This window comes from Onychomys torridus, chromosome 8 (genome assembly GCF_903995425.1).
Source record: "Onychomys torridus chromosome 8, mOncTor1.1, whole genome shotgun sequence".
NCBI classification, from domain to species: Eukaryota; Metazoa; Chordata; class Mammalia; order Rodentia; family Cricetidae; genus Onychomys; species Onychomys torridus.
In genome coordinates this window covers 30,514,031-30,658,209 of record NC_050450.1, presented here as the reverse complement: position 1 = coordinate 30,658,209, position 144,179 = coordinate 30,514,031, and the positions used below count along the sequence as shown (strand labels likewise).

General features: G+C 36.5%; 1 protein-coding gene across 2 annotated transcripts; it reads left to right on the top strand.

Moving 5' to 3' along the window:
- Window positions 1-69,843: 69,843 nt before the first annotated feature.
- Gabra1 (gamma-aminobutyric acid type A receptor subunit alpha1) lies at window positions 69,844-124,501 on the top strand. Of its 2 annotated transcripts, none has more exons than XM_036196877.1 (10): window positions 69,844-70,617; window positions 72,985-73,073; window positions 76,612-76,721; window positions 89,632-89,699; window positions 97,690-97,910; window positions 100,476-100,558; window positions 106,451-106,594; window positions 114,911-115,063; window positions 119,553-119,755; window positions 121,649-124,501. In XM_036196877.1, exons 2-10 carry the CDS (start codon window positions 73,000-73,002, stop codon window positions 121,958-121,960), a joined length of 1,368 nt encoding a protein of 455 aa, XP_036052770.1. In that variant the 5' UTR covers window positions 69,844-70,617; window positions 72,985-72,999; the 3' UTR covers window positions 121,961-124,501. The 2 variants fall into 2 exon arrangements, with proteins under 2 accessions (XP_036052770.1, XP_036052771.1); XM_036196878.1 differs by having other exon boundaries at window positions 70,235-70,746.
- Window positions 124,502-144,179: the final 19,678 nt, after the last annotated feature.

The following is a 144,179-nucleotide window of genomic DNA, read 5'->3' as shown; positions in this document are numbered from 1 at the left end:
TTCTTTGCCAGCCCCCCAAAGCTCACATATTAGTACATTTGAATATACTTATCAAATTTACCATTGGAATCAAATCAAATCAAAAAATTAAAAATATTTTGAGATTAAAGAATACATTAAATACATTTTATTATCATACTAAATTATTTGTGTATATGTGTCAATAAGTATATAACTGGGTTTTTTATAGTAACTACACAGTTTGTCTAGCCTGCTACTTAAAGTGACAGTTATTTACTAAAAATATGTATTTGTATGTAGATATGGATTAATAGATAATAGAATATATGTAATACCTAATATATATATATAATATCTGGGAGTGAACAAATGGTATGTACCTATGATCCCAGCACTCAGGAGACTAAGGCAGGAGAATTGTGCTCATAGAGTAGAGTCAGTCTGAGCTATATATACAGTGAGACACTTTTTCAAATAATGATAATAAGTGAAGAAGAAGAATAACAAGAAGTGATATTAATATGTACTTAATGGATTTATTTAAATATATTCTCTATCTTTATTTAATTATATTATATGAAAACATTATTTTTCATAGATGTTACTATTATTTGCATACTCAGTGAAGTAGACTGTTGACACTTTAAGATTTTAGAAATGTATTAGACTTACTATACTTATCAGTGTGTCCCTAACTACTCCAGCCTATTTATCAATTTGTTTGTTTGTTTGTTTTGTTTTTCAAGACAAGGTTTCTCTGTGTAACAGCATTAGCTGCTCTGGAACTTGCTTTGTAGACCAGACTGGCCTTGAACTCATAGAGCTCTGCCTGCCTCTGCCTGCTAGGTGCTGGGATTAAAGGCATTCATCACCACTATCTGGCTTGTTTTGTTTTTTTTTTTATCAACTCTTTTAATGTTCCCTATTCATCTCAAAACACAGACAGTGACTGCATAAATGACCATGAGACAGTATTAAGTAAGTCTAAAGAGATATATTATTTGGCACACCATCTATTGGACAGGAAACAGTCACATTCTACTCCTTACTATAGAAAGAAGAAAAAAATATTTTGGTGAATGCATAACAGTGCCTATCTGAGTCATATTCATTAAAATAACACTTTATTCCTCATTAAAACCAAAGGCCTATCACTATTATGAAACTCAGAAGAAGCAGATTTTTGTTTTTGAGCTTGGGGTATCTAGTAGAGCTTTAAGTTTTTTTTCCTCCAATATCAAATTTATAGACTGTTCTTTAAATCACAACATTAGGGACAGATATAGTTAAAATACTGATTAACATACAAATGTATCTGTGCTGTAATTATTCTGCTTATGTTACTTTCTAATAATATGAGTGTTCAATGATATTTAATGTTGTGGAATATTAGATGTGTTACATTTGTTTATGCTGTGGAACATTTGCTTAATGATACAAAGTTGTGTTGCATTGTTTTATGTTGCATTTGTTTACCTCTGTAGAGCTGTGTTACTTTGCCTGTCTAAAACACCTCCTGGTCTAATAAAGAGCTTAACGGGCAATAGCTAGGCAGGAGAGAAATAGGCAGGGCTGACAGAGAGACTAAATAGAAGAGAGGAGAGGGAGGGCAAAAAGGAGAAAAAAGGAGGAGAACATCAGGTTCCAGCCACCCAACCACATAGCAAGCCACAGAAGAAGAAGTAAAAAAAGGCATATAGAAAGGTAAAAGCCCTGAGACAAAAGATAGATGGGATAATTTAAGTTAAGTAAAGCTGGCTAGAAATAAGCCAAGCTAAGGCTGGACATTCATAAGAAAGAATAAGGCTTCATGTGATTTTATTTGGGAGCAGGGTGGCAGGCCCCACAAAAAGTAAGAAAAAAAAGCCCCACAACATTCAATATATATGAATGTATGTTAAATTAAAAAAATAATTGCAGTATTTTGATTTTCTTAACAATGATTTAAACTATTTTGTGGGACAATATATAATATTTTTAGAATATCATATACTGTAATTATTTAGAGTGACCCTTCAGCCCTTTAAATTAATTTATTCTATATGAAAGTCATTCAAGGAAATGTTTGTCTTCCCATGGTTACATTAAAAAGAAGGAATGCTGACATGATTGTCCTCCATTATATTTTTAAGTTTCAGAACACTTGAGGTGCTAGTACAAGCTGACTGAATTTGTAAATTCAAATTCAGCAACAATAAAAAAATACTCCAACTGAAGATAGGTCACTGGCCAGGTGTAGTCATGTGTACATTTTCAGCCCTGGGAAGCAGAGGGAGGTTGATCTCTGCAAGTTCAAGGCTAGCCTGGTCTACATAGAGAGTCCTATGACCAGCAGGCTACATAAAGAGACCCAGTCAAAGAATAAGAAAGTTTAAGGAGGAAGAGAAGGGAAAGGAGGAGGAGGTGAACTAAGAGGAGGAGGAGGAAAAAGAAGAAAGAAAGAAGAGAGAGAAGAAAATGGGTCAATGGCATGAATAAATAGTCTTCCAAGAAGAAATATGATAACTCACTGTGGAAATTCTCAAAGAAATAATAAAGGAGTTGTCATATGGATGAAGAGTTTAAAAGCATATTACAAAATTTTGTTATAAATTATCTCTATAATTATATCAAATATGTGTGCACTTTAACTGTGTACCTTTTTAAGTCAAAATTCATATGATGTAATTGGTAGCATTCCTACCCATGTTTGTTTTCACAGATCTTTCATGTATATTATTTCATGTGTTCATTGTAAGAAACCCAGTCATGTTATTTCACTGATTCTTTATGAGCAAAATCATATTGATGTGATGACAAACATATTTATTTATTAAATGTTATCATTGACCAATATATTGCTTTAGATTTTTATTTTCAACCTGACCATATTCCTTGATTTACTGTTTCATGTAGCAAACTGACTTCTATTCTTGCTGGAATTTCAAAGATGCATGAATCTATAAAAACTCAAAACAAAGTAAATAAGTAATTTTAAAACATTGAAATACTATATCTCAATCTCTACATTTAGTATTTATTAAAATAATAAATTTTATTTAATTCCAAAATAATGCCAATAAATATATAAAAATATCCAATACCTTTAGCTACTGGGGAAACGCAAATCAAATTAAAATATGATACTATTTCAGTCCATGTTAAATGGCTATAATTTTAAAAAAGAAAAAATACTGGTAAGATGAAGAGAAATTGGAATGTTTGAACACTGCTGTTAGCAAAGTCAATTAATACAGTCACTCCTGCAAAAACATTGAAATCAAGAATTGTGTATTTTCTTTTATGTATATATATACATACATGAGAGAAATATATATGTACATTGTATATATATATATATATATATATATATATATATATATATATATAATGGAAAATTTATTAGATTCACAGAAATAAGTATTTAAAAAGATTTATCTGTGGCCACATGCATTTCCATCAGTTGCTTCATATATACATATTAATTCTTAGAATTTTAAAAACAATTGAATTTTGCTTTACTTTTTACCAACAAGGTCAAAATCTAAACTTATTTTTGACATCATAATTCTATTAAAGTGTTAAAACTCATATAAAGACAACTATTTTCTAATATGAACAATAAAAATTATGTTTCCTAGTAAACCTACTGAAAATTTTCTACACAGATCTTCACTAGAACACAGATTTTTAATGTGTTTAGTTAGCATGTGTCTTAGACAATGTTCTATTGTTGTGAAGAGACACCATGACCAAGGCAACTCTTTTGAAGGAAAGCATTTAATTGGCATCCTGCTTACAGTTTCAGAGTTAGTTCATTGTCATCATGGTAGGAAGCATGATGGAAGGCAGGCAGGCAAGGTGCTGGAGAAAAAGCTGAAAACTAAATCCTCTTCTACAGAAGGCAGACAGAGAGAAAGAGAGGTACTGAGATTGTCATGTCCTTTGGAAAAGTCAAGGCCCATCCCGAGTAACACACTTCCTGCAACAAGGCCACACCTACTTAAACAAGGCCACACCTTCAAATGGTTCTTCCTAAGCAGTTCCACTCCCCTAGGGACTAAGCATCCAAATGTATGAGACTGGGAGCCTTTCTCATTCAAACCACCATAGCATGCATTACAATGGGTTTTGCTCAGTTAGTAGTGTACGCCTTTAATCCCAGCACTGGGGAGATGGGTGGGCAGATCTCTGTGCTCCAGGCCAGCCTGGCCTACATAGCAAGTTTCAGGCCAGCCAGAACTATACAGTGAAGGCTTGTCTTGGAAAGAAAAAGAAAGAAGAAAAATAATGGAACTCATTATGAAAATGTTGTACACATATATCATTATACTTTGTTTTTTGATGCTTCCGTTGTTTTTGTTTGTTTTTTTTTCTGGTCCCTTCAGCACATCTTTTAATTTTTACACACATAAAAAACAAACAAACAAACCAAACCAAAACCAAAAACACCTAGATTCTGAAAATGAGAGAAAATGAGAAAAAATGTTGTATTTGTCCTACTGAGCCTGGCTTAGTTTGCTTAAAATCATATTCTGTCATTTTTCTGCAAATAATTTCCTTCTTCTAAATGGCTGAATGAAATGTTCTTGTACTTGTATGCTACATTTTTCTTGTTTACTCATCTGCTGAGGCATATCTAGGCTGATTCTATATGTTGGCTATTACAAATAGTGCAGGAATATTCATGAGTGTGCAAACATGCCTGTTAAATAGGATTTTTTCTGGTTCTAACTTTCAAAGCAGGACTTTACACATGCTTAACAAGTCTTCTATTACTGAGCAACAATACTACCCTTAACACATATATAAGATTTTTTTAAATTCATGCTTAAACAGATTTGGTGGACATGTGTGACCTATTCTGTTTCATACGTTAGAAACCACAGAGGGTGTGAGAATATCAAAGACCTGAGAATTTGTCCTGTAAAGAAATGTGATTTATGTTAGATATTCTCAAATTTGTTTTGTACTTATTTGAAGTCACACTTTGGACTTTTCTGGGCAGTACTGGAAGACATAGCATTGCTTACATCCAGACATTTGAGACAGGCATAACACATTTTCTTCATTCCATGTTCCTTTCACACCTTAATCTTATACATAGCTTTGCAGACAAAGGCAAATAAATCTATGAATACATTATTGATAATTCTCATATTGCTTTCTTGACACTGATATATTTAAGAAAATACAATCTAGGAAAACTTTTGCAATTTTCCACTGTTCATGCTGCTTAACTTCCATCATAGTTAAATGGCTATTGTATGTCAATTAAATAATCAATCAGCACACATTTTCCTTGTTTATAACCCATTCTGTATGGATAGCTTGGGATTTATTTACCTTGAGGAATTTGCAATTTAACTGAGTCAACTAGGGCATGAATATATTGACAATTATATGACCATGTAATGTTGAATATACATTATCATAGATATCACAAGGCAGGCATGGTTGATTACTGAGGGGGTGGCATGATGTGAGTTCCCAAGCAGTGAGGTCATGTTGGGGTAGTTGCAACTTGAGGTAATGACAGGGATTCTGATAGTCATATGCTCTGAAGCATATATTATGGCTCAGTTTAGACATAATTCAAAAGAAAATGGCACAATTCTTTAAAGCAAGCTAGAGCACATTTGCAATTGTGTACTGAAACGACTTTGGCTGTTTTTATTATTATTAATAAAAGAAAAAGAATCACTACTTCACAAATGTAAAAAATACCTTAGGAAAAAATAGTAAATGGGATAAAACCTGGAACTAATATATGTATCTTCTTAAATGGACAACTCAAAGAGCAAGTTGAGCTTATTGTCCTTGTTCACATTAAAGGGAGAACACATGAAAGTATTTAGGGGGAGCTAGATGTCAGGGGAGGGAAAGGAAACACCCAGCATGGCAATTTTAAATTCTTGCTAAGAGGTTCTAAGTGTAATTAGACATTCAAGAGTCTTGTCGAAGAGAGATTTCTCTGATCCCATACATTATGAATTAATTTTGTTAGGAAAACTGCTCAGAGGGAGGTAAAGCCAGATAGAGTACAGGAATCACTATGCTGTTTATGGAGGGTGGAACTGACATGCACTTAGCATTCTGAACATGTAGGAACCAATCCTTGTCATACCTGGAAGAAGATTTGTACTTTGCATACATACAATTAGAGGCCGCAGAGATTTCTTTCCTGAATTTTAAAGCTCAGTGGAAACCTACATTGAATCAAGCATCTTCAAGTAACATAGTGGGAGCTGGGCAGAGAAAGCACCAAGTAAATCAAGTTCTTAGGATTCCTTATATTAGTCTAGAAATCCCACCTTTCAGAAATGCTGTGAAGCTCCAGAATGACACACATAAATGCATGTTTTATGTAAAATATGGGAAACGTGTGTGCGTAGTTCTTTTGTTGTTGTTGTTACACATGTAGGTTTGATGTGAAAAACATGCTATGTATTATCTGTGTAGAATTTAATATGAATTGTTAATTGTAAAACATAACTAAATTATTCTCCTTTGCTGAATCGAATCAAAAATCACAACACAATCCAACCAGGACTATATAATGGACCAGGGCTATATAATAGCAGCACTTGTACAGCAATGCAATAATTCCAAAAATGGTACAAATAATGTATTTCCCTTCCTTGGTCAGATTTTTCTGGATGACACCATTGCCAAGCACAGCTTGTGTTCATGTAGAAGACTTGCATTAAAGAACAGTTTGACATGGTCTGTTCTTGCTTCTTTTGACAAGGTTGATAAAATATGGTGTGAATTCCATTGGTGAAAAATATTTGTTGAACACACACTTTATGTTCTGCACTTAAAATGGCTCTGAGAATTATGATGGCATTGCTTCTGTGAAACTTAATTTAGTAGAAGAAAAGAACTCCTGAGACTACTTTCTTCTAAATCAAGGCATTTGAGTGTGATGTGTGTATAGAAAGAGAAGCAAAAGCTTATGTGACTACATAAGACAAGAGTTTCCTAAATGAATGCTGCCATCAGAAATTAGAATCAGAATCCAAATGCTCTTGTCTGTCAAACTAAATTTGGCTGGAGAGTGAATTTTTTCTAGATGTGTAAGTTATGCAGATTTATGCAAATACTTTACATCCTGACTCTTCACACCCCTTTCACATAATTTCTTTATTGGCTTCCATGCAGTTAAAATAATGTTTGTGCCACAAAAACTCATGGATGCGTGACCTGGGAAATGATGAGGAAGCTTAGAGTTAGTATGACATCTTTTGACCTGTATAAATCTCTTCCTAGTCGAAAAAGAAAACCAAAAGTGAATGAATTTATTGTAAAAGCAAATATTCTCTGATAAAAGCATTCTATTGTCATTTAAGTCAAGCTTGCCTTAAATAATTTTATTTAATTTGTGTCTATTTTATATTACTTATTAATTAAGTGGAAATTGAAAAATATATTTTTAAGTTCCACTTTATTCCTACAGAAAAAACAATACATAGGAAAACATGTGTCTGAGTCTCAGCTATGTTGAAAAAAATTGTACATTTGAAACCAACTGTCACACATAAAGCAGTAATTTGAAGAGTTTTAAATTACATCTAATTTAATATTTTAAACCATATACTTAGAGCAGTCTACTTTGCTTGCTTATTCTGCATTTGTTTGTGTTTCCATTCTTCAAAGCACATTTCTCTTTGTATTCCTTTCCTAAATTGCAGGCCACTTCTCATTATACTTCGCACTGTAAGGTTTACAGAAAATTAAAAGACGCCTACACAAGAGGAATATAAAGAGATGTAATTTGTGGGGTTATAAGTGGCATCTTTTTACTGTAATAAAACAAGCAAGGAATAAATAAAACTGCATTAAACTGAAGTCCATTAACATAATATAAAACAACTAATAAAAAAGACTCAAAGAATTTAATTGCCAATATTTGAACAGTGTCCTTTTGTGCAATGAGTATTTTGTTGAATGGGGAAACTTTGAATTGCTCTTCAGAGAGTGGAGGTTGACACTGTCTTTGCAGCTATGTAGAGGAGAACCAAGATTTCTACATATGGAACTGTGTTTCTCCTTTGCACTTATGTGACTTCAAGAGAAAGAGAAAGCTGGGAAGCATTGAAATAATGATCTATTTTGGAGTTCATATTTATATACTTGCATTTCACTTTCATTGTTTTGATCTCAAAGACTTAAGACCTAGGTTGAGGCAGGGCAATGGTAAGGTACACCTTTAATCCCAGCTCTGGGGAGACAGAGGCAGGTGGATCTCTGAGTTTGAAGTCAGCCTGGTCTACAGTGTGAGTTCCAGGACAGACAGCCAGGACTGTTACATAGAGAAACCCTGTCTTGAATATTAAAAACAAAAAAACAAAACAAACAAACAAACAAAAACCTAGGTTGAAGAGGATGAAGAAGAGGATAGAGGAGACAGAAGAAATATGGAAGGACAATGACAGCAAGAATAGAGAAACTGAATCCATTTAGGAGTTAAATGCCCTCTCCATCATGGACTTGTTTAGCTTCATCACTTTCCAGATACGTGAACATGTGTAACTGTATCCTTCACTTGGAGGATTTCAGAAACTCAGCCATAAAGTGTTCTATACATTGCAGCAAACTATCTTCTTTCTATTACAAGCAAAAAACAAAAAACAAAAAAACAAACAAACAAAAAAACCCTATACACTAAACACCAAATAAGCAACAAATACAAAGAAGCGGTCAAAACACTCAAGAATTAAATAGAAGCACAAAAATAGGACTAGCTGTTGATATAAGAACATTTGATACATTAATTTACTGGTTCTACACACACAGGGGAGACACTTAACATTTTTTGAAGATTTAAGTTTTAACCCTATACAAAACCGAATCTATCCCCTCACCCAAAATTTACCACAATTCAAGAATAGCTTTATAGTCAGAGATTCATATTTTTAAAAAATCACATGGTGTAACTAGTCAGTAGCAAATGCTGGGTATATGGTAGTAGGGTGGAAAACATGCAGTTTGAGACTACAGTAATCCCTTAGTCACTGTCATGTATAATATCCTCTGATGGGACTTAATAGTTTAATTCATAGTAGAGGGAGTCTCCAAAATTCTACTGCTACAACTACTCTGCTCACATTTTTGAGAGTTTCAGCTTAAAATATTTTATTGCATCTGGAACATTCTATAACTAGCTCAGAGTTCTCCATCAGTTGGGATAACAGGTAATGATCAATTGGACAGAAGGTACAAATGACTTGCTCTGTTCACTCTCCGTATAAATGCAGCTGACACTCCTTAGTGACAGAGTATAAATAGACCATGTTATATAAGGCACATTGAGGGTTTTTTTTTTAACCTTTCAAAAGAATTTACACTGTACACAGCATTATTATTTAAGAATTTCCTACACACAGAACACGGTGTTTAAAATCTACTCCATTGATACCCACAAAAACCAAGACAGCAAACAGAGGTTGAGAAACTATATTTTGAAGAGTTTTTGTATGTAGACATAAATTACACTCACAGATGCTGTATACAATGCAAGATGTGCAAGATGTTGCAAGATGTGCATCTGGTTAAATGAAATTTCAATTTATGAGAGCCTAGCACAAACTACTCCGCACTTATGGCAAGGCAACCATTTTTATTGACTTAGGAAAAGGACAGATTGCTGTTTGCCTTGACACAGGAAACACAACAGTACATACAGTACAATTTTTCATTCTCCTTCATACTTTGCAAGCTGTTATATGCTTTTAGTAGCATTCCTGATAAAAAGTATAAATCAGCTTAATTTTTATTTAGAACTTCTCATTCTCCTGAAGGTATGCTTTAGAAATTCATGATTTATAATAATGACATCCATAGGGCAGAGGGATACCATTTTTTTCCCCATTATTTGCTGCTCCCCAAAACAGTCCTTTATGTGTGTCAAAAAGGATTGGGAAGAACCAGAAGAGTCCATGCCAGTCAGTCACCATATTAATGGCAATTTTATGAATCTTAAAGGAGCAAACAGGACCTCTGTGCTTATCTTGCTACATCATTATCAACAGGGCACCATACCTGAGATTTGAAGTGAGATCCTGAGTCGCACCCTGTAGACAGGGGCCAGATATGGTGTGTGTTCTCTGTTGAAGTTATTTGAAATCTCATGAAATCATGTGAATCACTTCCCCTTGTCAGTAGTATCTTGCCATCACGCCTTTTTCCCATTACTGCTAACAACTTGTATGCATTATGTGAAGGCATCAGATGTGTTTAGAAATTACTTCTTCTGGTGTCATACTGCCTTTCTTTGGAGGGACATAGCTACACTGTAAATATAGGACCACTCTCAGATGGAGTAGCTATACTTCTCACTTCAAGCACATCTTAATAAAATTTGCAGATATCTGGGTATACATTAATTTCATGGTTTTTTTTTTTTTTCCAGAAAATAAAAGGAATAGCTCTCTAGAAAACACAAGGCCACAAAAGGGGGAGGATTGAAAATAAATAACATGGATGTTGAATGGAATCTTATTTCACAATAAAATCTAGGGCTGACTGGCCATGTAATTAGGTAACTAATTAGCAAAAATAATTAACATTGAAAGACTTTCTGTTCTTCTATGCATTGGAGAATTTAAATTTTTAGAAAAATTTCTCAGGTATAAAGTATTCTTGGGCAAAAAATGAAAAACAAATACAGTGCTATCCAACATTATCTTATCAATGTTTCTAATTTATTTTATTTAAAGGCAAAGCAATACACTGCTGTGGATATTGCTCTGTATAAATAAAATGCTGTTTTGCCAGTGGCCAGGCAGGAAGTATAGGCAGGACAAGAGAGAATTCTGGGAGGTAGAAGGCAGGGGAGGGGAGAAGCTGCCAGCTGCCGCCATGAGAAGCAACATGTAAAGACACTGGTAAGCCATAAGCCACATGGCAAAGTATAGATTAATAGAAATGGGTTAATTTAAGATAGAAGAAGTAGATAACAAGAAGCCTGCCACGGCCATACAGTTTGTAAACAATGTAAGTTTCTGTGTGTTTACTTGGTTGGGTCTGAGCATTTATGGGCCTGGTGGGTGAGAGAGATTTGTCCTGACTGTGGGCCAGGCAGGAAAAATCTAACTACAATACACACCCAATTTGGGTTTGTAAAAAAGAAAGCACATAGAAATAAATGTTAAGATCTCCCTTCTCCCCAAATCTCACTTTCTCTCTATTTCCATTCCTAACTGATAGACATTTTCTCAATTTTTTCAGTGAATTGATATGTCTATGTTCTATTGCCACACATCACAGGCTAATCTGGGATGTAAAAACAGACAGAGCTGGTTTGTGCACTAAGAAAATTTGTTGCCTTCACAATATATGTCGTCAAACAAATATTTCCTTCTTATTGCTTTTATCTAGAAGAATGTAACATCTTTCCTGCCAGCATACACAGATCCACTGTATTTTTGAATGTTGTCATAGATAATCATATGTATGAGCTACGTGTCTCATTGCTGTGACAGAAATATCTAGAAAAGATCAATGTAAGGAAGGACAGGTTCAGGTGGGTTGACAGTTTTAAGGTAAAGTCCAGAATGGTGTAAACAGCATAGTGGTAGGTGTGTGTAAGGAAGTTGTTCACATTTCATCCACAGTAAAGGAGATAGGGAGAGGTGGAGAGACAGAAAGACATTCTTTCCTTTCCAGTCTAACCTCTCTAGAAAGGCATTTACAGACACGTGGAGAATTGTGTCTCCCAAGTGATTCTAAATCAATTCAACTCCATTTCTCTAATTTAGAGGATGCTTGGGTTGGGGAATTTTAATATTCCCTATCACAATAGATTAAACAATAAAGAACCCTGCTATGTCAAGCCATCTATCTGTCTATCTACCTATCATCTATCTATCTATCTATCTATCTATCTATCTCTATATATGTATATATGTATATATTATTATATATAATATATTATATAAGGTGTAATATTATTATATGATATATATTATATATAGATTTATATATCAGCTAAAACATCTAGCTGTGTCTGTCCTCTTTGCTTTGCAAGCAGCATGCCAACAATCTTCATACAACACAGCTCTCTTGTCCTTGTGACAGCAAAATGGACATTTTCAACAGTGAAAAAAAAAAAAAAAAAACAGGGATAGCTCCTAGCTCCTTTTTCAAAAGGCAGGAGCAGGAGGATTCACAGACAGAGTGGCTTACCATAAATTAATTTAGGTCAAATATGGAATGGACTTTGAGACATTTAAAGAGTTTCTAGCTTTCCCAACTAACTAAAGGAGTGACATTTAATTTGGTCTTATGGACATCAGAGAATCTGACTTACTTCCCTCTACTAGACTGTAAATCCAGAAAGATTATGAGACAGGGAGAAAGGCCCTCATAAAGAATCCTGACCATTTGGTCAAACTCCTGCATGGTCCCATTAACACCACTTTATGAAACACAGGTCCTGAACTAAACAACTTTTTTTATAAATTTATCAGTCCAGATCAAGGAGTCCAGGAAGAAGAAATCAGACATCTTCTGTCCTGGAAGAAACAAACAAAACCAATTAGCTTTTGTCTTCCAGTGTTTCAACAACTTCAACATCCCTAGACATTGCTGATTAAACTTTCCCCACCAATATTGGAAACCTTTCAGATGTCAGTTCTCTCACAAACTTACTCTCCAGTCTGAGTGCTTGATCATTCAAATCTGTTTGAGACAGGATCCCTGTGTGAGAAACGCCCAACAGTGAGTGTCGATGATCATCTTACGAATTGTATTCTCAGACCAAAGCATAGTGCGTCTAGAAAAAGTATGAAGTGGTCATTGATTAACTTGAACAAATGAATAGCAAAATAACACATAATAACAATGAAGACTGCATGTGTCTTGTCTTATGACTGGTCGTATTATGATAGATACAATTGGATTTTGAGTTTTAAAATCCTTAGGTATATAATGAGGATCTCAATCTCACATAGGCAGTGAAATTATTAACAATAATTTGAAGTCAACAGAGAGGAAGAATCATTAAATCTCTAAATGACTTTGCAACTACATTCTACATATAAGAACGGAAATGTCTTATTTTACTAGAGCTATCTAGTTACAAGAAAAAGTGACACGCTTAAAGGATGCCAAATACGAGAAGCATGAGCTTTATTTGTATGAAATGCATATCTTATGACCACCTAGGCATGGAGGCCACCAGCAGAGGAGGAAAGGATAGAGGAATAAAATTGTTAGAAGCAGACCAGGCTCACACTTTGTGTGAGGAGTTGACAGCAGTTCAGCAGCCCAGGCTTGCTCCTTTTTGTAGGTCTCTGGTCCTTTGCAGTCTTAACACTTCATGGCCATAAATTATTTCTTCTCCTGGAGTTCCCTTGTTCCTCACATTAGCATAGCTTTTGTCATTTATTTCTATGCTAATTTACTAACTTCATTGATACTTTTTTTTTTTTTTTTTTTTTTTTTTAAGTAAAGTGAGCTATCTTGTTTACCATGCTCTTGGCCTTTATTTCCTGGTCAGGCAGGAAGTACTTAATTACCCTTTGTAGTCATCTACATGAAGGACAGCTTGTGGCACAGGGTCTTGTAGAAAGCTGGCTTCTTTACATGGACATAATCACATGTTTGTAAGAAATCCTGGGAAAGCAGGCAGGTCACAAATTGATTTAGTGTAAACAAAACATTTCCTTAGAATAACTCATTTAAAGTATAAGTTCCATATATGATTAAAGATAAGTCATGAATGTCTTTATTATTATATATAGTATGTTGTATTTTCTAAAACAACATATAATTTTAATCTTCATTTTCCTAAATGTAAATGTTAGAGATGTGAGCTCACACTCTGCTTCTTCTTGTAAGTCTCACAGTTCTGGTTGCTTACTTATAATTTTCTTCCCTAAAACATTAATTATTAAATGACTGGTTTTTGTTTTGTTTTATTTTGGTTTGGTTTGGTTTGGTTTGGTTTGTTTGTAAATGACTATATCATCTGTTTCAAGCCATCTTCCAACTCTTGGCCATCAGACTTATAGACATAATATCACTGTGATGAATCTAGATTTCTAGAAACAAAATGTCTTATTTGATATAATCCTTTAGTTAATAGATTGTTTTAAAGACAATGACTTATTACATAGTCCAAATTGGCTTGTAGCTTACTACATAGTCTGGGCTACTTTCCAACTCACAAACCCTCTTCATTGTCTCCATGGTGCTCGTATTACAGGTATGAACCACTTGAAATGAGTTTTAAAAGTCTGTGAACACGCATTGCCAAATTGTTTATGTAAAGATGTTTGGTTATTTTATTTTGCTCTTAGAATATATGGGAAACTGTCATTTCATGTTCAACAGTTATCCTGTGGTGAGGCTAAGATTTTTTTTCCTAGTAGACTGGATTTTAACCACACAGTAGTATTGCTAAATCGTAAAACAAGAGCTTGTTAGTATGTGGAATGTTGGGATATAATTTTTATTTTATAGATATGATCAAATTTGAAATAACATAAGCCAACTGCCTAATTGAGATATCTTAGAATTTTACTGTTATTGAATATCAGATTACTAAAGCTGAGTGTGGTGGTACACACCTTTAATCCCAGCACCAAGGAGGCAGAGGCAGATGGATATCTGTGAGTTTGAGGCCAACCTGGTCTACAGAGTGAATTCCAGGACAGCCAGGGCTACACAGAGAAACCCTGTCTTGAAACCTCTCCCCTGCGAAAAGAAAAATGAAAGAATATCAGAATAAGAAGTTCCATAAAAGTTCCTAGATTTTGGACTAATTGTTTATGGAGAATTTCCATATTTGAGTACAGATAAGTACAGCTATCACACATAGAAATAAAATGTTTCCATAAGCTCAAATTCCATAGTAGGAGACAGACATTTTGCAGAGCAGTAAATGATATAGAAGAAAACTGTAAGTTGGGTATAGTGGTTTGAATCAGAATGGCCTCCACTGGCTCAGATAGTTCAATGCTTAGTCCTCAGTTATTGGAACTATTTAGGGATGATTAGATGGTGTGGCCTTGTTGGAAGATTTATGTCACTTGAGGTGGGATTTGCGGTTTCAAAAGCCCATCCAGGCCCAATCTTTCTCTTTCTTTTTCTTTCTGCCTTATGGCTGTGGATTCGGATGAGCTCTCAACTCTCCAGTGACATGCCTGTCTGTTCCTGCCAGTATGATCATGGACCAACACCTAAAAACTGTAAGCAAGGCCCTATTTAAATGCCCTCTTTTATGAGTTGCCTTGGTTCTGGTGCCTCTTCAGAGTAATAGAACAGTAATTAAGACAGTGGTTGCCATGTTTAATATTGATTGTTAACTCAATAAGATTTATAAACATCATGGAAGTATATTTCTGGGTATGCCTGTTAAGTATTATTTAGATTAAGTTAATTAAAATATGGAGTTACACACTAAACTGGGTATGAATCCATGGGCTGGAGTCCCTGACTACATAAAAAGGAGAAAGCTAATGGAATTCCAGCATGCATTGCTCTCTGCTTCCTACCTCACTACCTAAGCGATGTGAGCCACTTCCTCTGGAGTTCCCACCACTGTAACTCCAGGCATGATGGACTATACCCTCCAAGAGCAAGCCAGAAGAAACCTTTCCTTAAACAGCTTCTATTGAGTATTTGATCTCAGCAATGAGAAAAGGTAGTACAGGCTGGTAAGCTTTCGATACCACAACTAGGAAGATAGATGATTTTTGTCCAGCCTGGGCTGCAATATATCAAAGAGAGAGAGAATTCAGCATTAAGCTCTGAGGTGAAGAAAACAAGGGAACTGTTAGGAGAGAGGCCTCCTAAACTGGGCATGGTGGTGCACTCTGGCAATCACAGTGATCTGGTGACTAAGGAAGAGCTATTGCTTTGATTTCAAGGACAGTGTGAGCTCCATAGAAGGAAAGAGGTAACTTTCCCAGGGTCTACAATCTGTTTAAGAATTAATACTGCAACTCTTATCACAAAGTTAACACAAACTTTCAGCTGTTCCCAGAAAAGAGAAAGAAAAGGGATTTGGCCAGTCTGTGAAGTGTTTTTGCTATCAAATAGCTTAGAATTGAAACTGAAAGCAAGGACAAGCCATTGAAGGCTGGAGAGAATTAGAAGTTGTTGATACTGTCTAGAGAAAGACATAGACATCCTGATAATGTTGAAGCCCTTTAAATGAGTTGAGAGAGTTGACAATATTCACAAACTAAAGTCAGTGATGTTTAGCTACCAATTAGATGTGAATGTTGGAGAGCAACAGAGAGCTGAGGTTTTGGTGGAAGGTTGCAAACCTGTGATGTAACACAGCCAGCTCAGGTCAATTTGAGCTTATTTTATTATAGGATTCAAATATACCCCTAATATGTATCTATATGAATAAATTTGGAACTTTGTAAATAGAATCAAGGATAAAATGGAGATTCTAGACTGGGGAGACAGCTAAGCAGTTAAGATTACTTCTTGCTCTTCCAGAGGATTTAGAGTTCAATTCTCAGCACCCACGTTGGGAGACTCACAACTGCCTGTAGCTCCAGCTCCAAGGGACCTGACACCTTCTTTCTGGCTTCTGTGAACACCACTGTGTACACACATACACACACACACACACACACACACACACACACACACACACACACACACAAATTAAAAATTAAAGTGGAGTCCCCAAATCACATAAATGGGTAATAAAGTGTATGTAAACATACCAAATGGGGTATAAAAGGTAAGAATAATATCTGATGAAAATGAGTGTCTAAGAACAAACACGCTTGAAGAACTGTCCAGAGGAAAGAAGCTGCTAAAAGACACCGTGAACCATCATTGCTCCCAAATAACTTTGCACTGAAATCAGGAGTCAGCATTTCGGAAGCTCAGATGGAGAGAAGTCAACTTTGCCTACTTCACAGATAGGCAGAAAAATGTCAGCTAAAACTGCCCAGGAGTTTCTGCAATAGGCATGTTTTGCCCTGTGTTGGTCACACTGGCTATGGAGAGAAATACATGAAACTGAAATAACCAATGAAATAATATCGGTAAATAGTGGGTTGCAGCAGACCAGATATGGACTGCTGGCTTGAGAAGTGATGGTGTTAAGTAGTTTGGGGGATTTTATACTGGAATAAAGTAGAGGGTTATAAGAATGTTCAGAAAATAGATCGAATGAAGAGACAGTGAAGGAACTACGTAACTAGTCATAAAATAGCCTGTAGACTTGTGGAAGACCATTGCTACAAACCAAAAAGTAAGTGAACGTTTTGAGAAAAAATGGTAATTACTTTTGTAAATTTTTCTTCCATTCATTGTGTGGATGTTGATGTTGTGACTTGTCTAGAATAAAAGGGAAAGTGGCATAATCATAGTCACCTGCATCAGCTTGTCTCCATAAGTACTGTGTTAAGACACACTGCACCCTGAGAATCTTTGCCTGTATGCTCAGTTCCTGGAACACTGAGTAGGTGAGCCTGGGGAGCACCAAACTAGGGATATTAGATCATGAAAACCTGTTTCTTGTTGACTACAATTTGTATATATTAGCAGAGAACAGGAACTGCCATTTCAAGGTCAATCCTTCAGAGTCTTATAGCAGAGCGTTGAGACTAGAGAAAAGATGATAATCACATGCTAAAGAATCCGGAGGTGAAAGAAGCATAGCAATATTTACATCCGTAATGACACTCCTATTCTTGTCTGCTTCTTGAATTATTTTCTGTAATATCAATCATTCATACCCATACCATCTTAACATGCCTGACACCATTAATAGTATTCAACCTACTAATCTTTCCCACCGTCTCTATTTATTTTCCCTACTTCCTTCAATGCTAGTGAACTTTTATCACATATTTTCCGTCCATTTTTACTTGAAGGGAAGTGATAGCCTCCTTTCTGATCCCTTTCTATTGGGTTAGCAGAAGAACAGCATGTGCTATATATCCAAATGACATCTGATTTCCCAATCCACACAGCTTTTATAAATAAGCATAAAGCCTTCTTAACCCATAGAAGTTACATTGTCTTCGTCTGTATTAATCCAACTTCCTGTCATGTTGAGATCCCTTTCCCTTCTCCACTCCGCTGGTCTCTTCTTCTATTCCTCTTACCAAAGACAGCCTCTGTGCCAGCAGTCATGCAGATGTTCTTCCCAAATTGTGTCCCTTCTTGTCATGCCTACTGTCTGCTGAATACACGAAGAATTCCTGTTTTCTTCATTCTGCACATTTATGACAGGCTTCATGACTTACGACAAGGATCAGATCGTTGTAAATTGTGTAGGGTGTTTCCTTTTGTGTATAATCTCCCCCAGTCCTTATAGCATGTGGGGCTCAGGAGGTAACTAATTGACGCATTGGCTTATTCCTAATTGTCCATGATCTTAGCATTTGAATGGAATAGCCATCTGATAGCGATTTATTAGAAAATAAACAAGAAATATGACGACACTTGAAGAGAAAGTAACAGCAACTTGTAATTGATACAAATTTATGTGATTTTACTTTAAATGAAAACCTTTGTGGTCATAGTGAAAAGAGAAATTCAATTCTTCCCTAAATCCCCACATCTAGTGATCAATATGGTAAGATATGGGTAAGTAAAACTTAATTAGCTGAATCCTAAGTTTCTAAAGTCATTGTTAATTAAAGAACAGCTTAAAGTTATTAGCAGCCATCTTTACTAACTGCAATACTATTTCCTGCTATACATACTTGCTCCATCAAGTTCGTTGTGAATTTTCCCAGGCGTTGGCCTTAACTTCATGGTGGCATGAGGCCACTCTACAGAAGGTCAGAGGTTCCTGCTTCCCATGGGTTGGATGGTCATGTTGGACAACGTCTGGTCACTTAACACAGAGTGGACTTGGAGTTTGGATCCTTTTGAGTTGTGGAAATTGTTATTCCACAGTTTGCTTTTCACAAAAGGTAACCTGAGACTTTCCTAGATATTTCACTAGTGAAGACAAAAACTGGTTATTTTCACTTTTTTTGGTTTCTGCTAATTGACCCAAAATAGCTGGCAGTTAATGACTATTGGAGAGCCAAATGGCTATAGGTAGCAGAAAGCAAGGCAAGAATAAATTGCATACTCTTTGAGGGATCACTCAGTTCTCCCCTGAATGTCCAATGCAGACCTGAGTTCACATTAGAATGTAATGATAGTTGCCATGACAACAGAATGGTGACCCTCATTTCTGCTGACAACATCTGAAGCACATGCTGCACCTTTTCCAAATTGAATATGCTCTTCGGCAGTAATTTTCTACATATTCCTATTGCAGATGGATACAACCCCCTGCTGAGTTCGAACCCTTGCTAAAAAGGCCAAAGAGTTCTTTGAAAAGACTTGCCCAGTCACCATTGGCTTTTCTTATTGCATCGGGGGGTGAGGGGGATAAAAGGTTCCTGTGACTGCAGAGAACATGAACCACTATAAATGATAAGGGTTAAGCAGCTCCCTGGGAGAGAAAGGGAGGAAGCTACTGCCTCTGCTCACAGTATTTGGGAGGATCTAATAGGTAACTCTATTACAGTAGCTAAGTGAGAAACACAGATCTATTTTCCTTTCTTAAGCAGTTAAGACAATTACTATTAAGAGAATGTGGGGGATGAGGAGCACTCTGAGGTGCTGGAGCTCACCTCAGTCATGTTTCTGTATAGCAGCCAAAATTTCCAAAGAATGATTATGTCACTGCTATGCTAAAGATAATGTAGTGACTCCCCACTGGCAAAAATGCCCAAATTCTTACAGGGCCCTCCAAGGCTTGTACAAGCTCACACCTGCTCACGTCTACAGCTTCATCTCAAAACATCTTTCTCTTCTGTTTTTAACTGATTTGTTCCACTTCTCCAAGAAATCTATGTTCATGTGCATGTAATCACGAAATGTTTACCTGATGTTGCTGTTACCTGAGAGGCTCTCTGGAGCACAATATTTTGACCAGCATCTCCTTCATGAGAATACTGAGCTAGAGCTGTATCAAGCTTCCTGTGACTGCTAGGTTAGGTTAGGGATCCCTTTCAGATTCTCCTTCTCAGTTATACTGTATTGTTTGTTCAAAATATAATCTGTCCTGTAAACTCATCCTGAAAGGACACTCCTTCATTGTTGCTGGCTCTGCAGCTAGGATCCCGCTGTCTCTGATTCCAGGGGCAGGAGGTGGGCAGACACAGAACCAACGACACAGGCTCTCAGAAATTGAAAGCAATCTCGTTGATTAAACAAAGGGCTGAGGTATTTATGTGTGTGTTTTTTTGGCGGGCTTTGCTTCCAGCCACCATGGTGTTTCTTGGTTTGGCTCTGGGTCTTTAGTTGGGCAATTGTTATCTTGGGGGTCCAGTTTCAGGCTCCTCTGGGTTAGGATACTACTGCGCATGTCAGAGCTCTTTGTATGCTTAAGGCATGGCCCAGTGCTTTCAGCCTTATCTGTCTTACTTCATGTCTAATCCATAAAAGAAGGAGGTTTTCTACCACTCTGGTACCTATTTTGGTCATAAACTTTGGATAGTACAATCAAGTGCTATGGAAAATGGTGGTGTCCCGTCCCATGGAGACTCCACAGGTGTTGGTCTAAATGTCATTCATTTCTACTAGTTTGGTTTGGTTGTCTCTGTAGGTTTCCTCATCATGATCTTGATGCCCCTTGCTCATAGACTCCTTCTTCTCTTTAGGCCCTCTATATAAGCAAGATAGTTGTGTAGCTTGATCTGCTCAAGGGACTCCCTGGCCGTGGGATCAGGATCCATCCCTGGTGCATGAGCAGCCTTTTTGGAGCCCCTACCTATGTTAGGACACCTTGCCCAGCCTTGATGCAGGGGGAGGTGCTTGGACCTGCCTCTGCTGAATGTACCAGGTTCTGCTGACTCCCCATGGGAGGCTATATCTTTTGGTAGGAGGGAATCGGAGTGGGTTGTGGAGGGGGAATGCTAGAGGGGCAGGAGGAGGGAAGAAGGGGAATCTTATTGATCTGTAAAATAAATAAAAAAATTCTTAATTAAAAAAAGGAAATGGTGCTATCTTTTCTGTATAAAGAATGACTCTAGGGGGAAGTTTCTCTGTCCTACCTGGGCCCACTGACCGACAAATCTCTCCCACCTGCAGTCCTACAGTCACTTATAAAATAATTACACAGAGGCTTATATATTAACTACAAACTGTTTGGTCTATGGCTCAGGCTTCTTACTCGCTAGCTCTTATGTCTTAAGTTAGCCCATTTCTATTAATCTATGTATATCTACATGTCTCCTGGCTTTACCTGTGTTGCTTCCCAGGGTGTCTCTCTGCATCTTCTCCAATCCCACCTTTCTCCTTCCTGTATTTCTGCTTGAATTTCCTGCCTGCCTCTAAACTGCCTTGTCATAGGCCAAAGCAGCTTATTTATTAACCAAAGGTAGCAACACATATTCACAGTGTACAGAAAGACCATCCCACAGTAAATGACTGCAAAAGATAAGCTAAGAGATGTTTTTGGAACCTGTGTTTCAGAATGAAAAGGGACATGCAGCAGAGTTACAGCTGAACTATTCTCCATTGTATGTGGGACATTAGCATGAAGTATGACTACATCAACCTTTAATTTATAATCCATTGAATTGTATGTTTTTATATGGGAACAAATATATAATGTTAATGTTAGACTTTCCATAAAATCAAGCTTACTATAGTTAATATTGACTCTACCAAGTAGCTGTTAGTGTGCTTAAGCCATACTCTGCAATCTATCTAGCCTCAGTTATATTGCCTATTAAACAGGCATAATAACAGGACTCTAACCTCAAGGTGGTGATAAGGATTAAATGAGTTAATAATGCCTTTGATTTTTAAGTTTTGCCTATTTGGTTGGTAGGAACTCAAAAGCAGAATTGTAACCTTCTTTACTGATTTCATGACCAAAAGCAACTTGGAAAAGGAAGGGTTTATTTGGCTTACAGTTTAAATTCCATCGTGGTGGCAAGCCAAGGCAAGAACTCAAGGGAGGAAACAGGAAAGAAGAGACTCAAGAACAGATGACAGAGGATGGCAGCTAACTGGCATGCTTCTGCACTCATTTTCAGCTACCTTTCTTATATATCCCATGCCTACCTCCTGAGGGATAGTACTGCTCACAGTGGTCTGGGCCCTACCATGTCAGGGAAAAATTAAAGAAATACCCCCACACTTGCTCACAAGCCACTCCAATGGAGGTTTCTGCTTCTCAGTTTTATTGAAGTTCACTATTGGCGATGGACTGATAAATTATTTAGGTATGCTTAGATACATGTAGAACTTGGTGAAATTAGACTCACTGAAGTAGAATGAGCATTGGAGGCTATCAGAGCTGTTCAGCAGTACCTGTGACTCAAAGGACTCACACCCAGCAGAGAAAACATCAATACTAGAACCTGGGGTAGGAAAAGAATGTATCCTGCAGGCATGACTGAAGAAAATGATTCCAATGGCTTGGTTTTCAAGATAAACCATCCCTGTTTCCTGATGGTTTTACTTCTACAGGGTGCTGTCTGAATACACTGCTCCATCTATGTCATTGAGATGCAGAACCTAAGATTTCTTGAGCATAGAGAGATAAAATACATACACATTCCATTTTAGTGTTGGAGGAACAGAAACTTCAATGGTTTTATTTACTTTTGATGTTACTATTTCTATTTACTTTTGATGTTAAATAGTTACTATTTACTATTGATTATTTCTGTTTACCTCAGTGCTTTGGACTCTGCAGGGGAGAAAACTAGAAAGATCCCTTCAAGGGTAAGATTGGGGAACTTCTTTTTTCTCCTTTTTCTTCTCTTTCAACTTACTCTTCATCCTTCTTCTTTTTCTCCATCATCTGTAGTGGGTAATTGTTTCAGTTTTGACCTGGAAGTACTGACCCCATGAGGCTACTGGTAACTGTCACGTCTACATCTATATATGGCCTGCCCCAGAGGTGGGGCCGAGATGGGAGCCCTTGGGACCAGAGATCTGGATGTGCCAGCTTTCTTGTCTTCTGGTAATCCTAGATGTTGGATGGCAGACTGAGCAGAGATCTCCAGAGAATCCACCTGGACTGCACTTCACCTCTCTCGGATACTGTAAACTATCCCTTTACTTGTAAGTAAACCCCCCAAAGAAATCTCCCTTTTTACTATGTGGAGTTGCCTTAATACGTCCACCAATGATCATCCCTCCTTTTCTCTTTCCTTTCCTCTCCCTCTCCCCCCCCCTTCTTTTTATTTTGAAATAGAATCTCATGAAGCTCAGGAAGCTTCAAATTTAGTGGGAAGGATGACCCTGGTCCTCTGGCTCCCTAGTGCAAGCATTACAGGCATATGACACTATGTCTAGTCTGTATACAGTAGTAGGGCTCAAAGTGAGGACCCCCTTCATGCTAGGTAAGTACTCTGCCAGCTGAAGTGCATTCCCAGCACCCACTTTGATATTTTTTAAACCCCTGACATTTAAAATGAAGCCATACAGTTATTATTTTCTTTAATTTGGTGAAAATTTTGCAGTGTGACAGAATGAGGATAGAAACAAGCAGGTAATATGCTGAAGCCCAATTAGTATAAAATGCAAAGCCATTTATAAATAGTAATTGACAATGCATAATGAGTCATTAGTTACTTATCGTATTTCTAGAGTATTTACAATATTTCAATTATCCTATGTTTTTAAGTATCTAAAAATTACATTTATTGTCATTTATATCAAAAAAGTCTAAATAGCTAAATCGAAAATTTCTAAGTAACAACATTAATTCTCACAATAATATGACATAGTCAGATGTTACTAAAAAGACACACAGGAATTCTATTAAATACCCTGGTATTTGAAAGAAGAAAACTTGGCTTTGTCATACTGCAGATTTCCAAGGGTCTTTTTAAATCTTTGCAGCTTTCTATTCTCTTTCATCATTGAGGTGATAATCTCAGTTATAGTGAAACTATTTAAATAAAATGCATTATTTTATAATTAATTTTCAAAGTGTTTGGCAATTTATTAGAAATAAGTTCTGAAGTAACATATAATGGATAGAAATTTCTTCAGTAAAGAGAAACAGTTTCAAAAGATTAAAAAAAATTCTTGGTTTTAATAAAATAAAATAAACTTAAAAGTGTATATACAGAATTTAAAGAGAAGTACGCTATATTATAGAGTTCAAAGTGATGCTAAGATATTACTGTTAATATAGACCTGAGTTCCTAAGAAAAAATACTGTCTCCAGGTGTGTGCTGTATCACATCTTTATTCCCCTCCCTCAAAGAAGACTTTGATATTTCAGATCCATTATGTAAGCCTCTGGCACCCCTGCATTTAGAGGAATGCAAATTCTCTGTGTTCAGCTTGCACTGGGCCAGCATTGATTGTGGGCATGCTTCATCTGGGCACAGTATCAGTGGGAGAAAAACACATTCACCAGCTTTCAAAATAAAGTATTCTGTCCATGCAGCCCTGGCACCAGAGGCTGAAGTATCAATTATTACAAACATATTCTGGGCACTTTAAAGACATTACTCATTCTTCAATGTGGAATGGGAGTTTGTGTTTTAGGGAGACTAGGCACAGTTGGCAGGTACAATGAGAAGCTTTGCAGTCAGAATCTCCCTTTCAAAGAGATGTCCTGGGGAGAGTGCCTGAGCAAAGCCTTTGCATTACTTAATCCATTCCTTTTGGGGTGAAAAAGCCAGTTTACATTTTCCAGTGAACCATGTGCATTGATGATCACATTGATTTCATTGTACAGAAGCCTTAACAAACAGCCAACGGATTTCTGTTTTAATGGAAATCTCAGTATAACCTTCAGCATAAAATTTCCTTCAGAAAGAAACCTTGTGCTTAGACTGCCACATGTATTTATGAGTTGGAAACAATCTAAGAAAACAGGACAACCATGTCCCATGTTCTCCAGGCTAAGCATCTCTTGAGATCCCCCTTGGGGAGAAATCTACTCCGAGTCACACACATGATTCTTGACCTCAGCTTCATGTATGCTACAGGCTGATGACAAACTGTGGGATTTTTGTTGTTGTTATTTCTCTTTGAGAGATTTATGCATTTAAGAGGTTTTCCTAGGTAGCCCACATATTTATTTTGGCAATGTAGGATAATGCAGAAAAATCATGTGACTAAAACAGCCTATCTGCTTTAGAAAACTGCCTTTCCTAATTGTAAAACTAAGACACAAACTACATAGATTTGTGAAATAGAGGAGAGCCATTAAAAATGTGCATGTAATTCTAACATCAGAACTAATACTTTGTTGTAGCTGTGCATGGTGGTTTACCCTTTGTTCCCAGGATCTGGGAAGTGGAGGAAAGAAGATGAGCCCACTGTGCTACAGAGGGAGCCTGGACACAAAATCCTGCCTCACAACACAAAAAAAGCAAGTGAAATAAGTGAGACAGAGAGAGAGAGAGAGAGAGAGAGAGAGAGAGAGAGAGAGCGAGCATTTTGTTGAAATTCCTTTATGTTTATGTACTCCCCTCTGCTTGATTTATGATTTACATCAGACCTATGTATGTTGGGAGGTATATAAAGCATACTTACTGTATCATAGTCCCTTCTTTAATCATTATGCCTTGGATATCTTCTGTAAATATAAATTCCTGTGCATTTTAATTTTTCTCTATTGGTTAATATGGTAAGATGACATATTTCAGTACATACATCTTTCCTAGAAGAACCTGAAATCTTCGGATCCTGTGTTTAAGATACTTGTGGTCAAAGGAATAAGAAACAACACAAGGCTAGGAGGAAAAGAGTTTGTGTTCATTTGTCTCTGGTCTCTGTGTTTTAATTTTTTAGAGGTATCTGAGATGAGAAAATGGTATTATGGAAGCTAGCTAGCCTGCCTCCTTGCCGACTGGAAAACAGTCCTTTCCCCATTAACTCCTTTGCAAACTTCCCTGTGAAACAAGTAACTGTAGTTCTTACCACATGCTGTTGATGGGTCACTAAAAAAATGCTGCTTCCTCATTTTATTGTGGCAGCCTTTTCCTGGGCTTAGTTTAGAGACTTATGTGAGGGATCAGAACTGGAAAGAAAAGGGTTGGAAATGAAGAGGGCTCAAGGCTCAGAATTACCAAGAAAGGCTCCAGGACAGAGGACAGACTTCAAGGCCACTCCAGTTTTCTGAACACAACAGTGTGACCTGAGAATGCAGAGCTTCTCTAGGATAGTCTATTTACTAATTTAGATTAGACTAGACTTAACTGGTCCATTGTTTGAAAAGAGGCAGAGGGAGGAAAGGAAGTCCTTAATGCCAGTGTTACAGTATGCAGAGAACAACCCAGGCAACAACTTGCCCAAGCTTTCTCAACAACTCAGACTGGAGAGTTTTTTCTGGCTTGTGTTGTCAGGATGATATCAAATAGGCCTGCAGGGTTTTCCCAGAAGGATGCTATCATTGGGAGCTGAAGTACATAGAAACAGTACGCAATGGAATGTGATGTCTGTGGCACCTGGTTCCTACAGAGGCCAATCCTGAAATATCATTAATATCATCAATATCCTGATCTCCTTCTTAAGTGTAAAGTGAAAATATAAGGCAAGTATTCCCCATCCTGTGATACTTCAAATTAAATTTGGAGACAGGATAGCATGTATCCCCACATTCAAATCAATAGCCATATTAAAATCAGTTCACTGTATTGAGTTGATAATTGTGAAGTGTGAAGAATTTCAAGAAACATTTTTTTAAGTCCTTATTTGGAAGTAAACTAAGGTACTAATTTTTTGTGAGCCATCCTGGCCTCAGCCTTCTTTCACACAGGGACACTGTGTGTCAGAACTCCATTCACTCCAGCTATGTCACTTCCTATCTCATTTCAAGATCCTCTTTCTCACTCCCTACATAATTTGTTCTTTCTTTGTCTTTTCCTCCCCTTCCTCCTCCCCCTCCTTCCTTTGTGGATATACACCCTTTGTATTTATATGCCAACATATATTGGCAGAAGATCTACATGTTTATCTTCAAACAGACGTTATCTTGGAAACCCAACTTGATATGAGAATGTGTCTTCATCATTAAATCTGTGTAGGAACTAATTATAAAATAAAGGAGTGTGAGTTCCATTCATTTTTATTTACATATTCTATAGGTCGTACTATGTATTTAGAGGGTTCCTAGACTGAATAATCAGGCTTTGTGTTTGCCTCAAAGATAATTACAGTCTTGGCTCTTAAGGAAACTATAGTCTAAGACAGAGAACAACTAGAAGGGCAGGCTGTGCCTACATGCTACCAACTGGCTCCTCTTGCATAGTGTGGCTGGAACTCTTTGAGTCATTCTTGAAGGTCATTGTTGGCCAGAGGTAACAGTTTGGAAAAAAAAAAAAGAACAATATTGTTAGATAAGGCAGAAGACCCTTAATGCTTTTGAAGAGGTATAATGTACAACAGGAATAAATGTTTTTGACAAAACTAGAAGAACAGGATGACGAGAAATGAAGATGGTGTTCGGCATTTTTTCCTCTAAAGCAGTGGTTCCCAACTTTTGAGTCTTGACCCTTCAGGAGTCAAATAACCCTTTCACAGGGGTGGCCTAAGATCATTGGAAAACACGGATATTTATATTGTGATTCATAACAGCAACAAAATTATAGTTATGAAGTAGCAGCCAAAATAATTTTATGGTTGATGGTCACCACAATAGAAGGAACTGTATTAAAGGGTCCAGCATTAGGCAGGTTGAAAACCACTGCTCTAAAGTCGATTGGGTCATTTTGGTTCAGGGAATTGTTACTGAAATTGTGCATACAAGAGAATAAACAGTTTGAGATTATTTTCATCTAATAACTTTTTTAAAAACTAGAAATTGAAGCTCAGAGAAGAAGTAACATGCCTGACTTTATAAGGTTAGTTGAATAGATGCCAGAATTCTAAAAATATTATTAGCTACTGTTTAGTACTGAGCATTGTTGTCTTTCAGAATTTTTTTTGACCATACTCATTTCTAAACAATATATTGAAGTTCTCATATCAAACCTAATAAAATTAGAGCATAACTTGTTAGGAAAACTTTTAGATAAAGAAACATGAGCGGTGTGGAAACCTATTGCAGTGGAAACTTCCAGAATCTATGAGGGTGATCCTAGTGAGGACTCCTAGTAATGGGGGATAAGGAATCTGAACTGGCTACCTCTTGTAGCTAAGAAAGACTCCCAGTGGCAGGTCTTGATTGTATTCAGTTGAATTGTTGGCCTAGGTGGCCGCATGGAGATACCCAAACATCACAGGTTGATGCTAGAACAAATGGGTTGTCTCTGGAAACCCAGAGCAGGACCCCACTGACTAGGGCTGCATCACAAAGCACATTGAATCTGGAGAGGTTGAGCTGGTGCCTGCATGGAACCTTCATGGCTACATTCTAGTATCTTGGGTGAGGGAAGATATTCTGCAGGCTACTGAAAGAGAAATGTGGACACCATCTCAGCTACAAAACCTTTGACCTACAATCTGTCCCGCTAAGGTAGACATGTGCTGAGGCAATGGTGGTGCAGAACTCATGGGAATGGCCACACAATGTGACATAACTTTAGGCCCACTCCATGAGAGGAAGCCCATGCCTGATAATCTGCTGTATCATAGATTGATGCCTGTCTGGTCATCTTCAGAGAAGCTTCCTCCAGCAGCAGATGGGAACAGGTGCAGGGACTCACAACCAGACATTATATGAAGAGAGAGTCTAAACTGGAGGTCTTCATGGGTCCCTCCCCTCAGAGCTTGGAGAATCCTACAGAAGAGGGGGTGGCAATGTTGTAGAAGTCACAGGGAATGGAAGTCACCAGGAGAACATGGCCCACTGAATCAGCTAAGCAGGGCTCATATGATTAATGAATTACCCCCAAGTGCCTGCCTTGAGGAAATTTCTGGCAGGGTCCAGAACAGATGCTACAAGCGGCTAAGGACACTAATCTGAAGGATACCGAATGAATCTAAGTACACTGGGTTCTTTGGTCCATTCACTTTATTCTTCTAAGTCAATTCTATCTACACAGTTTCAGCCCTGTCCTCACATTCAGCTACTCTCTGTGCCCAGTTTTCCTGTTCTCATAGTTTCAGTAAGCTCCTATGCTTTTGACCTGATCTTCCTCCTCTGTGCCTTTGTCCTCCATCTATATCCTTCCTGGCTCCTTACCCCTGGCCCTGATAAACCCCACTATAGTTCTGCTTTACCCTCTACTGAACCTCTGTCTTCCTCTCTTCTCTCTGGCCACAGGGTTCTGTCTCCTCTGGAATTCCACTCCAGTCCTTATTGCACCTGGTTATGCAAAAAGCCCTATTGTCCTCTGTCAGTCTCTCTATGGTGCCCATAGGCCTGAAGGAAGAAGTTGGTCTGAGCTTCATTTGCCCAAGAAACAAAGCTTTGCATCTAAGCCTGCTTGTCTCCTAGGCTTGGGTGCTGGGGCGATTAGTACCTAGTAGAACAATGAGAAGCTCAGCTGTTTGCTAAAATAGTCTATAGTATTTGGTCACACAAGAATTTCATAGTAGAAGACAGCTGAAATATTAAAAACTGAATAATATCAGATATTTCCTAATAAATGGCTTACCTCTAGAAAAATACCTTGAAATTTCTAGGGATTTTTGTCTAGCAATATCTAGCTGAATCTCTATAATGTATTCTTTCTGCCCACAAGACATGGGCTCATAGAGACTGAAATGACAAGCAAAGGGCCTGCAGGGGTCTGTGCCAGGTCCTATGCACTTATGTTGTGACTGTCAGCTTGGTGTTTTTACGGGATTTCGCAACTGTGGAAGCAGGTATGTCTCTGACGGTTTTTCCTGCTCCTGGAACTATTCCTCCATTTGGGTTGCCTTGTCCAGCCTCGGTGTGAGGGCTTTTGCCTCATTTTATTGTATTTTGTTTTGTCGTGTTTGGTTGTTGTCTCATGGAGGCCTGCTCTTTTCTGAAGAGAGATGATGGGGGGGGGGGTGGATCTGTGGGAAAGGGTAAGGGCGGGAGCTGGGATGAGTGCAGGGAAAGCAATCTGTGGTAGGAATGCATTGTATGAGAGAAGAATCTATTTTCAATAAAAAAAGAATGACTTTAAAAAATTCTGCTTGTGGAATAAAAATGTTTAAAATTTTTTCATGTAATTTTTCTTTACTAACAAATTTAAACAAGATTCTATAGGTTTCCCCCCTTATTTTAAAAAGAACTGGACTATGGCAGAAATAGCAGATGATCACAGTGTTGACAGGATTTCATCTGAATTATTTAAAGATGCTGATGATTATTTATTTTCAATATAATCAGAAATTTCTTTAGTCATGTTAGGTCTGTCTTGACAAAAAGGAATAGGAACCAGTGAATTTGCCATTAAAACTTACAGCATACATTGAATAGTATATGACTCCAATTTGGTTTCAATTGCTACTTAATTTATCTTCTTATCTCCCTGTTTGTTAACTCTTTTGAGAAAAAAAGAGTACCTCATTATTTATGTATCATTTACTCAAAACTAGAAAAATGTTCATAGAACTATGAACATTTGATTCACTTACCAATTAAAAAATGAGCAAGTTCTGAATCACTGTAGAGGTTACTTAGATACTAAAAATTGAACCAATATGTGATGTGGATATTCTACTCCCTAGTATATACTAAGAGGAACCAAGTCAGCATGCATATAGAGATGCCTCCATGCCCATATTTATTGTTTCAGTATCCACAAGAGTGAATAAGGAACTGAGTCTAGAGACCCATTAGCATGTGTGGACAATTATACAGCCATAACGAAGAATAAATCTTGTCTGTTGGAAAGTGACTGGAACTAGATGGAGATCATCACATTAAATGAAATAAGCCAGAATTAGACAGATAAGTATTGGATGTTTTTCTCATAAGTAGATCTTAGACATTTAAAATAAACATATATATGATGGCCCAGTGGGATGGTTCAGTAGGTAATAAGCCTGACAACCTGAGTTTGTTCCCCAAGGTCTACCTAGTGAAAAGAGAGTACCAACTCCCCCAAGTTGTTCCCACATTCCATATACCTTCTAAGGTACACACACACACACACACACACACACACACACACACACACACATAATTAAAAATATATGTATATAAAATTAAAAATAACATGGAAGTAGAGTATGATTATTTGGCAAATGGGAGACGAACTGTAGCAAAAGGAATTGAGGATATTATCAAAGTATATTATATTCATTCATGAGAAAAACAAATGTACAATGAATATATGCTAAATGTCTTGGTTGCTGATTTGACTAAATTAGAGGATACACAAGACTGAGGATATACACCTGCAGTGGGTGGCCATTACAGGCCTTGGCCTGGAAGTTCCAACACCCACTGAGGCTTGGGTAATGGTCATGCCTACAGGCAGAGCTTAGAAAGGATGCTGAAGACCCAGGATCCAAACGAGAGGGATCTCTTGGTGCCCAGACCCTGGATGCTGGAGGTAGACCTAGCAGAGTTCTCCAGAGAATACTGCCAGACTGCACCATACCTTTGCCAGACCCTACAACCTACCTATCCCTTCATTTGTAAGTTACCCCACAAAATAAACCTCTCTTTTAACTACATTGAGTGGCCTTAATAATTTCACCAATATCTGGCACCCAACATGGGGCACAAACTCATGACCCTGAGATTAAGAGTCACATGCTCTTGCCTGGACTGCTTGATTGACTGGACATGCAGGACCCTGTAGCATGAATATCAAAGACTCTTATTAATAAGAACAAACCTGAGCCAGGTGTTGGGGTGAATGCTGGAAGATCAGAGATACAGAACAAGCCACAGCTATCTCACCTTGCTAGTTCCTCAGCTGATCCTGTTTTCCTCAGACTGGCAACCTCTGTGTCCTCATCCAGAATGGGTTGCTGTGGATATCGCTCTGTGTAAATAAAGTTCTGATTGGCCAGTGGCCAGGCAGGAAATATAGGCGGGACAAGAGAGAAGAGAATTCTGGGAAGTAGAAGGCTGGGAGGAGACACTGCCAGCCGCTGCCATGAGAAGCAATGTGTAAAGACACCGGTAAGCCACAAGCCACTTGGCAAAGAATAGATGAACAGAAATGGGTTAATTTAAGATAGAAGAAGCAGATAACAAGAAGCCTGCCACAGCCATACAGTTTCTAAACAATGTAAGTTTCTGTGTGCTTACTTGGTTAGGTCTGAGAGACTATGGGACTGGCAGGTAAGAGAGATTTGTCCTGACTGGGCCAGGCAGGAAAACTCTAACTACAATGGGTATCAGCTGAACTGCTGTTCCTCAAAGCCTAAAAGCTTAACCAGACAAATGCTTCTAGTTTCTGGTCTTCAAGCCTTATATATCTTTCTCTTTCTGCCATCACTCCCTGGGATTAAAGGTGTGTATCACTGTGCCTGGCTGTTTCTAATGTGTCCTTGAACTCAGAGATCCAGAGGGATTTCGGTCTCTGAAATTCTAGGATTAAAGGTGTGTGCTACCACTGCCTATCCTCATGTTTAATATTGTGGCCATCCTGTTCTCTGACCCCAGATAAGTTTATAGTGTGCACACTATTTCAGGGAACACAATACCAACACAGGACCCATAGGAAGGTAACCACTAAACTTTGCTTGACAAAATTGTCCTTCAGGTTCCTGCTTCACAGAGGACACTGCCAGACATTCTACAGGACACTGAGAGAAGTGACTGAGAGACTCTCGCCCTGTGGGCTGAAGACAGATGCCCCAACTTTACAAAGGAACATTAGGTGACGGTCCAGGCTTCCAGCTGTCTCTGTCTACCCTGCAAGACTCCTGCAAGTTGCTTGCATCCTTCTCCCGGTTCTCAGGTAATATTATATATCCTTCTGAGGTCTTTGATGTGGTTGAAGGCTAGATAGTCATAATTTCCTCAGTTATGATAAAAGATAAGTTAGATATAAAACCTTAGACTCACAAATATAAGATAGATAGGCTATCTTCTTTAATATTGTAACTGTAATTCTTGCTTGATAATTCTTTTGTTATCTGTAATTTTACTATATAAAAGTTAAAATCTTGCTCTTTGAAAAAAAAAAAAAAAACTGTTCAAGTATGTCAAATATGTTGCTCTGATTGGTTAAAATAAAACACTGATTGGCCAGTAGCCAGGCAGGAAGTATAGGTGAGACAAACAGAGAAGTCTGGGAAGTGGAAGGTGGAGGTAGAGAGAGCTGCCAGCTGCCACCATGACAAGTGAGATGTAAAGTATAGGTAAGCCACAGGCCACGTGGCAAGTTATAGATTAATAGAAATTGGTTAATTTAAGATAAAAGAAGTAGATAACAAGAAGCCTGCCATGGCCATACAGTTTTTAAGTAATATAAGCAACTGAGTGATTATTTTATACATGGGTTGTGGGACTGCAGGGGCTTGGCGGCACTTGGAGAGAAGCTCTCCAACTACACACACCCATGTCTTTGGATTTTTTTTTTTCTGAGAGAATTGACACATAGAGCAATGACTTAGAGGAGACATAAAAGAAAGGCCATGGAGAAAGCAGCCTGCTCACCCAGGGCCAGCCCTCCTTTACTCTTCCAGAGAGAGCACACTGCTGCTGAGCCTGTCCACTGACAACCCACTCCAGCTCTTTAGTCTTTTTGAACTGGACTTTTTGAACACCAGTGACTTTGAAGGGTGCTTCCAGGCTTTTCAGTCCCAGATTTATTGAGACTACCAAGGAATCCAGCTTCTTGGATTTAATAGTCATCAATTCTTTCTACTTCTTCAATGTAGAGACAGCTATTGTTGGACTAATGCCCCTATCATGCAAACAAAGCTAATAATCTCCATCTCCCAATATTGTACATATTGTGTGTTCTCTTGGTTCTTTTCCTCCAAAGAACTGGGACTGATGTACCAATGGAAAGTCCAAGTTCTGAGGTCTTCAGATGCATGACATTGAGTCTTGAGTTTATCTTTGGCAATGTTTCTAAGAATGAAGTATGCTATAGTAAAAATTCATCACTTCAGTATAGATAATGCCATCACACTGTTCACACATTCGTTCTTCTTTCATTGATTGAATAAATCACAACCCAGACTCATACATTAACTTACTACGTTGTTGTGGCAAGATACACTGAAAATAGCTCAAGGGTATGCAGTAGTGTACATGTAGTGAGGCGCTTGTATCTGGTGCCTCACATCTGGCCTTGACTTTCATATACTGTCTCTGAACTCTGTTTTAGCTTGCTTCCTTCTTAGTAGTAACAAATCTCTCTGTTGCAAAACTAGCTTTTTTTTTTTTTTTTTTTTTAACCTTTTCTCCCTCTCCCTCCCACTTTCCATGAAGAGTTACACTATAGATTCCTTAGCCACAGAATCTGAATCTATGCAACTAAGGGTCCTTTTGGAGAGTCTGTTACTGATCCAGACAAGACAATTGCCATTTCACCTTCTAGTGAGACATAGCATGAAATGTTGGAGTTAAAATAGGAACCACATTATCAGTTTTATTTAAATATTTATTTTTGTTTTATATGTACTATTTGTCTGTGGGTATTTATGTGCACAATGTATGTGCCTGGTGCCCTCAGAGGATACAATAGATCATGGGATGCCCTGGAACTGGAGTTACAGATAGTTGTAAGCCACCATGATGATGCTGGGAAGTGGACCTGGGTCCTCTGCAAAAGTAACAAGTGCTCAGTGATTATGCTCAGCCATCTCTCCAGCCCCAGATTTGTGTTTTACCTGCACATTTTCACTTAATCTAACTAATTTTATGTCATTTCACTGCTTTTTCTGTATTTATATCTTGCTTATTAACATATATACTTGGAAAGAAGAAAAATCCAGTTTTTAAACAGAGTAATATGTATCTCCTCAGGAAGCATTTACCACTTTGTTGTTAGAGAGAAACTGAAAACAGCATTTAAACAAAAATTAAGAGGAAAACCTTTTTAATCAAATTTACATATTAAAGAAAAATCCATGCGTCTATAATCTGAGTAGTAATAACTAAGTAATAATAATTAGGGTTTTTCAAACACTGCAGGAATTCCATAGTGTGCATAAAAAAACAAAGACATTATGAAAATAGTAATTAAATAATATATCTCTCCAAAGCACTACTTATCTCAAGAGTACATCTATCTAGTTTATGGAATATTGGATTAACCTTGAAGCCAAATTAACATCATTCACTCATAAAGCTTTCCATTTCCCAAAATATCCATTAATTAGAAGGCATTTGTGATAAGGAACAGGTATTATTTGTGCACATTGGTGTTTATTTTTGCAGCTAACTACAAAAGATACAGAAACTGAAAAGTAGAATTTTTGTGGCAGACAAACAGCAAGATAATTATTTTCTTCTGTGTTTGAAGGTTTAAAATGTGTTATGTTTATTATTTAGAAATTCAGCCATGGCTTAAAAGTTAGTAAAACAATGAAGATAAATCAACTATATTCTGCAATTTTCTTTCTAATGTTAGATAATTTAGAGCTAGACCAAAAATGAGTAAAGATAATTGACAAAAGAAAAGTTGCCATAATATACTTAATATTTTTGGTTAATTATTGAAGGTAAAATATAATTACAACATTTCCCCCATTCCCATACCTTTCTCCAAACACACCATGTCTTCTCGCTCAAGCCTTCAAATGACCGCTCTCACTCTCTCAAATGGTGACCTCTTTTTCTTTTATTATTAGATATAAAACTGTGTGTGTGTGTGTGTGTACATGCGCATGTACACAAATATATAAATATAACCCATTGAGTGCTTTTTTATTATTGGTGTGTATGGTTACTTTAAAAAATTAATGAAACTATTATTAAAGGTGTTTGTTTATTTAATGGCTTGATTGTGGATGATTTAAAAAAAAGTTGTGATGATACATCATGACTTTGAGTTTCAGGATATTGGGAAGAACCCCATGATCTTACAGGATCCAAGTGCTCACACCTTCACTTCAGCAAGTCAGGCAACATTAGCCATAATTCTTTAGATGGCAGTCATATCTGTAGTCTTCAAAGAAATCCACACTGAAGACGTTGGTTCAGCATAGAATTTGCACTGAGACACTTGTAAAAACCATTCATAATTCCTGCATGGACAGCTGTCTATTGACAAAGAGGTGGTTAAGCTCTTATGATCATCAGTAAAGAAATGCCTGAATCTAAATAACCCTGACTTTAAAATCATTTGACACAACTATCAAAAAACAGCTCTTCACCACCGCTCATTCTGAAAAGCTAGAAATCATCCCAAGGGAAGGGATTTAATGGAGACATCCCATTTGAAACTATGTGTCCCAAGGTCTCTCTCTTTGCAAAATATATTGTTGAGGGTCTATGCATTTGATCCCATCTATGGCAGGAGTCCTTTCGGATAATGGCTGAATAAGGCACAGATATATAAGTATAGCAGAATACCATTAGGAGTAATTTTATTGCTGCATATTTTTAGCTAGTAATATATTTGGTTTTACCCTAACTCTCTGGGCTATCAAGCTCAGGGAACCTCAAGAAAGAGAAGGCAGAAGGAGTAGAGGGACAATAGATACTAGGAGAATAAGACCCTCTCAAACAGCTGAGCAAAACTCATATGAATTCACAGAGAATAAGGCAGCAAGCACAGGACATACATGGATCTGCACCAGGTCCTCTGCATACATAGTATAACTTTCAGGTCAGTACTTTTATGGGACCCTCGAATGTGTAAATGAGTGGGTCTTTGATTCTTGTGCCTTCTTTTGGAGGCTCTTTATTTTTCTGTTGGTTTGACTTGCCCAGTTTCAACATGAAGGTTTTGTTTTATCTTATCATATTTTATTTTGTTATGTTTTGGTGTTATCCCCTAGAAGCCTATTCTTTTCTAATGAGAGACAGACAGGGAGGGGATCTGGATGGGAGAAGAGGTAGGGGGAGCAACTGGGAGGGGTAGAGAGAGGGGGAACTGTATTCAGATTAATAAATAAAAAATATAAAAGTAAAAATTCAGATAAAAAAAGAAAATGCATTTCCTGTGGTTCAACATATTTTTCAAGACGTTGGCACATTGTGATTCATTCTGTTGTTTTTCTCCTCAGACATGGACAGGATTCTCCTGAAAAAGTGATCAAAACACATTTGTGTACATGTTTAGAATAGATACTAAACAATCCATATTTAAAATGACGAAGAAGCTGCATAACATAGGAGATCATTTTTTCCCTTTGCATACTTCCTAATTTTGGTACAGAAAAGGACACAATTGAATACCACTGACACTGTTTTTTAAGTCATTCATCCTAAGATACCATTTCAAATTCTCATTTGGTACATGGAAGCTACACAAAACTCCAGAGGTTCACCTTCCCTCCCTCCCTGCCTCCCTCCTTCCCTCCCTCCCTCCCTCTGTCTCTCCCTCCTTCCCTTGCTCTCTCCTCTTTCTTTCTTCTTTTCTTTCAGGCAGGCTGGCACTATAGAACCCAGTCTGAGCCATCCCTTGAGAAGCCACACTGAAAGCACCAACCACACATCTGCTGTGCAAATAGCAAAAGTCCAGCACTGATTCACCACCATTATGTAATCAGAATCAGCATTAGTTCTGACATTTACCGGTCATGTGACCTTGAGCAAACCTTGACTGAAGTTTCTATCCATCAGGCTCCTCATCTGTACAATGGGAAAAATAATTGTGTATATGTGTCAGAGGTTGATGGATGTGTATATGTAAAGGTATATATTATGTACTTAACACAGTGATCAATACAAGGGAACACCTACACACTAACACACAGAAAATGCTAACATTGTTGCTAAACTTTTATTTACTTTTTTTAAAAAGAGGAAACTAGGTCTCAAAAATTGAAGTAATGCAAACAAAGATTAGACAGCTAACAAACGATGAATCACAGATTGCTTTGAATTCAACATATTCTTTTTTGCTTTGGTTTACATTATCAAGAAATTATAATTTTAGCAACATCTACTATAATACTTATGAAAAATGTGATCAAAACTTGTGAAAGAAATAGTTGTTTTTCCTAGTGACTTATCTCTGCAAGACATGATTTACCACATTTCTATATACAAATATAAAATACACCAAATAAGAGATTGCAAGAAGTAACAACCCTGGTTGTTAATAAGTGTTATTCCAAGATCTACTTAATTCCTCCTTTCTTCAGGAATAACAAAGGCAATAGAAAGGGTACAGAAAAACAAAACAACAAAACTGATCATTAAGTGTTGACTATGTTTCCTGCCCAGCACTGTGCACCATGTATGTAACCCTTCCATACACCAGAAGAAGGATTTTTACAAAAACGTCTCTAAGCATATATACTATGATTTCATTATCCATTCATCAGTTGATGAACATCTAGGCTGATTGTGTTTCTTAGCTTTTGCAAAAGGGCAGCAATTAACATGGATGGCCAGGTACCTCTGTAAGGAAACTCTCAGTCCTCATCAGACAGCCTTATTTTTGCTTCATGGTTCGTCAGTGTAGAGACCGAGTAACTGCTGAGTGCTCATCCCTGAATGAGTCAGCTGTATCATAACCCCTCCTCACATGGCTCATGGAATCTTGTGAGGTCAAAGTAGAGACTGAGTAACTGCTGAGTGTTCAGCCCTGAATGAGCCAGCTGTATCATATCCCCTCCTCACATGGCTCATGGAATCCTATGAAGAAAAGGGGGAAAAAAGGTTGTGTGAAGCAAAGGTTGGGGAATATTGCTGTGAGACCAGAACAGTGCACTCTAAACTCAAAGTGGCCGTGGCTGACTGCACAGGGCCTGTGCAGGAGCAAACCAGGTGTAATTCCAACATACATGGGGTAGTTCTTATGAAGTCTTTTAGTTGATTAAGGTTGCCAGTTGAAGGATGCTTGGGAGAGGGAGTGAGTGCTCTTCAGGGAAGTAGCCCACACTCTAATGGATGGTCCTAAACCTATGCATATATGGGCAGCATTGATTTTTAAACTCACACCTATTAAAAGAGGATGAGAAGTTTGGGAGGGTGTGTTAGATGTGTTCTGAGAGGACCCTGAGGGGAAGATGGAGTAGTTATAATCAATATGCATTGTACACTTGTCTGAAATTCTAAAAGAACCAATCCTACAAAATTAGCCCTGAGTGTTTAAAAATCAAAGCCTCAGTGTGTCAATATCATTTCTGGACTGATAATGACTTTTGTTTTGGTAAATACTTCAGTTTAAAGAATTCCTAAAAAAAAAGAAAAGAAAAGTCCTTTCTTGATCAAAAGTTGGAAAAGATACTTCATACTAGGTCATATAATTTATCTTTCTTTGAAGTTATGCCATGCATCTATATGACTGTAAATGCAGTAGTATTTTGTTTTTCACGCTCACTGCTTGGTATCTTGTATGTAGCATGGTGAATGGGTGAATTTATTTTTGAATTCAGTAAAGAACAAATGAAGCTAAGAGATTTCCAAGGACTGTATCCAAGTACTCACAGCTTGTTTGTTGTAGAACTGAAATTTTCACTGCATGTTTGAGTCCCAACACTGTGGGTATCACATTGTGTCAACTGTTCCACCATGCCTCCAACAGTTAATGCCATTGTGATCATGTAAAGAAGCCCAGGGCACAGAAAATGGTGGAACCTTATGGAATACTTTTTTCCTTCCACTGTCTCCTATCTTCTTCCTCTTCCTCCTCCTTTTATTTATCTCTTCTTCCTTTTCTTCTCCTCCTCCTTCTTCCTCTTCATAGCATTTAATCTATAACATTAAGATATAAAGGAGCCACTGTGCCAGTCAGAAGGATAGTCAGTAGAATCGGTAAGTTAAGCGCCCTTGTGGTAAGCAAAAACACAGGTTATTCTAGAAATAGAAAAGCAATGTAAGCATGGTGAGAAATTGGGGATTGATGAAGAAAGGATTGAAGTAAGAATGGAGTAGTAGGCAAATCAGGCCTTGTGATGAAATTCATATTTTATTTTAAGTGCAGTAACAAGTCTCTGGGGAATTTAAATAAAGGAAAAGCATTATTTGATCTGGGTTTCTGAAAGGTCACCCTGGCTAAAAGTAAGACGTAGAAATGGCAAATATATGTACCATGATTATATATGTGCACACGCAAACTTAAATCCTACTCATTGACTTTGGAAGTGTATAAAGAATGGGAAAAGAACACTGTATGTGTCTGGGCATGTTAACTCCCTAAATCTCTGGATGTCTTCTAATATTTTCTCTTGTTACTGTCTTAATTCTGCTTTCTGAAGTAGCAAGAATGACCCCAGAGAGAAAAGAAGTGGAGAATTCTAAACTAGTTATAATTTCATATCGAAAACAGCTGGTACATGATGTCAATCATAATTCCCTTTAAGATACAGCTTAACCTGAATACCCTATAGCTATTAACTATGCTTTATAATTTTTTACATGAACTCATGAATCCTCCATAGAAAATTCTTGAGCTTTCAGTTTTATTTTTATTTTGTAGCATAGAATTCAAGATCTTGAAGGAACTTTATCAGCAATCCTCACTTTTATATTTTTCTCTTTCTGGTTTTCCTTCCTTACTTGCTCATACAGAAATACATACATGCACACAGTGCTGAAGCAGTAGTTTTAGTTAGTATTTATCACATATTCATCACATTCTATTAATTTCCTCAAGATTTTAGAACATTTGATATATATATATATTCTCCTTTTTTATTTATTATATTTGTGTTTTAATTTTACACATCAGCCATGGGTTCCCCTGTTCTCCCCCCTCCCACCCCCACCCCCACCTTTACCCCAGTCCCTCCCCTCCATTCCCATCTCCTCTAGGGCCAAGACTCCCCTGGGGATTCAATTCAACCTGGTGGATTCAGCACAGGCAGGTCCAGTCCCCTCCTCCCTCCTTCCAGGCTGAGCAAAGTGTCCCTGTGTAAGCCCAAGGTTCCAAACAGCCAGCACTAAGGAAAGGGCTAGGTCCCACTGCCTGGGTGCCTCCCAAACAGTTCAAGCTATTCAATTGTCTCACTTATCCAGAGGACCTGATCCAGTTGGGGGCTCCACAGCTTTTGGTTCATAATTCATGTGTCTCCATTAGTTTGGCTATTTGTTCCTGTGCTTTTCCAATCTTGGTCAACAATTCACACTCTTACAATCTGTCCTCTTTCTCTACAATTGTACTCTTGGAGCTCCTCGTGGGGCCTGGCTGAGGATCTCTGCATCCACTTCCATCAGTTATTGGATGAGAGTTCTAGCACGACCATTAGGGTATTTGGCCATCTGACCAGACTATGTCAGATCAGGCTTTCTCTCGACTATTGCCAGTAGTCTACAGTGGATGTATCATTGTGGATTTCTGGGGACCTCTCAAGCACTCTGTCTATTCCTGTTCTCATGTGGTCTTCATTTATCATGGTCTGTTATTCCTCGTTCTCCCTTTCTGTTCTTGATTCAGCTGGGATCTCCTGATCTCCTAAGCTTTCTTTCCCTCAAACCTTGCCCTTCATTACTCCCACTGTCATCCAGGTTGTTCATGTAGATCTCATCCATTTCTCTGTCATTGGGCAATCCTGTGTCTTTCCTAGGGTCCTGTTTTCTAGGTAGCCTCCCTGGAGTTGTGTAGCAGTCTAGTCATCATTGTTTTACATCTAGTATCCTACTATGAGTGAGTACATACCATGTTTGTCCTTCTGAGTCTGGGTTACCTCACTCAGGATGATTTTTTCTAGATCCATCCATTTGCCTGCAAACCTCATGATGTCATTGTTTTTCTCTGCTGAGTAGTACTCCATTGTGTATATGTACCATATTTTCTTTATCCATTCTCCAGTTGAAGGGCATCTAGGTTGATATATATATATATATATATATATATATATATATATATATTAATTAGTATGATGAACTTCAATTTTAGTGGTCTTCATTTTCCTTCCAAATACATTTTGACACTTTCTGAAATGGATGGATTCATATTCTATAACTTCCTTTGTGCCTAATTTGTATGTTAATATATATGTATATATTATATAATTCATATATGTGCATATTTGTTGAACTGTATGTGTTAGTTCTTTATTATTTCCAAAGTATGTTTCATAGATGGAATTGTTTTCATATTGTGTTTTATTTCTTATGGATAGTAGCATTGTTTCAAAATGGATTATCCTCTTGCCAAATATATTCTAGGTTAAATTCTGCCCTTTGAAATCTAGATATTTTAATTAAGTGATAGAGATTTGAAAAGTAAGTTCATGAAGCATTACATAGAACATTGGTTAAATTGTAAGTATTACAAGGAGTTGATTTTGCTGATTTGATATATGATCATGTGGTATATGTGTGTATAGTATATGCATGCATGTGTGTGCAGATGTGTGTGTCCCTATGTGTGCACAGAGTCCACAAAAGGATGTTAGGTGTCCCATTTTATTGCTCCCTGTCTGATTCCTTTGAGTCACAAACTCTCACTAAACTTGAGGCTAGGCTGGAGGTCAGAAATCTCCAGCAATCCTCCAGCCTATGAATCTCACAGCAATAAAGTGATAAGGACATTGCCATGCCCAGACTTTTATTAATACATGGATGCTGACGATTGAAGGCCATTCTGCTTGTTCAGGGAATATTCTTATCTGCTGATATGTCTTCTCAGCCTAATTATAAGGGATTTTAGTATTTTTCAATGTCACTTTGGAATTTTATACTTCTGACATACAAAACTTGAAGTGAAGGATAGATAAAGGGCAACAAGTGTTTACTTTTATAAAGAATAGACTCCAAAAAGGAATGTGTTAACATGTTGTAGATCCTAACTTCTTCATTGCTTGGATTTAAAGACTTTAAAATGATGTTTTCCCCATGGGTCTGTAGCCTGATTTATAAGGGTTTCACTCAGAATGCTGCTGACATTTGAAATTCACGAAACTCTGAGCTAGAAGGAAGGACAAGAATATAGTATTTATGACTTGATAGAGCGCTACACTGTAAAAACGCTGTGGGCTATGAAAAAAAGAGACTGAACTTATGAAGGCACTCAGAGAAGATTATTTTTTTTAATCTCACTCCATAATCCTCGTAATATAAAATACCTCCAAACTCAACTTCTCAAGAATTAGAAAATATTCTCCATTAATAGTTTCAGTGAATGGTTTTAATATTCTGTTGGGGATTACAATCCACTTCAGGTTTCTTTGTCTCTGTGAGACCACTGGAAACAAAGAAAATAGTATTTTTGCGAATTATTATTTCAGAAAAAAAGAAGCCAAGTCCTCAACATGGTGATGTGGATTCCACTAGAGGCTGGGTGTTTGTAGGCAGAGTCATTCTCTGCATTCTCCTTCTCTATTGAATGCTGCACCTGAAGAGGGGGAGTACACCTGGTAAAGTGTCTGCAAATATGAGAGCAGTGAAGGTTATCCCAAATACCCAACTTGAATTGCAATGGAAATGTGTGTATCCTTTCAGTGTCATGCCGTCTTCATTGACAAAAACACATATATTTAATATTTCATTTTTTGAAATGATACTTTATATGTATCATATGTATTTCCTCCCATTGTTTGGCACCTTCATTTTCTTTTCTAATCAGACACTCTATATTCAAATATGTATCCGTCATAGTTCATCTTTTCATGGTCTTTCCAAGAACAATATGTAGTTATAGGCTCAACATCACAAGTACTGGAGCATTGAGGTAGTGTGGTATTCAATGTTTGCCTAACATGCATGAAGCTCTGGGTACAGTTCCAGACTTTGAATAATAACAACAACAACAAAAACCAGGTTACTATTTGTGCTTTTCAAATGTATGTTTTGAACAACTATATTATAATTTTCCAAATCAGGAAAAAAAATAATGCAGTACTGCCATTCAAACCTGTCTCTATCTAAATTTTGCCAACTGCCTGATCCCTCATCCTCAGGAGGAGCTAGCTGTGGGTTAATACTTCTGCTTGGGAGTGTACCATTAATGCCCAAGATACTGCCAAATCTTCCACATCAATCACTCTTTTCTCATTTGGTTAGTGTCTTAGAATCTTTCATTTTAATTGTTTAGTGTATTAGAAGGAATATTTTCATGATTATGTAACCTGCTTGTTTCTCATGAAATCCTCAGAGAATGACTGTCCACCCACTATTACATTTGCCTTAATTAACCATACCAATTCTTTTCTTTCCATAGGTTTTTTATTTTTTATTCACTGTCAATCTATTTTAAGAAAGAACTTTATATCTTATTTATTTATCTGACTGTACCATAAACCCTACAATTTATAATAGAAGTCATAATTCTATTCTCATACTCATCAGAGTTATGTAAAATTATAAGCTTCCATGTTATTCAAGTAAGGTTATTGAATTGTTACAATTTTGTTAAGTCCTCCTCTCCTATGCAGTTATCATGTGCTTTTGACATGTCCTCAACAAGACTTGAACAACACTTTAGTGTCCAGTGCAGTGTGATGCACAAGGCTTCTATCATAATTTCTCTCTGGTATCACACATACCAAGTCTCTAAAAAGCTCCAGTCTCTTTAGCCAACAAGATTAGAGTGTTTATAATACCCCTATGTAAATTTTATTGCTTTCAGTAAGAGGAGTTTTCGATTGTGTCTAACTTACTTCATGACTCATTTGTTTTGCTTCACAGTCTTCTAGATGGCTCAGCTTCATGGATCCCTAAACCCTCTTGTCATGGCTTCTAATCCTCATCATCACGATTATCCTACCCTGCATAATCACAATCTAGAAATCCTTCTCACCACCTCATAAAGCTGGGTTCCTTTACATAAAACATTTGCCCTGAAAGCATATATAACAGTAACTTTGTGTGGATTGAGTAGATTATACTTAGGAATGTGTGCATGCGTGTGTGTGTGTGTGTGTGTGTGTGTGTGTGTGTGTGTGTGTGTGTGTATTGCATGAAATAACAATTAGAGAAAAAAAGATGCTATGAATATGAAGAAGAGTGGGGGGGTTATGTCAAGGCTTTGGAGGGAGGGAAGGGAAAGGAGAAATGTAATCATAATATCATAATCACAAAAATAAAATTTTAAATTATGTTGAAAAGGGTAAATGGATTTTAATAACATTTTTATCACTGACAACTGCTTTGCAAAATATTCATTGAGAATATTTCTGAGACACATTCTTAGAAGACCAACAAAAGCTGGGCAGTGGTGGCGAATGCCTTTAATCCCAGCACTCGGGAGGCAGAGCCAGGCGGATCTCTGTGAGTTCGAGGCCAACTTGGGCTACCAAGTGAGTTCCAGGAAAGGCGCAAAGCTACACAGAGAAACCCTGTCTCGAAAAACAAACAAACAAACAAACAAAAAGAAGACCAACAAAAAAGAAGGGAAACAACTTAGTTCTTAGTGCTTGAGTTTGGGTCACACTTTCTAGCTTATAAGCCAACTAAAGAACTAATTCTGTAGGCATACCTAAGAGTTTATCTCTCTGTAGTTCTTGCTCCAGAAATGTTACATGAAAAGTTATTTTTAATAGAACTCAAGGCGTCTATAACTCCTAATATTAGAATTAAAACTTTAAGAAGAAAATATGAGATAGTTAAACTCCTCTAAGTCTCTTTAAAGAGATTATATAAATTTATACTTTTACAAATTAAATGATCATATGTATTATTTACAATACAAAGTACTATGTAGGTAGGATAGCATACAAACACCAAGGGAGAGGGATGTTATGATGAGATCGCCAATATATTCAGCCCTTCCAATTTCCCTGCATCATGATGCTGACTCTAATATAACAGAAAGCATTTCTAAACATTATTTATACAGCATTATGATGTTTCTAGTCAGATGTCTTCTTCTTCTTCTTTTTAATGTGATGAGGCCTCATGTATTCCAGGCAGAGCTTAAACTTGCTATGTAGCCAGAATCATTTTGAACCTCTCATTTTGTCCCTCTCCCTCCAGGACACTTGGATTCTAAATGTCCACTGCAATGTCTGATTTTATGTATTGTTAGGGACTGATCCTAGGACTTCATGCAAACTGTGCAAGCCGTCTTTGCATTGAGGTGCATCCACAGCCCTGGGTATAGTGTCATTAGCCAAAGATCATACAATACCCTGTAATATGGAATCTAGTAACTGAGGTATAGCCAGTTCAAACTATGGGAAGCCTGGCTCAGCAAACATTATTGAAGGAAGTGCAGAGATGTGTAGAAAGTTAAGAGTACTGGTTGGTTGGACCTGAGTTGAATTCTCATAACCCAAATGGGAGTTCACAACCTACTGTATCTCCAGTTTCAGGGGATCCAATGCCCTCTTCTGGTCTTCACAAGCACCAAGCATGCATGTAGTAGACATACATACATGTAGGTAAACACACACACACACACACACACACACACACACACACACACACACAATTAAAATGAACTTTTTAAAAAAAATATGATAGGTCTGAAATTTTACTCTGCCTCTCAAGTAAAAATTAGGTTCCCAACATTTCATGAGAAGATACAAATACAATACACTGGATTAAAAACACAAGACTTTATTACTCACAGCATTAGTAATAACACTGTCACTTTTGTACTAATGCATTACCCCTAATGTTATAAAGAAAAGCAAAAGACAAAACAATGTTTGTTCACAAAGACTATTGACTTTTCTAGGAAGGGGTCCATGCTCAAGGGAAAAGAGTCTCTTCTAACATGCTGGAGACTTTGCTCATCTCTCTCTTGGAAGTTAACGTTATCTATCCCATAATAAACAATAAGTAAATCAGTCCTTAGTCTCTAGAGGAGACAATATGTCTTCTAAACCTGTCTGGTATATAAGCATCTTTGTAAAGATCACTGAAAAATCAGGTAGCAGCTGTGTCTGTAAGGTTTTTGAAATCCAAGAGACTTTAGGAAAACTGACACCCAGCTGTGGGTGGATTTGGATTGGTTTAGCATCTCAGCAATATCCCTGCAGACTCAGAGGCTTGCTACTTCTGTCCTTTGTTTGCCATAGCCTTTGGCAATGTTTTTATTTGTGACTGCAAGATATTTGCAATAGATTATATATATTATTGGCAATTCTACCTTTTAGTCAGCTTTTGTGTTCAACGAAATACCAGAGGCAGATAACTTATCAAGAGAAAGTATTTATTCAGCCAATGGTTTTGGAGGATCAAGCCCAAGAGCATGTTGGGGCGGACAGTGGTGTATCCTCTGACCTGGGCAAAAAAGGGTAGCATATCATGGCATGATCAGATATTTATGAATGAGTTTGTATTGCTAAACATGATGTCACCTAGAAGAACCAATTCCATAATATCTATGAAAGTGAGATCATTGCAAAGGGCTTCAAGTTTTTACACTAGGTTTCATTTCCCAAATATTAGACAACTCTTGCACAGGGCCACCTGAAAAATCTAAGGTATTCATCACAATGTACTTTTCTAGGACACTCAGATCACTCAAACCCTAGCTGCCTGCACAAACTAATCAAAAAGGGTGTTTCTTCTTGTGCAACTGTTTTTCTTGGTGAAGCTACATTGGTATACTCCCCCACTTGTCCCTCTGCTGAGCTTGGATCATACATATCATCTTAGTCACTGAATGACAAGGAGAATGAAATGGACTATGACTCAGTTCACTCTCTTTTCTGTAAAATGTGTGGACTACCATCACAACAAATTGAGAGTCTACAGAAAATGCATAGGCAGACGAAGCAGATGAGATATCAACCTGAGACTGTCAGATTCAGAGATTCCAAAGACATCTCTAATTCTTTACTGAATAACTTCAAATAATTTCTTTTTCAATCATTTATTTTAACTTTTTAGATCATAATGTGATTACATCAATTTCCTCTTAAAACTCTCCCTCTTTCAAATTTGTGGCCTCTTTTTTAATTAATTGTTTTTATGTGTGTATGTGTGTGTGTGTGTGTGTGTGTGTGTGTGTGTATGCACATATATATTTCTAAATACTGAAATACAGACTATACAGTTTGTATAATGTTACATGCATGTGTTTATTAGATAAACAATTGGTGTGCTCTTCCCTGAGGAAGGTTATTCTCTTCCTTTCAGCATTCCTTAGTTTCCAGTAGGTCTCTTAGATTTGAGGCTTGTGGGCTTTTTTGTCCACTTCATCATGTCTAGTGCTGTTTTGGTCAGCTCATGTTTGGATGGTGATATTGGTGAGATTTTATGCTTGTGGCTTCTGACTTTCATAGGAGACACAATCTCACAGCAAACTTTTTGGTCCTCTGGCTCTTACAATCTTTCCACCCCCTCTTCTGCAGTGTTCCCTTGGCCTTAGGTGCAGCAGTGATTTTATATATGATTCCATTGGATTTGGCCTCTATAATTCTACATTGTGATTAGTATAGTTTTCCATAATGGTCTCCTGTTGTGAAAAGAAGTTTCCTTGATGAAGTGTGAGGACTATACTTACCTGTGGGTTTAAAGACAAATGTTTACAATAAGGATTTAGGTTATGCTGGTTTAGTAAAGTGGCCATATTGTAGGTTCTCCTTCAAGATCCATGACTTCAAAGGCATTGTGTAGTTGACTAGATTTCCAGTATGAGGTATGAGTTTTGTTTTGCTGAGTGGGTCTTAAGTCCAATTATAAAGCTGCTGGTTACTGCTAAGGTATGCATATCACTACTGCATTCTTGGGGTCATTGTGCCATGTTGGTTGTTGTGGTGGTTCATAGGCATTGTAGCTGGATAAGAATGATGGTTATTTCCCCTTTGGAAGTTTGCATGGCACTTTCTTATATCATAGATGCTATTCCTCAAGGAGAAAGCCTTCAGTCAGTTCCAAAGTCTCCAGAATCTTTCTCAAGTGCATGGTTTCTTCAGCAATACGGGCTCATCTTTCACTCTGAGGGACAACAGTAAAATAGCCTTCTACATGGGCAAAAATATATGAACAATTGAGAATCTTTCACACTTTGAGAAAACCATCACTATGGAGTCAAATAGGACATATCCATTCACCCTGGGACATAATCACTTCCTGTTCTTACTGAGTTTGTGCTTTTATTATTATATGGTATATTTTCCATTGATCAAATTTCTCATATCTTTATATTTTTACTATGAGACTAAGAGATGTGTCAACTGTCCAATCCCTTTAATAAACACACCTCAACCTTGCAAAGTGCTGTTTCATATTTTTATCTTTAAACAATGAGTAGCAATATGCCTCCTCATATTCCCTTGTGAGTCTGTCATTATCATCTTCATCAAGAAGTCATCTCTTGAATTACCAGAAAGCCAATTAGCATGATTCTGAGGGCATTTTGTATTTGAATGGCCTCTAAAAATGGGCTTTATAGAAGAAAAGTGAAAAATGTCCATTTGATTAATTTAATTACTAAAGGTGAAACTTGGCAAAAAAAAAAAAAAATATATATATATATATATATGGATACTTCCCTGTAGTAGATTGACTCTTTTTTCTCCTGAGGCTAAGTTTTCCCATCCAAGAGCTCTCAGATACACACCCTGCTGTGGCATCTTGAGAAACTGGGTTACTAAGTATTTCTAGAAACCTAAGGAAGATTCTTTAATCTTTTAACCAGCAGAGCCTCAAGTGAATATGATGAAGGATTTTCTTTTTTACTATTTGAAATCATATGTTCTCATTTTTTCTTTCCTTAAGAGAAATAACTGCATAGAGTGTTCTACCTGATCTGAAAAATCTGAATTATGCAACATTGAGTTTCTAAACAAGCGACCTTTTAGCATTTGATCTTGGACATTGGTTCAAATGTTGTTTCTTTAGCTGGTTTGTGTTACCTAAAAAACAAAACAAAACAGAAAAACCAACCAGAGTTATGCCTTCCACCAAAACCTCAAAAAGCAAATGTGCCCTAGTTCCAAGACTTCTACTCTGTAGAGAGAATCAAAGCAGAACTCTGGCACAGAGTGCTTCCCTACAAGAAAGTGATCCAGAAGTGCACTTACTAAAAAATTTCAAGTTGGTATCAGAGAGCCCCAGTTAGCTTATGCTTTACTTTGTGGTTTTTAAATGTTGTTTGGCTGCTCTGGGATTTTGGCTACCCTATTTATGAAATACAGGCATTGGATTAAATGTTCCTTGAGAATCTCCATCTTTACATTTCATTATTTCAAGACAGATGCCATTCTATTAATTCTGTAAGGATCTTTTGGGATGCTTCCTACCTGGGATGGCATACTCAGATTCTTCAAAGAATGTTTTTTGAATGCTTAAAAAGTGAAGTCCCATGATTTTTTTTTTTTTTGTTCCAGTCTATCTTTTTTTTTTTTTTTTTCCTTTTGGGATATACCAAGATTGAGAATCATGGTTCTATATCTTCCTAATACTCAAACTGTCTATTGTTGCTTTTCCAAATAAAAATTCAAATTTGAGAGCAGTAGAAGAGAAGACAGTTGAACTATGTCTTATAATGTGTCTTTCTACTGCTTATATTTACATGGTACAGGTCGTGAGCCTCTACTAAAACAATAACATTAGTCCAGATGGAGGAAACCCAGTTAGCTACTGTAAATTCTTTCTGTTAAAAATGTGGGAGTCAAATAAGGGAAAACTTATTTTTATGAGTATGTCATTTTATATTTTTAGAGTAATACATTCATAGTAAGTATAGTTTCCTATTAGATGTGTATATATTAATATTACAAGGCATGCAAATGCATTATGAAATTTCCTCCCAATTTCTTTGCTCAGTTCCTGACTTACTGCACTAAGATGCTTTCTTCCAAAACTTGTCTTGAAAAATAGCTCAATAATTATTCGTTGTCATGTAGTGGTAGAAATATGGGCTTAAAGGAAACACCTTTTTTTTTTTTTCAGAGCTGAGGACCGAACCCAGGGCCTTGCACTTGCTAGGCAAACGCTCTACCACTGAGCTAAATCCCCAACCCAGGAAACGTGTTTTTAAAGGATTAAAATCAGAGGCAAGAGTCCTCACTAAGCCATATAGATGGGAGATAAGAGTGACTAGTGCATTTGGAAATCATCTCTTATAGTAATTGGTTTAGAATTGGTATAGAAACTCATTTGGGAAAGTGGAGATTGTAAGAGTTGTAGTGTATAAATTATGACAAAACCCCAGCCACAGGAAGACCCCAGTGAAATGTGACTCCTCAGATGGAAATCTTTTGTTTTTTAATTAATTATTTTTTCCCCAGCAGGATCACAATTTCCCATCCCTCCCTCTTCTCCTTCTCATCTTTCCCCCACAGTCCCCCTCCTCCCTTTGTCCACTCTTCCTCCTTTCTCTTAAAAAAAGTACAGGCCTGCCAGGCAGTGGTGGAGCATGCCTTTAATCCCAACATTCGGGAGGCAGAGGTAGGCAGATCTCTGTGAGTTCGAGACCAGCCTGGTCTATAAAGTGAGTTCCAGGAAAAGTGCAAAGCTACACAGAAAAACCTGGTCTCAAAAAAATCAAAAAAAAAAAATAAAAATAAAAATAAAAAAATAGTAAAATTTAAAAAAAGAAAGAAAAAAGAGAAAAGAACTGGCATCTGAGGCACATGAAGTTGCTGTAAAACTAGGCACCTCCTCTCCAATTAAGGCTGGATGAGGCAATCCACTAGGAGGAAAATGTCCCAAAAGCAGGTAACAGAGTCAGAGATAGCCCCTGCTTCCACTGTTAGCAGCCCCCAAAGAAGACTAAGCTACATAACTGTTATATATGTGCAGGAGGAAGCCTATGAGCTGCTATGAGCCTAATTTAGTTGATTCTGTTGGTTTTCGAGTGGCATCTTATTCAGAAGCTCTTCACAGCCTTCAATCAAAGGTTGAGAAGTAAATACCCCTGCACTGCAGTGGTGAGGTCATTTTTCCCAGCTCAGAGTGCTTAGCACTTGGGGCATTTTGTGATGATGTAAAAGAGCCAATGGAACTGGATATGAACTTTAAAAAAAATTCAAGTAAAGAGATTAAGAACTTAAGGGGTTCTTGGGGTGTTACTGAGTTCCAGGAAAAGGGGTGACTTCCTTTGAACTCTGGACTGTACAGATTCTCACAGTCAACATTTGTTCTTTGGTCTGAGTGACAGAACTTCAGAGAAAATGTCCTTGGTTTCTGTCATAATACCAGTAGTGTACAGTGGAAAGTGCCGTATAGGCTGCTTCTCAGCAGCTGGGACAGGGAAAAATGCACCTCCCTGGATAAGGTTACAGAGTTGTGCAGGCTCTGCTTTTATTCTAGGATGGAGAGAGATCTGCAAAGTGGCAGAGAGATCACAAATTTGTTAGCATGGAAGCTAAAAAGTGTTAGTGGGAAGACCAGGTAAAACCAAAACCAGACCTGCACTCGCATGCATCTAAAGAAAGCACAAATGGAATTCACACAACTAATTTCCTCCAATAGGATCTTTCTTCTCTTGTTAAGCCTATGATCCCTTAATTCCATGGAATTGAAAATTTTGTGAATAAATACTAGTGGTTCTTTTTTTTTTTTTTAATTTAGTTTAGGAACTGGCTAATGCACTACTTGACCTTGGCCTGTCTCAATTCAAGTTCAGAATGATGCTAGTCCCCCACCTCTACCCCAGCTTAGTACTGTTGTATCCATTCTAAGCCACTTACCTATTTCTCTCAAATAGCCCATCTTATTCCTCCTCAATATTGGATGCAAAAATGTCATTCAGTAAGGTAAATTTAATATTGTCTCCCCTTGCTCACAACTTCTTAAAGGAATCATGCTGCTAAGAAAATATGGATCATTGTGTTTGTTATACAGTGAGGTTTATGCACATCTCCAGTATGGAACTTTGTCCCAGGAACACATATTCACTTTCTAGACTAATGCACTTATATTCTGTAGATACAGCAAAGGTGATGAAATTCTTGACAAACAGATATATCTCTTTTCATTATTACACTTTCTATCTAAGTTATATTTAATTCCATGAGCCCCTCAAAACCATGCTTCTTTGGGGTAGCCTTACTTTTATGATATATTCAGTCAACTCACTCTTTTATCAGTCTAGTATCAGACACAACAGGATAATGTCTTAACAACTATTTTATGTATATTCTTATTATTTTGACAGTGTTTGTCAGCATTTTTCATCATCAAATGATCTGTAGAATCTCTAGGAAGAACAGAACATAAAAAATATATCAAGTATTGTGGCCAACTTCTGGTAAGTAGTAAATATATGTGGTTGCAATGGCTTAAGCAAATGGTTTACATTCTTGTTAAAATATAATTCAGATGAACGTATATTCAGGCTTATATGGCATTGTCACAGAATCAGTTGAAGTTCCAATTATTAATTTGCAATGCTAGCTTGTGGGTTTTATTTCAGACACAAAACAGTATCACATGGCTGTGGGCCTGTTCCAGCTCCATCATCAAACACAAGCTCCATGCAAAAAATAAAATAAAACCCTAGTGGCAAAATTAATATATCATGGGCTTGAGAAATGAATATACTAAGAACTAGACCCAGTATTTATTGATTTCCTTAATGGTTTGAAAAATGTATAATTGGGAATTAACGTGATAACTTAGCTTATACTTTTCCCCAAATAATACAGAGAACAAAAGCATATTGAAAAATAAACTAAGGCTTTCAGACTATGAATTGCCTCTACTATGTAGCAGCTCTACTTCCAGAAGCATGCATTCTTTGCTTTTCTTAGAAACAATTTAAACATTTTCTTCAGACAGTTATTTTCCTAGTGTAAGAATGTGTCTGACCCTAAACAAATTTGAAACTTTGTTAGATTAAAATTTTGCCTTTTCCAAGTTATTACAATCCTTTTGTTTTGTTTTCTCCAGAGCTGGGAGTTGAACCTAGGACCTCAGGCATGCTAGGCAAGTGCTCTGCCACTGCACTACACTGCTAGCACCTTGCAGTCCTTTTGACTTTGTGCACTTACAAAGTAATCTATCCAATAATAATTCTTTTCTTTAAAGATATTTATCAGGAAACTCATCTTTTTTCTTCCAAAAGGTCAGAGTCTCAAAGTGCCTGGAATAAAGGGTGGGCCAACTACATGCTCAGCGTGAAGAAAGGCATTTCTGCCCATCTTATTATGTAGATCTCACACATCTGTTCTCTGCTATGGCATCAACTGGAAAAAATTTGTATGCTGTGTATCAGACTCTATATAGAGCCAGGCTTTTCAAACAAAGTAGATAAAAGGCACCCATCATTTTGCCCCATTTCTGATCCTAACAATCTTTGTAATACTGCAATTCTTTATCTGCTGACGACATGGCTGTCCACTGCATAAGGGAAGCGACATCTGCAGTATGAAGATGCTGGCTTGGCATATGGCCTGCATATTGCACAATTATTCTGCCTTGGGGACGAACTGTTGCAAGGTTCAAACCTTGGCATAGGCATTGGATAGCAGGAAAATCAAAAGCAAAGATTTCTCCTTTTGACATGCTGATTCTCCATCTCTGAAAAGAACATCAAAAGGAATAACTTTGATGTTTGGAAAAATATTAGTGTTCATCATAGCTCCCGGCAGATAAATGCCCCTCTATAATATTTTTTTATTGTTTTCTCTTTTGTCTTCTTCCTCCTTCCCTTTTTTGCTTCATCTTATCTTTAAGTAAGATCAGATTCTTTCAGAATTATTGAATTCTCTGTCTCCTCCCTTCCTCTCTTTCCTGGGATGTTCTTTCCCTAATGTCTTACAATGAAGACAGAGCAGTCATCATCAATTGATAAAGACCTTCCATGACCCCCTTAGTGAAAGGAACTTGTGACTGTCATTTTCTGTTTTCTCCCTTTGATTTACCTTGAGTTTATAACCAGTTTGAATTAAAATGAATATTTATTAAGGCATTTGACTTTTTCCTTACTCCATAATGTAGGGATGCAGCAAAAGAAGAGATAAATTAACAAATTAAAAGAATACCTGCTGCAGGGAAGTGTTCAATTGATGGAGAAATCAACACTAGATGATCCCTTTTCAAATGTAGGTGAAAAGACTCTCAGGCTATCTTTTACAATGTTTTTGTGAGTTATTTCGTGTCCTGTATCACTTTACTTTTATTCTGAAAAAAAAAAATCTGTGCTATTCTTTATGTTTCTTTTAAGGTAATGGTTTATAAATTTCTACACTTTCATATATGCTAGCAGAAGATATAAGATCCCTAGGTCAAAGAGAGGATTTTGCTGTTAAAGGTGAAGTCAGTAGCCAATGCGCATCCTCTGCATCAGTTCCCCTTACCCTACCTCTCATTGAGAGATATGAGGAAGGTTACCCTGTATTACACAAGTATTAATGACAAGAGAGGAAACTGCATTCCAGCTGGATTTTTTTCTTTGTTTGTTTTTGTTTTTGTTTTTTGTTTTGTTTTGTTTTTAAACACAAAGTGAGTTTCTGTCCTTCTCTCCAGAAGGAAACGCAGTTTCTGCCTTCTAAAGTGAAGGAAAGCCTACTGTTAGGAGAGAGATCTTGTTTATCTTCCAAGGAATTTACTACAAACTTCTGTAACAAGCTAATCTGGCATAAAGGAAGGGCATATCTCTTCTTATAAGACAGTAAAAATCCACGTGCTCCCACGAGTTCAAGTCACTTGTCTCTGTTTGTTCCTGGGTCATGACCTCACCGCACTTGGCTCATACAATCTCCACTCCTAGAGCTTGACCCAGTGCTTGACTTTTTGGATCTCCACATCTGCTTCCATCAGTTATTGGATAAAGACTCTGTGATGAGCCTACATGGGTCCGACCTTGGCCCTCTGCATGTGTGTGACAGTTGTGTAGCTTGGTCTTTTTATAAGGCTTCTAGCAGTGAGATCAGGACCCATCCCTGGTGCTTAGCTGGATTACCCTGTACAGCCTTTATACAGGGGGAGGAGCTGGGTCCTACCTCAACTTGATGTGCCATGCTTTGTTCAAGCCCATAGAAGGCCTGCTCTTTTCTGAATGGAGAAGGAGAGGTGGGTAGGTGGGAAGGGTTGTAGATGGGAGTGGGAGGGAAAGGAATGGGAGGAGAGCAGGAGGGGAAACTGTGGATGGTATGTAAAATAAAGGAAAAAAAAATTTTAAAACAGACAGCAAAAGTTCCAGATGCATTTAGAAGTTGTTTCTCAATCGGTTCTACTAAGTCTTAAATTTCAAACTAATGTCTTCATTGCTCTTTTAGAGATAACCTTCTGTAGGACTCTACAAACTATTGGATTGTTCCTGGCCCTCAAGAAACAGGCAGATATTAATTAGTAAGTAGATACAAACCCTATAGCTCTAAGTGAAGTCTTCTCCATTTTACCTCAACTTTGTGATGACCACCTCTAAGTAGTATTAGTGGCTAGGCTAATGTTTCTCAGAGATGTCTCCCTAAACATAGCAGTCAAGCCTCCTGGGTGTGTTCTGACAGATTTGGGGATATTAAATCACATAAGAGAAGTTAATCCATGTTTACACTAGAAAATATCTCCCTGTGTGAGTAACTGATTCTGCCATTTTTAGAGATCAGAATTTCCCTAATCAGAGTGGCCCCTGGACTCCTGGATCTTTGCATCAGAAATGTGCTTCTCATAATAAATAATGCAGTCAGAGTCAATGTGTAAGAGGTCAGAATTAGCAAGAAAAATCTGGTTAAGTAATGTACACATCAATATTCAAGCTGTCAAGTTTAAAGCTTCTTGATAAGACTTGCTCTATAGACAATGGATGCATGGGTGGATGTAAGCTAAAATAGTGTTGTGGTCAATGTGGGGGATAGTATACAGAAAAAAAATCATTACTCAACATAGAAGCCAGGAAACCACAAACATGATTCAACTGTAACACTGTTATGTTGTTATCTGTTGAATAAGATTGTCCTTAGAAAGACATTTTCATGGGGTGTAGCATTTGCACAGCTACTTTATGAACTCTCAAGTGGTGGTAACATGAAATATTCCCTAAGTGAAAATATTCCAAAGGTAAAGTCTCCATTGAAGGTAATCAAGGTGACCTATGGCTTGAATTATTGATATCTAACCCAACATTATGAGGGCTTCCTATAAATTAATTCTGTAGATGTAGAAGCTGAGTTTCAAAGAGAGAGGGAACAGGAGAGAGAGAGAGAGAGAGAGAGAGAGAGAGAGAGAGAGAGAGAGAGAGAGCTTCTTTCTTATATGTAACAGTGATAACAACAAATATATAGGCTATACTACCAGTAATTTAGTTTTTTGAGACAGGGTCTCACTGTGTATTTCTTACTGGTTTGGAACTTGCTATGTAGGTGATGCTAGGTTCAAACTCATAGAGATCTGCCTGACTCTGTCTCCCTCATGCTGGGATGAATTATGTGTGCCACCAAGTTCAACTCTTACAAACATTTTAGAAATTTTCATTACATATCATAGGTCAGACATTAAGCCAGGTAATTTACCTAAATTATATTTCTAGAACCTAAATTATATCATAGAAAGCTATGCTTTCAGCACAGAAAAAAAATAGATAGTCAAGCGTATATTTACATTTGGCTATGTTGTTACCTTCCTTGGAAAAATGGCAAGGGAAAAGTTATACTTCTTCTTTTTTTTATGGACACATTATCCAAACCAGATTTGTTTTTTTCTGAATGTTTTAAAGTTTAGCAGTGACAAGTATTGAAGTTTCAATATATTCCAAACACCGTCAAGTAGATGTTTACATTGTTTTCACTTCTGTAATTCAGAAAATATTTCCTATAGTCCCTTCAAGAAAACTTAAGTAGTATGTCCTTGTAAAGTTAATTAAAAGTTAATTGCTTTATCTAATACCACTTTTTCTTGATAATGAAGTCAACATTTATGTCTCCATAAGTACTGAGCTGGTATAGTGTGTTTTGAACAGAGGAACTTAAGGAGTTCAAACTTATTCTCCATTTCAAGACTGCATGGGAAACAAATACACATGAGAGGAAAACAACATCCTTGGTAGAGGTTTGGAGCTGTTTGCTTACGTAATTGTTATGCAAAACCACAAAGCCAACCTTCTATGTTTTTCCATGTAAGAGATAAAAGGTGATTCACTTACAGTGAGACTTGAGTGAAGAGTTCCCAAGTCAACAGACAGGGAAGTGGGCAAAGAACTATTGTACCCTTCATCATGACACTAACATATGCTCCCCAGGATATTTACAAGCACAGAATGATTCCTTCTCTCTAAAGGGGGAAAAAAAAAGTGGCTGTATATCACCACACTGGCAGTACTGGTAAAATGAGATGATATTTATAGCACATTCTAGAGTGTATTTCTTATTCAAATAGTTGGTCCATTGATTGACAGCTTCTATTTTCAAGCATTTGTTGTTGAATTTATGGGGACCTATAAGCATGCTCTTTTGGGGAGTTGCTGAAATTCTGAACTAAGCTTATTTCTGAAGGGACGTGTTACTCCTGCATGACAAAAGAAGTGAGTATGAACTTCTAGCACTCACAGCCACTTCCTCCTCAGCTTTTCAGGGTGCATGAAATCTCAGCAATTCTGAGAAGCCAGCTCTCCCTGGGTGATAATTATAACAAAACTGTCATTGCAAAATGTTCAGACTTTTGGAATTTCAAATGCACTATGGATGTCATTGAATTACCATGTGTGTATCCAGAAATCTAAATTACATTTTAATCTTATTTTGCTGTTGTTTTGTCTTTTAAAATTGAAAAAGATATATGCATTAACAATATAGAAAGGGATAGTTAAAAGTATGTCTGTGTGGAGGGATGTAGGGCTGGAGATATGGCTCATTCATTCATTACGTACATGTCCTGCTCGCCCAGAGGACACAAGTTCGGTTCCCAGCACCCACATGGAGAGGCTCACAATCTCCATTAACTCCAGATTCAGGGGAACTGAAGCCTCCCCACACCCTTGTTCACCTTCACAGTCACCTGCACTCACATGTGCACATACCTACCAACCAACCCACCCACATATTCATGTGTACACATATAGAAAACTATCTTAAAAATCAAACAGTAATCCCTATATAACTGTGGACAGTTTTAGATAGCAGAATATATATATATCCCAGGCTTGGCTCAAATACAAGATAATCTTGCCTCCACCCCTGGAAATTTGAGATAAGAGACAAGCATCATCATGTCCTGCTTAACTTGTATATTAGAGGTATTTTGTAAATTGGCAACCATTGTATTTGGATTTTTCCTCTTGAATAATCATGCATTGTACATACATTTTTTTCTTGCCAATGAATAAAGATTTGCTTCATCTATAAAGTTATACACAAACTTAGTGATGTAAATATATCCAAATGTATTCAATAATTCTTCTATTTTTATGCATTTTGGATGCTCCTGTGATAGCTATATATTAATATTCTACCTAGGTATATGCTTTCATACTTGAATTTTGTTTATTGAATAGATTACTGAAACTGGGTGCAGATTTTGAATTTTGAATAAGTTGCCATGGATGTTAACTAACCAACTAACCACTAATAATGAGTGCTGTTTATCACTAATTATTAGTTTTTATTATTTAGACAGCCATGGGATCATATAGCTTCAGTTTGCATCTCCACAACCACAATTGCAGTTAAAAGTTTATTTTTGTGTTCATTGGACAAAAGCAGAAACTTCTCATTGTTTATCATTTCATGCTCTTCTTATTAACTGGAGTTTCTCTTCCCCTACCAGGAATCCATTTTAATTTCTGGGTATGAAATAATTTTAAAGGTTTTAGTTGGATTTGACTTGCTTTGATTTATTTTACCTTGTAACCTATATGTATTACTCCATGTATTATTTAATAAATTATAACAGTTTGGAAAACTATTTATATGAAATCTCATTTATAAAGAGATCCGTAATTTCAGAGTCTTCATGTCTTTATGGCTATGCAAGTCTCTCTGTCCAATAACTTTTGATTTCTATTTAGTAAGTTTCATGCCTATGTTTAGATAAGATAGAACAAATTTATGTCTCATTTTCCCTACCTAAAAGATTTTTGATATTATTCACATTAATTACTTCAGTAAACTTTTTAATCAACATAGATTTTTAATAAAAATCAAACTAAACACATCATTGAACATGATTTAATTTATATGAATGGGATTCTGTTCAGGCAGCCAGTTGTTTCTGCCATTTCTCACATTTTTTGCAAGTTGCTTATTTGCACTTCCTGCTTATTCAGTTAACATTATTTCCTTCTTGGGTCTCTGAGGGAGTTAAAGATTAGAAAGTTATAGTTATAGTTTTCCTCATTAACAAGTTCAAAAAAGAAACTCACTAAAGAGGAGTAAAGTATATAAGTTTGAAAACCATGAAAAGGTATTTTTGGTTGGTAAAACAAGTTAGGATAGAACACAAATTAGGTACAACATTTTGGAATCACCAAAAAAGGTTAAATAGTGAAGTATTTTCTCTGAATCTGCTGAATATTAATGGACTGGGCATTGTTAATGTAATTCTTGACTGATATATTGTATATACTTATTGTACTTATTGTGTATAGGTTTTTATACTAGTTATAAACTTCTCTTGTTATTTTAGACAAAAAAGGGAAAATGTGATGATATATTGTGTACCCCAATAAAGCTTACCTGGGGATCAGAGGACAAAGCCAGTCACTAGTAGACATAGAGGTCAGGCAGTGATGGCACACACCTTTGATCCTCTCACTCAGGAGGCAGAGATTTGTCTGGATCACTGTGAGTTCAAGGTCACACTGGGCTACATGAGAGAAACAGATCCAGGTAGTGGTGACACATGCCTTTAATCTCAGGAAGTAATGTGGCAGGACACAGAAAGGTATATAAGGCATGAGGAAACAGGAACTCGTTCTCTCTCTTGAGGCAATAAATATCTATGTAGACACTAATTCTCCCAAGGGTCACCAGAAAGTGATGCTATGGACCTGACAAGGATATGTTTTTATATAGTATGGTGATAAGTAGAGAAATCTCAAATTTAGGTTTAGATTTAGAAGCTAGATTAAAAGATGATCTATACAAAAGAGATTACTAGAACCTTTTTACACAAAATTGAGATACATAGTTTTAATTACCTGTGTTGTCTAGGAAACATGATTATTTTGCATTTATATACATTTTTATAAATATTTGACACAATACATCTGAAAACTATTTCTAGCTATTGATTGATGTTTTATATAGGAACAGTTTTAAAATAATGATATTTAGATGGGAAAGAATGCCTTAAAAATTAGGGGCAATATCAGATTTATGAACACTTCAGCAGGATTAAAAGCACCCAGTGCTTATCTGTGCGTCTCACAATCTTCATTTTCTAGGGCTTTACATTATGAAGCAAAGAAAATGCTGGTCTATCTTCTGTTGTGTTTTCATTGTTGTTATTTGTTTGGTATTTTTACTTTTCCTGTGTTGAGTCATATTGTTTAGGATTAAATTACACTTTGATTTTAGGAAATATGAGCATTAGTAGCCACATTTTTGCAGCAGATTCCTTTAAGTCCATGGAATCTTCTCTGAGCATGTGTATGAAATGTCTGGAATCCAGGCTTGTACTTGAGCCCCCCTTAAGCTTTTGACAAAGGCTTTCTGAACCTTGTCTGACCTTCAACAGCCATGTTCCTCCAAGCCACAGGGCAATTCCACCAAATTCGATGACTTGTTTGGGAGCCTGACAAAAATTTCTCCAGGCAGTGAAATCATGATTTAAACATATGGCTGTCAGACTAACTTAGGACAGTTCAATCTGTAAAATAGCTACTTTTCCTAGAGGTATGAAGTCTCAAGGTCAATGGAAGAAGAACAAGAGTATTTCAACATAGTTCAAAGATCTAATGATGAAGGAAAACACAGAACCACAGTCTAGCTGAGCTGCATTTCAGATATCCTTTCTATATTCTGGCTTCATTCCACATTAACAGATGAGAGGACTACAGACATACCTAAGTTTATATTAGTATACAACAAGAAATGTAAAACAAAATAAAAATTGTTTATTGTCAGTATAACAGTAGTGGTGACATATGCCTTTAATCCCAGGAAGTAAAATGGCAGGAAACAATAAAGGTATATAAGGTATGAGGAAATAGGAGTTCGCTCTCTTGAGGCTGAGGATTTTGTAGAGGAAAGCTAGTGGCTGACTGTTCTGCTTCTCTGATCTTTCAGCTTTCACCCTAATATCTGGCTCTGGTATTTTTTTGTTTTTGTTTTTTTAATTATAAGACCTTTGAAGATTTGTGTTACATCTGGCACCCAATGTGGGGCTCAAACTCATGACCCTGAGATTAAGAGTCTCAGAGAAACCTTGGGTGATTGTCCAGGAAGCCAGCTATTTCTATCATTTCTCACATCTTTCGAAAGTCACTTTTTTGTACTTCCTGCTTACCCAGTTAATATTATTTCTTTCCTTCTCAGGTCTCTGAGGGAGTTGAAGATTAGAAAGTTATAGTTATAGTTTTCCTCATTAACAAATTCAGAAAAGAAACTCATGAAAAAGGTGGAAAGTGTATAAGTTTGAAAGACATCAAAAGATATTTTTGGTTGGTAATACAAGTTAGGATAGAACTTGAATTAGGTGCAACATTTTAGACTCACCAAAATTGGTTAAATATATATACTTATTGTATGTATTGTATATAGTGTTTCTTATACTAGCTATAAACATATTATTTTAGACAAAAAAGGGGAAATGTGATGATATATTATATACCTCCAAAAAAGCTTACCTGGGGATCAGAGGACAGAGCCAGTCACTAATAGACATAGAGGTCAGGCAGTGGTGGCACACAGCTTACATCCTATCACTCAGGAGGCAGAGATTTGTCCGGATCACTGTGAGTTCAATGTCACACTGGGCTACATGAGAGAAACAGATCCAGGTAGTGGTGACACATGCCTTTAATCTCAGGAAGTAATATGGCAGGACACAGAAAGGTATATAAGGTGTGAGGAAACAGGAACTCGCTCTCTTGAGGCTGAGGATTTCATAGAAGTAAGCTAGTGGCTGGCTGTTCTGTTTTTCTGATCTTTCAGCTTTCACCCCAATCTGGCTCTGGGTTTTTTATTATAAGACCTTTTAAGATTCTTGTTACAAAGTCCCATATACTTTTTGAACCTAGTTTCTTTATCTGTAAATAGTGCTATTATAAAAATGTGATTAAAGTTTATTATGGGACTAGACCTTAGAACAATACTTGGTATGTTATTTCTTCTAAAGAAGAAAGAGCTAATCATGTCTATGAGCCAAGAACCTATTGTTCTGAATCTCATCTGTCCTTTTCTTAAAGGCAATTTGAGAATGGTCTACCTATCATACTCAAAATACTGAGTGTTAGCAAAGGCACATAGCAAGTCCATTGAACTACTATTAAAACTTCACTTGATTTGTTTCAATGACTATCATCTTTACAAGCAGTTAAATTATGCTGCAAAACAAATACTAGAAACAATGTTTTCCAGAAACAGCAGAGCTGTGCATGTATAAATTCACAGTGTTGAGTCAGGATCCACACAATCTATGTAAATTCAAGCCAGAAAAAAAATCCCTCTTTTGTTTTTTTGAGACAGGGTTTCTCTATGTAGTTTTGGTGCCTGTCCTGGCTCTCATTCTGTAGACCAGGCTGGCCTTGAACTCACAGAGATCTACCTGGTTCTGCCTCCCTAGTGCTGGGATTAAAGGCATGCACCACCACAAAAAAAATTCTAGCATCAGAAAGGATGGTTGAGAAGTCCCACTCATGGCTAAGGAACTATTGCTGAGTGATGGGTGCCTTGAAGGGGGTGCGTCTTCTTTAAGAGTGTGGCTTTAGGTAGATGGACAGTGCTCCAGTGGGTGACCACACAACCAAATGTATGTAGGCAACCCTAATTAGACAGGACGGGAGAGATGACTCAGCAGTTAGGTGCACTTGCTGCTCTTGCTGATGAGAAGAGTTTAGTTGTCAGCGCCCAAATGTCAGCTCACAAACATTTGTAATTCTAATTCCAGGGCATCTGATGTCCTTTTCTCATCTCTAGAGTCACAAAAGCTCATAAGTATGGAATGGGATGTGGATCTGGGATGAGCTGGAGGGAAGTGGGTAAATATGATCAAAATAAGTATGTGAAATTCTCAAAGAATTAATAACATACACACACACACACACACACATACACACACACACACACACATATATATATATACAAAAAGGTCTTCATTTGTCATCTAGATTATTTTGTCTTAAAATGCACTTTCAAGTATATGGTTTCTGGTTATGTGTGTGTGTGTGTGTGTGTGTGTGTGTGTGTATGATCCAGAACATTGCTTTCTGGGCCAAATCCCAAGTGACTATGGTGAATTATGTATTCTTTTATGAGATTTGTGTAGTCATAATATTGTTTCACAGATAATTATACAAAAGTGATTGGTACTCAGATTTGATCTTATTAAATTTCCTCATAATTCTATTCAAGCTTTCATATATATATAGTATGTCCACAAATATGTATATACACATATGCATATATATGTATAAAATTCCCCATATATATATATATATATATATATATATATATATATATATATGTGTGTGTGTGTGTGTGTGTGTGTGTGTGTGTGTGTGTGTGTGTATGTGAAGAGAGAGAGACAGAGAGACACAAGGACAGTTTATATGCATATATGTATACATGAACACATGAGATATACATGGATACACGCATGTGCACATATATATATATACTTAGAGACAGAGAGAGATTGTACTTTTCTCTAAAGAAATGTTTTTGTGAATTCCATTATAAGTGAAGTAGGAAATGTGTTTAGGTTAAAGATCTTGATGTGTATGGATGAAAATTATAGTAAATAAAATCTGATTTCTACTTTCCACATTTAACACAGGGCTTTAGTTACATTTGGATGTATTTATGTACAATCATCATACAAATGCATCTCCATCCACACCCTTGTTTTCACTTCATTCCACAAAGCACAATTATTGTAAACATCAAAAACTGAGAGCTGTTGAACAGATGGGGCATTAGTGTCTTAATTCTTGATCTTTGTTCCCACAAATCCTTCTGTTTCATATCCTTTCCACAAATCCTGTGACCGTTCAGGGCATGATGAATAGTTTTCCAAATGCTGCTGTAATGTTCATGTCATTTTTGTGTGTGGTATGACTTTAAACAAATGTATACATGCAGATCTCCAACAGGATAATGACAGCACATTAAAGTCTTGAAATACTGTAAGCCAGACATTATCATAATCCTACCAGAAGATTCTACATAAGCTATGTGCAGTTTCTTTGAACCAGCTTGTCTATTGTTTTATTATTATTATTTCTCGTAAGTAAACTAATTTTTTCCCGTAGATAGTAAACACTTAATATATTTGCTAACTGAGTATTTATTCATCTAATTTGCCTGACAAAAGATAGAGAAATAAATGTGCATCTGTACTTATAGTTAAAAATCTATTTGCTTTGTATACCTAACCTTGAATTTCAAATCTACCAAATAAAATACGTATGCATATTCACTATCTTAATTCTCTTCTAAAAATGACATATGCTTCTTCATTCAGGCCATTTAGCATGTGCCTGATATTGCATGTAAACTGTCTTGCGCAGTGGATGTTTTAACAGTAGTCTGTTTTTATACCTTCTTTCTGACTTGTCTGTCTCATTGTCCTCACATTGCCAAGTGAACCTACTAAACTGAAAATCCTTCTTCAGGGCTTGGACAGGATGAAGACTTTATTTCTTTTTAAATAAATAAAATCACTTCTTGCTGTCAGCTTATCATTTCATTCAATTCTAAATAAATCTGAATTTATCTACTCAAGTTGATGGATTTGGCATCTGTGAAAAGTCTTTTAAAGAAAATGGGTGAATCCAGGTTACCTGTGAGTCACTGTATTGAAAGTTACCAACAGAGGAAACCTCAAGAGTGTCCTACTTAAATAACTGTTCAATTGTCCCTGTCTCCTGTACACGTATATATGTTATTTTTTATTGTACAGAGAGAAGTTGTTTTAAGTTTGTTCTTGGGAGCATCTATGTTTGTGTGAAGTACCTGTGGATGGATCATGTGCTGTGTGGATTCTGTGAGGCCTCATATTGTCTTCAAGTTTTTGGTTTGGGAGCTATGTCAAATAATGTATAGCTAAAATTCATTAAAAACAATTATTTTTGTCAGAAAACCCTACATATAAGAACATATTTCTTGGATTAAGGTGACATGAGAGTTAGATTCTCCTAATACCTTGTGTGATGACCTCTCTTTTGGAATTTTATTCTCACACAAAAGGGAATACTGATCCCAGTACTGTGAGTTACATGGCCACTCTTTTAAAACATTAACATTAATACCAGCAAATTAATATATTGCTTATAATAAGGGATATAATGAAAAGTGTATATTCATTAGATACAATATATGTTTCAAATGAAGAGCCAAATGAGATATTTTTCCCATGCAATGCTGCAACTCAAATACGAGGTATTATTGCCTCACTAGATATTCAGTGAATGGTATTCACAGAACACTGGAAATAGACTCCAGTGTGTATAATTTATAGCATTTACATATATAATTTATAACATTTATATATATTTATGTGTGTGTGTGTGTGTGTGTGTGTGTGTGTGTGTGTGTGTGTGTGATTTACCTCCTTTGCAAATATTATTGGGAAATAAAGTAATTCTTATAATCTGCCATTGTTGTGGGCATACCATTCTATACTATCAGGTTGCAAGACTCATCTGAGACATAAGATAAAAATGACTTTTTCAATTTTTGTTTTTACATTATATTTACATGTCCCTTAATGCCTGCAGCTGTTAAACTATGTTTCTAACTTGAAAAAAATACTGTCTTAGATGACAAATATATCACAAATAAAGTACAAAAAATATCCTATTTTATAAATCCCATTTGTTTTATTTCAGTGTCAGTTATACAAAGTGAATATTCTATGCAATATATTTATGTGGTTCCTTAAGTAGGGTGGTCTGTATTATATACTAGGGGAATTAGTAAATTTGGAAACATTGTATGTAATTATTCATTTATGTATAGATAAATATATATTAAAATACATTTATATTTATTGTTATGCATTATTAACCATACTTCATAATATGTTAATATTGAGAAATATTTTCAGCACCCATATATTTGAGCCATACCAATATCTTTTTAAAAGTGACTTTGTTCCAGGTTTCAGCTAAAGCTGATTTTTTTTTTTCTTATATTTTATCCTCACCTCACATTATTTTGTATAAAAGGTTCCCTGAATAAATGAGAACACTCATTATTTTACTCTCATTTACTACACATTTAGTGGAGAAACTAAAAGCAGTTTTCCATTGAATAGAACCAGCTCCACTTCTTCAATTAGGTCAGGGCTTCCTGTCATTTAAAAAGGACAGAAAAAGCAGTGTGGACCAGACTGCAGCACCTGGAGATAAAGCTATTTGGTTTTCCTAGGAGCTCTGGTGTTAGGTTTGACCTCAAATTCCTCCTGCTAAGAACTAGTAACTATTAAGAAGTTCTTAGCCATTGGTTTCATGAGAAAGAGGAAAAATAAACCACAGCCAGAAGTCTGAAATAAAGAAATTATGTGTTTCTCAACATACAGATCTTCAAAATAAAGACTCTTGCTATGAATAAGTATATCCTCACTATCCAATCTTTCTTTAACTTTTAGAAGAGGATACTTTTGAAATTAAAATGTCCATTGATATCAGAGGGAAACTATGTAACTAACATACATGGTCATGTCTAAGCATAAGACAAATGAAAACAATGTTTGTTTAACACATGGTCTCACAAGAAAGAAACAAGATATGGAAGTATGAACAAGTGAGTGAACTTTAAATTCCTAAGATTCAATTTCCAACCTACCATCTAGAATTATCCACTCATGATCCCTGTAACCTTGGGAGTTTGTTTTGATCTCTCTGAGACACAGGTATTGAAAGATTTGTAAAATGGCTATATTAAGGTTTGCTTTAAGAACTAAGTTGAATGAGGTATGCTAAACAATTAAGACATAATTCTGCAAAGTAAACACTTAGAAATGTTAGACATCATGATTTATGCTACTTCAGTAACTTATTTCATCCATTACATACACTTTGTAAGGATTTATTCCAGATGTAATGGAAAAGATATATGCCACCAACTATCTTAAAGAATTAATGGAACTGGACAATATAAAATAAATTGGGTTCTTGTTATTATTTTTTTGTGTTTTATTATTTGGAAATTGGAGAATATATTAATATCTCAGATAGGAAACTAAAAACACATTCATAATTTAGAATGCTGATTACTGTTTTGGGATTTATGAAGTTATTAATATTTTTAATGCATGTACTTTATCAAAAACATAAGTGTGCTGAAGCAAATGTATATGTACAAAGTTTATCCAATATATGTGGGGATAGATACCAGAATCGAGATTACATACATGGAAATGATGTAATATATTCTACTTTGCTTTTTATTTTAAGGGGCATTTCCATTTCTGCATTCACATTACAGCTCCAAAGCTATTCATATGTATTTCTTTTTAGTGTGTGGAAATGTTGTATAATTGCATGCAGTTTTTATTGTGCATAAAGCAGTATGTGATTGGAATTGTTCAAAGAGACTTTTACTCAAATGATAATATTTCAGGGCCAATGTTTACAAAAATTATAATCAATAGATATTTGGTTGTATGACATTAGATATAAGAGCTAAAGTTTTCCCCAATTTGTTGAGAAATATAAAACAAAAAAGCTACAATAATTTAAACAGGAGAAGACAAGACTTTAAAAAATATCACATTTTAATGACTATTGATTGTTTTTCAAAAGGCACTGAAACTATGGAATATTACATATTTTTGAGAGATAAGAAGGCACTTTATAGTTGTTAACTTGCTGTTTCCAAACCTTAATAAAGCCAGTTTTGCTTTACAAACTGCTCAATGAATATGTAAATTGATTGATAAGTAATAAGTATGTCACATGAGGGAACTGCAGTGAACTTCAGTGTGTAAGAGTGCATCCACATTTGCTACCTGCTTCACTGACAACTCATGAGTGTTTAAAAAAGCGATGCCTGAAGTCAGCCTTCAAACTTACCTTCCAAACGTTTGTCTCCAAAATACTTTTTAGAAAATTACACCCCCCCCCTCCAAAGAAAGAGAACAAAGTCACATATGAATGTGGGCTACCATTGCGTAGGCCACATCAATGCAACTGCCCAGCTTTAAGTTTTAATCTTACAAGCTGATTTCCTTGCAGCATAAGCCAAGAACACTTGTAGAATACTAAACACAGAAGTGCTTGGGGCCAACTAATTAGTTTTTCATATATATATTTGACAACACTCAGCCTGTTTCCAATTTCTCCTTTGTGAGAAGTACACCCAGAAGAAAATGGCCAGCGAGCTTACTAAAACTCGGACTTCATCCAACAGGAGTATGCTCTTATTTTCAGCATCTCCTTCCTGTGGTATTAACGTGCTGAAAGACAGCTCCTGGCCGTGCTGGTCCTGTCTACCAGCGCCCCCAGGAAGATAACACCCATGACCTGAGCTATAGTCATTCACAAAACCTGAGCAAGGAATCACAGCCATCGCTCATTCCCTGAGAATTCAGTTAGGAAGATGTCGAACACACACACACACACACACACACACACACACACACACACACACACTCCCTGAGTGTATAATTATCTGTAGGTGGAGAACTCCTAGGGAAGGTAATAAAAGAGGGCAGAGAAAAAAAAAAAAAGCTACTTTTTTTTTTTTTTTGGCCTGACTTCTAAACATCCCTCCCCCATCCCATTTTTCTGATCCAAGAATGATGGAGTTCACGGCAAAGGCATGTTTCCGGAAATGGAGATATGTCTCTCAAACCCGAAAAATTATTTATGTGAAGTTAAATATTCCACATTCAGAAACCCAGCAAAATCCAGAGTTAGGGACGTCTGTGCTTTCTTCTCCATAATGCACACAGACAAAGGTTAAAAACCCGGTTCTGAAGCCTGTCTGGCTGTCCTCTATGCTACAGATGAAAGGCGGGGTGCAAAGCGCTCAGAATCTGAGAAAGTACGAAGGACTGAAAGCTAGGGGCCCAATCCCTATCGGGCAGGATTCTTCTCTGCTGTCCCTCACTGTTCCTGGCTCTGCAACATGCAGGGATTTAGACATATGTGTGGGAGTGTTCAAGGGAGAACAAGTCCAGAGGACAGAGCGCTCCCCACACGTGTAAGCCTGCATCTCCCTGCTTAGTAGCTTGCGTTCATTCATATGGATGCACTGGTTAAATATTTGATCAGAGGTAGCAGAGTTACAAGGATCAGGTTTGCTCTAATGAGCACACCTTAGAACTGTGTGCTCATAAATCACAAGAGAGAAAAATATCCTAAGTGTAGCCCCCATGTCTAACCCTTTTTACCCTTCCTTCCCCCCATTTCCAGTCCCACCTCCCACCCCCCAAAATAAAGGAATGCTTGTAGCAGATTAAAGGAAGATTTGAGTTTGTAGCTACAGAGCAGGGGATTAGGGCCAGAGCGGTCCAAGTTAAACTGCGCTGCATATAAAAAATGGGCGGATTGGTGTCCAGATCCAGATCCAGTGGCTGGTACCACCTTCCTTTCTAAAATAAAATCTCTCTGGCATGAAGTCACCGCCTATTTCACATCCGGTTTGCGCTGGGACGTATTACTACTGTCTTGGTACAGAGAAATCTTTTGTTGTATAGCTGCAGATTGGATATTGGGAAGCAAATTTGGGTATGAAATCTCCAGTGCAGGAGCACGCAGAGTCCATGATGGCTCAGACCGAGTGAGTGAGCGCGGCGCGAGGACGCCCTCCGCCCGGCGCGCCCGCGCTCGCACAGTCGCGCAGCTCCAGCTCACCGCGATCCTCTCTCCCACACTTTTCTCCCTGGTCTGGAGCGATCCGGTGCCCAGAGGGGGCCCCGAGGTAAGTGAGACTTCGGACCGCGTAAACCCAGAGCTTGCAAACGTGCCTTTGTCGTAGCTGGAGAGGCACCGATGCTCTAGTGAGGAAGAGAGCAGGAGCCAGCAGGACAGGAGCTGAAGCTGGGAGCAGGTAGAAACAAGGAATGTTTTTCTTTCAGGGCGAAAACTGCAGCGATATAGGAGCAGAATTTTCTCTCTTCCTTCTCTCCTCTGTGAGGCAGATTTGAATGTACCCCAAGGGGTGGGTGGTGACATGTTGTTTTGATTTTTTTTTTTTTTTTTTTTTTGACCAAGGGGAGCTGGGGTGAGTTGGGGGGGGGCGCTGGGGCTTGCCATCAGCTGAAGTTAAGAGGCTAGAACAGAAAACCTGTCACCCTGTTCCACGCTAGGGAAGACTCGCTCACCCTGCCTGTACATGTCCCTTCTTCCCTTCCCAGCTGCCGCTGTTGAAATGCCCTCTGGTGTAGGGGTCTCTCTCATGCTGGAAATGAGAAGCTGAACTTCCTTGATCTGGGTGGCAGGGGAGGTGGGTAGTGGAGCATGTGTCTGGCTAGGGGCAGGATGGAGGTGGAAATGGGTAAGGAAACAGCTCTGTGCTCCTTTTTCAACTGTTAGGTTTGTATTCGCAAGAAACTTTCTTCCTCCACAACTGAAGTGCCATGGCAGGTTTTGTATTCCTCCAGATATCAGAGGAGTGCAAAAGCCATGGTGTCTTGGTCTGGGGTTCTGTTTCCTTCGCCCCTTTAGGACTTTCTCCCCTTTTCTAGAATCAATGGGAACTGATAGGGCTAAGAGAAGTTGTTCTCCTCTTCAGAACAGATGTCATTTTTTTAAAAAAGGATGAATTATCATCATGTGATTTGGATCCAATATTTTAACTTAATGATATTTATCCAAGATGTCATATCATATTCTACTCCTGTGTGTCAAAAACCAGTCACCAAAGGAAGAGAAAGCTATGATGAAGCTCACAGCTCTTATCTTTACATCATTTCACTCTAAAGAAATTCGGGTTCCTTGCTTACATGCCTGTTTGTGAGGGTTTTTCCTGATTAGAATGATCCGGGAGAGTGTGGAGAGCATTTTGTTGATGTATTTAAAGGCATACCACATGGAACTAGAGAGTGCTCAATGTAAAAATAGGTTTTAGAATGCTTCCATCTATTCATTCCTGATCTTACTAAGGAGTTAAGATTCAGGAGAGTGGTTAAAATAAAATACATGGGATAGTTTTCATAGTAGGACTGGAAATAATTTCAGTGCATTTAAGTAATTATATCTGCTTCTTAACCAGATGGTGCACAGAATGTCAAAATTTGGCTTAATAATTGTGTATATATACACACATAATTATATGAATGCATAAAACATACACATATATATTTCTATAAGCCTTCCACTCTATACTCCTTTATTCTTGCAATATCCCCCTACCATATCCAATTTTCAGCAACCAGATAATGATGGATTGCACTTTACCTAAGTGGGAATAAACACCCCCTTCTTCTTATGCAAAGCAAACTACTTAAGCTTCCATCTGTTTGAGATGAAGCATTTTCTAGCAGCAACCTGGAAGAAATTAGAGAATGCATGCAGGATATGTGTGGGTATATTAGTATGCATTGATGTGTGTGTGTGTGTGTGTGTGTGTGTGTGTGTGTGTGTGTGAGAGAGAGAGAGAGAGAGAGAGAGAGAGAGAGAGAGAGAGAGACATGGCTCGACTATAAAGTGTATTCTTTAGCTTCACAGAAACATTAGTGAGCATATTTAACAACCACAGAGGGGAAGCACGACTCTGGCATTCAACAGTGTGTTTCTAATGGTGTTTCTAAAGAGGTAAATAGAGTTGTTTCTGAAATCAAGGTACATCCAGAATTCAGAGATGCATTCAGTCAACAGGAGGTGTTAACCTCCCACCTCCCACCTCCCCACATGCTTTCCTGATACAGATACCAAGCCTAAATCTTTCAATACAGATTCTGCCACAGGGACTCAAATCACAAAGGTCAAAATTTTCAGATGATAAACAACAACAGAAAGGAACAAGCCAGCAAATAATGGAAATTTAAAGGCTATTTTAAAAAACAACTCACAGCTTTTGTGTTGAGCAATATTGTCACCTGAAAGCATTTCAACTTGAATTTTTTTACAGGCTAAACTAAATTCTGGTATATTTCAGAATGGAGAGATGGGAAGGAAAGTGGAAAGTGGATGGTCCAGGTTTCCATTGCTTCCAATAAGGTGTCATATTCCAGTGAGGTCATTTCCTGACTTCAAAGCATCATCTGGACTGCCTCAGTCAGCCCTAGTGGTTATAACCTGATGTTTCTTGCAAGACACATTGATCTCTACTTATTCCACTTTTCAGTTGCACAAGCCCGTGATGAAGAAAAGTCGGGGTCTCTCTGACTATCTTTGGGTCTGGACCCTCGTTCTCAGCACTCTGTCAGGAAGAAGGTGGGGGCACTTTATTTTAAATCTGCATGAAAATTTTTGTAATTTTTCATTTATTCCATCAGGGCAAAGAAAATTGTCCATGGATGCATACATGACTAAGGGAATTCAGAAAACTTTACTGAAATAAAATTTTAGCTAAAACTAAAGAAGAACTGAACATGAAAATAACTTTCTTATTAGGATGTTTGCTATAAAACACTTAACAAGTTTTATTTTGCTAAGAAATATATGAGTTCAACTTTGCAATCTGATATTGAACTTTGCAGTTTCATTTGTAACTGAACAAAGCATGCATCCTAATTTATGGAAAAGTTAGCCTATTAAACTCTGCATGCCCTATAAGTTGTAAATTTTCCAACAAGAAAATTTCTAACCATTTGCAAAAATCATAGAGTAATTTGTAGAAGCATGGAAGTAGAAAATTTAAAATAATATTTGTAACTTGATTGTTATGTCTATAAACACATGCATATTGTATTTTTAAACCAACAGAGATGTGCTGTACAAGATCAATATTTTAAAATACTAGATAAAAATTAAACTGCGCTAATCAAGCATGTATACTAGGAAGACATGCTGTGAATAAATTTCAGTAGGTTGAACTAACAAAAATATTTTTCTAATTATCCAATAAAAGTATGAGATATTGTAATAGCAACTATCTAAATGATCAAATAGTTTATATTGTCAATTATCTACTTTAATAGCTTTTGAGTAGTTTATTTTTGTGCCTCATTGGAATGTATTCATCACATGCTAAAATCCTGCACTCCTTGAAATGTAATAGGAAGTGAATCTTTAATGAGTTAAAGTCAGAGATATGGAGTCTCCTGGAAAGGCAGACATTTCTGAGGATTGGTTTTAAAAGAGATGTGCACTGTGTTATTTTTATTACTTTTAAGTATTATCATGTAAATAAATATCAGATGAATAAGACACACATTATTGTCAGATACTCTCAATTTGAGGAGTTAAAATTTTGAAAAATTATATGAAGTGTTACTATTATAATGACCTGTAGATGGAGTTAGTGCACAGTGTTTTATTACAGAGTGGTTCCTATGGAATCAAAAGCAAGTTTAGTAACTGACATTTATCTTCCAAATGCATATTCAGTTTAGGGTACTCTACATTGTTATTAGTATTTATACCCCCCAAAAGTCATCTTAATCTTTCTCCTGGGGTTCTTTTGTAGCAGTTGTAACTTTATATAGAGAATGAAGAGTTAGATTGAACATGAGCCTGATTACAAGGTCACAATAAAGAAAGATTTCATTCCAAATGAGATAGATGGGCTGGTCTTGTTTGGGAGGGGCTTTGGTCTTTGTATTCCAATGCTAACCATTGTTGAAAGGGAGATTCCTAAACTGAAAGTATTTCTCGCGTTTTGCGTAAGTTGTGGAAATACAGAAAGGACAGGTAAAGGTAACAGACACCAGGGATTCTGAGGGTTGTGTTAGCAGGCTGAGTATCCTCTGATGTCATCCTAACTCTTTCCCCTCTTAAATGTGTTGCTTCCTCCCTAAGAGTTTTCTCTGCGGAGAGTTTCCTGAATCCTAAGGTGTATTTGTAGTTCCTCTTCATCTTTATCAAGATGACCTTCTAGTGTCCTTGGACGACACATGGATGGCATTTGGTTTTGTGACAATGGATTTTTATAAAGAATCCCTTTCAGAAAACTGCTTTTGCTTTTGCCTTACTGCTGTCATCTGCCAATGAGACATTCGGGAAGTCACAAGCTCACTGAAAATTTGATTTAAAAAAAAAAAAACAAAATGAAACAGCAAGATGCTTAATTTTGCTAAAGGATAGTAAGTCCTCAATCTGTGTGACATGGATGGATGAATGTGTAATTGAAGAGAACGAAAAATGATTTCATAGAAATAAATTCCATCTATTTAACATCACAGCGAACTTTTACTTATAACTATTGAATTAAAACTCTATCAGAAAAATAGTCATTAGAAGTATATACAACTTAATGAACTTCTATGCAGTTAGAATAGATATTCAAAACAGGAGCAGGGAAGATTCTCGTTGAATTCTACCCTTTCATGTTGAATGTGTTTTATGTACTTTTACTTTACAGAACTGGAAAACTAAATATTTTTGTATCCTTAAAGTGGCCATTATCTGCAGTCAGGCCTTCCTTATTTCCCTCTAGTCAGTCTAGTTAATTTGGTGTGTGATGTTTTCATCTGCAAGTTTTAAATACAATTTTATAAAATTAAGAAAAAGAAAAGTGGTTTTTGAACTTTGTTTAGAAGAAATCAACTACTTGAAAGACAGTGTTTGTTTCTGAAGTGATAATGGATTATATTTGGTGTTCCAATCAAATAAGTGAATTCTGGTTTAAAATGCCACTATTTTGTGTATGTTTATTAACCATATAACTACACATGAGTAAAGCAAAAGATTAATACAATACAAATATGAAGTATGTAGATTTGTTACCCTTTCTTAGTTTTACACCCTTTATCCATTCACTCCATCTACTCAAGGTCAGAGCTATCGCTAAAATCTGTCGGGGAGTGTACAGTCTTTCTAAGATAGAAATTGCTTCTCTCTAAAGATTTTGAAGGTGTCGTGCTAATCATTACATAAAACAAGATTAAACTGCGCAGATAACAAAATGATTGGTATAAAAACACACAGTATATGCAGTGCAGCCCTATATGGTTGAAAGCCAGAATAGAAACACTAAGGAATAGAAGCCATATCCTCAAACAGAAACAAATAGGAATTGCCATTCCTCTACAGAGGAGGGAAATAAAGTGTTAGCTCAGAAGGTGAAAAAAACTGAGTTCTGGCCTGAGCTGTGCTCTTAAGCAGTGGTATCTTAAAACCCAAATGCACAAGATTTTGTGTACCTTAACATCAAGAGTGTTAATCTTGACTTTTTTCAATGGTTCTACTGAATTTAATCCCAGAAATGACCAAAGTTCAGCCAAATAAATGTTTAAATCAAATTTCAAGGTTTGTTTGTACATCTGAAGGGAAATAAAAATTTCCACATTGATAAAAATATAATTAAAATGATAAATCATTTGTGTATCCTCCTTTCCTAAATATCTTAAAAGCACACTCAAAAATCAAAAGCACAAATATATGGAAAGGAAAATTGGAGAAGGAAGTTTGGTAGGTGAAAATTTGCATATTAAATTAAAAAAAAAACCTTTGAATTAGTTTTATAACTCACATATAGATGTATGTATGTAGATAAACAAAAATAATATGGATAGAAGCCTCCAAGACAGTTTTTATAGTATGAGTTAACATTCTTGCTTGCTCAGGGAAGAACTGTCTCTTCTAAGACTCTCTACCTTCTGAGAACTGAAAATGTAGACTTAGAACTCATTTTCTATATTAAAAGCCTGTCACCAATGAGGCCAGAAATGAGAAAACGACAAGAATTATAAATACTTTCAAACTAGCAATAGCAAGGAAAGTAAGACAATCTGAGAAAGGTTTTGAATAATAAGAGCTTTTAGGGGAAATTTATAATTTCATGCTATTATTTTCTTAATTCTTTCTTCAGCTATGGACAGCCCTCCCAAGATGAACTTAAAGACAATACCACTGTCTTCACGAGGATTTTGGATAGACTGCTGGATGGTTATGACAATCGTTTGAGACCAGGATTGGGAGGTGAGGTATAATCTCACATTTTTCTTGAGAAGATTTAGTATTATTAAATCTTTCCTAGTATATTTCTATTTTCTCTTCAAACTGTAAATAAAAATGTTTGCATAGTGATTGATAATTACTTTTATTTTAATAGATCACTTTTTGTACACATACATACTTATATATTGAAAGACAGACACAAAATTCTCATAATGACACAAAAGAGATACATATTCTTGACAAGCACAATGATTTTTTCTAATAACTTGGTTATATAAAAAGAAAGATAATATTCTCCCTTTTAGTATAAGATTTATATACTTCACCTGCACTGCCTTGCCTGCACTGAATTCTATCTCTGATTCTATGCTAGAAATATTTACATAAGAAGATTGTGTATTCCATCATTTCTTTGTGTTGCATTACCCCATCTCTATGATCAAAGATGAATAAAATAAATGGTAATGTTTTATTTTTAAACCATGCCTTTAAATGTATTCTCTAATTTTCTGTAGTAAAATTTATACTTCTTATAACATTAATTAATTGAGTAAGGAATTTCCGTTTAGGGAGAAAATTATGTTCAACATTATGTATTCAATACTATATGCAAAATAGTGCATAGTACCAGAACTTACATGCTTATTTGAATAATTCTTGAAAATATAATACACTACCTCCTTGTGATTAAGTAAAGACTAATGAAGCCAGATCAGAATATTGGTCTTAAAGCAAAATAAGTAAAGTAAAGAAAGAAATTGCTATTTAAAGTTTCATAGGAAATCAACGTATGATTCTATGGCTCCAAGTTACAGCCAAATTCTCACCTTTCCAAAGCAGCAGAAATGAATAGTAATATATGATAAAATGATAGTAATAGCACTATCAAAAGCCAGTTATTATTAAGTTAGATAGAACAGATAAATGAAGCTAAGTTTAAGAACTCAAACACTGGTTTTCAAACAAAATGGTATCATGGATTTAGAATTATTCATTCATGCTTTCATTGTTCAGAGGTGGGACTGGAAAGAAAGACTTCGCATATGCTAGTCATGCTCTACTCCTGAGCTGCATCCCCAGACCCAGAATCTCTAAGAAATATATAGTTGCATACTATAATCACATTGATGGAAATCATGGGTCTATTTTGAAGCTGCCACATATCATTATCACCTCATAGGTTACAAGGAAAACTCCTCACCAAAGTCACAGCTCAATATATATATATAGTCTTACCAGGAGTACTTTCGTATCAAGTTCAAACATTAATCTTTGGACATGGTTTTTTCAAGTTAGGCCTCCATATTGTGTTATTTTAACTTCTTGGGGAGTAAAGAATATTATAAAGACGCTGAATATAATATCATGTACTCATAGACTCAGATACTAAAAAGTCTGAGGAAGGAAGGTAGACACATTGGAGCTAGTGCTTCCAAAGCAGCCTCTCTGTCAAGAAAGTAAAATCTTATATTTGAGATGGAGTTGTCTTAAAATGGACAGCACAAACCTGTTCATAATGCAGGAATATAATTTTAAGAAATTTGCCATCTTTGCATACAATTTTAATAAATTGCAAAGACTAGATATAAGGGTGAATGTACAAAAGGAGACAACCACTGGGTTATTGATACAAATTATGATAAGGAAGGCTTCTGAAAATGCTGACATATGTTTCTTTTACTTAATGTCCATCCTGTCTCAGGTCAATCCTTGTATAGTAGAATGAACCACATGTGCAAATAGTTTAGGAAAAAAATTGATACTTTATTATGTGTATATAAATATCCTCTGAAAGGTGTGCATGTGATTTCAATGTGTTAAAGAATTTTGTATAAATACACACACATGTACACACTTTCTTTAATGATCATTTGTGATTGCACTGTTATTGCAGTCTAAGTAAAAGTAAAAGGCGTGACTGCTAATTTTCACTTAATTCTGTATTCTAACTCCTTAATAAATATAATGTACATACACCTAAACCACAGAGAACCATATACTGCAAATGAACTGACAGCCTAAAGTATATATTCAAAGTTAATTTTTGAGATCTATGACATTGTGATATTTTCTTAAAGAAATAGCTACATCAGTTTATCAGAATATTTCTATTTTTAGTTCATAATTACTTAATCTTTGTAAATAGCAAAAATAGACTTGTGGTTGAGAGAACAGAAATAATGGTTAATTTCATAAAGAACAAGTGTACTCTTATAAGATAATAAAAACTCAGGATTTAGAAAAATATATTTTTAAATGTAAGTCTTTTGATATCCAGGAAAGAATTTATTTTTCCATTTTTCATTCTTGAAAATGCTGACTTAAAGAATATTATGGTTATAAAATCAAAGAAAACATAGTTGAAATCTTTCTTCTGTTTGTATTTTAAATGTTGGCTTAGAATGCAGTGAATTAAGATGTGAAGGATTTGAGATTTGTTTTTTTTTAAATTTTAACATTGACTAACCTTATTTTGTACCTTTTGAAGGACATTCTTAATTTTTAAGACACAACTAACCATATCACTGTTATATGCTCAAAACAGTTTATGTACATTTTGATATTAAATATCTAGACAATTACAGTTAGAATTTGAAGTATATTTCTAGGACATTGATTTTATTACATAATCAGCTATGAATTTACAGAAAATGGTCAACCCTGATACTGACTGGTTAAATTGAAATTATCTCATTTTCTTCAGGAATATAATATTTAATTTCATTTTTTACTATAGATTTCAGATAATTTAAGCATGGCATGGTTACTAGTAAATTCCTGCAACAAAATGGGATTTCCACACTTATTATTATTATTACTATTGTTTTTATGTAGCTAACTTTAAGACTGTGGAATGAAAGAGCTTAGTCTTTATCTTATATGAAAGCAAGGCAAATGCTTCCCAGTAGTTTGTACATGATTATATCCAAGATGACTTTCTCCTAGGAAGGGGCCCTGCTGTATTCTTCATCATGTGAAAAAGAAAGGACTACTTTTTCTGAGTATCCTCAGAAAATAGAGCTATGACAATGAAGCTTAAGGTTGTGTAAGCAATTATTCAATATGCAGATCCATTATGACATCTTCAGCTTTGTTATTTGGGAATGTACACCTGAATGTAATTAGAAATGAAATTTTTGACTTGGTTGATGCAGGCATTGGAAATCAGCTTGCAGACATTATAACCCTATTGTAGAAGGCTAGCTCTTGCCTTCCTTAGCACCAAGAGTCAACCGGAGGAAGAGTCAATCAAAATTGTAAATAGCTAGAAAAAGTATAGAATCACAAATAATAACTGAATTCGTTCCCATTTACAATCTCTTGCTTCTGTAGCAAGAAAACAAGAGACTCTTCTTGCAGCCAGGAAACTCAAAGCATTGTTGACTAATCCAAGTTCAAGTCTAAAAGATTGACACAGTTGGAAAATAAAGGTGAAAACCAGAAAGAGTAGGAAGATAAGAAAAGACAAGTTCAAGAAAAAAGAAAGCAAATCAGAAGCCAGGGCATGGGAGTGGTATTGAAGTGTAATAAGAAGTATCAGTATGATGAAGAGGACCAGAGACAATTCTGAAGCAGAGGAGAGGCCTGGGCAGGATGCAGGGACATGAGATTCTGTAAACAGGACCCAACTGGAAGTTCTCAATAAATTCATGTTCTAAAATTTTCTCCATATGTTAAAAAGACGAAGGATGGCTGGGTGTTCTCAGCTTTCCCCCAAAATAAGCAACTGTATAGACTTGGGTGAAATTTGATTTGCCTTTATATATAGGCTCCATTCCAACTCTGGGAATTGTAAAAAATAATCCACAGGCAGTCACCCAATGCTTAATGCTGAAGAAAGATTTCAGAGGTTCTAAGAACAAGCAATACCCTCTGGCCACATCCTTTCTTTTTGTCCCTTCTGTAGAGACCTTTTTCATTTTATGATATGCTTCAGTCCCACTGCTAACCAGACTCGCACATTGTGAATGTATTGCATTGGTCTCCTCATTTCACTCTTTCCAAAACAAATTTCAGTAAATCCATGTTTAACTAGAATGTTAATGGGACGGAGAACAAGGGAGAAAACATTGGAAAGTCCCAACTAAAGGACTCACAGAAACTCTTCACACTGTCCTCTTTTTGTTTCCGGTATTTTCTGGAAGAATTGTAAACAATTTCTAAATTTATTTTTAAATTTAATTGCAACGACTAATGCATGGAACGAAGGATGGCTCTCACAAGATTTCAACACTAAGCTACATAAATAAAGTAAGCCAAGAAAAGTGATATGAGGGAATGAGGGAATATTTCTAGTGTTACAAGCCCAGCTGGCTGAGTGGAAAAGTAGTTTATAAATATATATATATATGTAGGTTTTTAGACAGACAGTGATTCTATCCCTGCTACATACTAACAGTATTCAGTTAAATACTTTTTCTTTGTGTTATAAGTATCTTTCATTTAAATTCTTTGGTTTTGGTCTTGTTTTATTTATTTATTTATTTATTGCTAAATAAAAATAAATAGGCTAATAGGGATTTAAGCAACTCTTTGGGGCATTGGCAACTTTAGATACTCAAGGTATTTTAGAAGCAGCATGTTTAAGAAGTAATCTTTGCCTCTAGGTACTTGAACTGGCTACTTTTATGTCAACTTGATACGCTATAGAGTCATTTGAAAGCAGGAACATCAATTGGAAAAAAGGCCCCCTAGATTGGCCTGTGGCCTGCCTGTGCTGCATTTCTTAATTGACGATTGATATGGAAGGGCCCAGGTCACTGTAGATAGTACCACCTGGGCAGGTAGTCCTGCATGTTGTAAGAAGGTAGGCAAATCAACCTATGAAGAAGTAGGCCAGTAAGAAGCATATCTCCATAACTTCTGCATCAGCTCCTTCCTCCAGGTTTGCTTGAAGTTAATTCTGGCTTTGACCTCTCCTCTCGGTGATTAACGCATAATGTGGAAATGTATCTGAAATCAACCCCCTTCCCCAAGCACTTTTTAGTCTGGGTGCTTCTCTCGGCAGTAGAAACCTTAACTAAAACAGTACCCTTTATGTTTATCATTAGAATTCTCCTAATCCCAGCCTGTAATTGAAGCCCTTGATAGTAAGAGGTGGGAGGATCAGCAGTTCAAAGTCATCATCTGTCTCAAAGTAAGTTCAGGCCAGCTCTTCTATAAGAGACCCTGTAAAAATAAACAAAGAAGCTAAGGCAAAATAGGTTTCTCAATCTTGAGTTAGTCAAACACTTATAAACCCTTTGAACTAACTTTAACCGAACTATTGCAAGAGACTCGGCTTGAAAGAGCCGACTGGCTTGAAGTCCTTTGTCACTGAAAGAAAAAAATTATTGGTAATTTACTTGTGTTTTGGATTGTGTTTTTCTTTCAAATATGAGAAAAGTGGAAAACTAAAGGAAAGAAAGTGATTATATTTTGTGCAATGGTTAAAAATTTAAGTCACTAGAAATGAGGAAGATATAATGTAATTCTTTTTAAAATTTATTTTTATTTTAAATTAAAAATCAATTCATGAACTTAGTATTTAATAAAAATATTTGCAAATAAAATAAACATGCCAAGTTAATCAGACCCCAAATCTATGCAGGTCAATGAATGTCTATGCAGTTAGGTGATGGACATGAGTTATGGAAGAGATCTTAAAGCAAATCGTTTTTCAAGTTCTAATTCTCTTTCAGATTTTTCATTTTTGGTGGTGGATAAGTACATAAAAATAGGTTTAATAGTGAAGAATCCAATGTGAAGTTCCACAGCACCAGAAGAGTTATTTTACACTTAAAAAAAATCCAAATTTAATTGGCTAACTTATAAGATAACTGGTATTCAAAAACCTTTTATGATTATTTGGCATCCCAAATAGTATTGAGATCAGAGGGAAAAATTACATTCATGTTTAACATTAAAATACTGCGTTTGTATTTGTGTTTGGAGCAATTTCAAATAGCTTATATTTCTTTCTCAATGTAATAGTGTTAGATACAATTAAAAATATATATACTGAAAAAATTAAAAATACAAATAAAAAGGCTATGCTTATTTAATAAAAACATTGATGTTTTATTTATTTAACAAGAAAATGATCTTGAATAGAGTATTTAAAATTTCTACACTTAGAATGTTTCACTTTAAATTTATTATAGTTTTATGGAGTTTGAATGCAAGTTGTGTAACAGATGTTCATATATTTGCAAATGCAACACCCTTCCACAGAAATAGTAGATCTAGACAGTCTTTGACACAGTTGTATTTCAAGAGAAAGACAGCTACCAAAACCCCAGGAGACATGGTTCAATAAACTGCAAACCCCTTTGAATGTTTACTGGCTGAAATCTCCAGTTGGCTCATGAATCCAGCTTATGTAATGAATCACCATAATACACTAAGGAATGTTCTAGCACATTTATAAACATTCTATTCTAGTCTTTCCTGTTGTATGTCAATCATCTACATGATCAATGCCCAGAATTCCCTCAGATAAGAGGAACCAATTGAGACTTACTCAATCTAGGAAGGTCGGCCCTGGAAATTGAGAATAGGTAATTTCTTGTGCCTCTGTAATTAATCTTTTCCTATTCTTTCCACTTCTCATATTTATGTTAGTCCCATGGGAAAGATCTAAAATGTTTTCTGTAGATTATTTCATTTTATGGTAGAATGTGAATTCTTTAAAGGCAAATATATATAATTTTCCTGAGATAAGAAATTCAGAGTTAAGAATCACAGAGAATGATTTTAAGAATTCTAATAGAGAGCTAGTTCCTATGTGGTGGGATAATACCCAATATTGTTATGCTGTTATCATATACCTCAAATACTACATGGGATATCATGCCTCAAAGCTTTATATTAATGTATACACATAAAAAGAAACTCATTTTTCCCAAGACTACCATGCACACCCTTCCCTTCAATTGAACAATCTCCCAGAAGACACTACTCCTAAGACCATAGAAGGAAGACATTTTTCAGTGGAAATGAGATGTACATCATGTTATATAGTAAAATTAATCTTTTTTCTTTAGATATTTGTTGCATTTGAGGTCTCTGAACCTTGATGCACTAAGTGGTCAGGGGCCTGTTAGACATACTAAAGCATATTTCTTTACCGTTTATATAGTTTTAGTAGGTAAACAAGTTAGTTTGATTTACAAATAAACCAGGGAAAAGCTTCCGTTTTTTCCCCTATGGTATTAGGAACATAGCAAGATTGGGAGATAAATGTTGTTTTAGGCAGGTTGATCTGGAGCTGAGACATGGCCCACTCTAACATGATGGTGTTTATGCAGAAACCCAGGGTATTTCCAGTGCGTAAACAGGACCATTTTAATCTAAGATTTTTAGATTTATTTTATGATTCAAACTAATGTCAGTCCATTTGGTCTCAATATAGGATTTCATAAATTAAGAGTGCATGAAAACGTTCCCAATGAATATTTCTGAATTGCTCAATTGACAGCATTTTCATCGAACATGTGGCTAATGTCCCATTAAACAAGCTGTTCTGATGGGTATTGCTAAAATGTTGCCTACAACTCTCCCATCTCCCTTTTCTTTTTATTATACTCACTCATACTCCACACTTCACACAGTATCAGTTATTTTTTGGACGTTCAAGTAACATAATATTACTTCTGTACCCAAAGGCTTTCTGTGGCATTAGCAGAAAGGTCAGCTGCTTTCTCCCATCCATAGTGACCTCCACTGCAGTCCCACTTACTTCAAAGCATAATATTGTATTGTGATCATTAGCATCACCAGACTCCAGACACACCAATCTTTTTCTTCTGTCTTCTCTATAGTCATCTATCTACCTACATGTCTATCTGGTATCTACCCATCAAATCTTGGTAACATATGTTTTCATTTATAAAGCTAAGACATGTGCTTCAGAACAGAAACATTAGTCACTTTTGTTCAGTTTTATTACTGTTATAAAGAATTGTGTCGAGCCAGCACATTAAAAATGAGAAGAAAACTAAATTCACACACAAAACAAATGCTTCCTTGGCTGTACAGTCTTGGCTAAAAATCACTTCAGGGATGGTTCCTTTATTATTTCTTCATTAATAATGTGAAAAATAAATTTAGGAAGATGTAAGGATGGTACCTGAAATCCTGCAGCTTTTACTAGAAGAAAGTCATAGTTAGAATCTGAGCACCCAAACTCTCAGTCCAGTGCATGTTCTGCTGACTTCACTACACTGCTTTTTTCTTTTATGTCTCTGGCACTGTCATCCCTTTGGAATGTCACTTCAGAACCTCTATTATTTCAATACTTTAAGTAGGGTCTCAATATTGTAGGAAAGTCGAAGTCAAAGAATTTGTTGTCTGCCAGTTAGAAGGTGATGCAATATTTGTATATATTTAAACACAGCCCTGAATGGGGAGTTTGTTTAAGGACTGACTTTAAAATAAAAATTTATTACTCTGATTTTTTATTATATTCTCCAAAATATAGTAACTATCATCAGTGTGATTCCATTTTATATGAAGCAATCACATATTTTCCTTGGCTGATGAACATATGCAGACATTTACACTTAAAAAATCCATTGAGTTTCAATTATATTGACTGTGGCAAGGCTACTGTGAAGAAACACTTTTAGGAAAATTATTTGAATATTTAGATATTCGAACAGTTCTTCCATTCAAGTTATTTTAACTGATTTATAATTTTCAGCCAGTTCCCTAGTTATGTAAGAGATTTGGTCATATTTGGCTTTTGCTAGGTTATACGTATTTTTACATAAGTTCCTTTTAAGGATTCTGATTCTTGCTGTATCCTCTCAAGAAGAAGACATTGAAACATAAAATGTCTTGGCTTTTTGTCATGTGATTTCAGGAAAAATGTTGGGTATTGTCCAAATATACCTAATGAAATGTTTAGTGTGGTATTAAATCAATAAATTCTGGTACTAGAGCATATGATTAATTTTAATTTTTTTTAGTTTAGTTAGATAATAGATAGATGATGGATAAATAATAGATAGAAGACAGGTGATAGACTGATAAATGATAGATATATGATAGATAAATTGATAGATAATAAATAAATGTTAGATAGATAGGTAGCTAGCTAGATGGCAGATAGATATTACTTGGGAATCTCATTAAGGAGAAGGACCTGGGAGAAATATATTTTCCAAGTACATGAGCAAAATAAGGTTCCTTAACTGTGTTTCAAGATCTTAACCAGAGCACTGAGAAATGAGGATATTTCCACTTATCCTCGGTCCTCAGCCTAAAGAAGTATTAATGTCAAGCTGCTTCTTAGTCAACCACAGTAAGGTAACTATGCCATCGAGTTTTGCTCAGATTCATTTGCAGAGATGCTTTCTCCTGAACTCTGTCCATGGGGTTATAAAGAAGATTGACTCACAGAGCTCTCAAGCATCCTGCTACCTGTGAAAGTTCTGTTGTGGTCAAAGAGTTTGCGCTTTACTCTGAATTCATGCTGGGCTGAAAGAAATATGGTGTTAAGGAAAGCCACAGAATTTAGTGAAACGATTATTTAAATGTTGGCATTTGATATCTTCATACCTTTTTGAGATTTCTAAACTTGTTAACGATAGATTTTCCTGCAAAACATCATCTTTTACATTGGCCTCAAACTCATCATGAAAGTGTTGTATCATTTTGAGAGTATTCCCAAAGATCTTTGGGAAACAAACAGGTCAATAAGGCTGAATATATCTACTTGAAACAGTGTCTTAGAGTCATTTAGAAGGAAAAACAAACAAACAGAGGAAGTGTTCATTCTTCTGTTGTCATTACTCTATGATACTCAAGAACTGAGTGGCAGGCAGAGTTTCCCTTGACTGTGTTTCTTCTGTCTCCTGTGATATCACTCATCCTTCCCGTCTAGTTTCTGTGTTCCCACATAGGCATGCTTCAGGTTTGCAACTTCGGTTTCTCTCCCCTCCTCTCCTCTCCCCTCTCCTTCCCTTCCTTCTCCTCCTTCTCCCTTCCTCCCTTCCTTTTCCTTCAGTTCTCTCCCCCATTCAATTCTCTCCCCCTTCCCCCATCTCCCCTCCATCTCTCTGCCTGCCCTTCTCTCTTTTCCATTTGGAGGATAACAGAAAATGTCAGACACCAACAGTGAGAAATTCTTTAAGGATAAATATATGATTAGAGAATATAGTGAGAAAGTCATTTCAGATTCTTATGATACAGTGACTTGAGGCCAGATTTCTTGTTTTGGAATGTAGTTAAAGTGAGTGCTAATAAATCTCAGAGCAAGTGGCTGCTAAATAATAAGATGAAGTATCTGAAGGTTATGCACTGACATGTTGAATAAGTTTCAGGCCAAGGATGGATAAAAGATGATAAAAATTTTAAATGTAGATATAAATTTTTAAAATTTAAAAATGTAGTTATAGTCATTCATGTAAATTGCTTTCCATTTTTATCTAATCTTTACATGGCGCAGGTACAATTATGCATGGCAATAGAAACGCCTAAACTTAACCATGTTTCATGTTTTACTCGTTTGGCACAATGGACTTTATAAATAAGATTTTAGACTTTCAAAATTGACCATTATGTAGTTGGTCATCCATGTACCATCAATCTTAAAACGGCAGAGGAAATGGTACCTATATTCTATAAATTTTCATCTCACTTCTTCAGGCCACTTCATCATGAATGATGATAGAAATTGATTGATACTAAAAAATCTGCTAGTCCAATTTCCTTAAACTATCTACCTTGTGGAATTTCCATAATAAAAACTCAGTTTTATACATACATAAGAAATAGACAATAGTGGCATAGATTTGTAAGAGAGTGCCCTAGGTTGGCAAATGTATGCCAAAGTGCAGACAAATGAGTCAGCATTCTCTAAAAGAACATGCATTTCAAGAATGAAAAGTAATGTGTAAAAACAGACATAGCTTTTATTCTGCATGTCACTAGGTTACATAAGATAATTACTATAGGTTTAATAGTCACCATACAATAAAACTTGAACCTTGAAAATAACATGAGCTCAACTTAATTAATTAAAAACACATATACAACAGAAATATCAGATCATATTATAAAAAATTATTCGAAAACAAATTTGGTTACAAATCTTCCTATTGCTCAGCTTTAGTAGGATTTAACAGCACAAAAGTGAATTGCAAATAATATGAAACAAATTATTTCTCATTAGAGACATACTTGATATGAAATAATACAGAGTATAAATTTTCCTAAGACTATCTACTATCTATCTTTTTGTACCTTTTCATGATAAGAGATATCTAGTTTATTGTATCAAATAAAACCTAAGTGTTACATGTAGAAGAGAAGAATTAAAGGAGACACCACATAATATGATAAGCTTTAGCTTTTATAAATATATGGCATTGGTTTTCCTGTTGTTATTGTTCACTGAAAAATCGTCACAATATTGGTATAAAATGTGACTAATTGAAGGAATCTTAATTGAACAGAACAAACAGGCATGAAAATATTGTTGTGAAATACATTATATAATTAAATTTTAGCTGTCATATACGATAATGAGGTGTTTTAAAACAGAAAAACTATAGTTAAATATATATGGAGAAAAAGTCTGTGATAGAAGCAGAGGCACATATGAGGGTGGATGCTAGAAGATGCAGAGTGAAGGATGTACAAGGAGAAGGGGTACCTAGCCGAGGGACTTTGCTGAGCACCTGCACATTTTCAGCTTCAGCATGTAAGGCTGAGATTAGACATGAGATAAACACACAACTCTATGGTTTTCTTGTTACAGTTATGAAAAATTAAAATGCATCAAGGGTAAACTAGAGATAGTTCTCAAATGAAGAATCTTATTTGGATTGTTTTAATATCAAGGAAATATTTTGCTCAGACAAGAAAAAGGGAAATGGTTGTCTCAAATAATATTTTCTCCTCTACTTGGGTTTTGTTAATTGAGATTAACATCTTTGGAAATAAATTTATCCTGAAGTCTTGAGTATCCACAAATGAATAGCTGAAGGAGACAGGCTAGCTTTTGATCCTCAAAAGACTTTACTGTTACAGCAATAGGGTGATGTTTTCAATGTCCTATGATAGAGATAGAAAGAGAAACACACATGATGGGAGCCCTTACAAGACTGGATTGTCATTTTCCAAAGTGTGTCTGAAAATTATATAGCCTTCTTTCCCATTCTCACTCCTCAACAAATCGTGTCCTTTCAGCCAGAGATGTTTTCTTGTTTCTTGGTTAGCAACTGTATTTCTTTGAAAATATCTGTGTTGAGTTGTCACAAAAGTGCAATAAATATGGTTTATTGGTTTATATATAGGCCATTAGAGGCCACTATAATAAAATTATATTCAACATGAAAACAGCATACTAAATTAACTTTTTCCATGCCACAGTATGTTCTCCTCATCATCAAAACTAAAAATACTTCCATCAGTTGTCATATTTTTCCCAGGGAGTGATTTAGATAATCCAGTTATGATTTAGTAACAGAAAGCAATCATTTGTAAAGCATACACTTGAGACTTCAAAGAGTCCATAAAGCCTGCTAAGCTCTCCTCTATGTCTCCCAAGGGTAGACAATGTACATGAAAGGTCTGTCTAACTATGTAAAAATATTTAAACTTCAGGAATATTGCTATCCTAACATATTGCTTATTATAATGTGAAGTAGTTCAGTATCACTTAGACAACTGTGTCTGTTCTTTAAAAAATCATTAAGAAGCAGCTGAGATCTCCAGAAAGTCAGCATCCCAAGGTGGCATTTTTAGGATCTTTCCTCCATTGAAAATATTAACTGTGAAATTTCATATGTATGCAGTCAATTATCAGAACTACACAGTGGATAAGTTTTAGAAATGGCTAATCAAAGCCAATAAATTTCCCATTTGGGTGTGAGTATGTGATAGTGAGCTCTAATAGTGGCTGTTGATAGATACTCACTAGCACAATTTCCTGCTTCATCAGAGCGTGTAACTGAAGTGAAGACTGACATCTTCGTCACCAGTTTTGGACCTGTTTCAGACCATGATATGGTAAGTGACACTATATGTTTGATTTTTGGGGTTTCGTTTAGATTTTCAAAATTAAAATATAATTACATCATTTCCCTCTTCCCTTTCCTCCCCCCATCCCATCCCTCTTGAAATCAAGATCTCCTTTTCTTTTATTGTTATTGTTATATATGTCTAACTGTGTGTGTGTGTGTGTGTGTGTGTGTGTGTGTGTGTGTGTGTGTGTATGTGTGTGTGATTTCAGGGCTGACCACTTGGTATTGAATAATCAATTAGGGGACTCCTTCCTAGGGAAAACTAATTCTATCCCTCTCAGTCTTCCTTAGTTGCCTGTAATTCTTTGTCGTTTGATAGAGCCCTGTGAGATTTTCCCCCCTTTCATGTTAGCCAGACTACTGGTGTTGTAGTTCAGGTCTTGTTTAGGCAGATGCATTGTATCATGAGTGAATCTTACCTGCCATTTCTAGTATTGTCATTATTAGTATTTTTAAAACCTGTATATTAAAAGAAAAATATAGACTATTTGTGAAACCACTTGAAAAGGCTTGGTTGGTCATAATTTTGTGTCATTGTGTGTATTATAAAAAATACATGTGTATATACTGACAATATATATTTTACATCACACACACACACACACACACACACACACACACACACACACGCACACACACACCATATCTGTGCTTATCAACCCACCACTACAGTGTTCCCCTTTTCACTCCTAAAATGACTACTCAGCTCAGCTTCTGTCCACAGGACTCCCTGTGTCTCGTGCCTTTCACTTCAGTTGTGAGGCCATGGTGATTCAGGGATGTCAAGCTTTCAGATAAGCACTACTATTCCAGAGCAAGCACCCATTTGTACTACCATGTCCCAATCCTTTTTGGCTATATATGGAAAATGAATATCAAAGTTGAGAGAACACTTGACCCCAATTAAAAGAAAAGAATACTTGAGAGGGAGAAATACAGGACAGAGAAATGTTCTTTGTTGCAAAACGTGCACCAAATAATTTCCAAAAGTGGAACTGTGTCTGTCCTTCCTTTTCCTATGGAACATCTTTGAAAATTCAAGAGGTCTATCAATTTTACCAAACCATGGTAAAGAGGCCACTATGAATATTTCAAATATGTATTATTATTATTATTATTACTATTACTATTATTATTATATGTCTTTTATTAGTACTTAATGCAAATTGTTTTGATTTCCTAGTAGTTTAGGGAGAACTCAAATAAAAGTTGCAGATTTTTCCTAGTTTAAAAGGAAACTCAGATTATTCTGCCTGTATCCTTACAATGCATACTTAATCTTGGCATTCTCTCTCACTCATTCACAGGCTTAACAACATGCATATTGTCATTATGCAAGTCCTGATTACTACAAGGAACTTCCCAAGCCTGGCTCTAGGAGTAAATGTGGCTGAGTTAAAGTCTTACCATCCTCTGCAGTCTCCCATCAAAGACAATATAATAAAGTCAAGTTCATATGAAACAGAACATTAAGTATTCTGGGCAAAATTTTAAAACCAAAGGCTCAAAATCTCTCAGATGTCTAGGTACCCATTCATGTAAGATCAAACATGGTGTAAATCACATACCCAACGTCCCCTCACCCTCACCCCCACCCCCACATGCACACCTATCCTTCACACACACACACACACACACACACACACACACACACACACACACACTCCCTTAAAGGTCATTTTCTCATTGCTATACTCATCTAAACTCTATATTTTCACAGGGGACCAAATTGAGAAAGGAAAACTTATCATTGGCACAATACCAAATTAGTCCTTGTATTTGTGTCTCAATCAAATTCCTTGACATAAAATTCAACACTGCTCTTGGCTGCATGCATAGCATTGCTTGGTGAAATTATTTTTTTATTGCAAGTTCATGTCTTATTTTCTTAAAGTGGTGTGAAAAGTTGCGAAACAAACATGTCTTGCTGATGTCACAGCGTGACTTCATTGCTCTTTGAAAGGGAGTAAAGAGTTACTAGTTGCATAATGATAGAGCTGGAAGCCCAGTTCCCATTAAACATTGAATTCTGGCCGGGCGGTGGTGGCGCACGCCTTTAATTCCAGCACACAAGAGGCAGAGGCAGGTGGATCTCTGTGAGTTCGAGGCCAGCCTGGTCTACAGTGTGAGTTCCAGGACAGGCACCAAAACTACACAGGGAAACTCTGTCTTGAAGAACCCAAAATAAACAAGCAATCAAACAAACAAGCAAACAAAATTGAATTCTTGTGGACCATTGTAACCTGAATCCTCCTCCTTGACTTCTGTTTTGATAAAGAAGACAATGGAGTAAAGGGCATGGGACTAAAATAACATACTGTTTGTTTTTATATTTACTTTTAAACTTGTTTTTTTGTTAAGAATATAGGTTATTTTTCTCCTTTTTTAAATTTATTATATTTGTGTTTTAATTTTACACATCAGCCATGGGTTCCCCTGTCCTCCCCCCTCCTGCCCCTGCTCCCACCTTCCCCCCATCCCCTCCCCTCCATTCCCATCTCCTCCAGGGCCAAGACTCCCCTGGGGATTCAATTCAACCTGGTGGATTCAGTACAGGCAGGTCCAGTCTCCTCCTTCCAGGCTGAGCAAAGTGTCCCTGTGTAAGCCCAAGGTTCCAAACAGTACAATAATTCTGCCTTGACTCTTCCATTTGGCAGAATGCATCATGGTGTTAAGTGACAGTGCCCAAAGGAAACCACATGTGAAAAATAAGTGAATTCCCATAAAACTGTAAGCCTTGGCCAGGCGGTGGTGGAGCATGCCTGTAATCCTAGCATTCTGGAGGCAGAGGCAGGTGGATCTCCATGAGTTCGAGGCCAGCCTGGTCTACAGAGCTAGTCCAGACAGGCACCAAAGCTACAGAGAAACCCTGTCTTGAAAAACAAACAAACAAACAAAAACAAAAAAACCAAAAAAGTAAGCCTTAAGTATTTTTTAATTTAAAAAATATATTTGTATTTATTCTTTTAAGAAATTCATCTACATGTACATTGAGCTTTGATCCATCCACACCTGTTCTTGTCTCCCCTCTGTACGTACTACCACAGCCACCCAAGAGTCTCCTTTCCAACTTCATGTACTATTTTGAAACCACTGAGCCCTATTTGTACTGACAATATTTGGGATTGTAGGACTGTCCACTAGAGAGAGCATAGGCAGCCAAGCAGAGATTACATTCCAAATGAAAACTGATTTTCCCTCTCCCAGCAGCCACCAGTTCCCAATAGCTCCTCAGGTAGGGGCGGGGTTTTGTGAGTTCCTCCTCCATCAGTGCTGGATGTTGACAGACTTGACTATGATTTTCAGTTACTGACTCAGCTTAATGGATATTCAAAGTATTAATGAGGTTGTGCTTTTGGCTTAGAATAAAAGTACACAATAGTATTATTTCTACTGGTCAGTATACCTACAGCAGTCAAATTTGCATTTTACATATAAATTTCAGGAAAAACTTAGAAAAGAAAAGCAGAGGATGTACAGAAGCTGATCTTTCTCATTGCTTATAATTTCTGAAACATCAATCAAGTTGTTTTGTAAAAGGATCAAATTAGCCTTCACAACTGATTTACAAAGTGGATCCTGGAACTTGTACCTGATTCTTTTGCTATAGAAGATTATTTAAATTGTATTATGGGAGGGAGATTAACTAAAAAGGAGTTTTATTCAGAGGTAATCAAGGTTTGAAGAAAGAATGATAAGGTTACCCTTTAAAAACAGGAAAAGCTTCGTCTATTTTTTAAGCAAGAACTGATAAAATATCTAATTAATAATAACCATATTTGAACTTGTCATCACTGAGTGTTTTCAAGGTTTTAGTACATTTTAAATGTTATTCTATCTAATCCTCATTTCAAACCTTTCAACTCAATAATATTCTTATCTGCATGCTCTCAGGAAAGGAAAGTGACCCACTAGCTAAGGGTACCAATTGAAACCTGAGCATTCCATCCCTGAAGACTGCTTAGCTCCCAAGGCATCCAACTTCACCTAGAATAAAGAACAAAATGAGGTCAGCTCCTTAAACTTATTTTAAAAACCATTAATTGGCCATCAAACAGTACATTCCCATGGCACTAGGCTCTGACAGAAATATCCAGGCTGCACAATCATACAGCCTTGCTTTCTGTGGTGCTTAAAATGTATTAAGTCAAGACACATACAGATGTTAATATTTAGCATGAACCAGAACACTTCAATATGATATTTATTTAGGTACAAAGTCGATGTTTTGTCCCAGATATTGAGAATAAGGCTTATATTCTCCATGGACCTACTCTATTAAGCTGAGAAACTTAGGGAGAAATTTCTCTTATGAGGTGGAAGCCATAATCCTGAAACTTGAATAAGTCCTTCAGAAATACTTTGCATTTATTTAACCTTTTCTACTGTGTCTCGTCTTTTGCATTCTGCTTTTGTCTATCTTGGTTATGACTGCTTCTCACCTTCTTCAAGGTCCCATCCTGTAACTTTTCCAAAGTCACTTTTACCAAATAGCGCCTTTAAAAAAAAATCCCAAACAATAAAGAATTCTAGTGTAAAAATTGTGTTGATAAAATTGGAAATCAAATAATAGGTACTGATTTCATACCCATAGTCACTAATAATATAGATCTTCCCTAAACGCACTTCAGCTTCCTGAAAAGGGAAACATGGCTCATATTAGCCCAAATGGTAATTCTTGATTAAACAAATTGTGGTCATTGGGGCTAGACCATATTGTATAAGGACATCCTGGAAGTTATTTACTGCTACCATGTCAATCATATGGATAGGTTCAGAAAATATGAGGCAGAGAATGTTTCTATTTGTAGTTAGACAGTATATGGTCCCAATCAACTACTTTTGTTTAGGTTTTCATTTCTCCTCTAACAGAGAAAAGGAGTGATTATATTTTACCCTTAGTGTTGCTGTGTGTGTGTGTGTGTGTGTGTGTGTGTGTGTGTGTGTGTGTTATATCTGAAGGTGAACTGTCTTCAAATTGGGGAAAAGGAGTTTGACTGTCAGCCTTTAGCACAGATAAATAAAGCTGAATGGAAATATAATAAAAACACAATGTAAGGACATGGACAACATTGACATAATTTTTGGAGTCATTGCCTTTGGGCATTATCTTGTTGAAAATTTAAACTCAATATCTTTAAAGTTTAATTTACATTTAATAGTTACTGTGCTTTCAAAAACTAACCAAACCCAAACAAACAAGCAAAATATTCCTTAGAGACAGAAAATGAAGCAAGTGTTTTGACTCTTGAGAACATGATCTGTTTAAATATGCTTGGGATCTTGATTTAGCTGCAGACTTTCTCTGTAGTTCAGACCAGTCTAAAACCATTCAGTTGTATTGGGAGCAGTTGGCTGTAGCTAGATAAAGAAGAATAGAAAAGTCATCAGATATGGTACCTCTTTCTCAGAAGCCTGCCTGTTATCTAGACAAGGAGGCATATGTACAGGAAGACTAGATATAGTATGAGTAATAAGCACTGTTCTCATGTAATGTTGCCTCACCATCTGATCCACAATCTCTATCTTCCATGAGTTTTTCTAGTAACACTCAAGGCTTAAAATTTTCTCCCTGTGCTGAGTTTAATGGATGCTTAATAAATGTTTGCCATGAATAAATTCTTGTCATGTGTCACAGTGACTTCCACCTGACACTTTCTGACACAGAAAAGCCTAACAACAAACATGGTACCTTGTCTGGCCTGTCTCAACAGAATAGCATCATTTTGTTCACCTCCTTCTTTATATGTCAATCACCCCAATTAGCCACACGGTGAATTACACATCCACTAATGATGTAACTTTATGGATCATTGATGGCTGAGCAATATCAAACCTCTGCCAGAAGAGTGGACATACATCCAGACTTTACTGTGTATTGTTTAAATTCTAGGAAAGAGATAGTAGTTAAAGCCATGCACAAAATGCATATAGACAGAAATTATTTATTTATATGTCCTAAGGATGACATGTATAGGATTTAAAAACAGCTGCTTTCAGAGGTGCCAGGCTTCACAGGATTAGAAAAACGTGGCATAATGTTTAACAGTCCCCCCTTTCTGGTTTTGAGTATGCTAAGATTAATGGAGAATGTGGTAATCTTTATTTCGAATCATTGAGTTCTAAATTTAGTGCCAATGTAGCAAGTACTGCAAGGAAGACGAACACTATCCTTTTCAATTTCAGGAGCTGGTAAGTCACATTGCTTGTTTTTAGATGAGCAGATGTTCGTCTCTGGGTAATGCCATAAGGAATGCTCTGCTTATTCAAATAAATCGATTCCCTGGCTCTGAATGATGATGAGGTTCACACATCTCTTGTGTGATATACACACACATGCGATCACTAACACACACACCTTCACACTTTGCATTCTTCTCTCTCCCATCTCTTTGGAACAAAAGCCCAAATTAACAGTGGAAATTGATTAACTTCTACCACATTTTTTATAGTCTTGTTCACTATGTAGGAGAACTGGAAGGCTTACATGCATTATTTTAGAAAAGAACAGGAAACAAAAAGCCATTTACTTAGTCAATGGATTTTGACATCTGTATCAGCACCATAATTGGCTTGAGTTTGAGTATGAGGGTTTGCAGGGAACACAGATGGGCCTGTAAAATACTATGTTTTGTTCTTACTCCTGCAATTCATTAACTTAAATATTCTCCTTTGCATACAACCTGCAAATGTGAGTTTATTTTTTTAAAGTGTCATTTATTGTTTTCATTTTTCTATTGCAACAAAGGGAGTTTCTGTTTTACTTTCAGATATCTGAGGAGAAAATTGAGAACAATTTTTTTCCCATAAATCTTGCAGATTGTGTGTATGCGCATACATACATATATATGTTGAAAGTTATTACCACACAACTCTACACAACTCCAGGGAGGCTACCTAGAAAACGGAACCCTAAGAAAGACACAGGGATCACCCAATGACAGAGAAATGGATGAGATCTCCATGAACAACCTGGACGACAGTGGGAGTAATGAAGGGCAAGGTTTGAGGGAAAGAAAGCTTAGGGGAGCAGGAGATCCCAGCTGGATCAAGAACAGAAAGGGAGAACAAGGAATAACAGACCGTAATAGATGAAGACCACATGAGAACAGGAATAGGCAGAGTGCTCGAGAGGTCCCCAGAAATCCACAATGATACGTCCTCTGTAGACTGCTGGCAATGGTGGAGAGAAAGCCTGATCTGACCTAGTCTGGTGATCAGATGGCCAAACACCCTAACTGTCGTGCTGGAACTCTCATCCAATAACTGATGGAAGTGGATGCAGAGACCCTCAGCCAGGCCCCAGGTGGAGCTCCAGGTGTCCAATTGTCGAGAAAGAGGAGGGACTATAAGAGCATGAATTGTTGAGACCAAGATTGGAAAAAGCACAGGGACAAATAGCCAATCGAATGGAAGCACATGATTTGTGAACCAAGGGCTGTGGAGCTCTCAGGTGGAGCAGGCCCTCTGGATAAGTGAGACAATTGAATAGCTTGAACTGTTTGGGAGGCATTCAGGCTGTGGGACCAGGACCTGTCCTTGGTGCATGAGCTGGCTGTTTGGAACCTTGGGCTTACACAGGGACACTTTGCTCAGCCTGGAAGGAGGGGACTGGACCTGCCTGTGCTGAATCCACCAGGTTTAAATGAATCCCCAGTGGAGTCTTGGCCCTGGAGGAGATGGGAGTGGAGGTGGGAGGAGGAGGACGGGGGAACCCATGGCTGATGTGTAGAATTAAAACACAAATATAATAATAATAATAATAATAATAATAATAATAATAATAAATAATTAAGGGAAATAGTTATTACCAAAAGCCATCAGTGATTACTCTAATACTAACACATAAGTGCTACCTCACATTTGCTTCTGAGAATGTCACCTAAGCCACACTGAGCTTCCAAAATCTTATTTGTAAGTTATTTGTATGGCAACATATAACACTGTGAACTCTGCTCTTTCCTCAAATTACCCAGGAATATACAATAGATGTGTTTTTCCGTCAAAGCTGGAAGGATGAAAGATTAAAATTTAAAGGGCCCATGACAGTTCTTCGGTTAAACAACCTCATGGCCAGCAAAATCTGGACTCCCGATACGTTTTTCCACAATGGAAAGAAGTCTGTGGCCCACAACATGACCATGCCTAACAAACTCCTGCGAATCACAGAGGATGGCACACTGCTATACACCATGAGGTAAGCATAGCCTTGGTTCCTGCAGAAAGCTGTCCCTATAGTCTTGTTCTGATATAAGAAGTACTTCATCAGGGTGCTGATAGGCTATGATTGGTCTTTGAGCTTCCTGCTTTTTTCAGCATTAAATTTATCCTGCTAAGCAATAGTAATGCTCTGAAATAGCATGCATACAATAATAAATAAAATGCAAATGAAGTCTAGGTTAAGTAATCCAACGTTGCAGAGGCCTTATTTCCAACCTGTCTTAATTCAACATGAGGATCTTTCAGTCCCTGTTATGAATGGTGTATCTCCTCCCTGTATTCCATAAGGTCTAGGTCAAATTTCTAGAAAGTATCAAAATTTGAATATTTGGTAGATATTCAAAAATATTTCTGCAAAAAACGAAGACAAAATGAAAAATATTACTATACAAAGTTCTTTTAAAAATTCACATGGAACTATGCATGGAAAGAAATACATGATTTTTCAAATAGTTTTCTTAGCTAGAGATAGCTCACTTGGCTTAGCCTAAAGACTGTATGTGTATGTATGTGTGTATGATGTGAAAATTTCCCCCCTTTGAAATGACTGAAAACATGTCATAAGTGTACAGTGTCTTAGAAATAGAATGAAGGAAGCATGAATAACAAAAACAAAAATATTAAATAATTTTTATAAAAGGACGTTTTTACATATTCTTAACTTGGAAACTTTGAATGGTCTATGGTTTATTCTTTAATTTTTTAGTAATTTTTTTCTTTTTGTCCAAATGAAAGTTCGTTGCCAAGCATGACTATTGATTGGAAGGGTCAGTGTTGCTATATTTGGTTATTTTTTTCATTAAAATTTGGCACCTCTGCCTTCTGTCCCTAACCTCACAACCATTTCATTAAACTGCCCAACCATTTCATTAAACTGAGATATCCAATTGAACACTACTTGTCCCAATTTCATATAGCAATTGCAAAATTCTTTCTCTACTAACAAATAATTGAGAGCAAAGGTTTCCTTTTCATATAAAATTCTGACTCTTCATATAAAGCACCTGAGATAACAAGGCAACCACTTCCACTTCTAACCCCTGTTTTCTTTCACTGCTTTTTCAACTAAATGCAAATAAACATTAGCAGGGCTGACTAGTCCATCTTTAGAAGAATGAAAAACTATTAAAAATATCTAATTGTCCAAAGCCTTCTGAAGAAGTCAGCAAGAACTTCCTTCTCTAATAATAATAATAATAATAATAATAATAATAATAATAATAATAAACCCCCATTAAAATATGTGGATTTGCACATGGAAGATGTACATTTGTAATTTCTTTCACACCTCTTGTCATTATGAACTTTCCATTCTTGTCATCTATTTATATCCCAGGGTGGGCTACAATTTAGTTAGTGTGTGCTACTTCTTAATATCGCTCTCATTTCAAATTGTACTGCATGTGTGTAAGCTGATGTACCTTCAACTGTACTAATCACAGTAGTATCAAAACTGGAGAGATCTCATATGGAGCAAAGGGGAAAACATTTACAAGTACCACAACCTAAGCAACTGTTTCAAATTTATGTGTGTGTATATATTTCAATGAATAAGTTTTTAGCATTTAAAAAATCATGAATAGTATGTCTGGGCAGTGGTGGTGCATGCCTTTTAGCACAGCACTTGGGAGGCAGAAGCAGGCAGATCTCCATGAGTTTGAGGCCAGCTTGGTCTACAAAGTGAGTTCCAGGACAGCCAGAGCTGTTGCACAGAGAAAGCCTGTCTCAAAAGCAAAATAAACAAATAAACAGAAACGTGAATAGGGTTCACATTCTCAGAACTTGTGACTGAAAAAATACAGTACAGACCTGCCTCAACCTGGCAATGGGTTTGTGAATAAAAGTGATGGTTGGAAATTCAGTTGTACTTCATAAAAGTCATCAAGGAGGGTTTGCACCTTGCATGAACCACAACCTCACAAAGCCTGGGGACACTTTCTACTTCACCTGCTCTATTTCTGTCCCATTTGTTGGTGCTATTTGGGGAAGGATTCAGAGAATGATGAGGACAGGAGAACTATTCTCTTTTTCTCAATCAAGAATCAAGTGGCAATTATGCATGTTCTAAGAGTTTTGTATCTTTAATTGACTGATAATAACCATACATATTTAGGCCTTCCAATATTACTTAAGTTTAGGTATACATCATATAATAATCAAATCAGAAAAATTACTAAATCCATCATTTGGTTATGCAATTATATATTTGATTATAACTACTTTAATTCTCAGAACAATTCCCATAACTAGATGGATTAGTGGATGCTTTCTGTTATAAGAAATACCAGTAATGTTCTCCCCTTCTTCAAAATCCAATCTTGATTTTCACAAAGTAAACAAAAATTCTAGAAAATAGTCATGGTATCTTATAAATCTTTCAAGATCATTTGATTATTGGGAATATAGCATAGATGTACATTTTATGTCCATCTAATCTGATTTGTTACTATGTTTGCTATAGTTAATAACATCCTTCTCTAATTACCAGCAAATGTCTAATCTATAGAACTTTTGTTTGTATTCTGTTTCCTTAATTGATAAGGCTGACGGTGAGAGCTGAATGCCCAATGCACTTGGAAGACTTCCCTATGGATGCCCATGCCTGCCCATTAAAATTTGGAAGCTGTAAGTAAAGTTACTTTAAATTATCATTATTCTTATGGAAGATCTATGAACTTAAGCAAGGGATTTCCAATTAGTTAGGGTCTGTTGGAGAGTCACAAAAACATCAAGAAAATTAAGACAGCAATATATTACAAGAGTTGCCTATGAGTAGTAGCCCTTATGTGTTTCTTATTTTTTCTTTTTAAAAAGGACTTTACTTTTGTGTATGTGTGTGTGCACCTATCTATGCTGGCTGATTTTATGTCAGCTTGCAAAAGCTAGACTTATCTGAAAGAAAGGAACCTCATTTGAGGAAATGCCTTTGTAAGATCCAGCTGTAAGATATTTTCTTAATTAGTGATTGGTGTGTGTGGGTTCAGACCATTGAAGATGGTGCCATCCCTTCTCTGGTAGGTCTGGATGGTATAAGAAAGTAGGCTGAGTAAGCCATGGGAAACAAACAGTAAACAGCTTCCCTCCATGGCCTTTGCATCAGCTTCTACCTCTAGGTTCCTGCCCTGTTTGAGCTCCTGCTCTAACTTCCCTCAGTGATGGACTCATACATAGAATTGTAAGCTGAAACAATTTCCTCTCCAAGTTCTTCTGTCGTGGTGTTTCATCATAGCAATATCAACTCTAACTAGGACACTATATGAATGCATATCATACATGCATATGCACCTGTGGAGGCTATAAGAGGACATCATCAAATCTCCTGGAGCTATAGTTACAAGTGGTCATAAACTGCCTGATTTGTGTGCAGAGAACTAAACTCAGGATCCGGAGAAGAGCAGTGCACACTCTTAATCTCTGAGCCATCTCTGCAGCTCCTATGTTATTATTTTTTTATTTACTAAAATAGAATCCATGGATTAAACCATCTAGTAGAAAAACAGCATCAAGTAGTATTGGAAAAGGGAAAATATTCTTGGATCTCATAGATACATTTCCATCCCAATAAAAGGGGATTGCTGTATTTACTTTACCATGTCTGACAAGGTTTTAAAAAAACATTTATAGATGGCTAAAGACAATATGTAGGTGTTTTTCTTAATAGAGGCATGTTAAGGAGATATCTAGAAAATAAATAATTGCCATTATCATCTCTAAATTTTTTTCCAGTCAGTGTGACTGTCCCATGGAATTCATGAATGTATTTATGCTTTTGTTTTCATTTGATGGTGTCATAGACACATCTCCATTGTGTTAACTTTATGGATCCGTACTGTTTGAAATCATCAAGGAGTACCTATGGGGAGACAAAGGAACTTTGGGCTGTAGAGCTGGACTTCCTGAGCTACTGTCTCCCCTTCGATTTCTGACTCTAATGCATACATGGGGTGAAGATAATGTATTCCTGGCTTCCTGCAGGGGGGTTCAGACAGGGACTGAGTCAATCCTGGTTTACCTAACCGGCTTACTGTTCCCACAAGACAGGGAGATGGAGCAACTATTTTGGTAAAATATGATTCATAGAAGAAAAACAGTGATAGTGTAGGATGACAGCAAGCAAAGAAAATAGCAAAGGGCCTTCATGCGCCTCGCAGCTCTAGTCATGGGGAGACATTGTTCTCTATTTATAGATCACATTCTACCCTGAAAACCCAAGATTAAACTCTTCCAAACCTTTCAGCTAAACAAGACTTTAGGGAAGACTGCCTTTTTGCACCCTCACCCTTGGTTTGTTTTAATATGTTCTTTACAGCGTGGACTCTCTTGTTATATTTCGAACAGTGATGCTATTTTTTGTTTCTTGGAGATCAAATAGTTCATCAAATATATGATCCCTTATAAGTTCTCCCAGTTTACAATGTAACCTTAGGAGGAAGATCACCCACTATATTATTCCTGAGCCAGTGCTGATCCATTACCAATACCACAGTATCATTACCAATAATGTACCCAGATAAATGTATTTTGTTCCCAACTTCAATTAGGCTTCAGATGTGTTTTAATTTGCTCAGTTAATTACAGTTTATTTCTCAGTAAGATTCGCTTCAGTAGTGTGGACTGAAAGGAGCGGAAGAAAAGGGCCGCACACTTTCATATATGACGTGTAAAGGTTGTTGTTGGTTGATGTCTGCTCAGTCCCAAGTCTTAACCAAGAGTGTCTTTACATGAAGTTACTCATCACAACATGGCATCTCAAGTACCTGCATCTGCTTTCAGGGAGATGGAGAATTGTTGGGAAAGAAAATAAGAAATTAGTGGCCACACCGACCAAAGCTTTTCCTAAAATCCTAAGAATCATCTATCTGTATCTCAGTATAATAAACTGTGTCTTATTTTGCCTATGTTCTCAGAGGAGGTTGGGAAGAATGTTTTCATATAGACACAATCTATGAAGGATTTGGGAGGTATTTTACAAAGAAGGGAATGGATAGTGAGGAGAGAACAAATAGTGTAGCATACAAAAAGAATGAAGTTAAAAAATGCATAAAGCAGTTTTACACCTGGGTGTTTGGTCTGTGCTCTTTCCTGTCCATGTTGCTCCTCTCCTCATAGCATCTGTGTGGGTAGTGTTTTCGTCTTCCACATCTCACCATAAACAGCACCTCTTAAGTTTCTTCCTGATGATTCTGTACTAATAGATATGGCACTAACAATTCTCTTGGCCCTTTTCCCCTGCTTATTTTATAACATTTGCCCCTGTATTCATTATCATTTGTGTTTATTAATGAACACTTTCTTTATTTTTAATATTTATTTATTTAATTAGTTAGTTAGTTAGTTTTTCTAGACAGGGAGGCTGGGTTTCTCTGTGTAGCTTTGTGCCTTTCCTGGCACTTGCTCTGTAGACCAGGCTAGCCTCGAACTCACAGAGATCCGCCTGGCTCTGCCTTCCGAGTGCTGAGATTAAAGGAGTGTGCCACCAATGCCCAGCTTAATGAACACTTTCTATTGTGTGCAGATCACTACAACTTTTATAAGAGGAGGGTATATTTTATTTAGCATTTTCTGTTGCAGAAGTTAATATAATTCAATAAATGTATATTTATTGAATAAAGAAAGATTATACTAACCAGGTTTTAAGTTCCTTTTTGCTTTTCAACATTTAATCAGGTAGAAAGAAGAGGTCTGAGGAATGAAAGGAAAACATGGGACTCTGGCCACTGAGGCTGATAAAAGATATTGGTACTTCATTTTACAGCTCCTCTCTTGACATTAAATCTAGGCTTTAGTGAAGTATTAACACTAGGCTTCTTCTTAACTTCAACCAATGCTTTTTGTTTTACCATTTCTTACTAGGGTATATGATTCCTTTGATATCTTGTCCTAAAGTGTTTGACTATGCAGTTGAAGACATTTGCCAGTTTTTACTTCCTTCTATTTAAGAAATATCAGTTCACATAAACCATCCTTGTGCCTTCCTTCTGTCTTCTCTACCATAAAGTATCTGCTTACTTCATGGGAGTGCATTCTTCATTTAGGGAAATTTCCAGGAGGAGTGCTAAGTAGTAAGTGATGTAAACCTTCACTGCACTGCAGAAGAGGGCTAATGCATGTTCATACACCATGGTACTTCTAAAAAGTGAAGCGTGAGGCACCAAAGATAGATAGCACACCACTTTTCCCGCTCTAACTATACAATATAGTAGCAGGAGATTTAGCTTGTTCCAAAATGGCACAAGCTCTAGAATTAGCTTGTTCGACATTTACAGAACTAGCAGACTTCTGTGTCTTATGTGCAAAGTGGACCATTTTTTTTTTCTAGAAAAAAAATATTTCCAGTGAGATGGAGTAGAATGAATAGCATCTTAAGCTCTTATCTCTGTTTCCCCACTAAATAGTGGCATGCCATGAAACAAGTACTTGGTTCTGTGCCCCACTTTACTGTCTGTAAAATGTGATGAAAGTATGTGGCCATTGAGGCTCTTTGAAGATGCACATTCAGTCAATTTGTGCTATAATAAATGCAGTGTGTCTACTTCAGTAAGAAAACAAGAATTTGCTATGACCAGAAAGTAATATATTGCGTCTCCAACTTGTATGCTTTGCCCTCCTCTAAGCGCCTTTAAAAGTCTAGTTTTATACCTTCCTTATTGATAAAATTGTCCTACTCTGTACCATACTAAGACCCCTTGCTCTTTTGCCCAAAGAAAATAGCCACAAGAAAATAAATTTTTAATGTCTATTAGGGCAAATTTTAGATTAGTCATTTATTACTTAAATTTGTCTCAGGATACATTAAATTATTTTCTCTCAAACTCCCATAAAAGTTTTCTCAGGAGATAACTGGGATTAACTGACTGGTAAGTGATGATGGGGCAGACAGGATGCCTACATAAGACAGGGAAGCAAGATTTCAGTTTTCCTGCACCACTCAGCTCAGAGTAAAATGACATTCCAAGCTGTGTTTCAAAGTCAGAGTATGTTTTGCAGATAGCATCATTTTCATGTAAAAGGCAACCATAATTTAACATCTTACAACATTTTAGCATGGGGAATACATCTTTGTACATAATTCTCAATCCTGAGTTGGAAGGTTGTATTGAACACATCAGTGTTAAGAATTCAACGAGCTCTAAGCATTTTTTTTGGGTGGGGGGCATTCCTCTAAAACATAATTCAAATTATAGTTTATAACTGTTGGTATAAAGATGAATACATGCCAGTTTAGGTTATATTGATCTTAGATCTTAAATAAATTAAAACATTTTTGTAGCCTTCTGAAAGTGGTTTGGTCCCTGGGAGGGTTGCCAAATGTGACTAATGGATGAGTTGGCCATTGGCCAGTGAATCAAGCTTGTATCATACGGCCAACCTTTGCTGTCATGCCCTCCCATCAAATAATCTAAAGCAGCTTACTTTTCTCATCTGATACTCCTTAAAAGGTTAACATCATTGTGCATCTAAACACAGGATGGCATTTCAGCCCATGTGAAACGGGTCTTCTGTGACTGGAAAAGAGAAAAGCTGTGAAATAGTTTCTTCCATCTTGCCACCTTCTTTTCTTCCTTCTGTCTATCCTTTCCCCCCTCACTTCCTTCTTTGATTCATTTCTATCCACCAGTCTCTGATCTGAGTGGATTAAGGACTTATGAACGAGAACCTCATATGGGAGATTTCTTGACTAACAGTGACTTGGCTTGTTAACATGAATGAGAAGGAAGGTTTTGTAAGGTAACTTATCACCATCTTTGGCAGCAGCATCATGATTGTAAATATCTATACATGTCATCAATTTAACAGGATGTCAGTGTAAGCCTCTGCAGCAACACTCTTCCATTTACTGAAAGCTTCCCATGGCTCAACGTCATATGTACCCAGGGTTGTTGGCTCTAATCTCACTTTAGGTCTCATGCTTTCTACTGTGGATATTTAATCTTCTTCAACTGAGTCATGCCTTTGTCTGAAATAAAGATAAATAAATAAACAACAACAGCAAAATATGCTGCCTATTGAACAAGTTTTTTTTCCCCTCATGATTTCTGTTCTGTCCATCTTCTGTTTTTTGGTCTCGCATTCATAAAAGTGTTGACTTGAACCTCTCTAAGTCATTTTCCATACCTAAATGCAGAATTTCACCCTCCATCCCTTCACCTAGTAGTGTATGGCTTTCTTGCATTAAACACTCCGCAGAATTACATCTTTATTTGGCTATGTTTGTGTCTCTATTACATCAATATAAGTCACATAAAGTCAGCTACCTTCTATATGTTTATTATTGCAACACTAGCATGGTGCTGTATCCTTTGTAGGAGCTTGACAGGTTAGGAGTGGACAAGTGACTGAAAGAAAAACCTCAGAAAAATGTGTGTTTATATTACCAAACAACTGAATATGAGCTTTCATTTTCTGGCTTTCCATCTGCAACAGTGTGGTAGGAAATATGAAGCTGATGGAACAATCACCTCATTAGGAGGAGCAAAGAGGCAAGATGCATAACTATGCTCTTTTTTTCTCTCTCAGATGCTTATACAAGAGCAGAGGTTGTCTATGAGTGGACCAGAGAGCCAGCTCGCTCAGTAGTTGTGGCAGAAGATGGGTCACGTTTAAACCAGTATGACCTTCTTGGACAAACAGTTGACTCTGGAATTGTTCAATCCAGTACAGGTAAATTCCATTTGATTATTCTGGAGATGATGAAAGGAAACATATCTTGTGAGAATGTAAGAACTCTGACTCCCCTAATGACAGAAAAGTCAGGAAAGGAGTGAACTCTGGGCCTCCAATGCACTACCTGCTATTCAGTATCTCTGGCTTCCCTTGATCTCCATAATAAGCTGATTCTATATGATCAGGGCAGACTGGGATACAAACTGAAAACGTGGGATAAAAGTGTTATGGATTAAAGTCTGTGATACCTTGTCATACCTTCAATTTTCCAACTGATTGTAGGAACTCTATAGTATGTTGGGAATAAACTAAACCAGTGTGGATGGTTTTCTATAAGTCTTTGTACACAGTGTCCTTACATAAACACAGTCTGTTTGTGGCCTCTAGGTCCCACTTATTGCCATACATCAAAGGATTGCATATAAATTTGAGCATTGATAATTACACACAGGACACACATACAAAACAAATTTCCATATTTTCTGAGGCTAATACTGTCTCACACCTGAAGCCAGTGGAGGTATACAATACTGATCATTCCATTTTTGGAATTAAAAGTAGATAAAGTTTGATCCTTTTAGTGTTGAAGCCAACTGTGCCCAAAGGTTCTAAGGTTGTTACAGAGAGTTAAGTAATGTAAGGGACCATCTTGGATTATTTGAAATCTGGTAATAAATTAAATATATATATATATATATATATATATATATATATATATATATATAAATTAAATATGGGACATAAAAAAATCAGAAAACTTATGCGTTGTCTCAACATTTTGCATTTTAAATGTGTTCAAATGTGCTAAAATATTTGTCAAGAGCTAATAATTATTTCATACACATCTTACAGAAATTTAATTTATTTAATGCACTTGAATTTGTAAAAAAAAAAAAAGTGACTGAATCGTGTACGAAAACAGTGATGCTAATTTTATCAAAATCCCACCACCAGCACCACCACCACCACAACCACCACCACCATCACCACCACCACCACCACTATCACCACCACCACCAATAACAACAATAGCAAACAACAAACAGTCATAGCAACAACAAAACTCTTCTGTTTTCAGATTTCATTTTGAGACCCTAAGAATGTTAACATTTTCAAGCAATAGATCAATCACTTAATTTTTTACATGAGATGTGTCTTTTGCTTGTTAAAAAACACCCATCACTTCCTTAAGACCTAAAATAGTTATGCTTCTTGTTTTATAAGATGAAGAAGAGCTGCCCTCAGCTTTGCCCTCAGGTTTGCCCTTATTGAAAATACCACAGCATGGTGGAAAGCTTGTCTCTCTACTGTTAGGAGGATGTGGATAAACATCTTGGTGCTGCCACCAGAAGTCTGGGGATGTTGGGCAGATTCTTCTCCAGAAAGAAACTTTTCCTCCATCTAAGGAGTCAGAATATCATACTTTTCATTAACAATGAGATAGTGGCTGGGATGTTTATAGCTCACTGTGAGAGCACTTGAAAAGCATAAATAAATGTCCTCATACCTAAAAAGATATCTAGAAATGGGTGTGAAACTCTAGTATAAAACACTCTGGAATGTCACACAGTAGACACTCAGATTATTACACAATGGCTGTTGCTCCAGTCTTATATTCTTTTCTTTTCTTTTTCTTTTTGTCTTACAACATGTGCTGAAAAAAGATACCCAAATAAGTAAGCTCTGTTTACTTCTTAAAAATGGGTATTATGATAAGTCAGGTATCATGACTAGCACTGGAGTTTCAATTATAGCCACAGCAAAGACCTTGCTCTTATGGAAGGCAAAGTCTAGGGTGGGTGAACACATAAATTGTAATTATCAAAATGGGTGCTAAGTGCTGTGCTAATGCTTTTGCTAGGGCAGAGATCATGACCATTTTCTTTATCCCCATTATTTTCTGTAGTAACTATGGCAGAGGAGGCATTGAATAAATATTTTGAGTAAATAAGGGGAAAATGTAGCTTAGGCTAATTGAGGAAAGATTACTATAGGAGGTAGCTTTTCATGTTGGTAGCATATATCTCTGTTAGAAAATAGTAGCCAATATTCTTGGTCCTATGCATTTAGTATCATATAACACAGACCCACTTAATCTTTTATGATGGTGGTTGGTAATATCAAGGAGACAATCTCATTGCTGTAATTCACATGTAACAATATACACAAGTCTGGAAGACCATTTGGAGAAAGACTCTATCCTTAATGACTGTGACCATACCATGACATCACTCTCCAGGACCAGATAGTACATCTTTAAACTTAATGGTTTTGTCAAGTGATCCTTTGCTTATTAAGGAGTTATGCCAACAAAATTCCAGTTATTCAGAGAAGAAAATCTAATGAAAAAAAAAAGGTGGACTGAGGCAAGGAAATAAGAAGCCAACACTTGGGTCACTGAGCTGGCCAATGGCATAGGTTGGGCTTACTGGGAATACTCATTATGTAACTGAACATTGAGTATACATGAACACAAGAGGAGATCCCCACTTATTATTAAATATTGGGGAGCAAATTGTCAAATACAAGAGCTCAGTGTGATGTCGATCTTCAGCACTTCAATAAGAAACACAATTATACATCCTCTGGGTCCACTTTAGCTCATCAAGAAGCCATCTCTACAGGTTTCAGAGGGAAGGAAAAAACGTTTTGTCAAGGTCGTTAATGTTACATTTCACACCTCATTGTGGAACCCTAAAGACATTAAAGATAGATGACACTGAGTGCAATTACCTCCCTATTCTTGCCAGGAAACCAGAGGATGATGGCACTAGAACACAAAACAACAGTAACTTCATAGAAAAAAAACTTTGTCTACCTTGATATCCTTTGAGGGGCCTAGTCAATTCTAGATGGTTCTTTACAAGGCTAGAAAGTGGTATCTTGCTTACCTGTAAACACACATCATGCAATCCCAGTGAGATGCTTCCTGTCCAGATACCTCTATATCACTTCAATGATGTGAGAAAGAGAATGGTAGAGAAGATACTACTACAATATTTGAGATTTTAGGTCAGTGATTTACAGGTCATATACAGAAAAATGAAATAATTGCATTGGTCACTGGGACAAGAATAACATCGGTATCTAGAAAAGAATAAGAAAGTAATTCATGCAATGGTTTTAAAGTGTTCAAGGACAACTTGACATTATCTTGTTTTCCAAAGCAAATTTGATCACAAGGCATGTTAGTAAGCTTGGAAAGTAAGTTGTTTCTTCTCAATTACTATATTTTACCCCTAGAAAAATGACTAAGAAAAATTACAGGATTGCCTTTCATAAATAAGGAGACTTTTATAGATTTTGTTTGAAAGATACGTTCCAAGGTCAGCATCATCAGGGATCATCTTATCTGACTGTGGATCGAAGTCGAAGTCTGGTCAACATTCAGGGATCCCATCTGTAATGCCTAGTGCATAATCACCAGAGAAAAGACTTCTGTGGTTTTCTTGTCAACTAATTTATATTTCAAATGAGAGAAAAGATCTAGTTAGGCTAAGAGTTTCTATTACTCATTTATGTTCCCTTATTTCCATGGAATGTGGAAAAATTCCTATCAACTCAATGTTCAATAACATTTTACAACTTGACTGAAGGTTGATTTCCCAAGCCAGAAAGAATATATATCTACTGCTCTATCCTCACACTGTAAATCTACCTAGGATTTAAGATTATAAGTACTGTAACACATGCTGTTAAATTTTATCCTCAGAGGATTACAGGGAATAGGCTAGTTCAACAGTATCATATAATGTAGACAAATCAGAAGAATGAAGTCTAAGAAAACTAACCATGGTGGTTAACAAACATTGGAGAAATCCACTTCTAAACTAACTCCAAATGTCAATTTGCCAAATTATACCCACGTTCATTCTTGCATTCTCCTTAATCTTACTATGTAATGTACCAGGCACTTTGTCACTTTTTTATTTACAAACTTTCCTCAGGGTTGAATGGTATCTGAGGATATTTAACTTAAAATTCTTCTACACTGTTCATTTGATATGCTGTGTGCATACACACTTGGTGTCTAGACTTTCAATCCATATTAAGATATGGGCTTTTCTTTTTTGTTTTTCTTTTATTTTTAAATGATTATAATTTGATTCTGATGTTGCTGTCACTTCTGACTCTTATTTGAAAGTTTTGGGCCAGTGCTTTTCAGATTTTATTTAATTTAAGATGCTTTCAAAACAGGAGAAGCCCTCCTATTCTTTCCTAATCTCTCAGGAAAACACATTGTTTATAATATAGTATAATGTCAAATAGTAACTCCCCAGAACTATATTCTTTACAGACTCTTCACAAAAATGTCACAGTACAAATGACAAAAGATGATGGAATATATGTAGGTACTTATCATCCTGACATTCTGTGAAAGATGGCATTTTTTCCCTTTAAGCTGATGACATTTTTTCATGCTACAGTAGAATGAATAGTTAGGAATAATAAAGTGTACCCCTGGGATGGTCAAGCAGCATGAGCTTATATCTAACAAAGATCTCAGAAAATTGAGTTTTTATCCTATTAGGATCTTTTGCTTTTCTTTCTATTGATCTTGAAGATATCACCAACAATATAAAGAGACATTTAACTGAAACTACTTAAAGTTGTGCATAGCATTCAAAATGGAGATTTTAAAATGCAAACATAGTCTTATTAATGAGCGTAAAGAACACCTATAACTAAAGTACAAAGTAATTAGTAGGTAGTCAATAAATGGATGTTGTCATAATTACCAATTGGTGAATGAAGGAATGGTTTTCTTCTGTAACATTGGATGCATTTCTTTTGTCAATACTTCTCCAAGTTCTGATATTGGCAAAGAATGAAGAAAATTGAGAGAGGAACTAAAATTTATTTTAGGGCTTTTATGGAAGGTCCTATTAGAGGAATTATTCTTCATTCAGTTACATTGCAGTTTCATCATTGTACAGATAAGAAAACTGAGGGTAAGGAAGTCTACATGAGGTGCCCAAGACTGTAAAACCAGAATCTAGATCTGAGTATCAAACTCAAATAAGCGCATTCCTTCCAAGACTAATGCAATTGCCCCTCAAGTCATTTCTTGTTACCCTGCTGAGGATCTGGTATTCGGGCTTTTCTCAATCGGTCAATGAACAAAATGTTCGGTAATAGAAGGCAAATAGAGTTTGCTTAGCCAAGGTACAGAGATGTTAAGATGTATGCAAAGGCATGATCCATGTTAATAGTATTGCATATCAAATCTACATTGTACAGAGCCTTGAATACAGGGAAGAGATTATTCCTTACTGTATGCAATGCAGACCATTGCTACCTTCATTCCAGGGAAGGAAGCATCACCTGATGTTTTTATCTAGTAGTTATGTAAACAGGTGCTTAGCTACACAAACAGTGGCTTTTTTTCAAATAGTGTAAAGAAATTAGAAAATACAAGTTGATAACAGAATTGATGTGGCTATGACTAGGAAGAGCAAAATGTTCTTAGAGTCTGTCTCTCCTTTAGGAGGACTACAATTTTACAGAGAAGATGAAATGAAAGCCATGAAATATTTACATGTTGATTTGCTGGTAGTAATCCCAGATAAACTCTTGGAACAGTGCGAAATTTCTTCTGGGAGGCAAGTTCCTCCTCCTTTGAACTAGAGCCTTAGTTCTTTCCTCCTCTAGCGTAGGATTATTTAGGAAATTTAATTCTGTGGGGTCCATTGTTTTAGGGTCTCTGTTTCAGGTAAAATCTAGAGATAGCTAAATAATATGCAGTGTACAAGATAGACTTTAATAAGCACAAACAATTATTTGGTCCCAGATGCAAACTATAAACTTGAGAAACTTGGATGTATATAATTTTATATGATAGCTTTCTACTGCTATGAAAAAAAACACTCAAGGGAAATATTTAAATGGGAAAAATGTAGGTCTTGGTTCGGGATTTTTTGTATGTTAGTCCATGATTAGATGGTTCTATAGGTTTGAGGCATGTTGCATAGTAGAACATATGACACGAAATCTGAGGCATGTTAAATCTGCTCAGCTCAAGAAATTTGGAGACTCAGAACAAGAGGGACTTGTGGTTATTGAAATTCTCAGGAGTGTTGCTAGTGTAAGTTTATCTTCAAGGACTGAAGAAGTAACCAGAGACTAATGCCTGTAAGCTAGGACAGCAGGAAAAATCACTCTAAGACAGAGTTAGGCATATTTGCATACTTGGGCTTCTAGCCTCTTGGCCCCTGGGTTGTTCAACCTATATTCAGAGAGGGTCTTTACCTCTTAGCTCCCTGAGTTATTTCCAGTCTTCAGAAACACACTTGCTGACATTTCCAGAAGTGTGCTATACCAGTCCACCTCAAGTTGGCTACCCAAATTAATCATCTCAAGGGAATCTGTTTAGATATTTTAAGTAGGAAGGATGTTATAATCACAAATAAAAGATCCCTGTACACTTGAAGGTAGGGAAAAAACTGGAGTTAGATGCCACTGGTGGCACATAAAACAGCTGATAGCTTATTCTGATTAGTCTCCAAAAGAGATGGGAATAGTAACCATGAGAAAGTAAAGGAGGGGTGAAAGATGCTGCAGAAGTGAAATCAAATGTCATGATAGAATCCTTTCCTTCCAAACCACTGTTTAATATGACAATCCAATATATTATTGGCATTGATTAGACAGCTATGTGCTGGTCAGTCTTTTTGAGGGAAGTTACCTAGTATAATTTTTTTTTCTGGCTGTGTAACTCAGGCTGGACTAGATCTCCCTATTCTCCGATATTGGAATATTAGGTACATAACTATGCTACATGAACTGCAATGTGAATTTTAAACATAATTGTCAGTAGAACAGGAAAAGCTATTATTTGCCTTCTTTGAATTTTAGATTAGAAGTCCTTATTTTTAGAATCAAATTAGTTTCACTGGCCAATTGGCAGGCATTTTTATACCCCCACAAAACCAGTAAGAAGAGAGATGGAGAGTAATCTTTTCAACCAAGAAAGATTAAGGGAGGGACCTGAGGATAGAGGGATACCTCATTTACTTAAGAATAAAAAGGAAAATGATGATTTGACCCATAACTCAGTAATTTATGGAGGAAATAATCAGTTCCTAAGAGAAGCCAAAACATAAAAATGAAAAATAAAAGATGGTTGTGAGACTGTGTTCTCAAGAAGGGAGATTCACTACTGAGTTCTATGAGTAGAGAAAACAGCCATATATGAGACAGATGAATACTGAGCCAGGACACTTGGGTTTTGGAGGACTTGTAGTCACATTACAGGAGCTGAAGTCAGATACCCAGGGGTTGTTATTAAATGATAAATCAAGTACCAAGAAGTCTAGAATGTGAAGAAGGGGGCTGGTAGGGAACAATTCTAAGAGGGATGAGGATTTCTTATTCTGAACACATCTATTTTCTCATGTATTCATCCACACATAGATTCTATGTGAATCAGGCTGAACATTTTAAAGATTTGCAATTGAATAAGATCTAACATGAAGGAAAATCAACCTGTCTGCACTTTGTGCTGTTTAGTTACTTTTTCAGACCAGTAAAACAGAAAAACCTTAGAGAGTACCTAGTATTGTTTCCCAGGCCAGACTAGGGACAGATACAAACTCTAAGGGTGGTTATAGAGCTGTGGATGCTGTGTAGCTTGAGGACTTGCCTTGTGTGTAGGATGTCCTAGGTTTCATCTCCAGTGCTGAAAAAAAATAGTAAGAGGAAAAGAAAATTATTATTATCAGTATAGATGTCCTTGTAAATTCAAAGAATGCTTTATATGCCTGAATATTTGAGAGTTATGTCTTCCCAAATATTATAACAGCTGATTCTAGGAAATAAATTTTGAGAAACAATAGAGTTAATCTCACTTTTAATTTTCTCTTTCTGACCAAACTCCATCACTAATCTGAGGTCCAAGGAAGTCATGGAACTAAAATTCAGCTGTCCCAACTTTCATATCAAAGCACCTTCAGTTGACATCCCAAATCTGTTTTGCAAAGGTCACACTTGAAACCAGGTCTGGTTTTGTTTGCTGGCCTCACTGCATCTAAAACATCACTTTAAGGATCAATCTAGAAATATAAACTCAATGTTATCCATTTGGTATATGTTACAGCAAGGGTAAAAGGAAGGAATCACAAGAAGATTCTAATACTTCTGTCATGTCCTCATTTCTTTTCTCTCTTGGGCAAAGGCCTTGCCCCCTAGCATATTGACGTCATGTGGAAAACAAGATGTGTCTAAACTCTAGAACTTTGCTTCTTTTGAAACCCTAGGGAATAACTTCTTTTCAGTGGCACATTATTCAAACTTACTGTCTGTTTCACCCTCTAGGAGAATATGTGGTTATGACTACTCATTTCCACTTGAAGAGGAAAATCGGCTACTTTGTTATCCAAACCTATCTGCCATGCATAATGACAGTTATCCTCTCCCAAGTCTCATTCTGGCTCAACAGAGAGTCAGTCCCAGCAAGAACTGTCTTTGGTAAGTGGCAACTAATATATATATGTGTGCATGGGTCTAGCGGGCAGTTATGCCGTGATTATGACATTGCAAAGAAAATGAAAAAAAAAATGTCACTCTATGTTCAAATCTGAACTTTGTATGATAAAAAAAAGTTTTGAAGAACTGCCATTTCTATTATGGTGTGATTTTAAAACTAGTATTTTTATATAGGAAACTGTTTTGTTAATACAAATAGAATGGCTTAACATAGATTTAAGTTGGTGTTTTGACATAGAAGACAGTGAAATACACTTCAAAATCACTTACTAGATTAAAAATATAATAACCCCAAATTTTAAATCCTATATAGCATATGATTTTTGAGAATCTTAAAAAATAGTGAGAATACTTTCTTATATTGTTGAAACCAGGATTGCGTTAAGTAGGGAGAGGTCATCAGTTAATCTAGCAATAGATAGATACTTCCTTTTACCTCTCAAGTACACCCCTAAAGAGTTAGAAATTGACTCTTTTCTATGAGAGTCTCTAAAATAACCTTAGAATTGCAAGTTAAGGCAATAGAATAGAAAGTTATTTGAACAATAAACACCCTTGTATAATGTGAAAACCTACCTACTGATATATTATTTTAAAGTTTACATTTCATAGACAGGAGTGTTTCCTGACTGAACCCAGCCACACCATCTCAACTGTCTTTTTCAGACTGATGAAAGCAATATTTGTTACAGTTAAGTTATCAAGTCACTGAGTCACTGAGTTTTTTTAAAGTGCACCAAGTTATGGCTCTCATATGGAAATAAAATGTGGTAGTAAACTAATTGCACACTATTGCCTTCATGAAATACATGCTTGAACTTGAAATTTTAATGATCATAAAATATGAATAATTATATGATTTTATACTAGTCATTTTCAATATGATTCACCATATCATATTATTTAAACCTAAAACATTTTAGATGCTATTACTATGAACATTATATTAACTGAACATAAAGTTAAATTATTCATCTCTTGTTAGGAGCTACTAGGTGAGGTGATGAGGAAGATTCCTTGTACTTCATGGTAACACAGAACCATCGCTTTTGTTTCATACTGCTACATGAAGCAGGTTCATGATGGGTTGTTCACTCTAGTCTGTGTCATTCATTTAGAAGTAATAATCACATGCTCATTGGTGGAAGACATAGTCATTCAGGTTTCTTCTAAAAGCAACTACTATGTACCTGCTCTGTTGAAGGCCACATGTTCCACACTGAAAACCTTTTAAACATTTGCAAATCAATTCATATGCAGAGATTCTGATGTCCCTAGTACCCACGGTGTTTAAGGGATAACATATCAGTTCTCTCAAAAAGAGATACAGATTCAGTGTCTTGTCTTCTGAACTTAGCAATGCTTGCAGATTGAAAAACATCTAATCTGTTCTCAGGTCTTCTGACAACAGCTTAAGCACACAACTAAATTAACCTGCAAAATGATTTCCAGCTGCAGAGTAAATGAGCAGTTCATTTCAAATTCATTTTTATTTGTACCCATTTGTCAATGTTAACAACCGTTGAGTACACTAAAGACCACCTCCTGACAGATTCTTAGCTCTGCATGGGCATTCCATCTGAGCCCTCATCACATCATTGAATTAAACGCATGATTTAGGTTTTGGGTCTTGTTTTATTTTATTTCAGAAGACTGAAACCAATACTATAATGAAATGTTTTTTTTTTCCTTTCTGTTTTTCCTACCTAAGAATATCCTTTCTATTTGGAAATTTACCAAAGTATTTCAGTATTTTATGAATCCAAAATATTGGTTATAACATTTTCAATGACCTTATATCACAATGACCTTTTGGTGAACATAAGTTTACAATAGTACACTCAGCTATAGCAAATATTTCTGTGTGCAAAGTCATATATTTGTAGTGTTTAAATTCAATAGGAATCACAAATACATTTTTTCCTAACCCTTTAGCCTTTTAACATTTATTCAGTGCACGTTTTTGTTCTTTTTTGCTTGAACTTAGTACATTCTTCTGAGCTCCATGGATGCCTAAGAAAGTCCCTAGTATGTAAAGAAATATCAAAAGAGAAAAAATAAACTCACTAGAGTTATAACAGTTTCATATAAAGCAGTCCAAACTGAGGCCAAGCCAGTCTACTTTATGACTTGAAAATATGATCTTTTTGTCTTCCTATGCTCTCTTATTTGCTGGCAATGCCATATAAATTTGCTGCTTAAAAAGATCCAACTTTTAGGTTTAATTTTACCCTGTAATATCTATATAACAATGGCCTTTTAAAATTCTTTGTCCGAGCTCCTATTTCTAGTCAAATACAAGTACAAGGAAGGAAAAATAATGTTTAAATGGGTCCACAAGAAAGGTAAAATACTAATTGTCAGGCATTCATTGGAATTTAATAGCCATGTAACACATTTTGTTTCTTTGCATTTTTATACAACATTAATTTCAAATCACACACACACACACACACACACACACACACACACACACACATACCTTAAATTATTCTGTATTATTCTTAGTTTACAGGATTTTGGGGGTAAGATAATTAATTTCTAGATTACTCTTGATATTTGCATATCTAAACTGAACTTTATAAAACTGGAGTTTCTGGTAGTAATGATATATGAAATAGAACCAGACATTTTCCTTCATAGTCATTAATATTTCCCTTAACCCTTTGGCTAAGTATTAAATATTTTATTATATTATCTTATTTAATACTCCCAATAACACTGTGAGTTAGAGTTAATAAAATCAATTAGCAAGGAAGAAATTAAAAGCAACAATCCAGAAGTCTGAGATTGTGGGGAAATTGTCCCAAGGTCATTTAGCAATTATAGAGTTGGGATTTGGAATTGGGCTGCTCTGTTCCCCAATTACTGACTTTTAATTACCTTGCTATCTGCTCTAGTTAATATTGATATGTAAATTTGGGGGCAGTTTGCCAGCTAATATTCTTTAGGTTGGTTATATAACAAAGAACTTGCCCTAGAATTTTCTGAACCCTTTGCCATCCAAACTTGAAATAAATACCTTTCCTACAATCCTGACCATATGTCAAGAATCTCATTTAATAGACATTCTACTGTATTTATTCTTAATTATTTCATTTCCTATTGTAGTTAAAAGACTATCTATCTTAATATTCCTGGAAAACCTAAGAACACTTGTTGGTTTAAAGCAGATTACAAAAAGTTTCTATCAACTATGTAGCCCAGATGAGTTTGTAAAGCCATCAGCAGGAGGAGTTAATCCCAGACTGAGAATCATAGATTGACAGCTCTTTCCTCAGCAATGCATTAGTTATCATCTTCACGTTATTAAATGTAAGCCTCACAATAATGTGAGTGACTGTGCAAAGTTGGTCCTTTCTGAGAATTTCAGTGATGGCATGGACACCAGAGAGATTGGAGATGGAATTAGCATTTTACAGGCATAGGTGGCTAAGGTCTGTGAATTCATTTACCAGAGTGCTGAAGTCTGGACCAGTCCCTGTGGTAGCTCAAGGTTGCCTGGTAGTGATCTTTGACCCTTTCTGGCAGGATTGCTTTGAGCTATTTTTAAACATTTGTAAATTTTTCTAAAGGCATCTGAAAGCATTAAACTCAGTATATGGTACCAATACGGTGTGTTTCATATAGTAGTTCAATCAAAAGTAAAGAGTGTCATTACTCACACCTTGTCTCATTGAAATATCTAAATAAATTAGAAAGACCCAACTTGACAAACTGTTTTGACTTTGAATATAGATCACTTAAATCCTTAGGGCTGGAGTTATAGAGTAGAGAAGATGAGGCAACATTAGAAAGATCGTGGACATTTGAATCAGGCTTGTGTTTACAAACCAGATTTGCTACCATTTAGCCACTTGCATTTAAGCAAGATGTATACACTCTATCAGCAAGTATGTGTACATAGTATTTTGCCCATAGTAACTTTAACGTAACTTGTTACACATTTATGCATACACATGCTGCTTCTAGGAAATGAATAGCTCTTTGAGTGAGACATGGTATAGTAGAAAAGTTACAAATGTGGCAAATCAACATTCCCCAAATTGTTACTTAGCTTTCCTCTATCAAAGGAGTTTCATGTTTCTACATTTGAGACAAAGACTATTAAACACTATAAATATTTCTAGACTATCACAGGCAGTTGTTATCTAAGATTTTTACATCAAGAGTTGGGTGCATTAAATGATATTATCCCCTATCTTACTCAGGATACACATATAAGATGCCTATTTAAAGAAGTTCACTGCTTCAGGAACAGATTCTCAATTAGCAGAGTAGTTTATCTCTTCCTAATGACCCTTAGCATTGCTGTGCTATTGACCTCAAACTATACTGAGGTTACATCCTGACTTTTCCACTACAAATATGATGCTGTCGGTACCCTTTGATCAAGGGAACAAGCTTAGGCCTGCTGTTATGAAATTTTCTACAATGAACCAGCGTGTTTACTTAATTTCTCTCGTTACAGGAGTGACAACTGTTCTGACCATGACAACCTTGAGTATAAGTGCCAGAAATTCCCTCCCGAAGGTGGCTTATGCGACAGCTATGGACTGGTTTATTGCAGTGTGCTATGCCTTTGTTTTCTCAGCTCTGATTGAGTTTGCCACAGTGAACTACTTCACCAAGAGAGGCTATGCATGGGATGGCAAAAGCGTGGTTCCAGAAAAGGTAAATACCACAGTTCCTCTTTGCTATATCAGGATTTTGAGGCCTTGAGCTTTGTAGATGGAATATGTTGACTTGTGGAATTAGATGCAAAAGGGGAATGATGAGGACTCCTTTCTTGTTTTCTTAGACTGTAAAAAACGAAGTGCAGTGGGTTCATTATTTTGATATTGGACATTTGAATCAGGCTTGTGTTTAAAGACCAGTTTTGCTACCACTTAGCCACTTGTTTTTAAGCAAGCTATATAAACTCTATAAGCAAGTATGGTATGTGTACATAGTATTTTGCACATAGTAACTTTTACGTAACTTGCTACACATTTGTGCAAATACATGTTGCTCCTAGGAAATGAGTAGCTCTTTAGAATGACAAGTGGTGTAGCAGAAAAGTTACAAATGTGGCAAATCAACATTCCCAAAATTGTTGCTTAGCTTTCCTCTAGCTAAGGATGTTTGGTTGCATCAATGTGCAGATAAAGAATAGGAGAAAGGAGAGAAATTCAAAGATGAAAATAGCTATTAAAATGTGCCTTCTGTGGTTTCAGAAACTGTTTTTTTTTTTAACAAAACAAAGTAAAAATGTGATATCAAGTGCAAAAACAAATCCATTATTTTCCGAGTCTTGTATATTTTTTTGTAACAGTAACAACAAAACGATACCCCTTTGGCTGTTTTCTGAGCTTAATTATTTCCATGTTTTAGTCAGGTTAATTTGAAAAATTAACTACCTTCAGCTTTCAGTAAAGTCACCTTCCCTATCCTCACAGAGATTTTCTTGATTTAATGTGCACAAAACAATGGTAAGCCCTCTCCTATAGCTGCTGCCTTATGAAATGTTGTAATGCACAAATGTGAACTACACAGGCCACTTAACAATTTCTAGTACCCTTATTTTAAACATATAAATAACCATGCATATTGGCACACATATCTTTAGCTCCAGCATTTGAGAGGCAGAAGCAAGCCAGCTCTATAAGAGCAGACTAACCAAAGCTATATAGTGATACCCTATTTCAGAAAAGTAATCTAAAAATAATAATACATGAAAAAGTATAAACATTAATCATGATGAGATGATGAATATACTTCTTTCCAATATATACAATACATAAATCATACTGGCTTTATATTTGTAACCCATCGAGGATGAACACTACATTATATTTTTATTTATACAAATCATCAAAATCCCATGCATATTATTGCTTATAGTACATCTCCAGCCAGTCTAGATATATTTCAAGTGCTCAATATCTACACATGGCTAATGATAACTGTTTGAGATCACATAACTCTGAAAAAGGACAACTGTTTAGGAAAAGCCTACGGATGGAAGGCCAATGAACTAGTCTGAAACAGTAGCTAGTTAGTTGCTGGTGATTCTGAATTTGTGGCTGGGGATAGCCTGGAGTGTTCCTTTCTTGTAATCTGGGCTCATCCACACTACTGTGATTAACTGGAGGGTCCACCAAAGTGGAGTAACATTTGGCCTCCTCGCATACCTGAGACCTCAACTGGCCGTCAGGGAGTGTAGCACTCTACCCATTCTCAGGGTATTCTCTAGTCTGTCCTGGGCTTCGTTTCTTGATCAGGAAGCATCTAGAAGGGGAAGGCTGAGACTGAAAAGTCTGAATCCAGTATCCTAAGCTTACATAACATCCCGTCTATAATACCAAGTCTGCTTTGCATTCAATCTGTGAAGAAACAGATTCCACCTCTTGATCTAAAAGGTTACAAACATCGTCTGGCTTTTCAAATGGTGACAGCACTTTAGTCATAAATTACAGATTTTTGAATCAAGCAAAGATTTTTATTTTGCAGCAAGTGCTGTTTTGCTCAGAAACTTATCATTTTGTGCCTCACTGTTTGCTAAATAAATTGCCTTTTCTTCTCCAGCCAAAGAAAGTGAAGGATCCTCTCATTAAGAAAAACAACACATATGCTCCGACGGCCACCAGCTACACCCCTAACTTGGCCAGGGGTGATCCTGGCTTGGCAACTATTGCTAAAAGTGCGACCATAGAACCAAAAGAAGTCAAGCCTGAGACAAAACCACCAGAACCCAAGAAAACTTTTAACAGCGTCAGCAAAATCGACCGACTGTCAAGAATAGCCTTCCCGCTGCTATTTGGGATCTTCAATCTAGTCTATTGGGCCACGTATTTAAACAGAGAGCCTCAGCTAAAAGCCCCCACACCACATCAATAGGTTCCTGTAGCCGCATTCTGTTGTTCAGTCCTCTGCACCGAGAATCGCTTTCTGTTCTCAACGCAGTGATTCCTATCTGCTTTACTGCCTCTGTCTTAAAGAATCTGAAGGTTTCCTTATTTCCATATTTTATACAAGAACAAGAGACCCCTGTCTGACAGTCCAGAGCAGACAGAGTATTCAGCTTCGAGACAGGATTCTGAGAGGAAGCCAGGGAGCAAAATCATGTCAGAAGGTGATAGACATGAGAGGAAGGGGGAGGGGAAGGAGGTCCAAAGATAGGACGAAAAGTAGAAGAAAAACAGAGCTTAACTATAACCACAGAGTCATTTGTAGATATATATTTCCAAATAGTCTCAAAAGATATATATATGTCAAAATATTTTTGTGTGAAGGTGTTTAAAAAACGATAAACGACAAATGTTTAATGAACTTTAAATTCATGTCATTATTGCACAAATGATGGTGTGCTTATGTTTTTACTTGTTTCATGGTTTAAGCTGATATATAGATTTAATGTTTTGTTTGTCAACTTGAAAATTCCCTAGGCTTTCTCTTTTAAGATCTCACTACGTAATATTTTGTTGTTCAAAGTTCTTTTCGAATTCATGAAAGTCTGACAGGGTAAGATGCGGCTGTCAAAGTAGCACTCTGAATCTGATGGAAAGAAACCCTTTCAACTGGCTACATTGTTGTCATGTGAGCCTTTGCCAGGAGACTGGAGATCAGCCAGCCTAACACAGAAGTTTACTTGGTAGAAGAGGAAATAAATAAATTAATTGAATAATTTAGAAAACTATCCTCCCTTTTCACTCTTATTCCCAGATAGCCCATCCATCCAAGAATCACTCTATTCTTATGATGAAGATTTTTTTCAGAAGGGCAAAACTATTTTGCAAGCTCTAGAATTGTTGAATGTATTCTTTTATATAACTACATCAAAAGCTTTAGATTGAAATTTATGACTAGCAAACAAAAAAATAGAATATATAAATTATATATGTAAATATTCAGCATGAGATTGTACATTTAAACATTTTTTAAAAGTTATGTTCTTAAAATATCATTGAGGAATCTCCACTTTTAGCTGTTAGAATGTTGTTAAATGCTATGGAAATACATTTAGAGCCTGCATTTAAGAACAGAACAGCCTGTAGGAGACAGATGCCACTTAAAACATATTGAGTATGAAATCTAATTATATAGAGAACGCTTATCACCTCACTGTTGCCCACTGTTCAATAGAAGATCAGTTGCCACCTGCTCGAGTTCTACCATACCATATTTTCCCTACTTTAGGCTATTGTGATAAAGAGAAAAAAATAGGGAACAGTAGTTGGAGCTAGAAAACCAGTTGTATATTATTTCTTTATTTGCTGATACCAACTATTTCAATAAGTGCTCTACCATATGTAGCATCCAATATAAAATACATGAAAGAATGTACAGGAACTAGCTTTTATTGAGTAATATTATTACATTTCATTTATACTGCAGCAATATATTTGTAGGTATACTATGTAAGGGCTTTAAATAAAAGAGGTCCATTAATATTACTTATAAAAAATTCTAGCCTTTCATTACTGCCCAGATGTTTTAGAAGTAAATATTTATGAAGAAGGTATTTTTGAAGTCTCCTTTTGTTTGACAGATTTTCACAGATATTTAACTCTAGTGTTCAGAATCCACAGATCATGGTCTAATCACATTTATGAGATCATGACATAAAACTTTTAGCATAATTACCAAATAAGACAATTAGAATGCATACCTGAGTTTTGAGTGATTTTCTTTCAACAAGCTGCTATCCAATGATTTTGGAAAACACACTGCTTGTGTTTCCCTAAAGATGACAAATCTCTGGTTTCATTTTAAATGTGCTTCATTGTTCGATTTGGTCCTGCCTAAATTTCATGAGCTATGCCAAAAATGGCTGAACCAAGGACATTTCGTGTATAGATATGTATAGAGAATAAAATAAATTATGGCTCTAACATCTGTGTTGCCGTTTATCTTGTTATTTTCCGACGTTAACCTAACATATTTAGTGAGAGCATTTTATCTCCCAGACTCCTCATGCCTAGTTTTGGGTCTGTATTTTGCTCATTAGACGTGAATATCTATTAGTCTGCTTACTGCTTTGCAATGACTGCATTGCCCTCATTTCTTAGTTTGTTAGTACATGTGAGTAATATTCTATTGTGTAAATTGATTGCAAACTTATCAAAGAGAAATTATTCTATGTAGCTTTACAAGAGTGCTTTGCTAAACCATGTAATACTAGTTAAGTCTTCCTTGAAAACAAAATAAAGGTACACTCTTATAGAGGGCAGTTCCTGTTGATTCCCAGGAATATTTTAAAAAGATGACACTGAATGTTTATGCACCTCAGTGCAGTGAAGTGGCAATAAAAACCCAACATGAGTCAAGATTGCTCATGACAGCTGCATGTCTCGCTTTACAGCGTTTAGCAAAAGCTTTTACTCTCATGTCTCACTGTATTCTATTATAATAATAAAGCTTACATTATTAAATAATAAACTGGAATACTTGATTCTGTTTATACAACATGCAAAGGTCCACTCATTGCCCTGTTTAATGCATTTTTCAGGCTAGAAAAAGCTGCAAGTACCAAGTAGCAACAGCAACCTGGCCACTCAGAAGAGTTTTTGAAGATGTGTCAATAGTTGGATCTTAAATTATTGTTTGCAAATGACTGCCTAAGAACTAGAATTTACCAAATAATTGGTGTTTTATATTGCTAATAGCACTTGAGTATTTGTGAAACATAGAAGGAACAGAACAAAATCCAATGTAGAGATAAAATTATGTTTAGTGATGATGGAGGAGATAATGCGGGGTAATCTGTCCTTTGGTAACAGGACCAAAATAATGCAGGCTCAATTACAACAAATGCAGCAGCCTCTTCAAACTTAAAGGAAACCAAAAATATTAACCATGCTATATAATATACAATAATATATATTACTTGATCCAGTGACACCTGCACATGTAAACTAAGTAACTGTCCAGGTTTATTAATTTCTGAGCATATCTAGGAAGGAACACAGGGGATGATGATTATTTGGCTAAGTAACTGAGTCCATGTCAAGGCTGCTCATAAGCATCAATAGAATAAAAGAGGCTTAGAGCATCACTGCCTATAATCTGTTCATTGAAATACATAGCCATAGATCTTTAAATTTATATACTATTTTTAGCAAACCAAAACAAATATCTGACTTCATTCTATTGCAACATGATTTAGCCAAAGCAATTACCTTCCAATGTTGATTCAGTTCATTGCAAGACCTGTATTAACATTTTCCAAGGCTTTTTGCTGTGTTCATCCCTTCTATTACACTAGAGAGGGTCCATGTTCTTTTATTCTTTTAGCTGACAATTTATACTTGGTAATAACATTAAGTAAAAGTGAACATGAAGCGACTACACTTCCTAAGAGAATTATAATGAGTACAGATATAAAGAATTCATATTTTGAGGATAGGAAGACATTTTTAAAAAATGAACTTGTTACTTTGATTGGATTTTGAAAGATAAATGGACAGCTATCACTCACTAAAAGCAGTGGTGAATGCTTTTAAAAGAAATAAATTTTTCATTTAAAAACATCCCATTGATGAATTAACATCATGGTGGGATACTATTCAGTCTACAAAAAGGTAACTTCTGTCCCTTATGTCAGCTTGTGTGATACTGGAAGACATTATATTAAGTGAAAAATCAGGACAAAAAGGCAAAAGGTACAGGGGCTCACATGCCAAATGTAAGCACTATTAAATTTATACGTTTGAGAATAGAGTAGTAAGAATTGGGAAGATATTGTCCAAATGATACAAATTTTAGATATATGTTGTATAACATAGTGATTATATTAATAACAAAATATTCTTTCATTGAGATAATTATATTATATTTCTCCCTCTAAAACCTGTCCATATATACTTTCCTAATCTCCTTCAAATTCATGACCTGTTTTTTCACTAATTGTTATTGCATGCAATTATATATATATGTATATATATATACATATACATACATATATATATATATATATTCCAAAATATAATCTGCTCAGTAGGTACAATATTACTTGTTGAAAATTTCTAACACACTGTATTTTAACTCTTCATAAAATAAAATGATAAATGCATTTGGAACTGAAGATAATAAGAAGCTCAATTTTGCTATATTACAATGAACACATTTCAAAATATGTGATGTAATAAATGGGTATTTTAATCAGCTAAATATAAAATATTAAATAATGTAATTTGAATTTCTGAAATTGCAACTCAAAATAGTAAAGGGTTTAAGGTTATGCTAAAAATGATTTAATACACCAAGATAATAAAAGAGGTATATTATATTATCAAATTATCTATTATATTATTTTTCTTTTATCAAATTAATTCAAAGCAAAAGAGCCCAAATAATAACATATTTAGGAAAAAGATATGGTAAAAGTCTTCATTATTTTTGCTAATTCAATAGTTCTTGCAAACTTCCAAATAAAATATATTAGAAGAACAGTCATAATAAATTATACTTCATTAAATATTAAATACCTTGTGCTTCAAAGTCAAAATTACATCATGAAGAAAAATATAAAAGCAGAAATCATTGTTTATGAGAGAAATTTTATGTTAGTAGACAAATATCCAGAATACATAAAGAACTTATAGAACCAGATAAAAAGACTAATAACACATTTTTTAAGTGCACTAATACATGAATATTAAAATGTAGTCAATAAGTCCATTAAATAATTTTTAATAACTAATATAATTAGTTACTAGAAGAAAGTAAATTAAAATCACAATGCTAAAATAATTTATACTCACAAAATGAATGTAATATATTATAGGTCACGAAATGGAGGAGAATATTGAAAATTTAAAATCTCATACATCTAACAAAACAGTGTGGACATTGTGGGTAAAAGTTTGGTTTCTTCTTAAAATGTTTAATATTAGATCCACATAAATATCCACGGTTTCATTTCTCCATAAAAATAAATATACAAATCCCTACAGAATTATGTGTGATAGGAACACCATTCATAATCACCCAAGCTTGGAAACCTCACAAATGTCAACAAAACTAAATATTAACAAAATTTTATTCAGGAATGGCAAGAAAGAGAAGCAGAGTCCCAGAAGGGGAGACGTTGTGGTGCACATCAGCTCTATGGATCAACTGAAGAACATGTAAAGTGAAAGAAGACACAAAGGACCCACGTTAACGAGCTTCCACATACACAAAACGTCCTGTGAAAGAAAAGTAGACTATGGCATCTGCTGGGTCTTTCTGATACAGTGAAAGAGTGTTGTGATTTGGTCATTGCTGTACATCATCAACTTAGTAAAATTTATACAACATTATTCTGTTGATAGTTAACTGTTATATTTTTAAGTTATCTTGTAACATAGTCATGAAAATACTAACAGTTAATGGGAAGAAATGAGACGAAGTATCACCCATACTGTGTGGGCAAGTGAATCTGGCAGACTGCTTGTCTTCCAGTGTCTCTCAAAATTTTTTATTCTTTCTTAAGATAGTTCCATGGGGCAACAAATAGTTAAAAATGAGAAGAGAAAAAAATATCAGTGGACAACCCATATAGTAAAAACCAAAAGAAGGTAGGGAAAATTTTAAATCTGTAAATTGTAAGGAACAGTGTAAACCGATGTATGCAAATGATATGGTCCACATACAAAAGCCAGTGTGAACTATGATGGAGAGATTTATCCTGTAGCTTCATGTGCAATGTTCATATTCCTACACTTGAAGAAATTCTATGAAATAATAGGATGGATCAGCTTGAGGATTCTGGAAGCCAATCTCCCAGTGGCCGTCACATTTAAGCCTACATAACATTGCCCAGAAGGGCTTTGTAGAACTAATGACCTGATGTAACCTTACTTTCCAATTCAGTAAGTCTGGATGAAGCTAATGAATTTGTATTTCTAAGAAGTTCCCAGACACTGCTGGAATACTGAATATTTCACAGGTGGGATAAACATCACCCACCACTTATGCTATGGATTCAACAATCCATGTGAATGGGGAAAAAGTGAAAAAAGAGTGACGGTTTTTTAGGGGAAAGCATATACACTTTTACTGTTAATGACAGAGAATTCGAAGTTTGTTGAAATACATCCTAGTGAGTCTATCCCACTCAGCATAAAACTGGTAACTGTCATATTGCACCACAAATGGAAAGATACATACAAGAAAAATGGAGAAATAAAATTCACTGAATGCTAAATTAGAGGAAATGTTTTTCTTAAAAAAAAAACTCAATTACTGTTGAAACTAATATTGTTTTCCTCAATTTTAGACACCGTAAATGAAAGATTTTTTCTCCTTCCCACATTACAGCCCAACTCTTTGTAGGTCAACCAGTAAATGTAATGACCCCTCTTTGTGGTTCTGTCTACTTTCTCCAAAAGCTCCAATTTTGAACTAATTTATGTGTAGGGAAACATTTCAGGGATATTTTCACTATTATCAGCTTCGACAGTGTTGAAAATAAATTGTGGATTGCGATAATAAAGATCTAGTGTTAGAGACTGGAAAATGTGCAAGCTGGCATGCAACACTGCCTAGAAGTGCTCATGAAAACACCTTGTGAAATATAATTTGAGTTTCTTGATCCCTACTATCTCAGAGTGGAGAGACAAAAATTTTCTCCATAATACTATTGTGTGTTTCCCATCAAAACACAGGTATTCAGGCAAGAAACTGTGATGACTTAAGGATGTTTATATTGATATTCACTGCTTCTGGCTCAACAGTTACATTTCTTTTTACAGACTACCACTGAAGGTGAGTGAATTCTAAAGCCGATTTATCCTTATAAATTCAGCTTTATTATATAAATAAAATATAAAGAGAGCTACAATGGATAAGCCCTTCAGTAAAGGTAGGTCAGAGACCACCATGCACATTTCTCAAATTCTCTAGGAGACAGAACAAAAACTTCACGTTTTACTGTGGCAAGTTCCACAGCACCATCTTAGCATTTTACTCTTCTACTTTATGAGTGAGAAAGAGTGGAGCCAGGTGGCATAAAAATCTTTGTAAAAATATAAATATTGGTACTGCTTTCAGGTTGGAGGTATTAAAACAATTTATTGAGTAGCTTTGTGTTGTGAGTGGGTGTCTGCCAGAAAGCAGGCTTGACCTTGGGGATGGAAAGATGTATATAATAAGCCTTTTATCACTGAAAATCTCTTTCCCTCTTGTGAGACATAGATGGCATATAAATTAATAAGCTAGCAGTTCTATGAAGCACATTTGTATACAGTTTCAATGTCTTGAAATGGTAGCTATTCAAAAATAAATACCAACATTGCTCAAACCTTAAAATTTGTGGCTTAATTTCTATTATGTGTAGAGGTGCTTCCAAGCATAATAAAAAGCCTCAAGAAGATATTCTCAACTATCAAGGCCTAAGTTTAATGGTCACCACTTAAAGCTTATTATGTTATAACGACATGGATAGGCTTGACTGTGAATGGAGGAAATGGCACAGGAAGGCCATAGAAGATGGAGGCCTTATTGGAGTGATGTGCATGAGCTCCTGATGCCAGCAGAGCTAGAAGAGGCAGGAAAATAATTCCTTCCAGAATCATGGAAAGAGTCCAGCACTGACAATGTTTTGAAGTCTCTAGAATATTGAGAAAACAGTTCTGCTGAATACAACCATCTGCTTGTGCTAATTTGTTACAATGACCCTAAGAAATTATTCCAGAAACATCTAGTTCTGGCTGAAAGGGTGCTTTCTTTCTCATAACTTAAACTCCTTTTATTTGTTCTCTGAATACCAATATACATAGGCTATGTCAGACATCTACTGGCTAAAACTTAACTTTAAGCAGTTTACTACTGTGCTAGTAAGATGGTTCAGCAAACAAAGGACTTCCCACCAAATCTGACAAACTGAGTTCAGTTCCTGAACCAAGTTGGTGGAAGGAGGAATCTATAAGTTGTCTTCTAACCTGCACACTGGTGCCATAGCATCCATGTATGCTGCCCACCCCACACTCACATATGCACACACTCACAAATATAGTTAAATTTTTTTTAAAAAGAAAAATACACTTATTATTCATCTTGTGCACTAAAAGAAGTTCCTGTCTTCAATCATGTCACTGTGTAGCACATGGATATTCAAGATTTCATCACAGTAATCCAAATGTCATAATATAGCATTGAAGGTATTCAGTATCTCTGCAGCATGCCACTATTTAGAACCAGATAATTATCATGAATGAATATAAGCACAAGCAAATGTTATTTATAAGTTTACATTTTTAATAAAGATGGAAAGCACTGTCATGTTTTGTTTTGTTATAGATACACATATGTATGTTTGTATGTATGTATGTAAACCTGGATCTTTCTGGAGACGAGATGGCATCTTTGGTCCATATTTGTCATCTCATCCTTCACCTTTATCATATTCATCATCATCTAGCAATATCCTGAGAAATGTATGTGGTTGAATAAACATACCAACATAGAGAAGTACATAGAAAGAGGAACATAAATAAACCCTAATGGACTGTATTTAAACATTCATATACAAGGAACCAGAGCCACTTATTTTAGGAATGAAATTTAGGTCATGAAGTTGGAAAGGCACATCCAGGACAGCAGCCTCATTTCATAGAGGAGGTCACAGCAGCAGAGCAGTGAGTTACCTTGTTTGCACAGTTTATGGTAATCATGTTATCTGAATGTGATCCTTCCTCCCTAGTCACTGTTGCTCCAAGCTACTTGACTCACATCCCCTGTAAACAGGACATCAATATTAAAGTCTAAGAAAACTGAAAGTTGATTATAGACATTGAATTTGAGAGGGGAAGTTAGTGATTTCTCTCTTTTGAGAATGCCTACAAATGTCACATACTCATGCAAATAGTGACCCAAATTATATTTAATGGTCATAGATGCACAACAGCTTAATTTTGTTGGCTTAAAAATAATATGATGCCTCGAGACATGGTATTTTATAATGAATAACATTAAGATTCTACTGAATCTGGGGGTTACTAAATTAGAATGTAATAAAAATCCACAGAATGATATCCATCCAAAAGCCTTGGCCTCCTAATGTCTATAAGGCTATTATGTGATCATTTATCTGAACCACACATCCTTTTCAAGCCACATAGAGGCTTACAACTCTTTATAAATTTTATCAAATTAAAAATAACATTGCTCACCTGGTGGTGGTGGTGCATGCCTTTATTCCCAGCACTCTGGAGGCAGAGACAGGCAGATCTCTGTGAGTTTGAGGCCAGTCTGGTTTACAGAGCAAGTTCCAGGAAAGGCACAGAGCTACACAGAGAAACCCTGTCTCAAAAAACAAACAAACAAACAAACAAAAGTAACATTGCTTGTAAAGTCCTTACCACCCTTTTCAAGTACCAATATTACACACGTCGGGGGGTCCTATTCAGTTGTTTCCTCACAAACATCACTTTCGTAGAGAAGATATTAGAATGGGCAGAGTTAATTAAATTCCTCTTCAGAAATTCACTACTTAAATCTTAAAAAGTATTTTTTGGCAGGGATATGAGTAGTAGAAATATTATTTTGGTGAGTATTTGAAACAATGCTTGAAGATGTTTAATCATCACACAATTAACACCCACCTTACTTTTTACTTCTTCTAAAAATTATCTTGCTGAAATTAAGTTCCATTCTCCAAAAAACACACTGCATTATGATGCTCCCATTGCATTTGACAGTGAGTCATAAGATATGAGATAATTTTGTTCAAGTAAAGTTGAAGCTTCTCTTGGCCTATGGAAGAGAGTTCATGTTATACTGAAGAAGCACATAAAGAGTAGAGCATAAGACCAACTAGAAAGCTGTTGGTTATCCCAGAGATAAAAGTGCCACTTTTGTAGCATGGGTGGGGGATACATTGCTGGGCTGGACCTAGTGGTTCATAGAAGAAGTATAACACATAGGGAAAGGGAGGAAAGCGGTGTAGAGAATGCTAAGGATGTTTGAAAATATTTTTGGTTGTGATCCTACCCTTTAACGGCTGAGCCATCTCTCCAGCCCAGGATGTTTGAAAATAAATGCCACAAGGAAACATTATTTTCATATGTTCACCATAAACATATGAACACACATAATATATGCATATATAGTTTAAATGAAGCTCTCTGTGAAATGATGTTTCTCTCTCTAGGAGCCAGATCCTACCTAGCAAAAACCCAGTGTAAAACAATAGAAATATTCCTTCCAGTTGCTGCTTAGGGCGGGTCCAAGAGACAACCCCAAACAATAGCGCCATTGTCCTTATTTGACTCCTGGAACTTCAAGGAAAACTGTATGGCTGCAGGTATCATATGTGAAGACACAGGAAAAGTCAAGATGGTAATGAATTAGAAGCCTCCTCCCTGAGTACTAGCTCTCCTGGTACCGGAAGTTGCTATGCCAGCTTCCAAGGAAGGCAAGTAATCAATAGCCCTACCCAGATAGTTCTATTTTTTAACATGGGCAAGAGAATCAGTCTATCCATAGACTATTAAATATTTATCTTTGCATCTCTTATTCTGTAAACAAGATACTTTAAATGATTTACTTATTACATAGCCAATAAAATCTACTTGTTAGCTTTTATCCAAAAAGCACAGACCAATATTTGAAGTGACTTTTCCTTGAATAGCAAGTTAAATTCTTCATTCTAGTTTCTTTAATAATATAATTTTGTGTATCCAACTTAAAAAGAGTGAGATTTATTGAGCATCTGTCAGTTTTAACCAAGCTTTGTTTAAATGGATGCAAATGAATTAAGGAGGAAGATGTGAGTCTTTAAATGTAGTAAGATCACAAGCTATGCTATATGGAACTCAGAGATTTCTTTAAAAATATTTAGAGGTTTAGTATCAAAGGATTCTTGGACTTGTTTCAAAGTAATGGCATTTATACTGAGGATGTAATAGCATCTGTGATTAAAACTGTTTGCTTTTCAGAGTGAATCAACATAAACTCTGAGTTTCTAGAAGCCTGTGTTGTTTAATCACTCTACAACACAGAGAAAGCACAGCTGGTTGTACTCAGCAATGCCCTTGATATAACAGTAAAGACTATTGATTTATTAAATATCAGCTGCTGAGTTCATGCCTTCTTGGTATTCTGTGTGCTGAAGGGGAATGCATAGAAGAGACACCTTTGCTGCTTGATAAATTACCATGATGCCTCAGTGAAAAACACTGCAATATTTTATTTAATTTCCATCAAAAATCTTGTGTTATAAAATATTTTCACTTAAAAACAATGGGTGGGCTCTAATTCAGGTGTAAAGTGGACATTTCCTCAAAATGAATGAACATATACAATCTCCTCAAAAAAAAAACAAACAACAAAAAAATACCACAACTAGTAATGTTTATTGCCCATGATAAAGTTTGAGCTTTTAATAAAGATTATCAGAACTCACTGAAAGACCAGGTTTTCTAAATGACTGATGTGTAATGTTAAAAACCAAATATGGAAAATTATCTACTCAGTGTCACACATACAATACTGAACACTAATGTTGCAGAGTGAGAAAACTTAATGAATAAGATTTTAGCTTTTACAGTGCTCTTTCCCCATTTTGTGGGCTGCCCTTCAGGCTTTGAAAGCCTTCTGCAAGGCAAAGGATATTGTCAATAGGACACCATGGTAGCCCACAGAATGGGAAAAGATTTTCATCAATTCCACATCTGACAGAGCACCAATATTCAAAACATATAAATAACTCAAGAAACTAGGCATCAACAAACTAAATAATCCAATTATAAATGATGTACAGAGAAGTCTCAATAGCGGGAACCAAAATGGCTGAGAAACATGTAATATGGAAATTAATATGGCAACTTCTTAGAAAACTGGAAATCAATCTACCTCAAGACCCAGTTGTAGTGGCTAGCTGTTCCAGCTTTAACCTGAAAGTACTACCCCCATTGAGGCTTCAGTAACTGTCATGCCTACAAGGCAGACTGAGACAGGAGCCCTTAAGACCTGAGATCTGGATGTGCTGGCTCTCTTGGTTCCTGGATCCTGGACACTGGAGATAGATCAAGCCAAGTTCTCCAGAGAATACCACTGGACTACATTACACCTTTCCCAGACCCTATAACCTATCTCTTTACTTGTAAGTTACCCCACAAAATAAACCTCCCTTTTAACTATGTGGAGTTGCCTTAATACTACAACCAATACCCAGTGATACCACTTTTGGGCATATAACCAACAGATGCACAATCATACCACAAGGACACTTGTTCAACTATGTTCATATCAGCTGTACTCATAGTAGCCAGAAACTGGAAACAGCCTATGTTGTTTCCTCCACTGAAGAATGGATAAAGAAAAAGTGGTTTGTTTACATAGAGGAAAAGTACTCAGCTGTTACAAACAATGACATCAGGAAATTTGTAGATAAAAGGATGAAACTAGAAAAAAATTGATCTCAAGTGAGGTATCCCAGACCCAGAAAGACAAACAGTATGAACTCACTTGTAAGTGGATATTAGTTGTAAAGTAAAAGATAATCATACTAGGGTTCACAGACACAGAGAGGCTAAGTAAAAAGGAGGGCCTAGCAGGGTAGGAAAGAATCTTCCTGAGAAGGGAAAATAGAATAGATTTCATGGATAGACCAGGGTTGGGTGGTGTTTGGGGTTAGGAACAGCAGGGATCTGGTTAGGGAGAAGGGAGGGAGAAATGACTAAAATTGGAGGACATTTACTGGATGAAGTGGAAACCTGGTGCAATGGAAACTCCATGGAATTTAACCCTAGCAAAGGCTCCTAGTATTGGGGGACATGGAGCCTGAGTAGCCATCTTCTGTAAACAGGAAAGGTCTCAAGTGGAGGGATTGGGACACCAACTCAGCCACGAAAACTTCAATCTAGTTTGTCTTTCCTGTAGAGTATTCTGGGACCAGAGCCTAGTAGCAACTTCATCAAAGAAACCAAAAAGACTTCATCCAGAAACTGATTGAAGAACATGCAGAGTCTCGCAGGCAAACATTAGACAGAGCTTATGGAATCCTGTGGAGGAGAGGGAGACTGGAACAGAGGAACAAGAGGGGTCAGGGAAACTATGAGAACATGGCCCACAAAATCAATTGACCTGGACTCTTGGGGGTTTGCAGAGATCCTGAAGGCTTTAGGGTCTGACCAAGGTTCTCTGCATATATGTTATGACTGAGAAGCTTGGTGTTCTTGTGGGATTCCCAACAGTGGGAGCAGGGGCTATCTCTGACTCTTTTGCCTACATATGGGGCTCTTTTCCTCCTACTGGGTTGTCTCATCCAGCCTTGATGTGATGGTATGTGCTTGGTCTTGTAACTTGTTATGCCAAGTTTCCTTGATGTCCCTGGGAGGCCTACTCTTTTCTGAGGGGAGCCAGACAGGAAGTTAGGGGTGGATCTTAGGGAGAGGGGAGATGGGGAGTATAGACTGGGGGAAGAGGAGGGAGAGGCAATTGTGGTCAGTATGTAAAAATAAGATAAGAATATAAAAGAATATATGAATATACATTGATCTTCTTGAAAAATAAGGACTAGTTATATCTTTAAAGCTATATGTGTGACCAGAATTTTTTGTATATCTCAACCACAACAATAAATCATTAGAATGGGAAAAATAAACAGATATATAAGTTTAGCTTTCTTCTAATCTATATACAATCTATATAACATAGAAGTTACAAAGAATATGAAAGAGTAACATACTTTTTATTATACTTCACTTTTTAAAAAAGTGTATATGTAAATACTTGTGTGCATATTTACCAGGCATATGTGGATACCAATATACGCCAGAAGTGAGTATCAGATCCCCTGGAGCTGGAGGTACTGGCAGTTGTGAGGAACCAGAAGTGAGTGTTGAGAACTGAACTGAGGTCCTCTTCAAGAGCAGTAAGTACCATTAAGTATCTCTTTGGGTAAAATTGAACTTTTGCTTGTGGTGCTGTAGATTAGAACCCAAGAACTTACCAATGCTAGGCATGCTCTCTCTCATTGAGCCACATCCCAGGAAAACTTTGTTTCAATTGCTCATTTCCACTAAAACACTTTTCATACTCAATGGATTTATTTTAATGTTTAGATAAATATTTAAGTATTTTCTCATCCTGCTTTTAGTATAGCAAATACCAGGGGCATAAAGCATACAGGACAATCCTTGGCTTACTTAGTACTTTGTTATAATGCAAAGAGATTTTGAGAGCAAAGTTTTAAGAAATCATGCCAGATGATAGAGAGAGCAGCAATCATAATTCAAGATGGTTTTGAGAGCAGAGTTGGGAGAAGTAATGATAGATAATAGAGATATTTGTATTGCATTAGAAAGAGCCATGTATCATAGCTAAAACCCTTGAATGTGAAATGCTCCTTCTTATTTTGTAAGACTTTACTCCATGTTCCTTTGGTTCCCTCGAGCCTCTTATGGCATTTACCAGAAATTTCCAGGACATCTTTGGTTGTATTGTAAAAATAACATTATCTATTCTCTTTGGTCATGTACATATGTAACATTATTAAACATCAGTAAAAAATGAGTTTATAGGTTTAAAAGTGTAGACATTATTTAATAGAAAATGTTGCTGTTGTGATATGAAACAAACAATAAATTCAAATGAGTGTCAATTTGTAATATCAACTAAATTTTGTCCAAAATAAAAAATGCTAACTATAAACAATTTTTTTACCACTGTGTTTACTTTGAACTACTATTTTTATACTCTAAAGAAATGATTACAATTTTGTTCTTGTTTGTTTTGTTATTTGAGGAATCACTCTGAAGGCTCCCACAAGCTAGGCAGGTGATTTACTACTGACCTACTTTCCAATCTTTTCTAAAAAGAAAAATCATCATCTCTAAGTATAGGACTGTTTATGGAGAAAAGGAATGGAAAGGTGGAGTGAGATGAGAGAGCTGGACCCAAACTGGGCAGTTTGATGGTAAAGGCATATGCTGTAGAGTATGTTTCAAAAACGCGATTCAGCCTGTGGAATTACCATTTCCAAGTCAGTAGAACTGGCATGCAGTCTGGTAGATCAGCTTCACTTGAAAAGAAAGCATCTGTCAACACTGAACTTGCATCTGTCAGACAGTAGTGAACTGGAGACCAGTGGTAGCTACCCCTTCCTGATTGGGCATGAAACATTCAGTCTTCCACAGGCCCACCCATCCTCTACCATGACTTGACACCCATCAGCTGGTTTGTTGGTTATCTTGTCAGCCTTGTAGGAATTGGAGACACCTACACTGTGGGGGTGTCAATGGAATCTGAGCATCTAGACTTGTAGGTGTAGCGTTCACATAGCTGGATATTTAGTTCTGTTCATATTAAGAGATATTAAAAATACAGCTGTACATTTGTCTCCTCTGTCTCTCTGTGATTATCTCTGTCTTTACACTCCTCTCTTTCTCTCTGTCACACACACACATAGACACAAAGAGACACAGACACACAGACACACATACACACACACACACAGCGGGTGTTTACATATGTTCTGTGATTATCTTGGTCTTTACACCTCTGTCTGTCACACACACACAGAGGCACACACACACAGACACACACTCACATGGACACAGACACACACACACACCAGGGTGTTTACATATGTTCTTATTAACAACCTTGGTTTTAAAACACTGTCCCAACTCTCCATACCCTGTGAAAAAGGGTACTAAGTAGCATAAAAAGAAGGTCACTCTAAATCTACATGTTATTTGGTCTAGAATTGTAGTGAACCCAGGAGTGTTCTTGATTCTTAGAGAAACCTCCAAATGACTTCTTGTGGTGACAGAGATAATTATTAAAAATAATAAGTAAAGGGCAAATCCTCTCTATTGTCACCCCTCTGCCTTGAAGCACCTGTTAGCTTTTGCTTTTGCCAAAGGTTATTGGGACACAGCAGAATGACAGATTGTCTGGAGACAGCAAGGCTTCTTGCAGCCCAAGGCAGTCCAGGTGGCACCAGGGAATAGCCGCTCACAGATTGCCAGGCCTTGTGCTCTTTAATCAGGACTGCTAAATGATCCAGGTGGCAGGGAGCTTGGGCACCTTGGTACAACACAAGGAAAATAAGTGACCATCCCTTCCCCAACTGTTCTATTGGCCTGGCCTCCTTGAATAGAGATGTCCTCTAGAGCAGAGTGGCTCTACTTTTAAGGAGAGATCACATGCCGTTTGATTGATAAGAATTAAAAATAAAATAAAACCTTTAAACACACACACACACACACACACACACACACACACACACACACACACACACACAGACCACATTCACTAGAATTAGAAAAGGGCAGAAACAGCCACAAGGTAAAGATGTCCAGAAATTTTACAGAGTGTGCTCAATTTTAACCTTTTATTTTCCTGAGAACTGAGAAATTGTCTTCCCCACGGTGCTGGTCAAGTTTAACACTAAAACTTGCCTCTGAATATTTGCCTCCTGGGATGTATGTAAGTCATCCCAAGATCTTCTATAATTTCTGTAGAAACTTAATATTTTAGGATAATTTGTGGTTCTTCACCCTTTTGATTTCAAGTGTCTTTTCTTTCTTTCTTTCTTTCTTTCTTTCTTTCTTTCTTTCTTTCTTTCTTTCTTTCTTCTTCTTCTTCTTCTTCTTCTTCTTCTTCTTCTTCTTCTTCTTCTTCTTCTTCTTCTTTTCTCTCTCTCTCTCTCTCTCTCTCTCTCTCTCTCTCTCTCTCTTTCTTTCTCTTTCTCTCTCATATATTGCATCCTGACCTCAGTTTCCTCTCCTTTCCATTCTGCCATTCTCTTCTCCAGAACTCCTCTCTTTCTCAAATCCAGCCCCTCTGGTTCCCCTCAGAAAAGAGCAGGCCTCCCAGGGACATGAACCAAATTCACCATAGCAAGCTACAATAAGACAAGTCACATACTATCACATCAAGGATGGACAATGCAACACAGAAGAAAAGGGTCCCCCAAGTAGACATCAGAGGCAGATTCCCCACCCCCCCAGTCACTCTGTTAGGAATCCTACAAGAACATCAACTTACTAAGCTATGACTTATATACGGAGGATCAAGGTCAGACCACCTACAGGCTGCCAGATCTCTGCAAGCCTCCATGCATCAGATCAGTTGATTCTGTGGGTCATGTTCTTGTGGTGCCCTGACCCCTCTAGCTCCTCAAATCCTTCCTCATTTTCCTCTACAGGACTCATCAAGCTCCACTTAATATTTGGCAGCGAAACTCTGGATCTGCTCCCATCAATTTCTGGATGAAGTCTCTCTGGTCTCTTTGATGACGATGCTGCTAGGTTACAGTGAGAGAATAGTCTTCAGGCAGGACAAACTGTAGGCTGAAGGTTTTGTGACTGTGTTGATGTCCTAATCCCTCCATTTGAGGCCTTGCCTGGTAATAAAAGATGGTCAGTTCAGGCTCTGTGTGTCCTCCATTCCTAGGAGTCTTTGTGGGTGTTACTTTTGTAGATTCCATGGAGTTTCCACAGCACTAAGTTTCCTCCTCACCCCCGACATGCCCCACTGATTCCAGTCATTTCTCCCAGTGTTTTCTTCTTCCTTCCCCAACCTGATCCCCTCCTTTTCCTACCTCTCACTCCATTCCCCCCAACTCTCACCTCTAGACCCTCTCCTATGAAATCTATTCTATTTCCCTTTCCAAGGGAGACCCTTGCATCCCTCATTAAGACCTTGTTGTTAATTAGCCTCCCTGAGTCTGTGGAACCTAGCATGGTTATCCTTTGCTTAACATCTAGTATCCACTTACAAGTGAGTGCATAACATGTTTGTCTGTCTAGGTTTGGGTTACCTCACTCAGGATGATTTTTTCTAGTTCCATCCATTTGTCTGCAAACTTTCTGATGCTAATGTTTTTAACAGCTGAATACTTCTCCATTGTATAAATGAACCATTTTTTCTTTATCCATTCTTCCATGGAGGAAATAACATAGGTAGGTTGTTTCCAGTTTCTGGCTACTATGAGTACAAATGATATGAACATAGTTGAGCAGGTGCCCTTGTGGTAGGATGGAGCTTCCTTTGGGTATAAGCCCAGGAGTGGTATAGCTAGATTTTGAGGTAGATCTATTCCCAATTTTCTGAGAAACCATCATATTGATTTCCAAAGTGTCTATACAAGTTTGCACTCCCACCAGCAACAGATGAGTGCTCCCTTTGCTCCACATCCTTGCCAACATAAGCTGCCACTTGTGGTTTTGATGTGAGCCATTCTAACAGGTGTAAGATGGAATCTCAGAGTTGTTTTGATTTGCGTTTCCCTGATGGCTAAGGATATTTAACATTTCTTTTAAGCATTTATTCACCATTCAAGATTCTTCTGTTGAGAATCCTGTTTTGATCTGTACCCCCTTCATTTCATTTGTTGATGCCCAGTTCTTTATATATTTTGGATATTAGCCCTCTGTCAGGTGTGGAATTTTTGAAAATCTTTTTGTATTCTGTGGGCTCCCATTTTGTCCTATTGATAGTGTCCTTTGCCTTACAGAAAGCTTTCAGTTTCATGAGGTTTTCAATTATTAATCATTGATCTTATTATCTACCCATTTGGTGTTTTGTCAGGAAGTTATCTCCTGTGCCAATGCATTCAAGGCTATTTCTCAAATGGACCAGGACTTATCCTGGGTACATGAACTGACTATTTAGAATCCATTCCCTATGGTGAGATGTCTTACTCAGCTTTGATGCATGGGTAGGGACTTGGTTCTGCCCCAACTTGGTGTACCAGCCTGTATTGCCTACCCAAGGGATGCCTTACCCTCTATGAGGAGTGGATAGGGGTGGAATGGAGGGAGGTGGGGCTAGTGGGAGAAGGGGAGGGAAGGGGAACAGTGGTAGAAATGTAAAATGAAAAAAAAGTGAAATAAAAAAATTAAACATAATTCTTTATTGATCCTTGAAAATTTCACATCATGTACTCCATTCCAGCTCACCTCCCAGTCCCTCCATATCTGCCCCTCACCCTTGCAGTATGATCCCCCAAATTAATTAAAAACCAACCAATCAACAAACAAATAAAAGAACATACCTTTTCTCCTCCCTCTTCCCAACACCTCTTCTTTCTTCCTAGTGGCATCAGGAGCTGCAGTGTGTCACATGATATACACCTTTTTGTCCAATCAGCCCCACTCAAATAAATAAATAAATAAATAAATAAATAAATAAATAAATAAATAAAGTTGCATTTTCTCTTTGTCAGGTTCAGTGTATCTAGTTTTATGTGGAGGCCATTGATCCATTTAGACTTGAGTTTTGTTTAGGGTGATAGACATGGATATATTTGCATTCTTCTGCGCACCTGCATACCGACATCCAGTCAGATCAGCACCATTTGTTGAAAATGCTGTCTTTTTTCCCATTGTATATTTCTTTATCAAAAATCAGATGTCCATAGGTCTGTGAATTTATGTCTGGGTCTTTGATTCTATTCCATTGTTCATCATATCTGTTTTTATGCAATACCATATGGATTTTATTACTACAGCTCTGTAGTACAGCTTGGAACCAGGGATGGTGATACCTTCAGAAATTCTTTTGTTTTTCAGGACTGTTTTAGCTGTCCTTGGGTTTTTGTTTTTTCATACAAACTTGAGTATTGCCCTTTCAAGGTCTGTAAAGATTGTGTTGGAATTTTGATGGGAATTGTTTTGAATATGTAGACTGCTTTTATTAAGATGGTCACTTTTACTATGTTAATCCTACTGATCCATGATCATGGGAGATCTTTCTATATGTTGATATCTTCTTCAATTTTCTTATTTAAATACTTGAAATATTTGTTATACAGATCTTTGATTGGTTAGAGTTAGAACAAGATAATTTATATTATTTGTGGTTATTGTGAAGGGTGTTTCCCTTGATTTCCTTGTCAGCAATTTGTCATTTGTATATAGGAGGGCTACTGAGGTTTTCAGTTAATTTGTATCCAGCCAATTTGCTGAAGGAGTTTATCAGCTGCTGGAGTTCCCTGGTAGAATTTTTGGTGTCACTCATGCATAATATCATATCACCTGCAAATACCAGTACTTTGAGAGTGGGCAGCCTTGTCTTCTTTCTGAATTTAGTAGAATTGCCTTGATTTTCTTTGTGTTTGTTTGATGTTGGCTATAGGCTTGTTGTAAATTGCCTTTATTGTGTTTAGTTATGTCTCTTGTATCTCTGATCACTCCCAAGAGTTTTATCAGGAAGGGGTATAAGATTCTGTCAAAGGACTTTTCAACTTCTAATGAGATGATCACGTGATTTTTTCTTTCAGTTTGTTTATATGGCAGATTGCACTGACAGATTTTTATATGTTGAACTATCCTTGCAGCTCTGTGATGAAGCCTACTTGATCATGGTGTATAGCTGCAAGTTTTCCTGTGTCCCGCCTGGTCCTACAGCTGCTCAGACCTCAATAAACACACAGAGGCTCATATAAATTACAAATTGCCTGCTTATGGCCTATGGCTCAATTTTCTTGATAGCTAGCCCTTCTAACTAAACTCAGCCCATTTCTGTTAACCTATATGTCGCCACATGTTCAGTGGCTTTACCTGTGTGCCATTACATGCTGCTTTCTGGACAGTGGGATTGCGTCTCCTTGCCTCTCCTTTCTCCTCTGTCCATCTGCTTGGATTTCCACGTGCCTCTAAGCTGCCTTGCGATAGGTCAATGCAGCTGTATTTATTAACAAATGAGAACAACATGTATTCTAGTGTATAGAAAGACATCCCCCAGCAATGGTGGATGATCTATGCTTTCTTGGATTGGGTTTACAAGCATTTTATTATTTTTACTTCAATGTTCATGAAGGAAATTGGTCTATAATTCTCTTTCTTTGTTGAATCTCTGTGTGATATGGATATCAGAGTGACTGTGGCCTCAAACAATGTTTGTTGCAGTATTCCTTCTGTTTCGAAATTGTGGAATACTTTAAGAAGAATTGGCATTAGGTCTTCTTTGAAAGTCTGGTAAAATTCAGCACTAAAACTATTTGGACCTTGGCTTTTTTTTTTTTTTTTTGGTTGGGAGACCTTTAATAACTGCTTCTATATCCTTAGGAGTTGTAGGTCTATTTAAATTATTTATCTGATCTTGATTTAACTTTGGTAAGTATTATCTCTGAAGAAAATTTTCTATTTCTTTTCGATTTTCCAATTTTGTGGAGTACAGGTTTTTGAAGTATGACTTCATGATTCTCTGGATTTCCTTGGTGTCTTTTGTTATGTTCCCCTTTTATTTTCTGACTTTAATTTGGAAATTCTCTCTCTGCCTTTTAGTTTGGATATGGGTTTATTTATCTTGTTGATTTTTTTTTAGAGAAACAATTATTTTTTTCATTGATTCTTTATATTGCTCTCTTTGTTTCTATTTTATTGATTTCAGCTCTGAGTTTGATGATTTCCCGCTGTCTACTCCACTTGGGAGTGTTTGTTTCTTTTTGTTCTAGAGCTTTTAGGTATGTTGTTAAGTTGCTAGTATGAGATTGCTCTAATTTCTTTATGTAGGCATTTAGTGTCTTAAAATTTCCTCTCAGCACCACTTTCATTGTGTTCCATAACTTTGGGAATGTTTTGCATTCATTTTCATTGAATTCTTGGAAGTCTTTCTTTCTTTATTTCTGCCTTAACCCAGTAGTTGTTCAGTAGGGAGTTTTTCAGTTTCCATCAATTTGTAGGCATTTTGTTGTTTCTGTTATTGTTGATATCCAGCTTTAATCTATGCTTGTCTGATAGGATACAGGATGTTATTTCAATTTCTTGTATCTGTTGAGACTTGCTTTGTGACTAAGTATGTGGTTAATATTGGAGAATGTTTCATGAGGTGCTCAGAAGAAGTTATCCTTTTGTGTTTGGGTTAAATGTTTTATACATGTTTGTTAGGTCTATTAGATTGGTAATGTCTGTAGATTCCATATTTTTCTGCTTTGTTTTGTCTGGATAACCTGTCCTTTGGTAATGGTGGAATTTTAAAATCTTTTTAAATTTTTTATTTAAAAAGATTTTTTTTTCTTTACTCATTTTACATACCAACCTCAAATCCCCCTCTTATTCCTCCACCTGCTTCTCCCCTACCTAACCCTTCCCCTGACTGATCCCTCCTCCCCTCCTGCAAAAGGGTAAGTTCTCCTATGGGGGGACAGCAAAGCCTGGTACATTCAGATGAGGCA

Coding starts and splice junctions, on each gene's coding strand:
- Gabra1 (XM_036196877.1), top strand. CDS start 73,000: ATGAAGAAAAGTCGGGGTCTCTCTGACTATCTTTGGGTCTGGACCCTC. Junction 97,911..100,475: donor ACACTGCTATACACCATGAG/GTAAGCATAGCC, acceptor TTAATTGATAAG/GCTGACGGTGAGAGCTGAAT. Junction 100,559..106,450: donor CCCATTAAAATTTGGAAGCT/GTAAGTAAAGTT, acceptor TTTCTCTCTCAG/ATGCTTATACAAGAGCAGAG.